At 46.0% G+C, this 142523-nt stretch overlaps 3 protein-coding genes and 2 long non-coding RNA genes across 6 annotated transcripts; 2 read left to right on the forward strand and 3 right to left on the reverse strand.

The window, feature by feature from the left end:
- Positions 1-18786: 18786 nt before the first annotated feature.
- On the reverse strand, positions 18787-26463 carry PCK1 (phosphoenolpyruvate carboxykinase 1). The gene is made up of 10 exons (XM_010299321.2): positions 26254-26463; positions 25785-26059; positions 24251-24432; positions 23495-23698; positions 22984-23171; positions 21863-22025; positions 21508-21732; positions 21284-21415; positions 20457-20552; positions 18787-19871 (listed from the first exon to the last, which is right to left on the reverse strand). The coding sequence occupies exons 2-10, from the start codon at positions 26006-26008 to the stop codon at positions 19417-19419; spliced, it is 1869 nt and encodes a 622-aa protein (XP_010297623.1). The 5' UTR covers positions 26009-26059; positions 26254-26463; the 3' UTR covers positions 18787-19416.
- Positions 26464-39857: 13394 nt separating this feature from the next.
- Positions 39858-54765, forward strand: CTCFL (CCCTC-binding factor like). The gene is made up of 10 exons (XM_075768845.1): positions 39858-40322; positions 41246-41459; positions 43154-43324; positions 43806-43939; positions 45821-45941; positions 47244-47393; positions 48891-49051; positions 49687-49869; positions 50649-50769; positions 53804-54765. Exons 1-10 carry the CDS (start codon positions 39987-39989, stop codon positions 53914-53916), a joined length of 1704 nt encoding a protein of 567 aa, XP_075624960.1. The 5' UTR covers positions 39858-39986; the 3' UTR covers positions 53917-54765.
- Positions 54766-55752: 987 nt separating this feature from the next.
- LOC142604149 (uncharacterized) lies at positions 55753-70811 on the forward strand. The gene is made up of 4 exons (XR_012838048.1): positions 55753-56135; positions 57577-57715; positions 60581-60689; positions 66823-70811. It is a non-coding gene; the product is annotated as an uncharacterized LOC142604149 (long non-coding RNA).
- A 46561-nt stretch (positions 70812-117372) lies between these two features.
- Positions 117373-132853, reverse strand: RBM38 (RNA binding motif protein 38). 2 transcript variants are annotated; one of them, XR_012838002.1, is made up of 5 exons: positions 132428-132839; positions 131598-131721; positions 130934-130988; positions 118286-118811; positions 117373-118184 (listed from the first exon to the last, which is right to left on the reverse strand). XR_012838002.1 is itself a non-coding variant. In XM_075768428.1 (4 exons), the coding sequence occupies exons 1-4, from the start codon at positions 132593-132595 to the stop codon at positions 118511-118513; spliced, it is 648 nt and encodes a 215-aa protein (XP_075624543.1). In that variant the 5' UTR covers positions 132596-132853; the 3' UTR covers positions 117373-118510. The 2 variants fall into 2 exon arrangements, 1 of the variants encoding a protein (XP_075624543.1); XM_075768428.1 differs by having other exon boundaries at positions 117373-118811; positions 132428-132853.
- A 5873-nt stretch (positions 132854-138726) lies between these two features.
- On the reverse strand, positions 138727-139383 carry LOC142604145 (uncharacterized). Its single transcript, XR_012838045.1, has 3 exons — positions 139249-139383; positions 139081-139148; positions 138727-138803 (listed from the first exon to the last, which is right to left on the reverse strand). It is a non-coding gene; the product is annotated as an uncharacterized LOC142604145 (long non-coding RNA).
- Between the last annotated feature and the right edge of the window lie 3140 nt (positions 139384-142523).

Genomic DNA, 142523 nt, shown 5'->3' on the forward strand with positions numbered 1-142523 from the left:
CCAACACAAGCCCCTGTCCTGCTGGGCGGTGGAGCAAGCGAGAACGGGAAGGTTTTGTGCCTGACAGTGGTTACTGCAGAGTGACTCACGGGGCTGCAATTCGGCCCATCCTCACCCAGCTGCTGCCGAGCAAGGAGATACCCGCGGTGGATTCCTGAAGTTTTGCTTGCCACCCTCCCTGTGACACCCCCAGCGTGACGCCCAGGGTGTGAGAGGCTGTCCCAGTGTCCATGTCCAGGGCTGGACCACCTGCAGTAGAACAGCTCTGCCAGCCGCTGCGTGCAGAGAGCCAAGAGAAGGGGTGATAAACCAGAGGCTCAAATCTTCCTCCACCTCTGCTCCCTGGGCCGCCTGGCAGCTGCCCTCCAACATGCCACCAGTGCCACCTGCAGTGTGGTTACGGCACTGAGATCCCAGAGCAATCACCGGGATGCCCGAAGACCAAAGCCCAGGACAAGGCAGGTCTCCTGGCCCTGGGTGAGCACGGACAGGCGAGGCCAGTCCTGCAAAGGGACTTACGTAGGTACAAAGGCAATTGCTCACCAAAGCAGAGAATGTTCCTGGTCCCTGCTGAAGCCCCTGTTATGTCATGAGCATTTCTGGGCATGTTGTTTCCATACATCCTATAGTTATGTCTGGAAATAATAGAATCACAGAATCACAGAATGGTTTGGGTTGGAAGGGACCTCAAAGATCATCTAGTTCCAACCCCCCTGCCATGGGCAGAGACACTCTCCACTAGCCCAGGTTGCCCAAAGCCCCATCCAACCTGGCCTTGCACACTGCCAGGGAGCCAGGGGCAGCCACAGCTTCTCTGGGCACCCTGTGCCAGGGCCTCAGCACCCTCACAGGGAAGGATTTCTGCCTCATATCTCATCTCCATCTCCCCTCCTGCAGCTTCAGGCCATTCCCCTTGTCGTGTCACTCCCTGCCCTTGTCACCCGTCCCTCTCCAGCTTTCCTGGAGCCCCTTTGGGTACCAGAAGGGGCTCTAAGATCTCCCTGGAACCTTCTCTTCTCCAGGCTGAACAACCCCAACTCTCTCAGCCTGTCTCCATAGCAGAGGTGCTCCAGCCCTCTGAGCATCTTCGTGGCCTCCTCTGGACTCGCTCCAACAGCTCCATGTCCTTCTTGTGCTGAGTAGCTTTGCACGCAGCTAGAGTTCCCTGGACTGCAGGGGGGTTAGAAAAGACAGAGGTGAGCCTTGATATTTAGGTCCAAAGAGGACCATAATTTTAATGTTTCCAAACTCAGAACTAATTAGCAAAATGAAGATGTTATGTCCTGCCAGTAGATCTCCAGATACATGTGTGCATTACAGCTGCATTTTTGAGCAAGAGACCCACCTCCCCACCATGAGCAACCAGGCTGCTGCCACCGCGAGCCCACTGCTGCAGCGGGACGGGGGGGTCTGCTCCAACGGGGAATCCTCTCCTGCAGCGTGCCAGCCCGGGGCAGCTCGTGCTCATGCCTGGACATCCCTAAACGCATGACAGAGAGACAGAGAATAAACTTTTAAAAGTCCTTTTTGCCTTCACTGCTATGACTAATGAGAAAGCCAAGTGGGGGAAGAGAATTTACAAATCTCTGCAGCAGGAACTGAGCGGAGACCCAGAGACCCATTGACTTGATCTCAGCATGCCGACCAGTGCCGGCCAGTCCCAACTGGCGCCGGCCACTGGGAGAGCAGGGCTTGGATGCTGCTCACAGCACCCGGAGCCATCCAGACCCTTCTCATCCACTGCCAACACGGTAAAGTAACCCCCTGTGAGATGAGAGAGGACCTGCCAGCCTGCTCCGATGCCTTCGAGTTCTCGCAATAGCCAGCGGGAACTGCAATTAACGTCTGCTGCAATTTCTTCATTATCATAATGACAGTGCTCAGCAAAATATACGGGAGACATTGACGGTGACGCCCAGATGCTGGAACCATACGATGCCACATGGAAAATCATGGCGTAGTATAAAAACTAGGCTTTTATATGGTACAGCTGCCTCTGCATAATGCCCTTGTAATTTATCAGTGTATAGCATCTGGTTCTTTGCTGTCATTCTTCAACTTTCAGACAACCATAATCTCAAGTGTCTTAATAATAACACAGACCTGCCAGACAGGGGAGGAGGGTGGATGGGAAGGGGGTGGGGAGCAAAATTGCTCCTTTTGTGCCGTTCCTCCCAAATTAGAGGGAAAAACCAGAAAAAGGGTAAGTCTGGTGGAGACCGGGAGTGCTGGAGGGGTGGGACGGGTGAGGGATGCTGGAGGAGGGGTTGGGGCTGCACAGCAGGTCCTGGAGGACCCTGCCCGAGGCAGCACATTGCAGAAGCCATGGCTTTGGTATCCAGGCTTGGAAGAGCTTCTAGGCATCGGCTCTTTCTGGGGTGAATTTCCCTTTTGTAGGTTTAATGAAAACCTTTTGGCCAAGCCTGCAGTTTGAGTGTGTGCACAGTAGTGGTGCAGAGCCCGGCCCCACAGCCCGTTGTAGGGTGGCAGCATGGCAGAGGGATGATGCTGGGTCCTGCATTAGCTGCCCAGAAAAAACAAAATGCTAAAGGATTTGAGGCAGGAGCTTTTCCCGCAGCACACTGCCAGCTGGTTGCAAAGCCGTGCCAGCGCAGAGCTGCCTGCTCGCTGCCCCAGCGGTCCCCCCCACCATGGAGAGGCTCCTGTGGCACGTCCCGTCCCATTGTGGGCACTCGCGAGAGAGCACAAAAACTCCGTGTGGGCAACACATCATCACCCCGTCGTGTTAATCTCCTGGTGCATCTCCTGTCAAACTCAGGGGAAAATTCTGGGGTAGGAGCGACTCTGCAAAGAGGACCTGCAGGCACCGGGACAAATCCATGTCCCAGTTACACAGGTGTAAACCCACGGACACTGCTGGGTCGGGTCACACTTGCTGTGGGACAAGCGATGGGACCTGACCGGTGTCCGCTGCAGACGGGTGCCGCGGGTCCCCAGCACCCCATGGCACAGCGGTACCCCAGACCCTGCCCCGTCCCCAGCACCCTCTGGGCCCCTGGGGGAGTGGGATGTGGGGACGTGGGTCTGGGGCCCCGGGACGTGGCAGGCTGCCTGCTGCCACCACGAGGTGGCGAGCGAAGGAGCCTCTTGGCGGGCCGTGCCGGGGCAGGGGGCAGGGGACAGGGGGCTGGGCTGCGCGCCCGGCGGGCACCGCTCAGCCTGGTTTTCCCCAGCAAGGGATGACAGGACTGTGGGGAACAAATAAGGCGACACCCACGGCCAGGCTGGGTAAGAATAAAGCTGCTTGGAATTATCCAAGCAAGATGTAGGAGTACATGGCAGCGTGTCCCGTGGGCGTTCATACCCCCCCAACTATCCCCCTTTTCTGGGGTCTCCAAGGGAAGGACTGCCTCCCTGCTTCCCCTCTCCATCCCCGTTACTCCCGGGAGAACCCATTGCTTCCCCACCTCCCCAGATGAGCAGGAGCAGGGCTGGGGCAGGAGGGGTTAGAGGCAGCCCCGTGGGTGCTGATGAGGGGCACCTGGAGGAGCCCTACAAGAAGGAGTGGAGGAGCTGGAGCTCTGCTTGGAGGTGCTGCTGGGGAGCAGCAGAAAGGTCCTTTCCTGGGTGCGGTGGGAGAGGGTCAACACGTGGCTGCACGAAGGCAAGTGGTGGGTGTTGGGGGCTGGCTCTGCCCTGGGGTGGGGAAGGTTTGGGTGAGCCCTGCCGTAGGGTGATGGTGATGATGAGCTGTAGGGCTGAAGTCTTGCTCAGCTGGTGCTTTCCTCTGAAGTTACCAGATCTCTGTGACTGCCTCCTGTCCTCTCCTCCACTGTGTCCATATGAATACCATCTTTTCCTGGTGCTTGCCTGGTGGCTTTGACCTGGCAGGAGGGCTTGAGCCAGCCCCAAGTCAGGCTGTCCCCTGTGATGTGGGGGGTGGTCCCTCTCTACCCCAGTTTGTAAAAGGGGCAGCTGAGCTATTTCCCCCTGGGTATTTCTGCTGGAAAATCCTCCTTTGGAATCTGGCTCACACCTCCACTGAAAAAGGTGTCTGCAGGAAGAAAAAGGGCTTTTTGTTAAACGTGTGCATGCGTGGAATTTGTACGTGAGCTGTCTAAGCGCTTCCCTGTGCTGCTGGTGGGGGTGGACCTTCGCACAACTGCCGCTTGGAGGGGAGACTTGCTCCGGCTGCTGTGAAAGGACCAGGAGCACGTTCTGCACTGTGACCAACAGAACTGAATCCAGGCGGTGTAGCACTGAATGGGCATTGGTGTCCCCTTATCTTTTGATATCACAGCAATTGCCTTACTACCCTGTTGAGACAAATTAGGGTGGTTATGACAGTCATTTTGTAATGGGAATTAGTAATCTACTATACGCACAGCTAGCACTCCTCCAGTAGTGCTTTGACCTGCAGACCTGTTTGAGTAGGTATAACTTGTGGCAGTTCAGAGTATCTTGATTTTTTAATTATTATTATTAGTGCACAAAAGCTTCTGGTTACTTTGTCCTTTTAAGATAGGAGGTGAGTAGAGAGACAGGGGTTATTGCAACCTGTTTTCTCTGTTTGAATATTAAGAGATAAGCACCGTATTACATTAACAATCAGGCAATAGGTGATAAACTGGAACTATCAGTCCTAGCCGGGACAGAAGCTTTATCTTGGGAGGGTGCCTGGGTGGGGGGAGATCCCTGGCTGGAATGAGTGCAGATGCTGCCAGCATTACCTTGCCATCAGAGGTGAAGTTTGTTCAGGCTCACCCTAAACTCTTTGGCAGGTATCCAGACGTGAGGCACCTCTCTGCTGCGTCATTTTAGGTTACTGATGTTAAACGTTGATTGCAGTGAAGGGCTCCAACACATGGGCAGGGAACTGCAGCTTAGTGGTATTGTTAGCTGGGTCACAGAAACTGGCCCATTGGTCCTCAGCACGTGTGCTGGGGTAGCTTAGTCTCCCGCGAAAGAGGTTTAGGCTAATGCAGTCTGTGCTAAGAGCAGGTCTGGGGCCTGGGACTGCAGCTCAGCTGGGAGGAGCAAGCTGACTCCCAGGAGCACGGTCCTCCTAAACCAGTGCACACTTGTGCATTCATCAAGGGACATTTTGCACTATTAGTGTTGAATGTCCCTTCAGTGGTTACCTGAAACACTCTGTGAAACAAGATGTACTTGTAAAACAAACAAAGCATCCACTTACAAAAACCCCAAATCCTGCTTTCTTTCCTGCAGCGCTGAGATTAAGTGACCCAAGACAGCCTGCCCTCCGGCCACGCAGCAGCCTGTCCCGGCTGGATGGGCACCCAGCCTCGTGTGAAGGGACTTTGTGCTGCTTCGTGCAGGATGGGGTCTGTGTCACACCCACTCCATGGCTGGCGTTAATGGGGGCCCTGTGTGGGAGGAAGCAGCCTGGCTCTCAAGGGCTGATGCCCTTAGCACTGGGGAGCTGGTTTGGGCAGAGGAGATGTCGTATAGGCAATGTGGTGTGGGGTAACTGGGAGACGTGAGGCAGCCGGTGCATTCACCTCACCGGTCCGATCCTAGCCCTGAACCCCTGGTCTGGAGTGTGGGATGCTTTTGGTGTCTGCTGGAGGCACACAGCTCCTTGCAGCCTCCCTGAAATCCTGCATGTTCCTGTGTGCCACTAAACACACCCGTGGCAGTGGTGTGCAGGCATTTGGGTCAGGTGTCCTTTCGGGCTGCCCTCCCAAGGTCTGTACTACCCCATAAGTAACAACCCTGGGAAGGATGCAGTGGGGTAGGAATTATTTCCCAATGTGTCTTAAGTATATAGACTAATACCCACCTGCAGTCTCTGCTTAGATTTCTTTCTGCCCCAGAACCAAACGGTGCTTACAGCCTGGGCTGCCTGCCCTTCCCAGCCACAGCCCCGAGCCACCCAGCAGCCCTGCCTCTGCCCTTCTCCCCTGGCCCCCTCCAAACCCAGAGCACCACAAAACCCAACTGGTTTTGCTTCTGTGGGAGCAGGACCCCATGAGCCTGGTGGCCTGGGCTGCTGCGATGCTTCAGGACTCCAGCTTCCCCATAACTGCTCTGCCAGCCCCTCCCTGGAAAGCAAAACCCTCTGGGCCAGCGTGATCTCCCGATTTCTGCAAAACTGGCCCAGTCTGCCCTGGTAATTTGCTGGAAAGGCTGAACACAAATACAGTCAATATGTCCATCGGTGTACTTAAGTGGTGTGTGTGTTGCCTTCTGAAAATACAATGTTTACCCTGCGGCTGTAGCGCTGGGTTCATACATGCAGGTGAAATGTTCCTGGACCAAAGTACAGCCAATACAGCCGGCTGCAAGCAGGAATCCAGCACGTCGGAGGACAAACACGTTACGCCAGCGGGTGAGCTGGAGCTGCATTCCTGAGTGTTTTTGCCCGGTGTGGGTGTCCCTGGGATAAAGAAGCCAATGGGGGAGCTGCCAAGTGGCCTTTTCTCTTAAAACAAATGTGTAGTTAGGCTTTATCAGGTTCAGTGTTAATTAACACACAGGGATAAATCCACTTATTTTAAAGCTGCCTCTTTCCTGTACCTGCTGGTCGTATTTTTTGTGGTCAGCCTTGTATTCATCTCCTTTTGCACTGATTCCCTTTGTGTTCATGGGAGCGTTGGGTGAGAGGGACCTCGGGAGGGCTCTGGTTTGGTCTCTGAGCTGTTTCCAGGGCTGGGCTGGGTCAGCTGCATCTTGGCTTGCAAACCTCCAAGGATAGAGACTCCTTGGCCTCTCGGGCAGCCTCACTGCATTGCACCAACCCTCCAGGAGAAACTTTCCTGATGTTCAACCTGAACCTCCCCAGGTGCAGCCCATGGCCCCTCCGCACGTCCCCAGCATCACAGGACCTGTGGCTCAGCTCTTCCAGCCTTGCCAGACCCTTTCTGCCTTTGGAGTAGTTGGAGCGAGGCAGCCTGGTAGGTCTGGGGGTTGTCAGTGAAGATTATCATCCAAGGAAATATACTTTTTTTTTTGTTCAATAAAAATAAATACTGAGTGCTCTCGTTCTCGCTGCTGGCTTGGGTCAGGCATGAGGTCTGCTCAGTCCCTTCCTCATGGGTCGGAGACTGCAGATGTCCTATGGCTCGGAAATGAAACCCTCCCCAGGAGGAAATGCCTTCCTGGTGCCCAGCTGGGAAGCCTGAATTTTTCTGTCCCTTCTTAAAACATGTATTTTTTAAAAATACAACTTAGTCACTATTTCAGCTGAAGCCGGAGCGGTGAACACTGCTGGGAAATGGGGTTTGGATCTGAACACTTCCTTTGTGAGCTCCGGAGGGGTGGTGGAGTCTTATCTCTCTTCAGTCTCCCTTGGCAACATCTATTTACGTGGCTGCACAAGCTGCTGAAATAGTTACTTCATCTTAGCATTTTTGTTTTGTTTCATTGGAAACCAATATTTTGGCCGTGTCAAGTCTTAAATTCTTTAGTGGCGTGTTTAATCCAGGTTCGATGGCTTACTCTAGTCCCAGAGGTAGAAAACTGAGTAGAAATAAATACAGGGAAGGAATTGTTGGGATGTAAAAGAAACTGGGGGGGAGACGGGGACCCTGAAGTGTCAGCAATTTGGCAGAAAGCCTCTATCATTTTTTTTTGTAATATGGCTCATGAGACTCTATGAATCTGTTTAAAAAGGAGGGAGAAGATTTCAAAGCCCCTGGTGACATAGCCAGATTGTTAAGAAAGTTCTCACTGACTGAAGGATTTTGGGTTTCTGGGGTTGGTCCTGCGGGTTGGGGATGTTGTCTTCTGTGCTTTTCCCCTTGGCTGGTGGCAGCAGCACGGGACAGTTTTGATGGGGTGTCGTCTCCTTCCAGCCTGTGGTGCTGGCTTGTGAGCTGGCTTCTGGTGTCCCCATCTCTCTCGCCTCTGTATGCCGTAAACTAACAGCACCCTCACCCTTAGAGCTAGCCTGGGGGGAGGCTGCCTTCCCGGGGTGCTGGCCTTGGCTTGTGTCTAAAGATTCATCTCCTGCTGGGTCTCCCATCCATCCCTCTGCCTCCAGGGAGGACTCTGGGCATCTTTTTCCTCCCAGCTGCTCTGGGTCCTGCCTGTTTTGACTGTAAGTTCTCTGGACAAGGAGGTTTTGATGGGGACGGGAGGTTATTGTCTTGTTTGTGCCTGGGGGCTGCTGTTATTTCAAACAACCAAAGCGGTATTTCTGCTGTAACTGAGCAGCCTTTGCCCAAGTCTGTATTTGCATGGGAACCTGGAGCAGAATTTCACTTACTGCCTTATCAGCCTTATCTGCTTCTCCCCTGAAGCCAAAGCAGTGACGAGTGTTTTCTTCTCATTTATCTGTGTACCCGCCTTAGCGATTGGCCAGAAGAGGTGGGGAATACTGTAGATATCTATAAACAAATAACTTTCTTCGGGTATGTATAAGTTACTCCAAGAATCAATTTTACTGAATTGCTTATCAGCCTGGATCGGGCACTGCTGCTCCTGTTGCAAAGCTCAGACGTGAATCTAAGCAGAATCTCATGAAAGCTTTTATCTAGGTTTGATTTCTAGCAAAGATAGGCATTATCTGCACACAATAAACTTTTTTGCCCTGTAAGCCCTAGTGATGTTACAGATGGGAGACGGTGACAAGACTGCCAAAACAGAGCCAGACCAAGGGCTGGTTTGCCATTGCTTCCTGGGGTTGGGCTGTGCCAGCAGCAGTGCCTGCTCTGCTAGCCAAGCTGCAGCCTGGTCCCACTGGGCTGCTCAAGCCTGCATTTGAAGGTGCCTTGTTCCTCATCGCTGCTCTGCTGTCCCCCCCACGCGCTCCCACCTTCATCCCATTCCACAAATGCTGATTTTCTTTTCCTTCCTTCCCCCAAGCGCCGGTGGATGCACCCCCAGGAGGCACCACGTTCTACCATAGCACAGGGCAGCTTCTTCTCCTTCTCTTCCTCACATTCCTCTTCCTCCTCCCTTCACACTGGTGCTTAGGGGCCGGAGGAGCCTACCCCTCACCCCAAGGGGACCCACATCACGGCCTTGCGATCGCCGTCTTGTGTGCGGCAGCAGTGACACGGGATAACTTGGCCTAAATAATAGATTACAAGAGCTGATCCCACTGTGCAGATCATTTTGCTGGCTTTGTAAAGTTAATCAGTTTACATGTTACCATTAGGTCAGGAAAGCTCCATTTACCTTAAATAATTAATCAATATCAATTAAACACAGAGTAATTGTGAAGAACAGCAAAAGGCAGAATGACCCTCATTTCTTCCACTCTTATCCCACTCGGACAACCCAGAGCAGTAGCACAACTTGCAGAGCTCGGGCAGCGGGAGAGTAACTTACACTTAGGTTTTGCAATGACAGGTCTATCCCAAAGGCTTGACCCAATTACTATGTCTTGTCTCGACTTCTGTCTGGGAGTTATTGTTGCTGTCATAATGGCAAGCGCAGCTAATGAAAACATCCAGTGGTGCCATTAAAATATTAGTGTGGTTAGTCGACTCTGTTGTGCAAGTGCAAATGAATGTTTCTGTACTTCTGATTTTTTTTTGATGACTGTCTTATCAAATGTATCATCAAAACAAATACTTGTTAGAACTGGAGGATATCTTCCAATGAAGAAAATCCTTGAAAATAATTCTATAATGTATTTGGTAATCATTTAAATTCTGATATAAGCTATAGAAGACTGACTTCCTGGCAAAGTTGGATGAGGGAGCAACGTGGCAGACCAGAAAGCAGCCTAAAGCATCTCCTGTAACGGGGACTTAAAATGCCTCTTATGTAGGAGAACTTTACAGGCGCTGAGAGATTTGGCCATTTTAGCTGGTCTTGGAGCTCGGTGGTAATTTGCAGTAGTTTACACAGACTGTTTCTTGGGATCTTTATTGCATAAATAAGTTGGTTCAACATAGTAGCAGCCAATAGAGAACCTAGCAGAAAGGAGCACGGTATCTCCCAGTGACACAGCTTCAGACAAAGCCCTATGGAGGTGGGGGCAGGAGAGACGATGCAGGATGTTCCTGGAAGGAGCCTGTTTCCTTCACTCCCACTGAGTTACAAAACTTGTTTTCACATTCTGAGAATCATCAGCGCAGAAGGACCATAAAGAGTTTTAAGAGGACTTTCTTTGGCTCGCTTGTTAGGAAGCTCTTTGTAGTGAACTGGCAAATGCCTGCTCCTTGCTGGCTGGCCTCCTCCCCGAGCAGGGAAGGATTAGGTAAGGTGGCTGTGTTTGCAGTCCTCCTAGCTGGTGTCAGAATTACTTTAGTATGACAATCTCTCTGGCCCTAACTTCCAGAAAGAAGACCAGCAAGTCCCTGAGCCATGGTAGACTTCAAGAGTAACGCAGACTTGCAAGATACTGTAGCATGGACTCTTTGTTCAAAATGGGAGACTCTTAGCCCAAAGAAGCGAAGACAAATAGTTTCTTGCTCAAAAGGGTGTACTTCAAGAGATGAACAGACTAGACATGAATTACCGCTCTGAAGCAATCTCTTCTGCTACCCTTCACTCTCATGGAGTCTGTCTGCTTGTGGTCTGTTGTGATAGCTTCGCTTATTCTTTGTCCTCAGACATGGTATTTTTGTATGGATGCATCTATAGATATACATTATAAAAAGCATTCTGCACAGTGATAACTAGCTGATCTTTTTGCTTCACATAGGGAAACTGAAGAGGTTTTGTTTGGCTGTAATTCCTAGAGTTCAGCATGTTAATGAAGTAGTGGATGAACTTTGGGTTGGATGTCGCAATGTCCTGCGAGCTGTAGTACTTATCTGGATTACTTTTCAGAGGACCCATGTCCTATCTGCTCTGCAGGGAGGTTCATAGAGCAGTGCATAAATCCTTGGTAATGCACACAATGGATTTTGTTTTAATTTATAATCTGCCCCAAGTCACAGTACACTGCTAACTAGTTGTTGATCCTGCTGTACTGACGTAACCTGTATGCAATGTATACTGAATATCTCTGCGGACACACGTGGTTCCCCTTCAGTCTGTATTTCCCTACCTCATAGCAAAGCACAACAGTCTCACATGCCCAAGGCCTGGAAATATTTACGCTACAAGAACTTCGGGGCTAACGCGTGGCTGGTATTGTGGGTTCCTGTGTCGTGTATGCTGTGCAACAGCAACCGTCAGGCACCTCATTTCAGCAGCATTAATATTGAGAGGTATCCGGTCCTGCGCACAGGCAGGCTGCAAACCTTCTGTTAACAACGCAACCTCCAGCCACCAAAATCATCCACCTGGTTTGTTCAGAGGGGTTGCATTCCTTCTCTTAAATGCTTTTGAGGTTTAGCGATAAGGGAGTACTTTGCGTTATAACCAGAAGTTTCGGGGAGGAAAGCTGGCAGCTGCGGGAGCCTTGGGTGCCTGCAAAGAGTTAACTTGCACCACTGGTTGCATGACAGCCCCCAGCTGTCTGTGCCTTCCCCTCCAGCGTTTCTCTCCATTATTTCATCAAAGCAACAGGCATGGTTTTAATTTTCCATGACTTGCTTATGAAATATGATCCTTGCTGTAATAAAGAAATGATTTGGTTTGTAATGGATACATAAGAAATCAATTTCCTATTTTTAAATTAGGTGGGATTAACGATGAAGCAAACAATAAGCAGAGCGACAGGGAGAGAAGAAGGATGGGAGAAAGACCCAGCAGCCCCCAGACAGGGCTGACTGCAGTTGGACGTGTTACACTGCATTTGTTAATGGCTTCACTGAGGCAGTCACAGCTGTAGTGTTTCTTCCAATGTATATTCATTTTCTGCTTGAAAATCATGATGTTGGGAAGATTGCTAAAGATTCATGACTTTCCTTCTGCCTAGCAGTGACATTTAAGGTGCAAGATGGTTTCTGTTCAAATTCATGGTTCAAAAAAAACCGGCACCATCATAAATGTCTTGGGAACAGATGCCCTCCCTGGCCTTCCCGCTGTGTCTGCAGCAGGGACAGCATCCAGCAAACACGTTCACCTGGACCAGGAGGTTTGGAGCTTCTCTCCAGCAACTAGAACAGAAGAAGCTTCTGCTTTCTAAAGGTATAGCTGTATGGGAGAGAGCTGCTTGTTTGGAGATACCGCAGCAGTGTGACACAGCCTGCAGGGAGTTTTCTAGTTGTCGTTGCTATAAACTGTCCGGTCCCCAAGTGTCTGGTCCCCTTTTTACCTTCCCCCTGCAGCACTGAACAGTGAGTGCTGCCTGGGACCCCAGGCCAGAGAGCTGTCAGCAGTCCCACCATCCTGCACTAGACTAATCGGTACAGTTGCCTTCCTGGCAGCTGTATGCACTGTGTGCCTGCAAAATAAAAAAAAAAAGGGGCATTTTTTTCAGTCCCTGCTGTTGTAAACATTCCCAGCACCCAGCCATCCTGTGCTGGTGTCCCATGTACTCCGCCTGCACTGGCAGAGCAGTCCCTCCGGTGAAGTCTGGAGGGATCCGAGAGGCACAGGGGCTAGCCTTTAGCCTCTCGAGATGCTCTGTGTGCTTTTTTCCCCCTGGGAAATTCACCTCCTGTGTGGCACAAAGCGGGCAGAGCCGGGGGCCTGGTGCAGGCTGTGCGCTGCAGAGGCACCGATTTCACTCCAGGACCCAGTTCCTTGAAGCTACAGGCGTCTCTGAAGGCAGATTGCCCTTTAGACCTTGGACTGCAGGCAGTTGATATAGGTTCCCCTGCCAAGCCGCACCGAGCATTGCCAGCGTGTTTTTGTGTCATTAACAGATGTGCTGTTACGCTGTTCTCCTATGCACACGCACGGCACATGCTCTGCTGCACAGGGAGCTCAGGGATCACGGTGTCCCTGGATGTCTGGCTTGGAGGGTTTCGGAGGTGAAGAGCTGCGCGTTTGCGGTACTGGGGGTGACAAGCCCGTCCCAGTCTGTCCCCCCTCAGCAAATCACTGAATTGCAGTCTGGACTTGCTAGAGCTGTTCTTCTGGTGCCAGCGTCTCCTCCTGGCCCAGCTCCACACTTGTGCTAAGTGGCTTTGGAGCTGCCCCAGGGGTCTGTCACGGGTTGGAATTAGAGTTGCATTTGGCTGGCTGGTCTGTCTTTCCTTCCTGGATGCTACTGCTTTTTTTAGCTTATCTCAGTTCTGCATGGGTTTGTGAGTTCCTGCTGAAGTCTCTAACAAGATTTGTATGGTGGCTTCTTTTTCCTCCAAGCAATCATAATTTGGCCAGAAATAAATGTCTGCAAAAATCTTTTTAAAGTCTCTCCTTCATGTAGGTTTCAGCAGCCTTCTTGAGAGACAAGCCATAAAAACTGATGGGACTTTTGGAAATGGTTGGTGGGACTTCTAGGACTGGGCAGAAGTCCAAACAATTTCTTGTAATCTTTTCCACATAGATCTGTTATTGCTGGGGCAGGTACCAGATGCATTATCACTACTAATCTCCTTCAGGGGTGGAGGGGTGCCTGAGTGTAGATAACAATGATGAAATAGAGCCAGATTTCTGTCTTTATAGAGTAAAGACCAAGGAAACTCCACAGAGTCTGAGGCCTGCTTCTACTTACTAGTGTCAGAAGGATATTGTTTTTTATACTTTAAGACCACCAGTCAACCCACAGCTCTCAAACAGCCTCCCTCGCCTTCTCCAACTGCTGTCCCAGTTAAATTTATAGCTTTTTTTTTTTTTCCCCCGTGCTGGCTACCTCTGGAGCTTCAAGTAACTGCTGGTAATATCCCAAACTGAAATGCAAAACCAGACCAAATGTACAAAAACAAACCTCAGCAAAGAACCCACAGATTCTTCTCGTTGCTGCTGAAGCCAGCGGGAGCTCTGCCGTCCAGCTCCACTGTCGCTGCCATGCGGCTCTTCGTGAACTTGCTATTTAGCGTTAAGGCAATCCAGTGGCTGAGGGAGAACAAAAGTTCAGGCACGCTTACATTAGCCCGCTCATACTTGAGCGAGCTATAGGAACAGAGGGGTCAGATTGCTCCGTGAGGGTCACCTCCAGAAGGTGCAGTTGGGTCTCACCTCCCTTCTGGCTTCTGCCAGCAGGAATAACTCCTGGGAGAGTTGTACCGCTCTAGACTTAGCAGTTCGCAAGTCACGCAAAGTCATGCCACTTTTGCAGTGTTACTGGATACCAATGGCGATGTTGTTTGCCCTGTGGGCTGGAATTTATCTCCGTGCCACTTGCAAGCAAGGCTCTGTTGGCTTCTGAGCCAGCTGAGCCAGCATCATCATGTAGCATTTAGGTTTCACTGTCTTTCCAATCTTGGTTAAATTTAAAGCTGCCATTCATAGCTGCTCTCAGGATCTGGAGCTCCAGAACACCATGGGAAGTTTCTCATCTGTTCAGGAAGACACAGATAAATATAGTGATGGTTTCCGGTGGGTAAAACGAGGTTTTGTTGTGCTCTTCACATTCATAGCTGAGATGGTATTCGTGTGTACGTGCTGTTGTTGTGCCAGCCTCCACCACGGTGTCCGGGCCCTCCTGGGATTTCACCGACGAGATGGGGAGGGGGAAGAGTTCAGGCTATTAGTTTAAAGCCCCCACAACTATACAAAGCAGGGGTAAGATCTGTTAACTGTGAGCCTAGGAGCTGTTTTCCATGGAGGATGAGTTTAGTCTGTTCTGGAGAACAGTTGTTTGTCAGGAGCAAATTTCTGGGAAGGACTGTTCTGTGGCCATCTCAGCCTGGGAAATGGTGTTGTGAGTCTTTAAAAAAAAAAAAAACAAAAAACTAGTAGCTTGGTTTTAAAAAAAGAACAACAACAACAAAAAGTAGTTTTACAAAGGGATTTTTTTTAACTGAATAGAAGTCCTTGAGGCTGCATAAAAACAGCATAAAAACTTTTGATATATTCCTTTGGGAGGGTTAAAACAGATGTTTTCTCTTTTCCAATGGCCAGTATCTGACATTTCCAAAGAAGATACAAAGAACATTTCTGGGATGTGTGTTATAAAAAGTTCTGCTAGCAGTTTATCGGCTTGAACGAAAGCCGAAGTCAGACAATCTCAGAACATACATCTGGTCACACTTACGCTGGAGAAAAACCACAGAAAGTCCAACGGTGCCAGTGTAAGGAGCAGCAAAATGAATTCAGAGGTGACCAGGGTCACTGATGACAACGAAGGCAGCACAAAGCCCTTCATGCTGGGTAGGGACAGCTCAGAGGTCTTCTGCATGGTCTCTTGTAACAAAGGCACCATAACAATGTTTGTGTTTGCAAGGATCAGATACAGCCTGAATTTTGCATGTTAATGTATGTGGATTTCCACAATTTGCTCACAAAATCCTTCTCTCTTAAAGTTTTGCAGCCAGAAGTTATATCCGTGGTGGCTGCAGAATTCAGTAAAGGCATGCAACAGCAATTTGGGTTTTTTCTTCCCCCCCCCAACCCCCACCTAGCTGGTTTGCATGCAGATTCACAGATGTGGCAGGATGTGTTCTGGAATCTCAGTGACGGGGGCTTGCCAGCACCCATTGAACAAATGTGCCCTTTTGTATTGCTGAGGTTAAACTACTGCCAGAAATGTCCTCCATGATCAACAATAATGATTACTAATTTGGAATTTAGAGTTCTCTGCTTTGCCATTCATAAGCAGTGTTTCGGTAGTCTTCCAGCCAGGTACATCTCTAGTTACGATAATTGTCTTTCAGTTAGGGAGCTAATTGACTATACTGCAGCAAGTATGGAATAAATCATGTTACTATGGTAGCCAAGGTTTTTGGAAAACACTATTTCCCAGAGCACAAATGCCAGTTCTCTGAATTTTACTTCTTTCCCTGAAAATAGCCCTATCATCACAGAATTGTGAGAGATTTGAAGTTGGGGCTCACTCTTTTCCAATAAGTTCTGCAGCAAGCTGGGTGCTGCTTTTCAGTATTTACTTGGTTTAACCTTCATCATGTTGACAGAATCCAGGTGTATGGATATCTTATATATTCAAGCTAATTACTACTGAGACTGACATCTGAGAGAGGGATTTGAAGGAACAAGACAAAACACAGTCAAAACTTGACCTTGAAACATTAGAAATGAGTCCAAAACATGGCATCAGGCTTGGAGACTGCTCAATCCCTGCAAAGATTGCACCAAGGTCTGGGTCTGAGTTCTGTGGATTTATCTGTGCTAATAGGAGTACTTGGCACAGAAGCCAGACTCTTTGCCCGAGTAGATAAAGAAAGATTGTTTAGAGGGAGTGCACCAAGGTTGAGGGAGTCGAGCACAGCCTCCCCTGGATGTCGTGCATCCATCACTGTGTTGTCTTGTTCGGTGAATTGTGGCATAAACAAGGTACCAGAGACCAAATCCTCGAGAGCATTAACAGTTAAACTGTGATTTTGGTTTTTCTCTCTCTTCTTTTCAGCCACTGCTACATCCACAAGTGTTTTAACAAAGTATTTTGTTTCTCGCTTCCCAGAATACCAAGTGCATTTCATAACACAGCTGTTGTAAATGTTATGGCTCCGTACACTTCATGTGTTAGTCTTTCCTGCGCTTCCCTTCTCTGAATCACATTTAATAGGCCAAGTTTTATATTTCTCTACTAATTTGTTGAAATTTATTGCATTTGTTGCCTTCCCCTCTTTCTTTTGAAAATCAGGGGAACTTCCAAATTTCAATTTAAAAGCATTTTGTTCTAATTCGTTTTGTTTTTATGGAGCATAGTATTTGTTGGAGGGAGAGAAGTTGAGATCATAATCTGGCACGGTTGACTAAGTTTCTAAATTTTAAACCACCGCCTTCGCTCTTTTTAAACATTTTCTCTGCCAATACTAAACATTTTGATCATTCAAAATGTAAATTGTACTCCCCATAGATGCTGATGGGTTGTGGATATATTTACATACAAAGGAGCTGTTGAATGACTCACTCAAAAAGTTATTTTCTTGTTCTCAGCCTTAAGAGTACAGCATTTTTTCCCCCCATTTTCTGTAGTTTCCGGAATGATTTGTGTGCCCGTCGGTCTCTGAGCAGTGTTTGAAAAGGTGCATGTGGTTAAAATGTGTGGAGTGGGAGAACCGCAAATGGTTTAAATATTTTTTGCCAGAAGTGCTCGTGATAGCCACTTTCCATGAGTTGCGTGATGTTGCGTGGAAAGATTACGCAGCGGAAAACCCCGAGAGCAGCGGCGGTCAAGGGATGGAAAGTCTGCCGACCTCTTGGGGTGAGGAGGAGTAAGCAAGGGTTTGGTCAGAATACGAAATCCAGTGTTTTGGACTGGGGTACGATGTTCTCGAGGCAGTTAGCACCTTATAACGCCAATCTTGCTAGCTGGGTGTGTGCTGTAAGATCACAGTTGGCCCACGGTGATGTTACCGATCTCATCGAGCAGCATTGTATGGGACGAGTGTCACTCATTTCTCCCACGCCCATATGCCTGCTGGGCTTGGGCCTTTGGCACGGATTCCTCTGGCATGAAGTACGAGTCCTTTCTTTTGGTATATTCAGAATATCAAGCCTGGTTGTGTTTGAGAAGGCAGAACGGCACACTGGAGCTGCTCAGAGAGCTCTGGGAAGCCCCGAGCTTCTGTACATCTCCTGGGCAGCATTTCAAAATGTGCTTGGAACGTGTTTGCCCTGCTCAGGACTGGGATCCTCTCATGAGGCCCATAAGAAACTCTGAGACTGTAAGCGGTCATAACTCTCCGATACTAGCATGACAGATTTTCTTAGATCTCTTTGTTCTTCTTTAAACTTATCCAAATACCAGATCCAATACTGTCATATCAGTTTGGGAATGGCCCAAGCCTTTCATCAACTATTTATAGAATTACATTATAAACAACTTTATTTTATGTGTGTGATAGTAGTCCTTGAATCTGAGTGCATATACTAGTCTCTTTTGGCTCACTTCCTCTGGCTTATTTACTGTCTTCCACCTTGATTTTTCTTTTAATTTGGAGCCCACTTGAGTACACAGGCTAAAGCTGACCCTACAGGAGACCTGCATCCATGCAGATGTGGCTTTTGACCAGCAAGCAGGTCAACCACTGATCTTCTCTACAGAGGCTGCACCACTCTCCTTGGTTTTGTCACAGCTTTCTATTGCCTGCTTTATGTGTGATCTGTCTATTGACTTATGCTGTATTATTTGCTTCAGAATTGATAACACTTGTGTTAAGTCCTAAGCATGGAGTCAGGAGGTAGGTAGAGGCTATGTGACCTCTCCTAGCAAACTTTGAAGGGCATCTGTTGACCAGCCCTGGTACTGTTTGTTTTGCAAGGAAGCAGGGTCTGTAAAAAGGCTTATTACACAATGTAAGTGATTTTCTTTTTGCTAAGCAAATATTTGCAATATATTTTGGGAGATCAAGCATTCAAAGTGAAAAAGCAGGATACCTGCCAAGGTCATGGGAAACACGTGAAGGACACCATAATTGGGAGAACGTGGGATGGTTTTAGTATCTTGGACCTACAAGCAAGCCAACACAAGCTCCTATCCCTATTGTCATTGAGCTCTAAGGCTTTGGGCATCTCAATAAATCTGGAAAACTCATCCTGAACTCTCTTTACTTCAACAGCTCCACTATTTACTCCTGCAAAAGCAAGGTACTGTGGAACAGAGACAAATCCTATGACTTTAGCAAATGAACAAGGTCCTAATATGGAGCTTTCCTAGAGGGTAGTTTAGTTTATAAATGCCTGAAGTAGCTAACAATGCCCAGTTATGGAGAGCATGTCACTAGCTGGATGACTGCTCGCAGCTGGTATCATAATTTCTGGATCATTCCTTTGGCTTGAATAAAAGTTGCAAAGACAGTATGTGGCTTAAGCTAGAGCAGCAGATCAATGCTAGTCAACATCTAACTTCCATGTGTGAGTTTCTCTGTGCTATGGCATTGACAGGAGGCCCAATTTATATGCATGTAGCTTATAAACAGTGAGAATACGGGAAATGACGTCATATTTTTGTATAAACATTTATTTCAATAGTTTAAAGAACAATCCATTCAAAACATCTGGAAATCTCAGGAACACGAGGCATACATAATAGCAATATCTTAAATATGCATTAGTAATACAAAGTCATCTTTCACTCTGATAAAAGTTACAAGTTCATTTTTCTAAAAAATATTTAAGCCATGAAATATGTTTAGGTAATACATATATACAGCATCTATTTTTTTTTTCTTCTTTCCTGTAGAGTCTGAGACTCTAAGCAGTTTGTGTGGTAGAAACAAGGCGCTGCACCTTGAAGGCTTGATTGGTTTGGATTGTACATGCAGCACTAGGCAAGTAATTTACACACATCACGGCTATATGTGCGTGTAAGTGGAGATCAGGGTTTTGCAGGCAATGTGCACATGTGTTCCCACAGCTGCTTACCTATTCACAACAACTGATGTAGTTACAAATCATTAGGTCTGGAGTTACTTCTAGAATGCCCCTACCTGTATTCTAACTAAACTAAGACCTATGTTTCATTATAACTCCGTGCTCATCAGTGTGCTGTTATGCTTCCAGTGCTAATTTGGTAAAATGTGTTTGTCTTGTCTTGGTATGTGTGGATTGATAAATAATGGTGGTTTTGATCAGCTACAACTGTTTTATCCTCATCTCTAAGGCAAGCATTTCTCTTTCTATTTCATAGGGAAGGTCAGCATTAACTTGCACTTCGAAGTATTGTTTGATTTCTTCTACCTCCTTTTCCCAGAACTCTTTGGAGATATCAAACAGTTCGGTCAAGCTGACATCTTCTAAACCCTTCAGGTTCAAAGCAGCGTCAGCAGGGATGTAACCTATGGCAGTTGGCTTGGCAGAGGCTTTCCCTTCAATTCTGTTGAACATCCACTCCAGCACACGGGAATTCTCTCCGTAGCCAGGCCACAGGAATTTCCCTTGGCTGTCTTTCCGGAACCAGTTAACGTGAAAGATCTTTGGTAGTTTTGCAGCTGGACGATGTGCCATGCTGAGCCAGTGGGCCAAGTATTTGCCAAAGTTGTAGCCAAAGAAAGGTCTCATGGCAAATGGATCGTGCATAATAATTTTGCCTGTTCAAAACACAAATGGAGAATTTAAGGTAATAAATAGCATGTTTACGCTAAAGCATTCAGATCCTCTCAGGATTTAATACCCATGGTCCCTTAACCACCCTTCTGCATCTGAACCAAAGAGCTTTAAGAAACAATACAAGCATTGTCTGATGTACAAAAAAAAAAAAGTACAAATTAATTTTTGTAATCAGTGGAAATTAAACTTCTTAAATCTCAGGTCAAGCAACCTAAATGAAGAGCTGGCTTTCATTGTTCATGTATTTATGTTGAGCTCTAGCAGAAGAGAAAATTTAAGTTTATTTATCCCAGACTGTAGCAAGAACTCCATATCAAGGCTTCTGGCAACCCCATGCCTGTGCCCTGTTCTGTATGCTTGCCACCTAGGGGATTATTTTGCTTAATTTGACTTTTACAGAGAATTTGGCTTTTAATTCCAGTACAAATATTTTCTATTGTGAAAATGCACAGGTTGCAAAATTAGCTGCCAAGACTGAAATGTGAAAGAGCAGGGGGGAAGGACAGAGCAGGGAGTCCAGAGAGGATTGCTTTTAATACAGGTAGGCAGATTAAATTTTGATTTACCTTTGTGCTCAGCAGCTGCTGTTGCTTCAGATCTCATAGCTGCTCCTATAAATACTCCATGCTGCCAGTTAAAGGCCTCATATACGAGAGGCACGCCTGTAAAGAACAAAATAACTTCAGTAATGAGAGGTCCAGAAATGTTTTTATAACAGGTTTTGCTACCTGAGATACTACCATATGCATGCTACTGTATAATGTATTCTAATTTCTCCTGATTTTTTCATCAGTTCATTTCCTGCCCTCATACAGCAAAGAAATTTATATGAATGTTTTCAAAACTGGCTACCGATTACTGAACGCATCTATGTTTCGTTACTCAGTGGGAGATATGTGGGACCTCAGAATCCCCAGCAGATTTTACTGGAAATAGAATCTGATTCCGTGGTTATGATATTAGACTCAGACCTAGCGTTACTTCTATTTCTTTCCCAACTTTCGGTGACCTTTAAGAGATCAATTTATTTTACTTCCTTTCCTGTAAACTGTCTACAACGGGTTCATTTCTCTAACCAGTTCCTATCTGAACTAGTTAAGCTGCGAGCAAATTGAGTCAAGTATAGCAATTTGCTGTGTCTATGTTACCCAGGTTAGTGGGTCCTGACCGGTCTCCAGCCCTTTCTTATTATTACTTGCTTTGTGTTAACATCTAACAATTCAGACATTGAAATATTGGTGGCTGTAAGTGTGTGTGTCAAAGGCTAACGCAGAGAAGTTGGGCTAACGTGGTTCTTTCCTTGCTTTTGCAGCTGTGAAAGCAAAACCTGTGTCTATGCCCAGTTGCGTTTCAACCCTCCTGTGGTCAGCACTTCAGCTGCTGCTTCTCTTACCAGCAGGTCTGCGGCCTCCAAATATTATCCCCTCAATAGGCACACCTTCGGGTGATTCCCATGCAGGGTCCATGATGGGACACTGGCTGGCTGGAGTGCAGAATCGTGAGTTGGGATGAGCACAAGGTTCTCCTGTACAGAATACAACGAAAAAGTCATAACAGCAGAATTAACTTGAATTCAGCAGAGAAAGCCAAGAGAGACTGTGGAGTGGGTCAGGGTACCGTTATCTGGTGTCCAATCCTTAGTCTTCCATGAGGTCAGTGTTACTCCTGGTGGTAATGGCTCATCAATGCCTTCCCAATAGACACCTCCATCACTGGTTTCTGCTACGTTGGTAAAGATGGTGTTCTTGAATATGGTTTTAATAGCATTGGGGTTTGTTTTGACTGAGGTTCCAGGGGCGACACCAAAAAAGCCATTTTCTGGATTGATTGCCCTTAAGTTGCCTGGAAGTTAAATGACAAAATATAAGTAAATCAAACTGGTTTAATTCTACCAGAAATTTTGTAGCATGTCTTGCTGCACCTAAAAGCAATGCATACTGGACTGTAAAACAATCCGATTTCAGTTCCATACCTTGTTCATCAAACTTCATCCAGGCAATATCATCGCCCACGCACTCAATTTTCCATCCTGGCAGGCTTGGGTTCATCATGGCCAAGTTAGTTTTTCCACATGCGCTAGGGAATGCTGCCGCAAAATACTTCTTTTCACCTTCTGGATTGGTAATGCCCAGGATCTATTGAAAAATTAATGCAACTGTTAAACATGATATTTTTTTCTTGCACTTTTCATTTTGAAGATTGTCTCCCAGCAAGTGGTAATGATAAAATATTTAATTATGCAAACGTGTTCCTACAGAAGTAGCACCACATAATATGGTTGACAAGTAACTCAAACTGTACTTTGTTAATTGAAAAGTCTACTCTTCTTGCCCTTAGAGTATCCGTTCCTATATTTTTTTTAAAATGTCAGATATGTATATAAATCAAACATTTTTTATTTTGCTGATTAAAGAAACACAGACTGTATACAGCTGTGTTTCTCAGTTGAGACAGAAGAAAACCAGGCAATATCCTTTTGCCTTTTTTTGACTGGAGTGAAATGAAAGCACTTCATGTATGGATACTTCTGCACTTCTCAGAGTCCATAGACATTTTTTCTGAGACTGTCTCTTATGCACTTTGAAATTCTTTTTTTTTCATTGGCATTTTATGGCAATAGAATGCTTAAATGACAGCAGAAAGTAAAGGCAGGAAGGGTAAAATGCAGAACTCATTTAGAAAATCCAATATTTGCAGATTTTTGAGTGCATAGACCTATTTGTAATATGAAAGACGATTTTCAAAATTTGCATTAATCTTTTGCTATTAGACTTGTAGGGGCAATGTGGATGCCCAGTTTTGATGTTTAGGCTCTGCTCAAGTACATGGGTCTGCCTACAAGCAGCCACTTGTCAGAAGTTCCAAATCTTTCTTGGTTTCTGATTTTACATGTACTATTTTAAAATGTTTGGTACTTAACCTTGCAAGCAGTTTCCTATGTCTCATAAGCCTGCCATGTGATAAATTCATATCTAATGTTACGGAACTATCCATATGAGACTAATTTCATTCATAGCAAGATGTGATGTATTTATGTTGAGCTAATTTAGGGTTTAATGGCTGTTCAAACACACATGATTTAATAGCTCTTACCAGCATGTGCTCAGCTAGCCAGCCCTCCTCTTTGGCGATTCTGCTGGCAATTCTGAGAGCAAAGCATTTTTTCCCCAGTAAGGAGTTTCCTCCGTAACCGCTGCCAAATGAAATGATCTCTCTGCGATCCGGGAGATGGGCAATCAGCGTTAACTCCGGGTTGCACGGCCAGTTGTTGATTAATGGTTCTGCAGAACAGAATGTTGTGCTCATGAATGCAGCAATTTCCATGCTGGATCACACTGTTGCTTCATCAGCATTGAGTCTCTGACAGCAACCCACACCAGATGCCTCAAAGGAAACCCCCTGGTAAGTACTTGGGATAATAATCTCCTTTCCATGAAACTCTCATTGAGCTTTGATTCCTTTAACTGAGTTCTGAAGCTAGTGCTGTCACACAAACCACTCTAGTCTCCTATGGTGAGTGTCTCCCATCTGCTGAGAACACACAGTCTGCTCTAAAACATGCTCCTGGGAATTTCCAGGGGTGACAGTTTTTAATGCCTCTTACCTTTTAGCGGTAGAGGACATCCAACTGAGTGAAGGCATTTTACAAACTCCCCATCACTCAGGGCTTTCAAAGCAGCTGTTCCCATCCGTGTCATGATCCTCATGCTGGCCACTACATACGGTGAATCTGTCAGCTCAATCCCAATCTTGGACAACGGAGACCCAATAGGGCCCATGCTGAAGGGGATGACATACATTGTACGTCCTGTAAAACAGGGAGTAGCAAACAAGGAACTTTTGAAATAATCTTTATTAACATGGAGGTTGTTTCTCACTCCTTTAAAAGCTGTTTGTCTTGTGGGTGTTTCTGATGATGTCTAAAGATCTGTAGTTTTCTGTTTGTCTAATTGTGTGGCAAGAAGTTTTATCTTAAATGCTGAAAGCAGCTGTTCAGACAAATTGTCTAGCCAGTAGTAAAGGTGGGTGGAGGGCAAGTTCGCTGTTGGTGTAAATTGCTGAACCTGAAATTATTGCTGGGATGGTGGTCCTCCCTTCTCACCTCACTTCCTAGTGTGACTTCCTGAAAAAAATCACTGAAATTCTTCTACCTTACTTTGTCCCTATTTATGAAGGTGAAAAGAAGAATCCTTGCACAGGTGTTTGGATCTATGGTAAAAATCCAGTTGAAACCAAAAAGGTGACTAATATCAGGGCTAGAACCTTAATCCTTCAGCTAAAATCTTTCTTTAAAGATTACAGTAATTAGTAGTGTCTGTAATCCTAGAAGTTCAATGTCATCCATCCTTTCCTTGCCTACCTTGCATGCAGCCTGGGAACCTGGTATTGAAGGCTTTCTCAAAATCTTCTTCAGACATCCAGCGACCCAGCTGGCTAGTTCCAGTTTTAGGGATAGGAGTGGTATCTCTCTGTTCTTGAGTGATGATGACTGTTTTGCTCTCAATTCTTGCCACATCTCTCGGATCAGTGAGAGCCAACCAGCTGCATTTCACCAAAAATCAGGAAATTAGACTTTAATTATCAATACAGCGCTTCCTAATCCTTCTGTGGGACTGCTATAGCACAAAAGGGTACAATGCTTTGTAAGGTCAAAACTGCAGTGACAGCCAATCTCAAAGATCGGTCAGATAGATTTTCTGATACAACTTGTTTCAAGACTTTCCAGTACAAATAACAAATTATATGGCCTAGGAAACTCTGGTTACACGTCAATACTCCTTTGCCTCTTTTCTCAGTCTTATTCTCTGTTGCTAACTTTCAGGGAAAAGTTAATCTCATTTAATTCTCATTCTCATCAGTGTGAAGTTGTTTTGCATGGGGACTGCAAAATGATGCCTCAAGCAAAGTGGATGCCAGGCAAGCACTTTAAGTGTTGGTATAAGTGCCTATGTGATCAGAATCCAGCTTAGTGGATTGGCATGGTCCTTTAAGTTAGAGGCATCACAAAAAAAATACTGGGTATAAGCATGATCATGAAAAGTGAAGGAGTTTATTAAAGGGGATTCTCTTTCCCCTCTGAAAAATTTTTGCCATCTATTTACAATAGAGAGGATTGTTTTACATTTTCACCTCTGTGCATAGAAATTTTCCACGAGTATAAAAATGTTCTAGTTGGGCTGTCATAACCATCATCGCTACAGCTAAGCATATAATTAACAATGAATAATTTATCTGGTGAATCTTGCCCTTTTCTCTCCCAAATAGTCTGCAAACAGATTGCCAAATTCCTGTACTTAGTTATTCAAAAGTCTTTGCAGATTTCTTCCATGAAGATCTCTTGGTCGGCACGTAATTCCTGAGTATGTACTTGTTGTTAATATTCTCCTTTCATGTTGGGTTAGTTGGGAGAGATGATGAAATATTTGAAAAAAGTATTTGCTGAATACATTACAGTCAAAGCTCATCGGCACGATATGAATAATGCCTGTACTGAATAATATTTGAACACCCACAGAGCTATTTGAATGCCACAAAAAAAGTATTTGATGAATAAACTAATTGACAAAAATAGTAGAATTCTTCAAAAGATGTATTTGCTAAATAATATTCAGCCATTGCTAATGATTAGTTACATAAGTCCCATGACATTATTTCAGTTCCCTGATGTAACTAATCAATAGAGACAATGTACAGTTGATAGTCCAATTGAATAATATGCTTTATGTTAATATTTAGAGGAAAAAGTTTGCTTTTCCTGAGTATTTCACCTATGTAAGCTACAGTACCAAAATGTTCATGGAAAGCAAATATTATAAGCAGTTTTAAAAGTAAACAGGATAGAAAATGCATATTGCAATTCTGAGTTGATACGTGGCTTCCTGCAGGCTACTCACCAGTTCTCATACTTGCTCAGCTTCTTGATCATGCCTTCTTCTATCATGATGTCCAGAACTTTTCTGTTTTCTTCTTCCGAGCCATCGCAGATATGAATGCTCTCAGGCTGGCACAGCTTGGCATTACTTTCAATGAAATCCCTCACTTCTGGAGGCAAGCTCTGCAAATCCCCCTGGACAACCTTGGGCATGATGTTTACCTCATCTTTCAACTGTGGGGGCATTATTGAACCTGTAGCAGATCTTGTTGATGGCTTTGAAATGTTGATCACAATCTAAAATCAAATATATCAGGTGTGTTAGTATACTATGATGTTCTAAGCAGTGTCAATAAGCCTTCCTAACAATGCGTAATGCAAAGGTAGAATTTGTAATTGATTTTATCATGTACTTCTGCTTTAAAATCAATATAGAGAACTTGGATCACTGGTAATTTCAAGATGGAAAAAATAGAAGCCATTCTACTTACTGTCTTTATAAGATTGAGTTGGATGTCAGAGAGGATTCTGCTGTCCCTTTCAGGTGGTCCTGTTTCGCTTGCTTTGGCCTACTCTTGTGATCACTGCTTTCCAAGGAAGTAGCCTCCTTCTTTAAATATTCTTCGTGGCAGTGTCCATCCCACTTGGTGAGGTGAGGGAGGCTTGTCCTTTACGTCACCACTGGATGTGTCTTGGGACAGTGCCACTGACATTGTCATCACACAGAGTTGTCAACAAAGCAGTCCTGACAAGGTAATCATTTAACAGGTTTGATTAATGAATGCTGGAATTGGTGATTCTTAGCCTCTGGGTTTGCTGTTTTGAAGCAGTTACAAAATTTAGCAGTTTAACCAAACTTTGATCCCATTTGGCTTTGAAACCAAAAGCGTTGTAACTTCTCGGTGTGTGGGAAAGGTTGAGTACAAAGAGTATCTGGACCTGGGAACACAGGGGTCATCCAGGCAAAGCGCAGTTGGCACACTTGGTAGGCAGATGCTCGCTAGTTGGCTGTGAAGTGGAGGCTCGTCCAGGTGTGTTTACTCACCTTGGGAACGTTGCCTGATCTGGGGATAAAGTTCAACAGTGAGCACTGACAGGCCTGAATAACCGCTACGTATGCCTGCCTGGAGGTCTTATTTTTGTCCATGCAATTCTGAAAAAAAACAAGCAATGTAAAGCTAGATGTTGGGTTTCCTTCAGTGCAGGAGAGAAAGTTTTTGCTTATGGGTTGCTTTAGGCTCTTGCAAACTGGGCAATTATTTTCTATTCCTACAAGCTCAGAAGAGGCAGATCAGCAACTGTCTCTGTAATTAACCCCCTCCTTCAAATGTTATGTTTTATTTTACTGTGAGTTCTATGGGGGTCATAAAATATTACCCCATCATTAAATTAGAACTCAAAAGGCACAAAGCTGCCCAGGAACGTGGCTGCACAGTTTATGTGAAGTGCACCATATGCATACATACGTATATAGAGGTGTACGTAACTGTATCTGCTGTGGCAGCATATGATACCAACAGCTACTATTACTCTTATAATTCTGAGGGTGAGAGTGTGATCTCAGACATTTTGAGATCTTGCCTCTAACTTTTCCTGCCTACCTTTCAGCTCTTTACGTTCCCCTACTCCATTTTAGACTTCCATGCCCATAAAGAAAGGCTGATCTTCATGTCCATTTGTCCATGCAGTCTGGGTGTGTGAAGACTGAAGTATTTCGGACAAATAAAACTGTAGCAATAACCTTGCTGCCATTTCATCTCACTCTGCTTACACCCAGTCCCAGCAAAGCATCTGGGGCCTGGATGAGGCAATGTTTTCATGCTGACCTGTCACTTTTTATATCGATGGGGCTTCTATCATGCATGTAAAATATTGTCAATGGTAGTTTGCAGAACAGGAAATCATGGAATCCCAGCTAAGTTTCAGGGAGTTGTTTAAAGCAACAAAATTGATGTGAGTATCCTATATGAAGGATGTTCATAACCTGCCACCCGCTGAGGTTTATGCAGTCAAGGAGATGTTTCCAGCAAGGCTTTCATGGATACAGCCAGCAGGGATTTGCAAGCCCTGAACAGCCAGGTCTGTCAGGGCAGCACAGATCAGGATTGCAGCTCGCCTTCCTGCTCTGCAAGTCTAAAATACCATGGAGCTGAATCTCACACTGCAGGAACGCTTCCCCTGGGACTGTATCCTCTATCTCTCCTGCAAAGCTTTTTATTATGTTTTGTGAACGCAAAGGGAAGAAAATAGTGAAGTAAGAAGGGCTGTCCTTGATGCACTGCAAGGCCAAACATTCCTGAAAAGGAAAACAAAAATCTGGTAGGATAAGAGGTGCTAAAGACTGTTCCAGATGGGGCTCTGCTGTAAGCAAAGGCAAAATCAAAGACAATTTGGTAATGACAGTGGTGGTGTCTTTGGAGCCCACATACAATGGAGCTGATCAGAAATATTTTGGCCAAAGGTTTTCCTTTTAAAACGTATCATTAAGTACTTCATTAAAAATAAAATGGGGCAAAATCTTCAGTAATGCTAAGCAGACTCCTTTTTCAGTGAAGTACAAAAATACCAAGTCCTTCCTGCTGGTCAGATAAGTCATTATACATAGAAATAACAACTGAGAGTAAACCAGCAATGCTTCAGTTGTCAGAAAAAAGTGGACCAGAAAACGATTGTATTTCAGCACAAGTAAAGTCAGAGTAAAAGCTTAAAATTGACAGTGCAATACAGCAGGATTAGTCCTAGTGTCTCTTCAGTTGTGAGTGGAGGAAAAAATCCCCAAACCCGGAGCATTAGCTTCTGCCAATTAAATTATAGTCAGGCAGGTGTTGTGCAAATTTTCTCACACTGCAATCCTAACCTCCCACAATCTTGCTATGCAAACTGTGGGCTTCTCTTGAGAAGACACTAAATATGCCAAATTGGTGGCACTGTGTTATGAACATATGTCCATTAAAAATCACATTAAGGATTCCAAATGTTTTTCATTTGTGATGGCAGCAGGGCTTGAGTGCAGATGTCCACTGGGAATTCTAGACACTTAAGCATCAAATTACTTGTATTTAGGTAACACCTCCCATCAGAGGATCTCAAAGCATATCACAAACACACAGTAAGCCTCAAGCCCATATATAACACACGCGTAGTATTTGGTGCAATGAGAAAACTGGAGCATATGCAAATCAGGGCCAAGATTTTTTTCAAGAATCTTTTCATTTAGAGATTCAGCTTTTAGATACCCAACAGAAGGCATTAAAGGTTTTATCTGAAGATACTGGATTCTCATAACTCCCAGTGGCTCTCCCCCCCCCTCCAGAACTGGCACCTCCAATGGCTCAGTTATGGTGGGTTTGTATGTACTGGTGTTTGCCGTGTGCACATCTACCTTCTGGATTCAGTGAGCTGGGAGATCCCGCTAGTGAGAAATATGGGAGGTGGTGTGGGGGCAAGGTAAAGTCTTTTTTTTCTTTTTAAAAAAAAAAAAGATAAATTGTCCTGAATGTAAAGTTTATTTTCCATTTAAATGAAAAATCTTTTTTAGTAGTAACTGTATTATAATACTCATCTAATAACTGATACAATTTCTTTGAATTGAACTTTTTTTGGCACTTTTTCTCTGTACTTCTTGACACTTGAATATGGTGCTCATCAGGTGTCTCCTTGGAAGCTGTCAAATTATTTAAATGAGTGTAGATCTGACATTTTGAGATCATAGTGTTCAACAAGTGCCTTGAAAGGAGTGTTTTCAGGATGTTTGCTTTGATGGACACTATTCAGGCTGTTCAAAATAGAGGTTTTGAGCACTTTGACTTTTACTGACTTACTGGAACTCAATGCAATAAGTGTAAAGGTTCTTACATGCTCGGAAAAAGTGTCATAAGGAAGCTTAACTCATCACTACAAACCAAGGTGCAACAAAGCACTCTCAATGAGATCTGAAAGTTGTTAATGACATATAATAATACTCAGAAATTCTACTCCCCTCCCATTGCTAATTATCCTACATATTGTCACTCCAAAGAGTTTGTCACTTGGGTTTTTTGTTATAAAATTGTAGCTTTTTTTAAAAGATTCTCTGAGCTGTTCTGCTAACAGAAGAACATTGCTGCTTGATCGTTATTTTTGCTGTGAAGTTGTGCTCAGCTGATACTGAGCATGCTGCAACTGCTGCTGGACTGGATGCTGCATGAGCCCAGCTCCAAGGGCAGCCCTTGCAAGCGTACAGCTCACAGACCAGGACAGGGACTGCTCCCTCAATTTCCAGAAGAAAGCATGAACTGTGCAAATTTCCTGCAGTTGCAAAAGAGTCTGTGACTGAGCCAATTGTTTGTTCCAGACCTTGCACAGCCCTTTGTGGTATTTCCACCTCGCAGCCCCTTTTCTTCTGGGCAGTTCTTCGGCACTGACCCAGCTGCAGGAGGTCTGAGGATCTGGCTACACGTGCTGCACGCTCCTCTTCTCACGTATCACATGAACCGTGAGACTGAGCCTCTGGGACCAGGTGCAACAGGGAGCACCAAACAGGGAGCACAGTGCTTTCCTTCTTACCTCCTGCTTTCCAACCCAAAATGACACAGTATTTGTCTGGGGCAGATTGTAAGATATAATGTTTGTGGATCACTGAGGTGATGTAATGTTTTTTTGCCTGTCTTCAAAGTTAAGCGGCTTGCTCTGATGGCAGAGGAATGAGAAAGAGGAAAAAATACCCAGATTTATCATGATTAGACTGCGCTTTCATTAGCCTGTCCAGCTTTTTCATCTTGACAGCAAACATGCTAAAATTTCTCAAATCAAATGGAAGTAAATCTCAGCAGACAGGAACACGCGTTAGTGCATGTTTATGGTCTCTGAAGAAAGTCACCAACCTTTGACGCTTAGTTTAGTGTCAGCTCAAGTGCTCAATCCTGAGCTGTATTTTAGGGGAAGTCCTGGTTGTACCACAGTGCCAAGGCTGACATTATACCATGGGCACACTGGCCTCTTGCTTGTTATTCTTCTGCTTTGGCAGAGAGACTATTTATTCTTTTATTCTTACTATTTTATTTTTAGGTTCTCTACTACAGTCTCTGAGACGTTGTTATAGTCACCAGGGGAGGTGAGGGTGTCTCTTCCATTTTCTCTTGTAAGGAATAAAAACTGGAGTCTTGGCTAGGGGAGGTACCTTGGCACCTCCACACATTGCCTGTGAAGGATACTGAGGGTTTAATTCCCTCCTGCCACACTGGTGACCCTTCTCAGCAACACAAGACGCTTAGTTTGGACTCCGAGTTCACACCTGAATCTCAGGTGGGAGACAGCACCCCACATGCAGAGCAGCAAGCGGCTCCCCATTGATGGTGTTTGCTCAGTTAGTGGCTCTGAGCAGCATGTTATTCACTGTTCATCCTTCTCTTGCACCAGCTCGTTAGCTCTGGAGATGTGATTGATTCATTTAATCCTAACTTTGATAAGTAGCTGCTCTATCAGAGCCGTTTCTGGAGCTGTGACTCTAATCTGGGACTCCTCACCAAAGGAACACTGTCCTCTCTTTTGTAAAACCGCTATCAGGGATCAGCGTGAACACGTGAGTAATGGGCTGTGTAGCCACTGGTACCTGACCAGTGGCCAGGTATCTGTAATCCCATCTAGCAGGAGCTTGGGAGCTCTTTTCATCTACTGCAGAAGGTCGAATAGGCACATGGAGAGTTCGGACCCACTGAGACTTTGACTTTGACTTTACCTTAACCAGCGCAAGGTTGATAAGAACGTGACTATGATTTTTGCATGGTTATTGCGTTGTTTTTTTTTTTGGCTGGATGAGCAGCAGAACCACAGCCAGGAGAGAAGGGGACAAACTGTACTAAACAAAGTGGAAAACAGTCAGCATAAGGTTGTGCGTTTCCCGTCACCTATGTAGCATCTGCTCTGCTCAGTCATAAAAAGCCCAGATGGCACCGAGATTCAGCTTTGCAAATAAAAATGGTAACCCTTGCTGGAGCAAAATCTGTTTGCCACAGAGGTGTGTGTGCAGCTGTCAAGGGCTCCCTGCTTCCTACCTGCGGAGTGGGTAATGACAAAACCTTGCACACAGGTTCAAGCAGCAGGAGATGTTTCAACCACTTGTTCAAGAGCAGCCTTCTGGCTTCCTGCTGATAACCAGGGTCCTGCTACCTGTGCCCTTTACAGAGACTTCACCTCCTCAGGCCTTAAGAAATGTCATGACAGCACCTTTTAAAATTGAAACTGGTTTATTTTTTTCTAGGATGTGGTAACCCTGTCTCCTCTTGCTCCTTCCTTTTGCATGCTGTTCATTATTTCTCTGCGATCCTCCGCTTGCTAGGAGCACTCTGTTGTCAGTTGTCATTTCAGGGTTACACAGCTCTGTTTACCTGACTGGCAATGTGGTTTTGTTTTGGTTTTTTCATTTATTTAAATACTTCCATTTACCTTTTGTGTCTCTTGTCATTTTTATCCATCATTACGTGCAGTCTGACCCACAGGACACAGTTCTATAGGTCCTTCATGAGCTGAATTCTTTAAAGAAGGATGGCCTTAACCAGTGAGTGTTAGTGCAGACTCAGAAGATTTAGGTTCTGTTTCTTCCTCTGCTATGGATTTCCCATTTGACTTTGGACATGTAACTTTACATCCCCAAGCCTTTATCCTCTCCCTGGGAAGGGGGTTGGGAGGTGATCATGCCAAATTATCTCTGTTCTAGTGCATTCTTCCTGGTTTGGTAGATAGTTCCTGGCCAGAGGAGTTAAAAACCTAATTAGACAAGATAATTATCTCTTCTCATCTTTATAGCTGTGCCACAGATAGTCCCTACTGGGTCCTCTCTACATTATTGTAATGTAAGTAGTATGTTCTTATTTGAAATGAAAAACATTTACTATAACCTGTTTTCTCCTTTGATAGCAACACAAAAGCACCAACTTGGGCTGAACTGTGTTTTCTGTTTCAAGTGAGATTTATTCTGTATTTTTCCCAGGGAAATAGCTTTGATGAATATTTCAAGCATTTTGTAGTACTGGGAGCAACAACAGGATAGAGAAGCTGATTGTGAGAAATAAAAGCCAGGCTACATCTAAAGGTCAGAAGGCATATGTGCCTATGTTCTTGAACCTGACCGCTGTAGGAAAAATCAACATTACAAAAAACCAGTTACTTCTGTAATAGATCCTGTGGTTACTGGAAACCCCTGATGTAAGTGTTAACAGCCCAGGTGAAATTCTACATACAGTACACTTATGTTTAGCACATTTCTAATAGGAGGAAGGCAACATGGGTGGACCACGATGGGATTTTTTCCATGTAAAAGCATTTTTGTTTTGTTAATGTAAATGGCTCTTACCAGGCAAGTGCCACAAGTATGATTATTGCTACAAACAACACTGGGTAAAGAGGTCAAGGGTTCACCTGGACCCTGGTGATCCTACTTTTTTCTTATGCTTTTAGGAAAACAGAATTCTGACTCTGCAGTACATGCTTCTGTTGACTGACCTGTCTCTAAATTTACTGATTCAGAGTGATTCAGACGCATATGAATACTGTTTACTTAAAGAGAAACCTCTTATAAGTGAGCTTAAACTAATATGTACAAATAAATAGCAACCAACTTGCATTCTGCAAATAAAATAAAACAAGTAACCCACTTGTTAACCTTGTATAGTTCAGGTATTTGTGTTGCAATAGCACTAAGGCAGTACCTTGTTGTTTTGGGGGAAAGCATAAATGCGGTCTGCTCAGGAGATCTCACTGTTTAAGACAGAACAAAAGAAGATTATGAATGACAGATCAAGAGACTGTAAGTTTGTAGAGGCAGCTCTGTACAGGTAATAACCATTATTCACACAACACAAATCACTTAGCTTTTCTCATTTGCTTTCTAGGCACTTCCTCATCTTGTTGTTTAAAAAGATTATGAAGAGGAGGGCTATAAGGCTGACTTTGTTTATCCTTACAGGAGCATAAAAGATGTACCGTTATGCCTGCTATACCGTATTTCTGCTACCAGTTCCTGGTGGAGAGGCATGGGGCTATCTGGTTTTGGTCTTCAGGTGACGATTCGTCACTGTAGCAGGGAAGAAGACTCTAAGATTTAAGGTATCTCTGCTGATAAATATCAAGTAGTACATCACCTGCTGTCAGTGAAGTCACACTAAAATATGTGTCTTTAAATATGCCCTTAAATGTTGTAGGCCATTCTAGATTTCTTTGGATTTTTGAATTGAGAAGCTTTATTTGGGGTCCTCGGAAACTTTAGCACCCATGGTGATTTGTGATCTGAGCTGAGAAAAAATCGCATGGGAAGCCACTGCTCTCCTGAACCCATCAACCAAGTCCTTACTGCTGATTTTGCAAGGTTTAATGTGCACTTGCTGCATATCCACGTGGAAGCAGAATTTGAACTCCTTTGGGTTGTACATCTCTCATTGATTTATTAGGACAATGATTTAATAGTCTTGTTCTCTGATGATTCTATTAACTTGCAAGCAGTGGTGCCTGTTTAGCTGTGCACAAAGAACTGTTCTCAGAACTGTTTTCCTGATTAAAGATTAACAATGTGATAAAAGCAAGGAAACATGGGCATCCTTGGAGTTTGTTTCTTACATCAGTTGGGTTAAACCTTTACTATCTTTTCTCACTCTGTATCTTCACTTTGTGTTTGGCAATCAAATTCTGCACAGCTCTAGCATGTTTCCTCCAGTTTAGTCAAAACAAGAGGAAAACTTTCTGCCTTTTAATCTTTTAACTCTTTGACCCTTGCACAAACAGGGTCTTTACTAACTAACTAAGGGGAGTTGTCTTTAAAACTTTCTTTGCTATCTCTCAGATTAAAGAGTATTCTGTAAAAACAGTGGAAGTCACTGAGGTGTGGTTAACTGTATAACCGTGCTAATGTCTTTTGAAATGGAAGAAGTAATATGCTTCTCAAGTAAACATCCTTCTTCCAAACAGACCCAGGCACGCAGATCTGCCGTTTGCCACAAGCAGCAAACAGAGCATTACTGGATGGCAGAATTGTTTCTAAATATATCGTGATGTTAGATGAAATGGTTAATAGATTAATTGCAATTATGGTTAATATTTTTTTAGACCACTTCCCTGACTTGTGTCTGAGCAATCAATCATCCCTGGTACTTTCAGCTCCAATAAGCTTATGTTAAGTACTTCCCCTTTTATATATTCCACATCTGTACGCTATTATGCCTTGGGTTTTTTTGTCATGCTATATAATTATAATCATTAACAATATGGAGCAGGATTTTAAAAGCATAGGCAATGCCTAAAAGCATTAAGTCCTTTAATTTAATAGAAGTTGCTTTGGTGGTTCTAGAAGAACCACTCATATTTAAAGAGATGATTTGTCTTCTCAAAGTCAAGATTAGCACTGGAGAGAGCAAAGCGAGGCTTTCTCCGTGCCTGAGGCACAGCCCACATCTAGCTGATTGTGCATGAGCGGCACAGCCCAAGCAAGCCCCATGCCTCCGAGAGCTCTGCAGCTCTCCTCGCCCTCCGCCTTGCACCAGGAAAGAGAAGTGGGAATTTATAGCTGGGCGAGACACTAGTCAATCAATACCCCCCAGGATGACTTCCGTCTGTCTTTGCTTTGCTCTGCTCCCATCTTCCCTTTGCTTTGGGGAATAAGTAGGCAAACAAGTAGGACTGTATATTCGGAAGTTCCTGGGTCTGAGGTCTGACTGGCTTTTATGTGACTGTAGAGACAGGGATCAGAGAATTGTGTTCTTTTGGGTAGACAAGAAATCCAAGTCAGATCTGAATCCTAAATGATGTCTGCTAGAGTAAACTACAGCTCCCGTCTCAGAACCAGATGTCTGGGGGAAAAACAAAAAAGGAAAAAAAAAAGTTAAAATATTTTAATAATGCTCTTCTTTCCAAGTGATCAGTATCTTTTCTGAAATTCAGACTGTGTAATTTCTCCTGAGAATCTTCCAGGCCAGCACTGAAGCACTAAGCTAATTCTGAATCTGCAACTTTCAGTCACTTAGAACAGCATTCAAAAGAATATAATCCTCCTTTTTTTTTTTTTTAAAAAAAAATCTCACTCATTAGCTGACATGCTTTCTTTTTTTTTTTTTAATTAAGGTTTTTGGTGATCCCTGAAGAAGTGCTTCATCTATGTGAAACTGGGATGCCAAAAGAACAAGTTGACAACATGACCAGAAAGTAAAGCAAAAAGATTTCAACCAGTTAGTAACTACAACTTTATAAACTGAACAATATTTAAAGGAGCCACATGAATTAGATTATAAAAGTCTGCTCGCTTTCTCTGAAACAGGTGATGGTGTGAAGGAGGTTATCTACTGCTGTCATTATTGAGAGAGGCAATATCTCACTGCAAAACAGGTGATGAAGGTACCAGTCGTCCCTGGGGTAAGAGCAAAAGTAAAGGCGTCTATGTTTTCAGGCCGGTGCGAAGGCACAGAGATCCCACTGTGACAGGTGCAGTGTGAATACGACATATACTTGGAAACAAAAGTGAGACATTGGAGGAAAGTGAAAATGGAAAACTTTCCAGATGCCAGGTGGAAAATGATATTAAAGCTGTCAAAATAAGTCACAACAAAGACTGGGTTTTCTTGTAGACTAACAGGAGTCATGTTCCGGAGAAGAATGGAGTTTTCAACTACAAGATGGAATATCATAAATGAAACGATTAGGATCATTGGAGGTTAAATTGGGGCTTATTTGTTTGACTTTTTTGCTTTGGTCACTCTCTCTTTTCTTTTTTTTTTTTTTTTTTTTCCTCTTCCAAAGTGCACTACAACAGTCCTGATTTACTCTGAGTTTTGAGAAAAGGTCAAAAATGTGTAAATAAATCACACCGTTATTGTTTCCCATAGTTATCTCTTCTGGGCCTAATTCCAAACCCATTTAAAGTGATGGCAATCCTTCTGTTGGCACCAGAGGATTGTAGTTTAGGACCCGTGACAGGAAGATGGAGGTGCAAAGCATACACAGTAAAGGCTGGTGGTACAGCCTCTGCAACCATCCAAAGTGATTTTCTGAAACAGAGGAAGGGAATGAAACTAAAGACTTTGAACTACCTTCAAGGTCAAATATGCTTTATGTTACCTGGTAATGGAGCTTTTCAAAAAGTCCCCTCTATCTAACAAGCACTAAGCATCTCAAATATTATAAAAAAAGTTATTCAGATTTAAGACTGACAATCTGAACAGATAATCCAATGTTTTACTCATCAAAAAAGTCAGCTGCACTGTTTATACTCAGGAAAACGCAGATCAGAACAAAGTTTGCTGTGTTTCCTTAGAACAGCCAAGGGTAGAATTTGCTCTGCTGATGTAGGATTTTAATTGTCCAACTATTCACTTTCATGCAGTGGTAGGTATTTATCAGCAATTTATCTGCAATTTTGTGGCTGAATTTTGTTTCTTTATGTAACATTACTTTAGCACAAGAGAATGTACCTGCATTATATTCCTTGTATTCCTTATAAAATACTCCTAACAATAATTCATATTGAGGATTTTTACCCTCTAAAATAGAATTATGACTTAAACAATAGGGAACCTTTTTTATTTTCGTGATAGATTTTTTTTATGCAGACTGTTGATCTATTAGAAAGAAATAAACCCTTTAGAGTAGAAGCTTGATTGCAATTAGAGATAGATGATGCAGTAGGCAGTATTAGTAACTGGAGACTGTATACACAATAGGTGGTAACGGCCATTACGGAGCTGTTAACCTCTATTGTGTAAAAATATAATTAGAAAGTGGTTGAGTTTGTAGATTGCTGATCCAAGTGGCTCCTTTAAATTCAACAAAAATGAACTGATGGGCTATTCTGCATTTGAGTTATAAATCCTTGAAAATATTAGTTTATAATGGAAATAATGACAGACCTTTAACGGTAGCTCTGTGGATGGTGCTGGCATTAATAATGCAGAAGTACAAGGCAGGACAGCTCTTGGATGCTGATGACTGTTCAAATGCAGAAAAACTCATTAAAATGACCTAAAGGAGGATATATTATTATAACAACTTTTTTCCTCAGTGCCCTTCAACTATCATAATTGCACAGTATATGTAACAACTTGAAAAGATTCAGAAATGTGTAAGAAGTGTAATCTCTGGCTACGGTCCCCAGCAGTATAATTATATGAACGTATTGTGCATTCTGCATCCTGTTCTTTGGTTTTGAGAGCCCACAGATTCTGTAGATGATGAATAATGTGGTTTCTAACTAAAATATCAGCCCTAAATTGCTGGAACACATATTCAACCTTAAATAATTGCTTTGGATTTGTGTTGATTCCAAGTAACATAGTTATGACTAATTTGAAGTTATTAAATGTAAAAAATCTATATTACTTTTGCATTTAGGATTCTGCAGATTTGTGGATAGGAGTAGTTGTTGTCAAGGGTATTTATGGGAGTTACAGGAACTTGCTGTCTCTAAGAATAAGGCCCAGAAGGCCAATGACCTAAAATCACGCTTGTCATGAAATTTATTTTTCATTTGTACAACCTGCTACAGTGGCCCCGCCAATGGACTTTTCACAGCAACATTCTTTGCTGTAATCAGAATCGCTGGCTTTTCCAATGGTGCTATCTCAGGCACCCAAAACACACAGCGATAGCAATAATGTCCCTGCCAAATTCAGTGGAAAGGGGGACGTGTGGTTCCTGGGTACCCAGCAGTGATAACTGTACTCAGAAACACACTGTGTAATATTGGCTTTGTACAAAACACCTCCTCGTCTGGCAGAATAGTACGGCTGAACAGGCCAGCGGTGTTTGCTATTGTTTTGTGCTAAGGACATTTCACAAATGCCAGTTTTAATGGGTTACTTACATAGGCAAGGAAAGCCACAAATTAGTTAGGGGGGTTGTTTTGTTTGAAGTGCAGTACGTGGTTTAGCAGGATCTGCACTACGCTGGCCTATGGACACTTTACAATGTACTGTACTCTGCAATGCACTGTGAACTAATATTTAGAGATAAAGCTCCAAATCCATCCTTTGCGCTGGTGTATAATAGAGTATTAATAGTAGGTGGGCCTTAAAATGTTTGATGGTTGGAAATTGCTAGTCTAGAAGGGTACACAAGATTAAATGTTAAATCTCTCAAATCGTACAAGTTTACCTCAAAGACGTTTTTACAATACCTTTGGAGAACTCTTCAGTCTAAAACTTCTTGTTCTCATTGAATAACCAATCCTGGCTTAAAGTATAGTGTAATGATGCTTGTATATCGCTCTACTGCCTCTGCGAATGTACTCCAGCCAATTTTGTGAAATACTTCAGCTCCCAGGGTAAGAGATGCTGCACCACTATCAGTCAGCCAGCTCTTCTGCAGCACTCCAGCGACATGGCACCCAGGCTGAAGTGTTTCCGTGAGAGAAACATGGGAAGTACTTCAAATATTTTCTAAGCGGGGAAACCAATTGAGCTCGGCCCCATGGTCTCCAGCCAAGTGGGAGCAGAAGGTTAAGGGCCTACAATTAAGACAGAGAGATCTTCATTTAGGACTCGAGCGTGACAAAAAAAAATGGCAGGCTGCTCTAACAGGAGGACTGGCTGCCTAGCAGCAGGGATTTGCTGAGCTTTCTTTGTGAGGCCTTTGGAGGTTCAGCCATGTCAGACCCCTCGCACCTCTTGGGGAATTAACAGGTGAGGAAACAGCTTTTCCCCATGGGAGATGCTGCCCACGAGCGGGCAGTGTTGGGGTGCTGGGCCGCTTCTCCCCTTGCCTTTCCCTGAGGGGAAGCCGCAGGGCACGAGGCACACTTGCTGTTGACATATGGTCGAGGCTGTCTGCCCGCTCACACCCTGGGAGCTGGTCCCACCGCTGGAGGTGGATTTGGGCGCGGGGAGTCCATGGCTGAGGAGTAGGGGGAGTTTGAGGAGGTGAGGGCTGGCCAGGGGGGATCTAGGAGTGGGGCTGAGGGTAGGGGTGGTCAGTGAGGCGGCGGGCGTGCTGTGGTAGCGTGTGGGCAAGCAGGGCAGCAAGGTGGTTCAAGGGCTGGAGCGCGAGGCAGGGCCCAGGGGGTTTTCCTGAAAGTCTGAGATTTGCCCCCGTTTTTAACCTTGCCTTTTGAACAGGTTCACTCAGCAGTGTACGTGGCCTTAGGGCTGCTGGAGCTTTTCACCAAAATCGAGAGTGTAGAAAAGACAGGGACAGACGAGAAGAGCACGATGGGGACAGCATAACCCAATTGAAGGAGAGGAGACATGCCAGTGACCCCAGTGCGGGACTCAACATGTGGACGGGGGCAAGCGTTCCCCCAGAGTGGTCCCTGTCTCCTGAAGAGGGTGAAAAGCACTTTCTGACACTACAGACAGTGTGTCTGAAGGCAGAGGAAGAGGACCCGCAGCAGAGGATGGCAAGGGCAGCGCCAGCCAGGGCACTTGTGGTGCAGCAAGGGCAGGGTGTGCTGCACAACGTGCCAGCAGGCATGGCTCTAAGTGTGCGGGAAGGGATCTGTGGGTTCTATGATTTAGGGCTGACACAGATTAATGTTTCGCAAGAAGAAGGGCAAGTGAGGAGTTCAGAAAGCAAGCCAACTGAGAAACCACCAGACAGGCTACTGATTGAGGTACAAGTTCTGGATGTAGTGAAGATGGTGTTATGTTAGCTGTTGTACTATCACGCTAATTCAGTTCTGACTTCAATATTATTTTTCTAGGCATTTAAATTTGTTGGACTTTAGTATCTAATCATTTGTACAGCTTTTTATAATTTCCTCCCATGCAAACTAAAAAAATTAGCCGTTCAACTTCGTTGAAGTTCAGACACATTTTTAATTCAATTTGCCAGTTTGGTGCTCTTTGGTTTGACAGCCTAGATCTCTTACGTAGCATTTCCCTTCTGTATTAGTACAATACAGCAGTCATTGTTAAAGCTGGATGTGTAATATGGTCTTGATATTTATCCTGTGCTAGCTATTGGTTTTATAATAACTTTTTTTTTTAAAAAAAACTCATGCCACCCTAGATAATTTCTGAGGTATGGTCATATTTATCTAGTGCAAAAAGTATCACAACGTTGTTAATTGCCGTATGACAAATATATAAGCAGTACAATAAGTCTGCAAAAGTCATATATATATATATATGAGAGCATACTTCCTTGTCCTTTTCTTTTAAAAGGTAAATGTACTGAAATTAAATTTTAAATATTTTTTTTAAATGAGGATACAAGTTTCTGTGTTCTCAGTGCTGTAATCTTAAATGGTGGTCTGAAATTTTATATAAAATTTTTAAGAGCTAGGACTCAATTTTAGTTATTGTTCACTTCCCAGTTAGTCTGCTGTATGTTAAATGTACTTTTTGTTGTTGTTGCAGCTTTGTCCATCACATTTAAGGCTGAAAATCAAAATGAATTATTAGCTTGCATCTTGCTGATAGCTCAGTTGTTTTGCCATTAGCAACTACCTTTGGTTAGGGAATTTGTAAAAGTTTTTTTTTTTTTTTTAAATAGATCGGCAGAGATAGTGATATCATTGAGTTTGAAAATAAGGTCCAGCAACTGACCCCATCTGAAGAGGGGGGAGGAAAGGAACTTTTTTTCACTCTTGGAGAAACAAAGAACCAGAGCTGCAAAGCCAGAGGTGATTTGTCAGACTCCTGCGATGACAGTAAAGAGCAGGAATATGCAACTCCATCAGAACGAACAGTTGTAAGAAATCCCAAGAATCTAAAATTTCAGATTTGTGCTCTGCATCAGAAAAAAGGTAAAAAGTGAATAATCTTAGTAGTTCACTTTTAGATAGCATATGCTAACTTAGCGTTTGAAGTGAGGTTGAAATTTTATAGTAAATATTCACAGTGTTAATTGTTAAGTGTAAATTAGGTGAAATCTAACATTCTGTAGAAATTTGGAAGAAGGAATAATACCCTTCAGCCTCAGGTAAGAAATATACTTGTTCAGGCTGATGTCATCTGTGTTGTGTTCAGGAGAGACATTTTGGATGGCATTTAGAAATGAAGGTCTTTTGAACAGTATGTGGTATTTGAAACCTCCAGGAAGATTTCAAAGGTAATATTGTGTGTAAATGTCTTTGAATAAACCTAGTAATTTACTTAGTCTTTTTTAATTCCCTCATTCAGCTTCAAAACGTGCTTGTTCAGGGGTTTATGGATGAACTTAGAGTGGTTCCGAGCTGCTGCCTGAGGGTGGTGGGCAAGTATCAGTGCCTGTCAGCAAGGTATCTCTCAGAACCGAAGTAAAACTAACAGAAAATGGCTGATTTCAGATTTTAGGAATGTAAAAGTATGTTGTGGAAGTTAAGGACTGACTTAGAAGGGAATGTATAAGCAACTGTTTCCCTAGAAACTGTATGTCTGCTCTGTAAAAGTTGGATGACATCAGTAACATTGAGCAATGTGAACATGTGTGTCGTAGTAGCTGGGTATTAAGGTATCTTGACTGAGGTTGTTTAAAGCATGATTATTGTACCAATTGTGAATGTCCCTTATTTTAGTTACTGTGTTTATAGGAAGCACATTTGAGCAGCTTTAACAAAGCTAACAATGTTCTTTTGTGTGGGCATGAATCCACAATGAATAAATAACAATAAAGTGGTTTTGTTTGCTGTTACTGAAGTGAAGTGTTAGCTGCACATCTCTGTGTGGTATAAAGCATTGTATAAAATACATTTTAGTCTCAGCATGAAAATCATTACAGAGAGTGCACTTGGGAGCTGAGACAACTGTTCTGGAAAGGCTCTTCAAATATGACGTATTTGCCATTTCTCAGTTTCAAATCTTCTTCAAAACCGAAAGTGTTGCACATTTACTCTTAACTTGTTAAGCTCAAAAGAAATTCATTACTGCTGTGCCATGAACTTGGAAATGTTATGTAACCCAGAAAGTGTAACTTTATTCTATGACTTCTTCAAGGACCTGATCTTTTTTTCCTCAAGTTCAACTAATAATTTTAAAGAGGCTTTTACATCATGATGTTTTTGCATACGCTTTACAGATTCAGGACTACCAGAAAGCTGAGAATAGCTTAACCTGCCATTTCCAAATCTTTGAACAAGCTTACTTAGTGCTAATTAGACAGTTGTCATCAAGAAGTACATTGCACAGTTGTAAGTGCCTTGATGAACCGTGTCTTAACGATGCTATCAAGAGAGGAAGTTTCATCCTGTCTTGGAGGCGAGAGCTAGGCTAGGAGTTAGGTTTCCTGGGATTAGGTTCTAAACTGTGTCACTAACATGTGACACTATTTTTGGGGCAGATCACTTAAGTCTTAAATAGATACAATAATTTCTGCCTGACAGCTTGATTTTTTTAATGTATTTTGAAGTCCTTTTATGTCGAAGTATGAAGGAGTTTTACCCAAAGTAGAGGAACTCTGTCGAAATTGGTGAAGTCGTCATTTTGTGGCTCGTACGACCTAAACGTGTCTTTGCTCCCATAGGAGAAAAAGCAGTTTTCAACTGTGGTTTGTGCGCTTTCACCTCACTCAGAATATCAAGTCTGAATCGTCATATGAAAACCCATTCTGATGAGAAACGTCATGTGTGTCACCTCTGCCTTAAGGCTTTTCGTACAGCTACTCTCCTGCATAACCATGTGAATGTACATACAGGTATCTAACGTGTGAAAATACTTCATTTTACATATTGTCTGCAAAATTTAATTAAGAGGCAAATGACTTTGTCTTAGAGCTGTATTCTGTGATCGTTTTGTGCTCAAAAGATTCTCTGATTTCATTTGAAGTTCCATGCTGAAAAGACATGATCTGTAGTTAGTCATTCTCTGTGTATGTGTTCATTTATTTGTTAAATAGCATTCTAAAAATTTTTGTCAACTGAACATTGACTTCAGTTGTGTCTGATTCCTACATGCATAATAGATTTTTTTTGTGATGTTTTAATTTTTCTATATAACCATATGAAGCAAATCGATAAATCATGTTTATAATAAACTTATGGTGTCCATTTATTGCATATAAAAATTCAGAATCTCAGAAAAGGTTCTATTAAAAAATTGTGCATGTAGATTTAAGGCAGACAAATCATACCGTTGTGTTGTTAAATAAAATTCTAAGAAATGGTGTATTCTTACAGGAACCAGACCCTATAAATGCAATGACTGTGATATGGCGTTTGTGACCAGTGGTGAGCTTTCACGACACAGGCGCTACAAACATACTTTAGAAAAACCTTTCAAGTGTTCAGTTTGTAAATATTCTAGTGTAGAAGTAAGTACAGCCCTACTGAATCTTTTGGGAAGGTTTGTAGGCTTTCACATACAAGGATTTTAATGTACTGTGAAGTTATGACATTTTTGCGCAGGTTTTTAACCTTGAAAAGTTTCTGCTAAATTGGGACCTACTTGTGCATATATTTTACTGTCTCTATCATCCTTGGTTATTGTCAGATTTTGATACCAGATCAAGTCAATACATTGCAGAGGTAGCTGCAGATGTCAAGCTACATAATTAATACGTAGCTTGTGATGCGGATGTATATATGCGTTCTGAATCGGGAGGAATGGCCAAACTTGGCGTTGCTGTAATACGTCAGTACTGTGAGGGAAGACTGTAGAGACCACAAAGGTAGGGAGATCCGCAGGAAGCAGTGGCCCATGTAGAACAGCATCAGAGCAAAGACCACCATGCTAATGGCCTTGGACCACGTTGGTGGGTTGAATTCCGTTCGTCTGCTGTTACTGCAAGATAGCTGATTACTAACACTTTGCGGTGACATGCATTCTGTTTGTACGCACATCTTTTCATCCCCATCTCCCCTCAGAAAAGGAACAAGTAGTCTGAATTCCTTGAATCCTTACTTTGTCCATGCAGTAATATTTATAAATTTATTAGAATTTATTCTACATGTATAATATCTTTACAATTACTTAACTTTTTAAAACTAGTTACATTTTAAGGGTGTTTTCTTTTTTATTATACTAAATTTGCTGCTAACAATGTGTTTGTGTGAATTTGATCGTACAGCAGCATACTTGGTCCTCCTTTATACTTCATTCCATATACTGTAGGACAAGACTGGCTAATGTCAAAAATGAAACTCATGTATTGTGTTTATACGCTTGATGACATTTGAGTTTACAGGACTGAAATTTTCTTAATGTGCAAATAAAAAAAATTTAGAGACTGCCTAAGGGTTCACTTGGAAAAGATAGGCTTTCAGTCATGCACCTATGATTGAATCACAGTCACCTATGATTGAATCACTGTCACAGTTTAGTAGATATTCAGTATCTAATTTTTTTATGTGCTGTGTCCAGATCTAAAGCTGTAAACAAGCCTGACCTTTATTCCACACACCTTATCTTATTAATTAGATTTTGGATAGCTTGCATCTTTAAAAACCTTGTCAGTTAGTGTCCTATTCTTTCCCTTGTTTCAATAAGGAAGTATTCAGCACTCGTTGTTGCAGAACTCTCACTAATATTGCTGTAAGCTTTACCTGAATGAGGAGAGCTGAAGGAGCCCCCTAGTAATACCATGCACATGATTTCACTTTTGTATAGTAAAGATTGGCAATCATCTTTAATTTTATTTAAGTGAATAGCATTGTAGATTTGAGTGGATCTAGCAGTGAATTCATTAAATATGTTTGTAAATGGAGGAATTGAACATTAGGTAACTCCTAATTTTAGCTTGCATACCTACAATATTTATGTAGAACATATCACAAGAACAGTATAAAAAAAGTAGAATTTAACTTTTGCAATGAAAGTGCTTCATTAGGATTTGAAGATGAATAAAGACTTTGGTTTTGTTTATTTACCTGAGTATTTTCAAAGAATTTTGTTTGGCATAGCCAGGTAGCCTGAAGGTAGTAGGTATCCCCTTCAGCTGATTTAAAAATTCTAGCTTTTATGTTCTTATTTTAAAATTTCTCCTTTTGTTTACATTGGCACTGAACATGGAAGTAAGAGTGTCTGGGGAAAAAGTACAGACATGTTACCTAAAACCTTAACAGGCTCATTGTACAGGAAAAAAAGTGGAGGGGAGCACTAAAATTGCAATAGATGTGTTTTGTAAAATTGCTTATATTTTAATTATGTCTCTAATGTAAATGTTACTGCAGAAAATTTCTTATTTTTATATTAGGCAAGCAAAATGAAACGACATATTCGCTCACATACAGGAGAGCGTCCTTACGCCTGTGACCTTTGCAGTTACGCCAGCAAAGATGCATATAAACTGAAAAGGCACATGATAACTCATTCAGGTAGGACTCTGATGTAATGGTCAAGTCGATGTCCTTAGGCACTTAACAGTCATGGGGTTAGAGTGAGCTAATTTCAGACTCTAAATTAGCACTTTTTTCATTTGTGATTTTGAATAAATATGTGCCTGAAAAAACATGTTCTCTTTAAATTTTCTGAATTTGGCTATTGGAAATCTAGCTGCACAGTAATAGTAGTTACAGTCTTGCTGGTTTTCCTAAACTTTTTTTTTATATTAGAAAAATACTTCATTTCTATGGCCTTGTTTTCTGTGGATAAAGTCATCACTTTTATTTCTCAGTTAGTTAATTTTACATGGAGATGTACCTGACGGGAGAGTTTAAAGTCTCTATTCAAAACATGGACATCGTTGTGGCCCCAAATTGCTAGTAATTAATTTGGTCAGCAAAGAATGAAAGTTTTTAATATTGAAAGAAATGCGTTCCAGTCACAGCTCTGTAACGTGCATGCCTTCTGAGAAGGCAGTTAGTATCCATCAGATACTTCAGAGTTTAACTTAGCACAATTACTATACATAATGTATGTTATGATTAGTGTTTTAGTTTGAATCAGAGTGTGAGTGTGTGCTTTGAATCAAATCTTCCAAATATCCCCACTTACCACGCTTTGGTTCCTATCTCGAGGCAGTTTGGTGCAATTAACTCAACACTTTTTTAATGAGAGTCAACCAGTGCACCTGGTATGATCCAGTACTCGCAGGGACTTGGTCCGCAGAACCAGACTGGAGCTGGTTCAAAATCTCTGTGCACGTTGGGTCCTCAGCACTAGCAGTTTCTCTCTGTGCTAATTTCCAGTGTTGATGTAATTTTTGATGATGCTCACACATGATGTGACTTTTAGGGGCAGAATGACAAAAAAAAAAAATAATTTATTGCTTTCTCTCTGTCATTAGCAATGGCTGGCGTTGAATCATTTTTATCATGATGTTGTTATAGCTGTTCACTTTCTCTCTTTGCACATTTGATAGTTCTGCATTTTTGTACATGACATATTCAAGACAAAAATGAATTAAAATAATTCCAGATTAATAGTTTAGAATTATATTAATGGCTTTGTTTCATCAGTTTGACTCGCAGCTTCTGGAAACCAAGATTTTGCTTTGTAATCAGCTAGGTAAGATTTTAGGTGCGTTGTCAACTAATGGTAACATTTTGGTTGGCCTGGAGACTGCTGCTGTTAGAACATGGATGCTGAGATCTGTGGGAATTTTGCATTTGTATCAAATAAGTAGAGAGAGTTCCTAAGCATATGTTATTTTAATTTATTTTTTTTAATACACATAGGTGAAAAACCCTATGAATGTTATGTTTGCCAGGCCAAATTCACTCAAAGCGGTACCATGAAAATCCATATGTTACAGAAACATGGAGAAAATGTGCCAAAATACCAGTGCCCACATTGTAATACTTTTATTGCGCGAAAAAGTGACCTGGGTGAGTTTAAAGGAAAAAATTGAAAATTAATTGGAGAGATAATTCGGGGTGAAATCTCTAATTTTCACTGCTTACAATAATACCAAATATGTTATGTATGACTTTATATCATTACAGAATATTTTAATGGAAAATGTATTCATTGTTTTACAGGTAAATTCCTTCTGCGAGGAGATGTGGTGACATCTTGTGGTTGATGTTTTAATCTGTTTAAAATGCAAAGTAGCAAACATTTAGCTTTTTTGTTTGTTTGTTTTTTTGCTTAATACCTGTGGCATTGTGACCTGTTTTTCAATAAGAAAATATGTTTTGTTTTTCACAAAAACATATGTCCAGGTTGTATTGAAAAGTTTTTTCTCAAAGCCACAGGAAATAGTGAGATCTGCATAAAGCCATTTCAGTTCTCTCATTCTGTTTCTTTCTCAGCTCTAGTTAAAATGTTTACATGCATCTAGTTATATGAGAAACTAAAATAGATTGAATGTTTTAGTACATGTGGCTTTTTGCATATACCAGTCAGCTTTTACCTCTTAATCTAAAATTGTACTGCATGTTTAGCTGCTGAGTGCATTGGCCTTGTAACTTAAAGAAATACAATACATTAAAACTATAACTGTAACTGAAAATATAAATTACATTTTTTTTTCTTGAACAAACGACAGTTCTTGAAATACAAGACGTCATGATTTTCTGGGAATTTTATATACTAAATTTTTTAACTTCTCTTGTTTGGAACAGTACTTGCTTCAAGTACCAGTAAAGTTGTCCCTGTCCATACATTTCATATGTAAATTCATCTTCTTTTCTGGGAAGAAAATGTTTTTGTACAGATGAGAATTTTATTAATAAATCAGTGTATTACAAATACAGCATATTTGCTGTATTTAAGGCAATATAGCTGACCAATACCAGCAAAACCTATACAAAATTTTAAATTTCCAGAAATATATGGAAAAGCTATATTAAAAAAATATTTAGCCATACAAAGATGCCTTCAGCATCTATTTATATTTTCAAATAAAGATCCCATTGAAGTCTATTAAGTATTTGAAGGTAGAAGTGGAATTGTTATTTACATATATACAATTTCTTTGCTTATTTATTTTTTTACTTTTCGTTTTAATATTATAAATACTATTTTGGGTGGCATTGTCAAATTAGTTTCTGTGTATAGACAAAAGCAGGCAGTTACTGGAATTTTTGAAAGGATTTGTTTTGTTAAATGATTTCCATTGAAATCAGTAAGATTTAGGCTTATAGCTGCTTAATTTCTCTGGAAAGTTACAACATCTTGCTGCAAATTTAGTTATCTTAAACAAATTTGAAAATTGCCTATTTGGTGATTTTAGCCCTTTTGCAGAGAACACAGAAAGTTCTTTTTGTGTTTTCCTCTACAATGTATGTGTCACTCAGGGCTATGCATGGTCTAACTCTTGTTCAAAATCGTGGAAATCAAAAATTTACCATTAAAATTAATTGCTTTTAATAATTGTTCAGGTGTCCACTTGCGAAAGCTGCATTCCTACATGGCAGTGGCAATTAAATGCAGTTACTGTGAAGCTGTTTTTCATGAGCGCTATGCTCTTATTCAGCACAAGAAGACTCACAGAAATGAGAAAAGATTCAAATGTGATCAGTGCAGCTACACATGTAAGCAGGTATTTAAATTCACTGAAAAATTATTGCTTATTCAATTGATAGGTTGGCAAGGTAGGGGTGGCTTTGGGGTTATAGTTACCTTAAGAAGAGAAAAACTTTTGTGACTGCAATCTTAACTAAAATAGTGTAGTTATTTGCAAGCTAAATGGTTCATAAATAAAAAGTAAAATTGAAATGCTGGAAAGTCTGAGGCTATCTTCTTGATAAAGCTTTTGTAGATGAATTAGTTAAAAGTATAAAGAGCAATCGCCATTGTGATGAGAACAAAATGTAGTATTTGCGCCTTAAGTGTGATTTTCAGCAGTGTCACCGAATAAATTCAGTCTGACCTGAAAATTTTATTTTAAAGAATACATTTAGGATAGCCTCGCTCTGGCCTTGATCTGTTGGAATGTACCATTGCTCCGTTCGGATTATTTTCTCTGCTAACTTTCATAAGGTTAGGAAGAAAAGCTCCGACCTTCTCCAAGTCAGTGGGCAGTATCCCAATCTGTTCTTCAGCATCTGCTCTACAGTGGAGGATAATTAAGGAATCTGTGCAAAATCCTTTCACGTTTCTGTGTGCCTGTGTGTTTTCTTTCAACGTGTGTCACAGAGCTGGATAGTTACGTTACAGATATTTTCTTTATTTCAGGAACAACGCTTAACTGTACATAAACAAACCCATACTGGTGAGAAGCCCTTCACTTGCTTGTGCTGCAGCAAAAGCTTCCGACAGAAGCAGCTGCTCACTCTTCACTTTAGGAAGCACCACGATTCTACTATTAAGCCTACAGTTTATGAGTGCCCTACATGTGGTAAGGGCTATTCACTCCAGGTAAGATACTTCCCTTTAAGGAATCTCAGTGGAGTTATCGTTAGCGAAGTATTGCAGATCCTGTTGTCACCAAGGACTGAGAGTAAAAAGCAGTGTACTGGCTGGAGTGTTAACTCCTTAATACTAAGCCAGCACAACTTGTTTTCTTTCCCAAACCTTACACTGGGGGATTAATAAAGAACTTTATCGTATTCCCCGTTAGGTAGAAAATACCTGCCGCATCGTGTTTTCAGGGTTGGTACTGGTTTGTACAATCCAGTATTGAAATTACTAATGTTTAATACAGTAGTCTTCTTAAATAAAAAGGCAGTGTGGAGGCATGAATTTTAAGGCAAACGAAAGAACATGGAAAGATAATTGAAGTGAAACAGTGCTAGGACCAGTTCAGCAAGGAAACTAAGAAATTATTATTCCCTTCTTCAAAACCAGATGCAGTGAGAACGTATCTCTGGGTTTGGGTTACTGTGCACATTTCTAAAGTAAATGTAACCTTTTTTCCACATACAGATTTTTCCATGTAAAACTTTATTGCTTATCCAGGAACCAGAAAATGATAAATTTGATTTTATACCCACCAAATGGCAATGTTCTTTTAAAGCAGAATTTTAATATCTATTCTGGAAAATCTTCAGGAGTTTTATGGAGGTTGTTAACTACAGCCTTTCACTTCGTGTTCCAAAATTTGTCTGTCAGAACCATATTTGTTTTTTGTGTGTGTGTTAAATTGCTTACATACATTAATATTTGATTCATATATTTATGCTTCATTATGCTAACAGAATAATATGCATAAGCATGCTGAAAATTGTGGATTGGTGAGGGCAAAACCTGCTACACCCAGAAAAAGAAGCAAGGGCAAAAATAAAATCCATGAGAACTCAAAGCGTGTTAAGCAAGAAGGTAATCAGCGAATAAGTTAGAATTTAATCATGTAAATTAGAATCAAGAATAAAAGGCTAAGGCAGTGAATCTCCCCTGCTGTTTAATTACTGTTTCACAATGAAGCTAATTTAAGTGCTAATAATGGAAGACTACTTCAGAATAGTCTTTATGGTGTGTCAGAAATTCTTGTCTTCCGAGTTGGGTCATTGCTCAGGTACCCATTCTGGGACTCCTGTTCCCCTGCTCCTGCAAATGTCTTCCTTAACTCCCTGCTTAGCAATGCTTTTTCTTTTCCCTTTTACCAATTCCCTTTGCCTTTATAAAGGAGGATGAAACACATCACGACTGAGTTGAGCCATAGTGAGTTTTCCTAAGAGCTCGGGTTTTATAACACATACTGCTTTAATACAGACCAGACTGAAAACTTTCCAATTTCAGAACTCACATCTCATGTTAATCACAAAAGATCTAGCACATCTTAATACAGAAATGGTTCATCTTCTTCCTCTCATGCTTAGACCAGATAGTGATCAAATAATAATAAAAATGCTACTGATTTAAGTAGTTGGAGTCATTCTTCTATGGTACTGCAGAGGTGACCAGGCCAGTTCACGGAGCTCTAGGTTCAGCGTGTCTGTGCCATCAGAAACTCACTTGCAGTTGCTCATTGTGGGTAGCTCTTGAGCACTGAGCATTTATTCTGTAAACTTTAATTTAAAACAAAAGATGGTCCATAGTTTATCTCTTTCCTTCTCTTCTGCTTCCTCATCTTTTTCATTAGGTTAAGATTCCCGGAAAGTGAGTAAGTGCAGGTTTTGGCAGACCAAAACAGGAGACTAATCGGTCAGTTGATGTCTCGTTGGTGGGAACTCCACAGCAATAAGCGCCTTTTCTGTCTGGGTTCTGCTAGTACGTTCCTGACACAATCATTTATATTTTGTCTTATTTGCAACTCAAACATATGAAGTATTTGGGTTTATTCTCTCAAATAAACCTTAGCCTGTCACCACATATGTAGTGATATTCTAGCAGTTTCACCTTACAGTCTAAATTTGACCCAGAGGAGGTGTCTGCTCATAATCTCATTTATGCGCATTTCGGTTGAATTAGACAAAGCACAATATTCACAATATTGAGTTAGGTCAGGCCATGGGCAGGAACCCTGCACCCTCACGCGTCCTGCCTTCCCTTTGTCTGTTTGATCGAACGCTGAATCTCTGGGCTGGGGAGGGGGAGAGCTGGCCATATGTTTCTGGGGGCACCTTCAGGGCCAAAAAAATAGCTTTGCCTGACCAGAATATCCTTTCATTTTTTGCCCCTCTGCTTCCCAGCTGCTGTTTGAAAGCCGTAGTAGTCTCCTCGATAGGATTCTTCAGGTGATTTTTATGGAGTAAGAGACAAGAATGGAGATACATCTAAGGCCTAGGTGTCCTAAAACCTTACTTTTGGGTAAATCAGATTGTATCTATGCTGATTTGTGGCCAATGACACTGAGATAAAATTTGATATAGTGAGAAAAAGAAATGTTGGAGTTTTTCTGAATATATGAATATATATGAGCAGCTGAGCTTACATTTGTTGAAGGAGTAGCTTCTGCCCGAGCATTCACACACCATTCATGGTGTCGCACACACACACATATACATATTCTTGGGCACGCTTCCTCTTTGTTCAGGCTCAACCCTAAGGTTTCCCGCAGCAGAGTCTCAGGCATTGGATTTTATAAAATAATTAATTTAATTGAAAGGTGCAGCAGCAGGATCAGCCCTGGCTGGGTGCCTCCAGAGAGAGGGACCCAGAACAAAGAAATCCCAGGGCAATTACACCCTTGGGTCCCATACACCCACCCTTCATGCGCTGTCCACATATCCGTTAGTCCAATGGTGATTTTTGGTCTGGGGTCTTCTAACATCTAACTGGATTCTTCTGTGTCCAGGCAGGCAGGCTCTTATCTTGTTGACTTGCAGTTTCCGCAGTTTTCCCAGAAGGTTGGAGCCTCCTTATCTTCTGGTTTACGTTCCTTGTGCACCTGCCCTTGCTGGTGGAACACGGAGAACTGAAGAGTCTCAGACTTGGGAAAAACACTACTGAGATATTAGTGTGATATCAAAATACTTTGCCCATATTAAAAGACTAAACACAGTGCTGTACTGGCTGTTACAAAACCCACTAGGAACATTACTGAGAAAAATAACTCTATCATGGCCTAAAGGCTTCAGCAAATCTAGCCACTCATGCTAAGTAAAGCTAAGCAAACAGCACAAATCACACTTTATTATATTCCTAAGTAATTTATTCTAATTAAAACCTACTTATTTACGTTAAACAACTAATATCCCTCAACAACATTAGCACTGACACTTCTATTTTCACTGGTAAGGCTGTAATGGTATGGTTAGAGAGAAACGGTACAGCTGCAGTGTTTATGTTTTTGCAATAATTAGATTTTGCTGTTTAATAATGTTTTGCTATGTGCAAACAATGTCTTTTCGGTATCTTGCAGACATCTTCATCTGGAAGCTTGATTTTTCTAGAGCTAAGATAATGTGTCTTCAGATGTTGTTCATGAAAATACTCAGTCCATTAACTTACACAAATATTAGAAATTTATGTGCCTATTCCAAAAGGTTTTTTCCCCAAAGTTGACATTTGCGAGTATGTACCACTGTCTACTTCTTGCACAACTTGCAGGGGCCTGTGGGATCCCGTATGTGACTTCTACGTACTTGTGTGATTGGTGCTGTCAATGATTTGCTGTTAAGAAAAAATAAAAAAGAAAATGCATGTATGTGCAAATTAGATTTCCAGTTAAATAATCTCCTTTTCCTCTGATAACAATACCATGGGTACTACTGGCTAACATGGCTTGTAATGTAATACTCAACATAAAATATATTCATTCTCCAAATAAACTGTAAGATAAAAGATATGCTGTTGTTATATATTGGCAGTATTTTCTCCACTAAATTAAACTGCCTCTTAGTTAAATTTACTGGAATATTTATTCGTCATTCTAGTTAATCACCACAATTTTATTTTTTTTTTCCCAAAGTTGACCTGGAATCTTTCCAAGACATCTCCACTGTGAAAAATGAACATTGTGCCAGTGAGATTGTTCCTGTTTTAGATGGAACAGAAACAGCAACTCCGAGAGAACAGCAATGACTTGTGAAATGGTTCTCAACACGATGGACAAATAATGCATGAACAGACTCTGGTCTTCCTTGTTTTCACTGGTTGTAACTGACTGGTTCAAAGGATGTAACTACGTCCAGTTAGGAAGCTAGAAGAGGCACTGGTTGAAGCCCTTCTGTGTTCGTTTTTCTTCTTGTTGCAATTTCTACTGTGTATCCTAATTAACATTGCTAAAGCATGAAAGTTATAGGGAACCTTCACCTCTATTATTACATATGTGTAACAACAGAATGCAGAAAAAAAAATAGCTAATTTCAGAGGAATTTATGAAAAAGTAGATAGATTTGTTTCACCTTGCATTTCATTTTTCTTCCAGATTTACTCACAGAATTGCATGCTGATCTGATGCAAATTTATTCCTCAGTAGCTCTATAGAATTGAGAGCTGCATGAACTTCTGTCTATTTGTACTTTCCTAAGGTGAGCACGTGAAAGCAAGGAATTTTTTAATGCAAGGAACAAGGTGTTATTTGAGTGTTTAATAAAGTTTCCTAATTATTGTTTTGTGGCCATTTTCATAATGTTAATATTTATCCAGTTGCAGAAAGTTAATGATTTGGTCTGGCTGCCTTGTCAGTAACAGGACTTCAGGATACTTTTGTCCATGATAATTGCTTAAATACTACTGTTGACTTTATTCTTGTTGTGCTGTTTTCATTTGTGTCATAAATTCTAAGCAAGAGATGTCTTTGTTAAAATTCATTTTAGAAATTGTATAAATTACTTGATCAGTTTCCTGAATATATATTGGTCACTTGAATTGTTGTTAATAACAAAGCTGACTCGTTTTGTGCTGACATCTGAAAATCAGCCTACATAAAGTGGAATATGAATGTAATAATAAAAGATCCTGTTGTCTCTGAACTTACAAAATGATTATTTAAGTAGTTAGAATCTAGAAATGTGCCCCTTTGAAAATCCAGAAAGAATGCTTTGACCTCTTCAGGAGCCATTCGTAGTGGTCTCATGCTTTTTAACCAGAGCGATTGTTCTTCATGATTAAGAATTTGCATCACTATGGCTTTCGGATGCTTTTTTGCAAAGATAATCTAATTTGATATTATTCATATATTGTAGATGAGTACACATGTATTAATATCTTTTAAACCAGTACATAGTCTGAACAGATACCAATTTTTAAATATTTTAATTTATTAATTATGGAGAAGTTTTTAAATATAAAGGAACAATTTATGTCATGAAACAGATAATACTGAAGTATTCTATAGTATTGTATAACAGTGCTCTTGGATAATTCAGTTATTCAGAGAAGAAGGTTTCTACATAAGAGGAAGCATGCATTCTGAGTTTCCTCTGCAAGCAGAAGTTGTCTACAGTTTAAATAGCTAATTTGTGAGAAGTAGTTTCTGCACAAGTAGATAATACACATCGTACCTAGTAGATAAAAGCAGAGAATGATTAAAACATAACTTTGGATACATTCTTACTAATTAGGCTTCATAATATAATTAAGACCTTGAAGCAAGATAACTTCAATGATACTAATGCGTGGCGTGCGGTCCTGCAAAAGTAAGTTCGTTTTGGTGTGTTGATTAGAATGAATTGTGTTCTGAAACTTTGAAGAATTGTGCCCCCCAAAATCTCAGAATCTGCCAAGGAAATGAAAAGTAGCCATTGTCAGCAAGAGTGGGGCTGTAACTTGGGACGTGTGCTTGCACCATAGCGTGTAATTAAGCGTTGTGCTGCGAGTTGATGAGTGATAGCGGTAATTAGAGGAGCTTCCTGTAGATGGCAGTGTGCGTTCACATCTATTCGAGCAGCAGAAGAGCAAATGATGCGTCTCAAAGGTGCTTTGGTTTGGTTTGTCTTAGTTTTGACTTGGTAAGGTATCTTGCCGATGAGTTTATGCATGTCAAGGCTCTATAAAAAGTGTTCTTTGCAGCTTTTTTTCCTTAATAAGTCCTAGTGTCTCCACGAAGTATAGTCACCACCACCAGGAAAGTGTGCGTGCCTGGCTGTCTTCTGCTGGAGTACGGATGGGATGGGATGGGGCTGCCTTGCTCCTACTGAAACGGGCGTTCGTGCTCAGGGCGGCTGGCACAGCCTCAGCGGCATGGCCGGTCCCTCCACGTCCGTGGACTGCGACGTCTCTTCAGCCCTGCTCGTGCCGTTCCTGCGTTCATCTGCTGCTCTGGGTCAGTTGACCGAGTTGACTCAGTGAAAGGTCAGGTGAGTGCCACTGGTGCGAGGGAGGTTTTTAACCATGATTTTACCATGAGATGATCTTTACGTATCATCTAAGCATCATTCTGGTAGGGTAGATAAGGAAAATAGTGGATTTCCAGCTCATTTGCATTTTTGTGAATGTTCCAAGAAATTTTCTGGAACTGTCAAATCGTAAACGCCTGCCGTCCTCTCCTTCATATCCAAACTAATCTTTTTCCTGTCTCTCAAATCCTTTTGCTGATTACTGAGTCTGGATTAGGGAAACATGTCTGCTGTCTGTCGGTACATCTACTGAAGGTCTTTGCCGTGATTACTTTTTTGTTATTTAAAATTAATTTTGTTATTTAACAATCTTGCAACCGTACTGCAAATATAACTGACCAAAATTTAACAGACAGGAATTTAATTTTTGTTGTTGTTTTGAGAAAGCCAACCATAGCCATGTTGTCTCCATTGTACAGATGAGGAAGATGATATGCAGAACTAAATTAATCTGTGATTTAATCCTTTTGCCTTCAGGAGCAATGAAGCCTACTGATGATACAGTATGCTGCTGCTTATTACTAGTTTAATCTCAGGGAACTAGAAATAGAAACCCGGGGTGTTGCAGCATGTAATGATTAAGTTGCATTCGCAGAAGGTGGTGAGCAAACGGGCAAGGACCTAATGGCATTAAGGCAATGCTGTTAGTCACTTCCAGAGACATTAAACTCAGAATATTAAAAATGAAGTAATATTTAGAACTACTTAAAGGTCAGCACTTAAGATGATATAAGGGCACTATGGCAGCATGACTAACGGCCATGGGCGTGAGTGGTGGTATAGTGTCTCGTAAGGAGGAAATATGGAGAGAGCTTCATCTGGTGGTAAGTGGGAAGGTTCATAAAGGAGATGCAGACTCAATAGTCTTCCGACCCTTCTTAAGCAGGAAGAGTAAAACGTGTGACGCTTTCCTTCGACACAAGCAGAGACCCTTTTGCTGTCTTTCCTGCTGAATGTAAGCTCACTCCATACAGTCACTAATGGATGACTGAATTATGGCTGGCAATGTTATGTTTTATAGAAATATATATACGGCTCTAGCAGTTCCACTCACATAGTTTAATATCTATTTTCTGTTTTGTTAAAAAACTGACTGTGCATTTGAAAGGAATTTACATCAATACAGTATGCCTTCAGGCAACATCATTCCCTATTGTTGTGCTATTACACAGCCCAGCTATTGTTTGAAGCTAATCACTGAAACAGTCGGACTCTGTCTGGCGTTAGGGGTGTGGGATCTTTACAAAATGGTAAAGAATTTTCTGACAGTTTTGGTTCAATCTGTTTTCACTTTGGCACTTGACAATGAAGAATTTCATTTCTTTCTTCTTTGGTAGCTCACTGTTTGCACTACCTCTGTAATTGATTTTGTTTATTTTTAGCTTTGGGGTTTTTTTTCCAGATTTGGTCTATTACTGGTTTTATCCCTGCCCCATCCACATAGCAACATTTCCAGCTAATGGGAGGAATGCAACGGAGGAGTGACATTGCTGTTTGCTTTGATAAGAGCGAGCCTCACTTTATTGCCAACTAATCAAATGGTAGGTAGCAACTAACGGTGATTATAATTAAGCTTTCGAACTGCCATCCTTTTTCTGGAAGCACTGTGTGCTGAGAGAACGAAGCTATCCTCCCTTTAAGGCAAAGGTGACTTTTTGTTGTTCTGTTATAGAAACTCATTGGCTGTTTCACTGTGAAGTGAAACTTATGGACCTGTTTATAGTAGTTATTTTCCCATCCTGTTTTAAATGTCCTGTTCTTTGAACTGAGTTGTTTATCCCTTCATCATTTAGCATTACTGACTGTGAATTGAAATCGCTTAATTTTAAATGGGCTGTATCCTCCAGGCCATGCGCTCCGACAAAACTTCTGCAGGAGTTTTACTCCAATAACAATTGTGTGATAATAAATGCTGTAATTGTGTTGATGCAAGAATACACTCCATCTTTGCATAGGTGTAAGTTTATAGTAAATCCGTTTAGTTCAGTGAATTCATTCCAGTTAGACGGGAGCTGAGACAGCGGTCTCTTCCTTTTGGGGCTAGCTTCCAGAAATGATTGCATAACCAACAATTCCCACTGAAGATCGAGGCACTCAGCACCGTTTCAGATTAGGCAATGCATCTCTGCTTTGCGTACAAAAAGAGGGGTTTTCTTCTGCTTCTCTTGAAATTCCTGAGAGAAACGCAGCCGTGTACGAGCGTGCCTGCCGGCTGCATCCTGACAGAAGAACAGCATAGGAGGGAGCTGCGGTTCCTTCTGGGGCTGGCCGCTCCGCCTGGCAGATGCAGGCTAGCTGCGGGAGGGCGGTGGATGGGCAGGCAGGCTGGCCTAATGGTGGAGTTGTCCTTTTCTCAGAAGCAGATGATTGAATGGAAACAATACGTTGCTTTCCCCATTTGATGATGAAGACTGACAGTTTGTAGGGGATGAGTCAAAGGTTACTGATGAGAAGATCCATCCAGATAATTGCTGTAATTGCACCCTGAGGATGCAGCTCCTACCACAGAGCATTAGGCAGTGATTCTGTTTGTAAATATATACTTGACAGTGAACTTTGTCCTATGCCTTAAATTGAGAAAGTCCCTTCAGGAGACATAAATGGAGAAAGTTCTCTTTTGACTTTTTCTTAATCCAACCATGGCAGGTGAATAGGAAATAGTCCCATCCTGAAACAGAGACGTAGTTGTGATTTAAACGTAAAAATACCGTTTAGTGTTAAATCCTTTGATGAATACGCTAGCTGCTGTTATTTTACAACAAATACCATTAAGCAGCGTGAATGAGTGAATATACATAATTCATAATATTTGACTTGAAAATGCATCTTTTTCTTACAGTTATTGGTTTGTTTTCCTTGAGTCTGTCCAGTGACTTCTTTACAATCAAATACAAAAAGCTTTTCTGTGGGAGAGTGAACAGTTACAGACAGGACACAAGCAGCATCCTGCCACAAAATTAGCTCTTTATTCCACCCCTTCACAAGGCACAGAAATCAGCAATGCTAAAGCATTAGGATGAGAATTTATATTGGGGAACGAGAGGCAATGAAAGCACATCCAATTTCTCAGCATATCAATAGTTGCTGTTCAATAACTGATCAACTGTTACAACCTAGAACTCAAAAATTACTCTCGTAGCAGTTCAGTAGCAATTTTGGATATTGTGGCCCTAGCTGCTTAAACTTGCAAATGGGAGGAATCCATTTGGATTTCCTAGAAAACACACAAGTAGTTTTAAAGGTATTTATGTGCCTCAAAATGCATTAAAATGTAAATGTAACTTTTGGAAGCATCGTTGGCCCGGTCTGTGGCAGGGTGGGTGGTGCTCTGGTACCCGATGGCGTTTCCAGGTGAACGACACCTTGCGTGCTCCATCCAGCCTGTTAGTGACTGCACTTGGCGTGCAAGCAAGCCTGAATTTGAGAGCAGCCGCTCTTTAATGGGTCTAGACAAAGCTACTTGATGTGACGTCCACTGAAATCATTGATCAAAGATTGATTTTTTTTTTTTTTTCCAGAATTCAGGTTGTTGTGTGATTGTTTATGAAGCCAGTAAAAGTCCCTCTAAGACTTTGAAAGAACAATATTCATGATCAAATCCGATTTTTAGAAACTTAAAATTTTGGGATTTTTAAGTGCTCTGACTTCAGAAAATATATCTTGCCTGAATATATGCATACTCTTGCTTAATAAAGAACTAACTTACGTAAGTCCTTGTGCTGCATGATATGGAGACCATTAGCGAGGAAGTGATGAAATTTGTCCTATTCTAGCCCACGCTCTCCGGGACGTGCATCTAGCCTGGGAATCAGCACAAACCGGGCACATACATATATTTATTTACATTTACCATAGCTGTTAGGAATTTCTTTTCCTTTTGAATATGACTCAATACGTTATGACTATGCACTTAGAAAGAAATTGGAAATACTGTTGATCACTGACAGCGCTCTGTTCCTTGCAGCATAGACTTCTTAGACTAACCGTCTGTTCTGAGCTTATATTCGTGCCTTAGAAAAGATACAAAAATAATGACATCATTTGATGCTACTTTGTAGTGTTACAAAACAAAGCCAGTCTCATGCTTCTCACTGAGTAAGACTAAAATCCAAAAGCTTTGTGGTTGCATTGCTGAGTGAAACTAAGGAAATAGGTAACACCATTATCTGTCAGTCCAGCCTTGGCACTTAGCGTTTAATTATATGAAGAATAAGAACCTTAAACAGAGGTTGTTTACTCACTAAGAAGGAGTTAAAATGGCAGGAACTAACTCAGATACAAAATTAGGTTGTGTTTTTTACCTCAGACGACAGTTTATGTTTGACTGTTGTGTATACCGCAGAATGCTTCCTATTTTTATAGACTATTTCTCTGCTGATCGGTGATTTATTTTTTTTTTTAACCAGAGGTCCAAAGGATTGGAAGCAAAATGTTTGTTTTCAAAAGAACTTGTTCTGTTTGTTTTCTGACCAAACTACTTAAAGAATCCTGATTAACCAGCCATTAGCAAGGAAGGTAAGTAAGCATCCAACCTTACATGCCTTGTTTATTAACAGACATTTACGCTCGCCGTTCAGGCTCTGTGTTCCGTATGTATCAGCTTTCTATGGTTACCAGAAGCTGACAGAGTAAAGAAGTGCAGGGGTAACCTCGCGCTGCTTTGAACAAAGACTGGTTCCTCTCCGATGCGCTCTGGGGCTGGTTTGCATGTCGAGGCATGTTCCTTTCCTACCGACACTTACACAAAGGCAGGCGGAGAATACCATTTTCTGGACATCCCCCACCCCCCTTTTTTTTAGTCTGCTGTTATTTCCCACTGCACAGATTTTTTTTCTGCTCAAACTCCCAGAAAGTATCATAGGAAAAGCAAGTACCTGTCGCTAAAGTACATGCCAGTGTAGGTATTATAATAATAAAGCTTTGCTCTCGTATTGCCATTTATTCAGTCAGGTTTCTTTTTTGTTCAGTTAAATTGCTATGAGACTTTTCACACTGGTTAAAAGCTGCAGTATGAGAGACACAGTGGTTTACATCATATAACTCTCATGCAAGTATTAATTTAAACTTGTCTTTACTATTATGAAATAAGTAGGTAGTAACATAGTCATAAGAAAAATTGTGCCAACATAGATTAGTACATTTAGAATTAGATTAGTATAAATTTTTTATAGGTTTCAGACTCCAATTAGTACAGTAGAATATGCATGCAATATGTAAAATGCAATGATTCCTTGCTTACTTTAGTAGAAATTCCTTTGAAATAATGGATGTATAGTTCAGAATAGAATTTGACATGTTTTATATTAGTTCAATAACAGAACAATAGTCTGAAATTATGGTTGCTTTGTTTATGCCTTTTGCCTATTCAGTAAAATGTTAAACAGTACTTCGTGCCCACCATGGATCTTGATATTTAATTATAATTCATTCAGTGTCTATAATTCAAATATACTCTTGAAAGTTGTCCCGTTCCCCCCCCGCAAGCTCTTGCTCATAGTAAACTAACAGACTTACACCAAACGTATCTACCACTACTAAAAGCTATTTGAACAGAGACTCGGAAAAAAATCTTGCTAAAATTCAGTATAAGAGAACTGCAAAAATCAGAGACTGTCTTCCTGAGACAACTGCACGGGAGCTCTGGCAGCTATTTTTGCTGGGAGTGCTTTGGGTGGAAGACAAACATGGTCAAATTAGCCAGAACGCTGGAAGTTCAGTCAAGGATACTGCCTTAAATAGTTCACCCAGAAAAGGACAAAGCTTTCTTAGGGCAGCCCCTTCAGAATTCCAACTGCAGTAACAATTTTTAATAAGTAAATATCAAATAAATAGTAATTGTAAAATAGTAATAGTAAAAGTAAATTGTATTTTTTCTGTGATTTTGTTTTACAACAGGTTATTGGAATGTTCTGAGGTCAAATCCAGCTGTCCCAACTATGAAAAACTCACTAATGCAAAAATATATAGCTGAGAGTAGACCTTGATTAATATCGTTATTTTCCTACTCTAGGTTATATTTTTTCCTATTCATGGCAATAGGTCACATAGCTGGAAAAAAAGGATGATAACAAGATGCTAAAATTAAAAGGAAAATGTGTTTATTATTGGGCTTCTTTTACTGTGTGATGGTTTTTACTTCTTGCCAAATACCCGCTATTTGTCCTTCTCTGGGCTATGATAATATTGACCTACAGAGCACAGGAGATTATCTTCCAATGTAGGAATAAAATTCAATATTTACTCATAAATGTTTTTGCATTCATTCTTGTTCGGTTGTGAGAAAAAAGAGGAGGAGTGAGGGTTCAGTGCAAGCTACAGAACAAGAGGGTGTTGAAGCTGCCGTAGATGTAGGCCCTCGTTCGTTATGTCAGTTCAAGCTTGTTCAGGAGGCCACGGAAGTTGGCTTGAACATTTCCCTGTGCTAGGGACAAAGGAGCATTTCTAGAGGATAGCAGCAACCTGGAAGTTTTCAAGATGCAATTGGACAGGGTGCAGATAATCTCGTCTGGGCTCCCTTTCCTAAGAAGGATTGGGCCAAATGATGGTTCGAGGTTCCTTCAGCCCAGGCTGCTCTGTGGTTCTATGGTTCATTTTTGCTTTTGAAGGGCAGTTTGGTGCTTTTTGATGTGCTGCTCGCTGTGACAAGTAAAAGCTTGTCAGAGCTCAATTTTAGAAGCTTCTGACAGCTGGTTGGAGGTGGCTGATGTGAGCGAGGTTGGGCAAACCCTTCTGTTGCCAGGGAATTGGGGTATTCTTCTCTTCTGGTGCTCTGCCAGGTGAAATGATCACCTACCACTCCATTTTCCGGCTCAAATATTCCATGCTCGCTTGCTCCTGGTTCTCACATACGTTTCCTGCTGCACCACTATTACAGCCAACATCTACGTACCCGACACTGCAAATATTCAGCCTTTCGCTTGATCGTTCCCGTTAACTCATCTCAAAACCCTTCAGCTGCCGCAAAAGCTTTACAGAAGTTCCAGTCTCTCCCCAAATGCCACATGTGTGGGTGCAACCCCCCGTCTGTTAATTAACGTTTGCAGGCACGGAGCAGTCTCTAATCATGTGGGTAGCTAGTGGCTATATTCAGCCCACTTGTACAAAAGAGTAATTTTTAAATGCCTAAAGTTGAAATAATTCTGTGGATCGAGGCAGCCCTCGCTGTGGCTTTACGTGGGTCTCAGCAAAGGGTTAACACGGGCTGCGCACAGCCCGTCCCCTTACTGCCGCTGCTACAGAAACATTAATTATAGAGAGCCTTAAGGATTCAGAGCAGCTAAAAAGGCTGAGTAGTATTTAAAACCAAGACAGTCAAATAACCAGTTGGATTTGATCTCTAATAAATTACTATGTTCTGATGATAAAATTCAGCAAGAGTGTGACAGTCAGATGGGGAGGTTGGCAGCAAAATTTTTAAAAATAAATAGTCTTAAATTGCAGGAAATTACAGCAAGCAGCTCCTCGGAGTTATTTTTCTCGGTGCATTGTGTGTCTGGGAAGGCAGGCAGCCTGCTGGCAAGCTTTTGACCTTTTGTGTGGGAAATAAAATATGCAGGTGCAGTCGTGTGAATGCACGACGGGTGACAGTGACTTTCAGCTGCGGGTGTGCGCACTCAGGACCCCCAGGGCTGCCAGGGGTGCTCCAGATCAGCCCCGTTAAACTTGGGAGAAACACAGTGAGAGGCTACGGCTGTAAAGGATTGCAGAATATCTGTGTTTCCTACATATATTCTTGTCTCCCTAACCTGTAAATCAGCCGATGGAAGACTTGTTTTACGTTATCTTGCTGATAACTGATCTGATTCTCATATTGCCCTATTTATATTTCAGGCTGGAGTAACTCTCCTCCGGGCAGCTGAGTTTAGCTCAATTACATTGCTGCAACCGAGATCTAACTGCCGGTTCCTGTGTGAAAGGGAATCCATACCGGCATGGTATGGGCTGCTGCTGCTTCTCTGTGTAATTGTGTTCGAAGAAAACCGGGACAAATTTATACCGAGAAATTTTAAAGCTCCTTTACTGCAGTATCTGAGCAGCTCGTAACTTTTTACATGCTTTTCATCACAAAAAAAAACCCCAAACCAAAATACCCGCAAAAAAACCCCAAAAAAACCAAAACCAACCTGTGAAATTGGGGAAGCGTTATTGCTGTTTTTTGGTGTGGTTTTGGAGCTGATGCAGTGGAAGACTGACTTACTGTCTAGAGAAGTTTATGGGAGAAAAAGCCATGCCAAGGTGTAGGCTGACACAGCAGCATTTTTTCTCATGGAATCTTTGTCATGGCAAGCAAAATACAGGGGGGGGGAAAGAGTAAGCTGTAATTCTGATGTTTCCTTGCTCTCCTTAAAGTTTCACGTGAGATTCCTTCTCCATGGAGGACAAGTTTTGTGTCATTTTTGCTTTCTAGTATTGTCTGGCCCATCTTAAATTGTCAGCTGTCTCTTTATGTGAAGGATATCATGTTCGGGTTTTTTTTTTTCCCCAAGACAAGTTTTAAAGATAAAACGACACCAAATTAAACACATTTATTGCATAGCTTGTACTATTACATTCTGCACCTTAAAGGCACATTAGTTACTTGATTATAAATGATTTATGTCTAAGAGGAAAAAATATTCTCAGACAAACTGTTGTTACAGACATCTGCATTTTAGGGCCATGTGCTAGATACTTAATTGAGGTAGCAACTTCATGATTTATGTAAGAGATAAGAATATATTGTTAATTAGTTATGATTTCTAAAATTCTTTGCTTATACATATCAATAAAATAGGATTTAAGCCTGGTCCTTTAAAAGAAAGGGCAAATAACTATATTTTACATTGTTGGAATTAATATAAGGCTTTCTTGTGCTTCAGCAGAATGACCATAAAGAACTCATTTTTAATGTATCTTTGTTTTAAAGGTGACATGGGAAGCATTATTTGAAGTTTTATTTATGACCTATTTTTGCTCCTTAATAGTGAAAGAAGAAAGACCAAAGGGGTTTCATGTGCTGTCTCTTTTTTTTTTCCTCACCCCTTCAGAAAGTGAAGCTTCAGTCCTGGGGGAAAAAAACCCCAAACCTAAGGCAGTTTCTGTCTGTAGGAGAAAAGACAAACTCATATGGTGAGCATGCTTTATTAGCATACCTTTTAATTTTGTATGCCACTGTATGTTATTTTTAATTGCTCATAGTTTTAGCTTCATGAAGCCTTTTAATGTAATTGTTCCTGAAAGAAAAGATTTCTACAAATTACACATGGGAAGTCTTGCAAGCAGCTGGCTCCTGCAGATGTGTTTGAGGAGCTTTCTTCAGATGTCTTGCTTTGCCTTATTTCCCCAATGAGAGATCTTGCTGGGCCAGACTGGAAGGTTGAGGAGGTGACTTTTTAAGGCCAATCTCTGACAGAGAAGCAGCAGAGTGTACCATCCCTGACTGTCCTGGTTGTCAGAAGCAGATCAGACAGAGGTTTACCTGACTTCCCCCAAGATGGACCAGGCAGCGCCTGAGCTGGTAGATCCCAAGAGGGACAGAAATTTGATCAGAGAATGAAAACGCACTGGTGCACTGCGGCAAGGTTCTGCATTTGGGTTTTGTTCTGGCTTCCTAACAAATTGAGGAACAACACCTCTTAGTGTCCACTTTTCCACTTTTTTCTGGCGGGGAGAGTCCTTCATGCTTGAGAACCTATCTGAGGATGTGCTGGGTTACATTCCAAACTCCTCAAACTGCTAAGTAAATATGAGTGAGAAGTGACCAACGGTAACTGTAATAAAGGTGCTATAGCTGGAAAGGTGACAGCAACGGTGAGAACGTCGACACGACGGCAGTGGCTGGAGAAACACGTACCCGCAATTCTCCCTCTGCAACAGAAGTGAGGAGAGTCCTGGGGGTCCCTGGAGAAATGGAGTTGCTCCACTCGGATATTCAGTGTTTATCAGATCAATATTTATACATGCAAAACTGAAGAGTTCCAGTCATTCAGTTCTCAGAGTTTAATGTTGTTTTTACTGTTTCAGTGTTTGTCAGTTGTTCAGGCATGAAAAATCACTTTCTACTGTGGCGGAAAAAACCCCCACACTGTCCCAAACACCTTCCTGTCTTTGTAAATCATGGTGAAACACATAAGGAACTTACGCAGAGAATTATGAATCCAAAGTTTTATCTACTGATAGACCAATTTTTAGCTTCCATGTTCTTATCAAAATATTGTTTTAAAAAAATCAAAGGATACGTTTTTGGAAGCTTAAATAACCTACATAAAGAAATTTGTATTCTTGTCTAGATTTTTCAGCTAAAACCAGTTCTAACTATTATCTGCTGGTGGCACCATCACACCAGAAGAGTTTAATATCTACGTCTTAAACAGAAAAAATGCCACAGATTACACCTTTAAATCTGATTTAATGGAAAAAATGTTGTTGGTTTTTTTATTTCTTCATAGTTCGATGTCAGTTAGACTTTTTAGCTTGTTGTCTGTCCTTCTCAACAACAGATGTTACTAAAACAGGTGATTGCAGCAGATTTTGCACTGAGCATGCCAACATGGCTCAGACAGACACTTGTGGAGCTGAACATAGATACTGAGATTTTTATGTGAAATGCAGATGATATTGCTGAAATCTGGGAAGAGCTAATGCCTTGAGGTTTTGGCTTTCCTGCCAGGACAGGACTGTCTTAGGTCCAGCAGACTTTCAGGGTTGACCATAGTCTACACCAGTGAGCTTCAGAGAGGACCAGATCAGACAACAAACTGCAGCCCTCTGTCAAAACCAGGTCCACATCCACAGCAGCTGGAAAGATGGATGCCAGCAGCTGGTAAGGCTTTGACTATCTCCACCCATATATTCAAGCTGCTCACCTTAGAGCTTCAAGAGCGGTTAGCCCTGGAAGCACCACTCACTTCCACCCCGATGCTCCGGGCTGCTCAGCGCGCCCTTTGGACAGCAGCAGAGCTGGCCCCTGCCCTCGCCAGCTAAGCCTCCTGTGAATAAGGACGGCATTTTGATGCCATGGGGCCTTTGTGGGTGACTTTTAAAGAAATGAGCTTAATAAGGAACCTAATGGTGATGTAATAGGGAAGGAAATTGTCTGGCAGTGTCACCTAAAGTGGGTAACCCTTTATGCAATCATACCCTGGGTTTTTTCCCACATCAGAAGTATTTCTACGTTGAGTTTTATTTCCTTTTCTTCCCCCCCCCCCCCCCCCCCCCCCCCCGGAATCTTGGCTAAATAAATAAATAACTTTGGAACTTGGTTCATCTTTTGGACGCCAATGATTATTCTCTGACACTTTGCTTTTCTAATTGTAAGTGGGTAGGAACAAGGCCCTTAATCTTCTATCTCCTCTCTAAATTTTGACAAGGGTTTGGTTTGTGGTATGATCTACTGATAAAAGCTTCCTGGTAGCTCTTCGTTTGCGACAGAATGACTGAGCACAGGTACATTGGCTTTTGTCTGTGGGGTAACCGCAACCATTTATTTCTGTTGGCAGCTAAAACACAGCTGATTCTGTTTTCTTCACAAGCTTGTACTTGTGTGAAAAATCTATATATTAAAAACAAGACCTCATTTTTGGAACATATCAGTTGTGTTTGTATGTGCAGAGAGGTGCCGGGGGGTTTTGATTTGGTTTTCATATGATGAACACTGTACATTCAGTCTTTGAATACAGCTTATATCCACTCTATACATGGTAGTTGCATATTTGTATATTTAAAGCCTGTACCAAATCTTTCTGCTGCCTTAAGTTTAATTTTTAAGGATGATATTGATTGCTGCAGTCATTCCGTTGTTAATGTTAGCGTGAGTTTAAGTCATCCTCTGGCTCGGGAAGTGCCGGCAGTGCTGCCTGCAGCCCGGAGCGGGGATTCCAGGTGGACTCGCAGTCTTTACCTTGCTCGCGGTACTGCTCCCTACAGATCTGCTGCTGGCCGCTGCTGGAAGCAGGTTAGTGGGTTTGGTGGCTGCTCCTCCAGCCGATGAATCGTAGCAGTTGGTAGTTAAATAGTTATTTTCTGTGTGCTTTTTCGCAGAAATAGATTACAGAAAGTGTTTTGGATGTACATTTTGCATGTGGTTTGTATTTGCTAAGTTTTCTGAATCTGCGTTTCCTTTGTTTCTACATTCCCTTTCCCACTTGGACAAAAATTTTGAGGTGTGAAAATGTCTGACTTTATATTTTCTATTATTTCATTTATTTCACTAAGCTTTTCCTAATCCTTCATGTAATTTCTTAGACTTTTTTGTTATTGCTACGTAACTGTATGAGCCAATTGTACACCACAGGGCACGATGCAGTTTGGCTAGGAGAGGCAATCACTTCCAACACGGAGTTGTAAGTATTTCTCCACTTAAGTTTCTTCTAACTTTAGTTTTTAGCTTAATGCTACAAAGATTGAAAACTTTTAGTAGTTACCTAAATTAATCTTTCTCCTCCCTGGAAGACACAAACACTTCTAGTTAAATATATAATGGATTCTATTAATTCTGCTTCTTACAAGGAACTAATTACTGTAGTCTTCTTCCTTTACTCAAAAATGGGAGAATCATGTAACACTTAAGTCCATCGTGAATGTCCTTATCCATGGCACATGATACTCTATAAGTTAGGATGAAATGAGAGAGAAAATTATGTAGTGTATAAATCCTCTTATAAACCGCAGTAATTTTGGTTTTTCCCCTCAATGTTAGAAGATACAAACTCATCCCATGTTGCTCCCTCCTTCTCATAGTTAATGTTGCTTTATATCTGGGCAGAAGTAATTTGTGCAAGACATATTGCTTATAGGACAGTGCCTAAAAATATTGCAAAAGGTCATTGCACATCAGACAGAAGGCAGCGCTTGTTCCAGCCGCATGCTCTGAGAACTGCAGGTCTTTGTTAATGTTAAGTGTGTATATTTTAAACAGCACAGGTTTTAAAAATGCACGGCGCAAACATGCAGCGATGAACATTTGTAAGCCCAGGGACTGGAAAACGGAGGTCAGATCTTCGCTGATGATTTTAGGCATAAATATTTGCTGTTCTTATTGACTTCAAGGTTTGTGAATTAGAGCCGTATTGTGCATATGCTTCCAGGAAAGTGGGTACGCTCACCGTATCCAAAAATACAAGTGAAATAAAAATAGTAACGAAGATGTATAAAGTACCAAGAAGATTCAGAGCTAATCATTAGCACAAACATTCACCGTGATTGTGCTTATAATAGTAACTGTGTACACAGAACATGGGAAAAAATCCGCTGGGAGATCAAGGCCAGATTCTCTCTGTGCTTAGAAGAAGTTGAGCTGCCGTGAGGAGGTAAACGTCCAGCATCGACAGCCTCCTGCTCCTCTCTGCCTGCCCTGATAGCTACTGGCCCAAGGATGCACCCACCAGGAGGGCTCAGGGCTTTCCTGGCCACCCGGCTCCCTCGGGTGCTGCAAATGGCTCGCAAACGGCAGAGGTGGCAAGCTGCTCTGTGGGCTGGCGGAGGCTGCAGCTGGGTTGTCCCCAGGGCTTATCTTTCTTACGACACTGGTACAGCTGGGAAAGGGTGAATGAAAACTAGCTCCCAAAACGTAATACACGCATACATTCATCTTTTCTGACATCCCTTCATGTGAGCCCAGACAAAAACCAAAAGACACAATTCTCTCTTCAGGTAGACCTAATCTAAGAATGATGTTTTCACTAAAAAACCCCCAATTCTGAAACTTTTATATGTCTCCAGAGAAAAGGCTGCAACCCTAACACTTGGGCACCATTCCCATCAAGGCCATCTCACTCCAGCATGCTTGGTTTGTTTTGTAATTTATCCTTACTAAGAAAATATCGAAAATGTCTGAAATGCTGGCTTTGCAGCAGAGGCAGTGAAACTGTACATGTACGTTGTTGTTTATAGTGTGACAGAGTGCTGCATGGCGATTTACAAACCACATTTCTGTTGCTATTGAGTATGGCTTTTTTTTTTTTAAACTGGTGCATAAATGTGTTTACAAAGGTAACTGTTCACACAGATTTTGAAAAAGAAAAAAAATGAAGTGTGGTGAAAGTGATAGTGTCACAAGTCTGGAAGGTGACACTGCATAGGTAAAATCATTTCAGAAACTCTTCAAGTGTTAAGCTTATTACGATAAATATTAATTCTCTTTTGGAAGAAAGATTGAAGTAACACAAATGGGGTGCTTGCAAAGAAAATGGTTTGAAAGGAAGTAATGGGCACATGTTGACATTTCCTGCTTTTACACCAATTTTTTTAAAATAAATTATGAAATAGCCTTGAGGAGAATAATTGTGTTTATTAGTGTGGTATGAAGACGAGCATTTCGAGCATCTCAGCAGGGCTGCCTTGCATGGTACCTCTCTTCTCTTGTGTTTGACCACCCCATTTCATCTCTGCCCAATGCATGCTTTTATTTTGCTTTTGAGACAGCAAGATGCCATGATTTGAACAGAAATTGAGCAGCATCTTTTACTTGCTGTGCATGCAACCTTTTCCACCTAGAGACGTTAAACGTGAGCGGGACTTTGAGCACCTTCCCGTGGCTGCCCACCTGAGGTGGAAAGTCATCAGCCCCGTCTGCCCAGGGCACAGGTTCCCTCTCTCCCTCCAAGCGCAATTACAATTCACGGGTTCGTTCCCACTCTCCCTACATGGGAATCGGGTCCATGAAGCAGGTTTGGGAGGGGAGGACGTTAGTAGGCCGAAGGCCAAGGAATATCTTCCTCCGTGGTCCCTCCCGGTCAGCAGTCCCTGTCCCGTGCACTGCATATCTGCTGCTGCTGTTCCCAAGAGATTCCTTGGATTTTCCCTCCGAGCATCCCAGTCCCTGAGCCATCCCCCCCAGCATCCTGTAGCTCTGCAAATAATACAAATAATGTTCTGCTGTCTTTTTTCCGAGTACCATTTGAACATATGTTTTATGTGGAGATGCTGATGGACAGCAACATCTGCTGCTCCCAGCCAGCTCACACGCTCTTATTTGGATTGTAATTACTTCATCAGCTGCGATCTGTGTCCTATGTTTGCCCACTATCTGTTTCTGTCAGGTCTTCGTCTTCTACAAACTACCCATTATGTAGTGATGATAATTAAATCTCCCCTTCACCAGGCAGGTCTGAGCAGTGCAAGAAGGGCCTCCTTGTCCGTGCAGCTGCCAAAGAAGATGCAGCTTGTAATGATGCCTTAATCACCTGCCCGCTAGACAATGGCCGGGACCACCTATTTGTTTCAAACGAGCTATTTTAGCAGCTGTCAGATGCTAATGGCTTTCAGCTGCCGACAACCTGTGCCCTATGCAAACCAGGGGACATATCATGGAAACGCGCATAAATATTCATGCCGGACTAACAAAACCAAAAGTGCGAGTATGGTTATCGGAGCTCTTGCACGAATGTGTTGCAGCCACCCCTGTGGTGTTGGGTTTAGTGTGATGAATGCAGGGCGAATGTCTCGAGGTAATGTTGCCCTTTTTAAGTTTGTGAGAAAAAAACTCTCACCGAAGGTAGTGGGGTTGTGGGGGTGCGTGAGTAAGAGCAGGATTTGTGCCCCTGGATAATGCAGGCATTTCCAGATCAGCATTGCTGTCTGTCGTGGGTGATGCACTCAAACTTGTTATGGAGAGAAACGAGTTGCTTTGTTTAATTGCTCTGTTTGCATTTCTCTTCTGAGCCTGCGTACGAAGAATTGGAAGTTTCTCACCAGATCTGTGCCAGATGCTTAAGGAACACAAGGAGCCAGTGATTAAGGGCAGTGGTTTAGTTTTTAAATTAATTAACTAATTTCAAGAACAGGAAAGTATCTGATTTGGTCAAGACTTGATAATTTCCCTCCGTTCTAGCACGCTGAAGCCTCAAAACTTTGACATCAAAATAGAAACGCAGTGAGTCAGTCTCTTTAGACAAACTGTTTTACAATTTAATTCTGTTGATGTGTTGCATGGGATTATTTTAAAAATATTTTGTTTATAACGTGCTTTTACTTTCCTCAGCGGATTCTGGATAGCCGTGCTGAGGGGGATGTTCAGATTAAAGTATGCGATGGGGATGATGAAGATTCTGTAACAACAGAGTCAATGGAAAAGGATGATGGTCCTCTTGAAACTCTTCCTTGGTAGGTACCTATAAGGTACGTAAGAAGCCAGCGATATGCATTTGCTCATATTTCTCTACCATATCAATAACTTGCAGTAACAATCAAAATCTGTAAAGTCTTTTTAATCAGTCTTACATAAAAGTAATCAATTTTTGGGAGGCTAGTAAAGCTGTCTTTATATAACCCTTATATCTTTTACCTCTGCTGTCCGGAGTGAAGTTTACCATTAAAATTCACTAACAAGTTGCTGTCTTTAGGACTGCATAAAAAGGTGAGGAGCTGGACAAGGATTAAAGGATCGATCCTGGAACGCAACCGATTTTATTTATGAGAGCTTCAGTGGGAAAAATTCCCTGTGGTTTGACTGTGGTCTGATTCTCATTTCCACCGACTCTGCTATATACTGCTAGAAATGGGTGGGATTCAGTCCTGAGCGGGACTGACCACCGGAGAAAGGTCTTTTGGGTATGTGCGAACAAGACAGGCTCTGTGAAGGGATCCAGTTGATTAGCTTCATCTAAATCTGAAAATAATTATAAATTGTTGCTGGTACCTTAATTCCCTTGCATAATTATTCATATAGACTGTGTATGTGTATTTTTGTGGTAAAGAGGTCTTGTGAAAAGGAAGGTAATTCAGTGGTTCAGATAAAGAAGGATATTTTAGTTAGAAATTGTTGTCATAATAGTTACACAAAAGGATTCAAATATTCTGTAACTTAGTATGAATAAAATATTAAGAGATACAGGTGTTGCTCATGAACCATCAAAGAATTTTCCACTGCCACTGTGTTTTATTGAAATGAAAAGAAGAAGAGAAAAGAAAAAGAAAAAAGCCATGTGCTAATCCTTTCCTTTGTTGCTTAAGGGAAATTTCAGTACAAAGTACCAATTTCCATATCATTTGAATAGCAGTTGCAACCCATTGATGTTTAAAGTAAAATGTGCAACTACTATAATCAACAAAACAGATGCAAACATCTTGTCTGTCTTTAAACGTAGCTCCCGACTTGCCGCCTCAATTAGATTTAGAGTGGAAAACTCGATCAGATAATTAAAAACACAGAAGCTCTTCTTTCATTTCTTTCTTAGTAATGGTTTGTTCAAAAGCGAGTTGGAGCGTGCTGGGCTAGGTGAGCGGCAGCGCGGGCGAGGGTCCCTGCGGCATGGCAGCCAGCCCTCCCCTCCCGGGCTGCGGATGATGCCGCAGTCTGCGTCGCTGCGGAGGTGGGGAAGGGAGCCGTGTCCTCCCCACCGCCCTGTCCGCTAACCCTTCTCCTGCCCCCGGGGACAGGAATGGCCTTTTAGTTCTGCTTAGGCCTGGTGGCATCCCAGTGCAATTCTCTGCACGTTTTTGTAAATAAGTGGTAACAAAAATAAATGACATTTAGCATTTAGATCCCAGGCCAGTGGGTTGGTGTGTACAGGGTACGGTGCAGCAGGTTAGATAAAATCCCCCTGCGCTCTGCCATCCCGGGCTTTGGGTGGCTGGAACCGTTCCTCAGAGGGCTTTTTAACTCTAAATAACCCTGTAATGGTACGAAGAAAGAGTTTACTTTATCCTTCGCATTTCCAAATTAAACAACGAACACATGTCGATGGTGCGTTCTCTGCTTGGTGTGTCTGAGCTGCCGGTGTAACAACCAGAGCCGGGTAGGGATTTCCATCAGAATGATTTCTGAGTGAAACTGCCCTGCTTGGAAAAGGGAAAACTTCTCAGGAAAAGCCTGGGGTTTTCATCAAATTAAAATTAAACTTCTGTTAGACAAATGAAATTGATGACAGCTTGGGTGTTCACCTGGGTAAAAGGACCTTATCAATCTCTGTAAGGTGGCTGCTGGTAAAACCCCTCTCGTGCCTGTGTCTGGGGAGCTGCGCTCGTCCTGGGCAAGGGAGGAAGGTGGGGGTGGCGCAGCCCCCCACCTCCCCTCCAGCTCCTGCTGCCGTCACGCCAGGCAGAACGGGCTGCCAAGGGAGGCCAGGAGCTTCCCCCTCTTTTTTGGAGTCCCATCTAACTTTTTTTTTTCCTGGATGGAGAAAGAACATGAAATGGATGAGGCCTCCCAAGCAGGTTGCTGATGAGATGAGAAACTGTGCTTCGCTGCTTCTAAAAAACTTTCCTGGAAAAAGGTTGATTTTTTGGTTTGTTTTGGTTTTATTAGTATTTTTTCTAATCAAGAGACATCTTATGGAAAAGGATTTCCATCTTGTGATCAACTGTGGTAATAAAACACTCCTGCTGGGTGGGGTGTTTTTTTAATAACAAACCAAAATGATTTTAATAAGAAATAATGCAAATCTGTTGTAGTTCTTTGTGAAGGTAAATGTTGAAGACCTCACAAAGTCTGCTTGCATTTGTACTTGGGCATGTCTACCTGTGGGGAGGTAAAAATGTATCAGGATTAGCTTCCTTCAGAAAGTCATCTCTGGAACAAAACAGAATTGGAAAAGGTATAATATAAACTATTCATGACAGAATATTCAATTTTGACAGATTATACAGTATGTCGGCCTCAGGAGCCATGCACAAGAGCCCAGACTCAGAATTATTTGTAGCCTTAGCAGAAGAACTCCTGAACTTCTGGGAAAATTTCTATCCAGAGCCAAATATTGTTGCTTGGATTGTTTTCTATTCCAGGATGACTCTTAGGCTCAGTACAACGTCATCATAGCTTCATGCAGTTATTTGTTCTTGAGGACAAATTTTGAAACTCATGCTCTAATCTTGAAATAGTAAAATGCTGCAGGGTTAAGTGCTGGAGTTCACTGGAAAATCTACTCACTTCAGTGGGAAAGATTTTTTTAATGTATTAAAAACAAAACAGATTTGGAAAGGTCATTTTAAATATTAAGAACCTTGACTGAAGGGCAGAGCTGTGCGTGCTGGAGAAGTTTAGAGCCGCCGGCATTCGGGATCTGGTGTAGGTTGTATCTCTGGTGCCCTTTAAATGACCTCTGTTGTACAAGCCTACAGATACAGGTGAGGCTGTTGAAAAGGAATAATTTCATTCTGATGTTTCATTATTCTCTTATTTGTCCAGTTGTACACTGTGATGCCACCGCTGATCGCACTGAGGATATTCTGACTTCAGTGAGAGCAGGACCAGCCCTGAATATTTATAAGGAGAGTTAAATAAGATCTCAAATCAAATGCTTATAGACACATGTAAGAACTTTGTAAGTTCTTTTTATTTTGAGGACTTGTAACTAAAGGAGATGTTCAGTGTGTTCCTTAGTGGGTGCCAAAAAGCTTATTTTCAGAAGTGTCTGAGTCTCATGGAAAGTCAGTGACTGCTATATTTAATCTGAAGTCTATGCAACTGCTGCCGAAATCAAGCCGTGTTCTTTTTAGAAGAATAAGAAAAAAATTCAGCATTTATGTGAAGAATCAGGAACCATACATATGACTTATATGACACAGTAATGTAGATTTTAAAAAAGAGGTCGACAAATCCATCTGAGGTTGTGCTTTAAATGTTACCGTAAGGAAAGTAGAAAATAAGAAAGAATTGTGAAGTCTTTGCAGTATTTGGTAAATAGTTTCCAGAAAAACTTACTTCCAAAATTCGCACATGGGCTTTGTCGTATTGGTAACTGCAGTCAGTGGGAGTGTTTGCCGTTGTCTCTACTGAAACAGGATCCAATTTGTTTTTTTCTTCTTATGTGGAAATATAAATCTTGGACCTTAATGACAAGAACACTTAAGGAGGAAGATACTTTGTCTTTTTATTAAAAAAAAAAAAGTCAACGGAACTACTGGTAAAAGCATTAAAAATACTCGAGGAAAAGCTTTCTTAAATCAAACAAATCTCTCATTTTGCTTTTAGACCTTCCTGGAGAATGCTGTGTTGACACCATTTATTTTAAGTGTGAGAACTTTGTCAGATCAAACCATTAGCAACTGTCCGGGGAGCAAACAGCAAAACACCCGGCACGGCTCGGGGCCGCTGTGACAAAATGCAGTTTCTACACTTTCACGTTTCACCACAGGAAGCGAGCGACGAGGAGAAATCAGCCAGGGAGAGGCGCGGCAGATAATTTGGCTGGCTGCAGTCCTCCTCCGGTTTTGGACCATGCAGTATGTAAACGGATGGGCATTTCTTCTTTCAAAGTTTTGGGAGGTCAGGCATGGTCCGTTGCCCAAGGTAAAGCCACCTGGAGGGGCTTTGCTGAGCCTGTTGGTGAAGATGCAGGTTGAAGGACAAACAGCTCTTTTCTTCAATTTACTGGATTGCTTCCCTTCTCTGTTTTGAACTACGGAGTAATTATGCCCTTTGAAAAACTTTGCTTCATTTATCTAGTTCTTTGGATCTATAGTGTTACCCAGCGCACTGTATTTGCGTCACTGAAGAAGTCTTTTACTTGTCTGAAATTGTGTTGAGAAATGTCCGCTTGCTTGCACAGAGGTGAGGTTTGTGCACGTGCTTGTGTTTTCATTTCCAAAAGTTTGCCCTGCGCAAGTCACCGTAATATCTACATAAGCTCTCGAGTATCCCGTGGTCCTGACAACAGTGGGTGGGCATCATCCTCCCTGCTTCTGCTGTTTCCAGCCTTGGAGAGGACTATTTTGTGCAAGTTTTTTGTTCCCGCATCCCCAGCTCTTCAAACTGAGAAGGAAAATAAGTATGGGTGCTTTGGAGAGAGCTGGCTGACCAAATGGCCTGCTGGGTTTTGCCTTGTGTTACCAATTGCTAAGAAATGTACTTTTGTGGTGTTACTTTCCATATAAATGGCTGCTACGGTCACCAAAGTGTGGCCTCAGGAGAGAGGTGGCTGTCCCCAGGGTCAGGAACAGCAGGGAGGTGTCCCAGGCTGGTACCAGCAGCGACTTTCAAATAGACATGCAGGAACTCGTGACATGGGCTCTCCAGGGCATGGTCTGTGCTGGGACATGTGCGTGGAGAGTTCCTCTTGCCTCCTGGCTACTCCACTTGGTTCTGCGTGGACTTGGGAAGTCCCGTGTTTTGCAATCCCGGCACACAGAGTGGGAGTCAGGTGCCTTGATAAGCGATGAAGTGCCTCAGAGCAGGGGTTTCACCTGCCCAAAGTTTCAGTTGTTTCTATGGCTCAAATGCGTGTGGGTTTTTTCACTGGTTTTGGTTTTTTCTGCAGTTCCTAAGCTGTGGGTGAGCGAGTGCTGTGACACCAGGCAGCCAGCTTTCAACGGCAGCATCCCAGAAATGCTGGTTAATCGCTAGTTTATTAGCTTATGGCCTTAGGCAAACCTGAAATCATTAACAGCCCATTTGTTGGGCTAATGACTCTTTTCTACCAGTTGTATAATTTAATATATGGTAACTTTCATGCTTAATTATGCTCTTCAAAGCTTCTTTTGAAGGAATTTATTTTTCTGCATGCATGTATATAAAAAGCTTGGGAGCTGGCTGGCTTTGCTTGCATGCTACTGTGTGTTAAAATCTGTAGTTTATTTAAGAAGATTTTAATTTAGATATGGTTATTTCCTCCTTTGCTTGTTCTCTCAATATTTTTATCTTTGAGTGTTTGAAAAAATAAATAACGATGAATTACCGACATGTTTAAAATGGCATCATTTTATGCCCCATTGTAGCTTGCTACATTGTTTTGGACAAGACGTAAACCCAAAGTCCTGATCAACAGGGCCATTGTGCCAGCAGTTTCCAAATGAATGCGAGTCTTGATCTCAGTGTCCTGGCCGTGTTCCAGCCTGGTTCACATTTTACTCAACGGCAAGTCCCACTTCTGTTCTCGCTAACCTCAGTGAGAACAGAGAGAGACGACTGTAAAGTGCTGCTAATCCCACGTGCCATTTGCATGCAGCACTTGTAAAGCATTCTGGGATCAGTTTGGATGACAAAGGCCATGCGTGTAAGATGCTTTTCATTGGCCTCCCAAATCCGGTACTGTATCAATGAAAGAAGGTTATGACTTTGTCAATCGGGATAATTTTTTTTGAGCTAGGCAGCTGATTGAGAAGGATAATAAAAATGAATTTGATTTTCTTTCTGTGAGCTCTGGTGTTCCCTTCATGGAGATTAAAAATTTCCCGGTACTGTTTTCAGCTCCACAGAGCAAGCAAAAGATAATCTCCTGCTTGGATATACTCACACCATTGCGATCCACTAATAGGATCCCCGTACAGTTTTGACTTAACAGGCACTGGGAGAGGATAATCCTGTTTATTCGGTCATCCAAAACACTGATGATCTGAGATAATCAGTGGGCCGAGAGCAGGGGAGGAGGAGAGATGTGTGAGGTTCTCTTTGCCCGGGTGGTTCATCTGGTCAGATGCTTAGCACTGGGGAATGGCTTGATCTCGTTACTGCAGCCCCGAGAGAGAGCATGGGAGAGCACCGAAATCCTCCTCACAACACAAGCCACGGGGAAGCCAACCTGACAAAACAATAGTGTTTGACAAGAGTCTGATCCAGATCTTGTGCTCAACAATTCTAAACTGCTCTTTTTGTGACTGATTTAATATACAAAGACTCGGACAAGTGTCTGAGTGGCCACATCAGGTACCTTGTACAAAATGCTTTGGCTACCAGGGGCAGTGACTGCGTGGTAAACAGATCATCTCCCCATACTCACTCACATTTGGAAAGTTAAATAAAGCTAGTATCTTGTGCTTGGATCCAAATTTGCCAAAAGTACAACTAGTGCCATATTTGCTAGATATGAGACACTGCTTTCTCATAGGATGTTGAATATTTGTATGTGCCTACTAGATCTCTGTGAATGTAGGAGCACACTCTGCAAATCTCTTTCCCAAAGCCGTAAGCTGTAAGACGCTTTCCCCAGCGATGTAGAGATATGCCTTGAAGCCGGGGTGTGCAGAATCTCCTGAGAGGGCACATTAGTCCGCTTTCAAAGGATTTTCTTTTTCTGTTCTTGTGATCATTAAAGCTTTCACACTTCATTTTATATCCTAATCACTTGCCCATTAATTTTTTGGCTTGGGTTTCTGTGAAAGGCCCTATCTTGTCTTCCATGTTATCTCAGTCGATGTGCGTGTTTAGCAGTCAATACTTTCCTATTGTAGATATTTTTGTATTTGTAACATTAACTTTTACAGCTGACATGAGCCATGGATTAACTTCAAATTGTGATGTTGACTTTTAAGCCTTATTTTATGATCTCTGAGCTGTCATAGTCCAGATGACAGGTTTATAGTTTGGGAAGCCAGTAGCAATGGCTGAGCGATTGCTCACTAGTCTTTATAACGAATGCACTGTAACTAGGTGCAACTCCTCACCATGGTGACACTTGCAAATATTGAACACACATAAAGTGATTCATGGGACCCAGTATAATGCTTACTTTAATTAATATTTTACAAGATAATAGTTCTATGTAACTTTCCAAATGTGAGTGGATATGGAGAGATGATCCAAAGGACAGAATGTTGTTATGTAAAATTTATAGGCACTCATGTTTGTGTGCTTGTTTTTAAAATAAAATTTAAAAAAATATTGTTTTCTTTTCTTGTCTCTCTGCTGGCCAGTATTCAGGGCCCTGCAAGTGGCTCCCATGGCTGTGTGTGTGTGTGTGTGTGTGTGTGCTGAATGATGAGCTCTGAAAAGTGGCGTTCTTTCTCTCCTGCCTTTCTCTCACCCTTTGCAATCGAATGCAGTCAATATTGCAGGGCTGTGTTCTTCCTGAAAGTGCTTTGGGATGCCTTGTGCAGAGAGCACCGTGCTGCGGCACAGCCCCGGCGGGAGGTGCACAGCATCACTTGCTATCTGCTGTAGGCAAGCACTGACGTAACCCAACCATCAGACCCTTCAGACTCAAGATTGAGGCATTTCCCTCTGAAGAAACGGCATGTCTGGGGTGAGTAACACCAGATTCTTTACTAGAGTTGGCAGGAAATAAAGGACTGTGGTGGTTGCAGACCTTTGGGGCTCTTCTAAAGAAACAGCAGGGGTTAATGCAGATTAACAAGCCTTCTGGCACTGGCTATAAGTGGTTTTGTAAATACATAAAAAATCTCACAGGGTTTGCAAACTGGAAACGACTGATGTTATTCAATGGGTCGAAGTGGTTTTGCTAGGTGCTAGTACTTCTTGTGTCAGCCCCCAGAGAGCAGTAAAGCAGCACAGGCTTTGGTTTCACTGCAGGGACAGAGCGGTTTCCCCTCTGCTCAGCATGTGCAGGTTGTGTACCCTGCCTGGCTGCAGCTCAGCCCCATCCTTGGGAGACTCTGGGCAGCCCATCTTTCTGGAGAGGACACTGGAGGTGGCTGTCCCTGATCTGCCTTCCACCCAGCAGGGCCATGCGGCCAGCATGCGGTGAGGACCGAGCGCCCAGTGATGCCCGTTCATCGGCTGAGCGATGCCACGCTTCCCTCCGCTGTGCCTACCCAAAGCTGCTGTCGACACAGAAAGCTGCTTTTCTGGCACCACAATCAGCCTCTGGCTGGAGATGAGCTAGCTGAAGCTGATGCTCGGTGGGTGATGCTGGAGACGTTGATCTGTGAATGCTATGCTTCTAGGAGATCCTTTCTAATGCTCCAGTGCTTTCTTCTTCCCAAACACTATGGGAAATCCAAACAGCTATGCCAGCAAAATGTTCCCATAGGAAATTAACCACAAGATTGTACTTTGGAAGTGGACTGTGATGAGTTTATTCCAGATTTCCATGCTCTTTAATGGGAATTCATTGCACCTAAGAATCAATCCACAGACCAGGAAAAAAGTTTCATCTATCAGAGGATGCACCAACCCATCTATCTAGATGGTGGTCACATCATCCTTAGAAGTGATCGTATGCAGGTGCTTTCCCTTTGGTTATGGCCTAACAATCTGAGATATCGCTTCACATTCATAGCCATGACCTCCTATAGCAATGACACGATGACCAACAAGGAGGAGGCTTGTGAGTACATAGCTTCGCAATGTGGAAACCCCTGAAGAAAAACTGTTTCTCAATGCTTAGGTTTATATATAAATTTCCCTTCTATAACTAAGATTTCCTTTTTTAATTTTTCCAGCCATAACTGTAAACAAACCTTATCAGATCTTTTAAACTCAGAATTCTTCTGCAAGAAAGGAAAAAAAATGGCCCATCGGTTATTCCTGTTTGTCACATGACTCAAATAAGTGCTCATTAGTTCCCAACCATTTTTTATAAAATTGAGAGCAATGAAGACATTGACAGCACTTTTATTTGTCTACATTGAATCCTGCAGAGGTGCCAGAGAAAAAAAAATCCTGCATTAATAAAATAATAAATTCTTCTTCACGTTAACATAAAATACTTTTACAATGATGAAAAGATTTGGGTTCACTCCAGTGTGGTTTTCCCTGCATGGTTGGGTTTTGCATTTCTTTCAGCTTGCTCTTTGTAATCCATTTCCAGTTGAGGTTTTTCTTTCCAAGTCTGACATACAGCATGATGTTACAAATTCTGGCCTGTGACAGCTTGAGAACTATGTTTATTTGTTTAGACAAAAATCTCTTTCCTTCCAAGTCTATTTTAAATGCCATGGAAACATTCTCTTAGTCCTGAGGTTTTGTTTATCATTGCTAGTTATTAAAAACCTATGCTCAAGGCCAGCAGTGACCCAACCATCCTTTGCAGGAGGCACCTTCCACAGTCCAGGGACGGCTTCAGGAAGTCATGCGGGGATGATGGAGAGGAGAGGAAGATCGAGGGATAAGAACTTTTCCTAGATGATTTGAAAGGTTTCTTCTTCTTTGAAATGCCTACAACCAGGAGTAACCACGAGGCAGGAGCTGAAAGCTGAAACTGCAACACTCCAGCTTGGTCCAGCCCAATGTCAGGGGACAACCTCTGGAGAGCTTTGTTTCTTCCCCTGTCCTCGCAGCTGGGAACATGCCATGATTTAAAGCCACTGTAGCATTAACTGCCACATATTAAACAAAGCAGAAAGGCGAGCGGCTGACCTCATCTGCTAGAACAAGTGTTTAATGTTGGCCAAGGTTCAAATCAATCAAAAGGTCGAACTTGTTTAAGGCAGTGAGTGATAAGAGGGGGGATGGCTGAGGAAGCTCATTCCCAGCTGCTGGAATAGACCCAGCCTGGCTGCAGGAAAATCTCCAGAGAGCACAAACCCTGGAAACCAGTGACAGCTCAGGAACTGAGCGCCGAGCCTCCCCTTGCTGGAGTCAGTACCTGGAGAGAATTCCCACCACATTCAATAAACTGGACCCTGGTCAATAGGACTTCAGGTAATTCTCCTGGCAAGGCCTGGTCAGGAGTCAAGTCATGGTTTCTTTAATTCAGTGAGGTTTTCAGCCAGGTGGTGGAATGGACTGCTAGAGGAAAATGTGATTTTCTAGCTGAAAGATTTGTCCCTGTGACGAAGGAAAGACCAAGGTCGCATTTGTAATTAAGCGTGCTCACAGCATAGCAGCTCTCTGAAATGGCAGATCTCTGGTGGCATCTCCATCAGCATGGGCATGGTGGTTAAAGAGAGACATGCAAAACTGCTGGTCATTAGGAGAAACTGAACCTGCCTGAAAAAAGAGGAGAGTTTATCCCCTTTGGGGAGGATGGGAGAGGAAAGTCAGACCTTGCTCAGTTGAGACGGGAACAGATCTCTTTCCCACACTATCAAAGGCAGAGATTTTCCTTCCCAGTGTTTTCTTCTGGGCAGGGGAGAACATGGGTTCTGTGCAAAATTTACCTTCTGGTTCCGTGTGGGGCTGCTCAGCACCTCCAGCAGCTCTGTGGAAAACTCTTTCCACACAGTTTGTACTGGCTGCTTTTCTGAGGATCTAATCGCTTTATTTAAAACAAAAACACAAAAAACCCCAAACAAACAAACAAGCAAAAGATAGAAGGGAATGAAGACTTCTCAGATTATGTTCCTGCCATTTGAATTATGATGGGGAACATTACTGGGGAGCTAGAAAGCCCATTAGCCTCCATGGCACATGGCCATGCTCTCATAAGCTTGCAAGAGATGGATTTTTTTATATATATATATATACACTTTTTGGGGTTTTTTTGGTTTTTTTGTCATCAAATAAAGCATTCTCCAAGGGCCAACTACTGAAAAAAAATCCCTGGCCTTTTTGGCAGAATTCCCTGTTACTTACGCAGCCAGATTTTCTGGGCTTCAGCTCTTGTGATGTTCTCAACACATCCAGAGCCAAATGAAGATCTTTTGACTCAGGGCTGAATCTGACCCTTTTTCTTGTATGGAAAAGATGTAAATAATTCCATGGGCGGAGGAAGAAAGGTGATATACTTGGGATGAGGAAAGGTGGCCCAGTTGGCCTGGCGTTAAGAGGAAGGATGGGTTGAGGACCAAGCTACAGACCTGCTGCATCACAGGACCACCACTGCTTGTTCCATCCGCTGGGAAGTGGGGGAAGGACCGCCAGGTCTGGATTTGGAGGGAGGCTACAGCAGCTTGGGGCTGCGCTGGTGGATGAACAGCAACTCATTCGTGTTATCACGCGTTACTCTTATCTAATCGAAAGTGAACAATAACTGAAAGCAGCACGGCTGTGTCTGGCTCAGTTCTGCAGAAGCACTAACACGGTGCAGGCAACAGGCATGCTGTGACATTCTGGGCCTTTTTCTGTTGACCGTGGTCTTCGCAGCAGGGAGCGGTACCCTGCCCCCAGGTTTGCCAAGCCGGTGGCCACTGCGCAGTGACTGCACCCCAAAAGCATTGGCATGGCGGTAAGAAATACAGAGTGACCCTTGGGAAGGCAGGAGGCATCACGGACCCGGGACCCGGGTGAAGACGAGGTGAAAGTTCCCTGCAGTGCAGCTCCAGGCTGCTCAGCCCGGGGCGGGGGGTGCACATCCCGTTCCTCAAGCCTCAGGGGTCAGGTCTGCTCAGCTTCTTACTCACCCTCAACTTCACTGTCGGCAAAACCAGTACCGGCAGCAACGCTGCAACAGAATGTGTTTTTCTCTGAGCTCTGATTCATGAAACCAGATGTGCCTGTGCTTTTTTCAAGCTCATTTGAATGTATGCAATGGACTTCTAGCTTTTCAAAATCATCAGTTACCAGATGTCTTTCAACTTGTAAACCTCTGTAGCCAGAGGTTAAAACTGTGTCAAAACAGTCACTGATATGTATTTATATTACACTTAAAATACACTATGATTTCCTCCAGCTCTTTCCCCTGATAAGTTCTCTCACAGAGATTTTATGGCTCACAAAAGATTTGCCACCTGCCCATCACTATAGTTTCGGTTCCAGATTTGCTGATAAATGCTTTTAATAATTAACAGTTGCAGGGGCTCTGTACCTCTGCCTGACAGATCTCTCTCCTCTCTAAGAGTAGAAAAAAGGCCTATTGTGACTGGAAGAGTCATGAGGGCTGTAAGGCACCCGCAGTGGTACAGTCCAGGTCACCCAGTGGGTGAAGCTGTTTGTAAACAGGATTTTTGTCCTGGGCCCGGTCTTGAGCTTCAGGTAGCCGGAGGAGCAGGGATGCTTGCAGAGTTCCCAGGGTAAAGGAGGTTTGGGGGCTGCATGGGGCTGGGGAGGGGCTGGGCAAGTCGAAGGGATGAGCAGATTGGGCTGTGACTTTCCTTCTTCACCCGGCTCTCCAAGGTCTCATCCAGCCTCTGTGCTGGCTGCCAAAAGCTCATACTGAGTGGCTATTTTGGGATAAAGCAACACCGAGCGTTACTTTAGAGATGTTTGGAGAGAGACATAATAAAAAAATCAACTAATAAGGTTTGACGTGCTGAAGATTAGAAAGAGCTGTTCCAAACATCTGCCCTGACCTCGGAGGTGGGAGGCTCAACGGAGACGTGCGTGTCCCGGGGCTGGGATGCCCGCTGAGATGGCTGGTGGACACGGCCTGCCGCTCGTGTTGCACAGCCAGCTCACCTCTTTGCAAAACCACCGCTGAACTGTGAGGGCAAACCAGCACGATAACCTGGCACTGGCTGTTGACCTTAAAAAAAAAAACCCAAAAAAACCCAAACCGAAAACCAACTGAAAAAAAGAAGAGAAAAGGCAGCGCTAAGCTGTTGTGCTCAGGGGCTGGGAGCAGCAGCAGGCAGCTGGCGGTGGTAACTTCAGCAGTTGTCCCCGTGTAAATCATCCTGTCCCTGGATCAGAAGGCTCACGTGGTCCGTGCCGGGGGCGCGGGGGTCCCTGCCAACGGCCGGGCGAGCTCCGCTGAAACAGCAGAGCCGCCGCGCCGCCCTCACCGCTTGTTACGGGCACAACTGCGAATTGCTCTGGGCTTTCAGCTTCTGGTTTTGTTTTGATGATGGGCTGGTTGGTTTTTTGTTTGTTTTTTTTTTTTTTTTTCCTTTTTTGTCATAGGACCAGCCCAGAATAGAATCACGAGCTCAGTGTTTATTACTTCCCAAATAATCTATACGCTGTTTTTAGTGCTGACACTATGTATGAAAGGCTGTGTCACCGCTGTGCTCATGTTTCCATGTGACACTGAAGCTTACTGTTTTTTCCCATTTCATAACTAATAAGTGAAATGAGCTTGACAGCCTTGGTTTCAGCTTTAGCTCGTTGGTTCCCATGTCACAGATAGGCTCGGTTAGCAGCAAATTCTTGTCAGGAGAAGAGAATTACAGTTCAAGCTTGAAATGTGCTAGCGTTCAGTGCAAAATTTTAAATTCTTGACCAAAGTTAGATAAAGCTGGCTGAAAGTGTGATGCTTGAAATACGCTATTTATCTTTTCCTTCTGACCAAAAATACCTAGAGTGGAAGTATCTATTATTTGCATCTGAGCAGAGAACAGTTGAGCTCTAAAGAAAAGAGTCAACATAGCATTTTGAATATTCTGGGGTTTTTTTTGAAATCTGTGCAACTCTCCCTCTTATCTGTGTATATATATTATATATATTAAAAAAGAAAAAACTGTGTGTATATATATGCAGATATCTTCAAAGAAAACAGAATGATTGGTTCTCAAGGTGTAGGAAAGCTTACTTAACTGGTAATAAGAAAAAAATGCTAGCTCTCCCACAGTAGTCATTAATAGCTCCGAGTTCCAGCCTGAGTACAGATGGAGCTTTGATATTATCACAGTTTTGCAGAGAGAATGTGCTGTATATCCTGCTGCTAATCCTGCGGTGGAAATCGGCTCCTCTTCACACCTGGTGCCAAACACAACCGTTTGCCTGAACCTGACACGTCTGATTTCAGCTGCAGCGTACGCAGCCTCGTGGGCTGGATTTGGGCATATCCCAGCTCGGTAAATCAACGCCGGGCGCTTTCTCTGGCTGGTGCTGTGTGCTGAGATCCTCCTGCCTCCTCGTGTAAAACAGCTCCTCCGAAGCCGCGGGTCCGGGCTGCCCTCCTGGGTCGTTTTCAGCTCAGCTATTTATTCAAGCTCTGTTTTTTTATGCTCGTTGGGGACTGCTCCTCCCCTCCAGGCACACAGAAAGAGGGTTTGTTTTTAGACAATGTTTTTAGTTATAGTTTCCAGCAGGATGAGCTATCTCACATCACAGCTTGGACGAGGGAGGAACAGCATGTGAAATGCAGCAGCTTCTGGGGTCAAACGAGGAGCAAGTGCCCGCGGAGCTGGGAGCCCCGGGCTCTCCGGCTGCAGCCCTGGGCTTCGTCAGGGCGATGCTCTTTCCCGAGCCGGGCAGGGAGCGCGAGCGCTGTAGAAACCCAGGTCGGACGTAGAGTCCCGATGGTTTTGGCCACTTTGCTAACTTTCTGCAAGCGGGTCTTGTTCTTTAAGAGTTTTCTAGGAGCTGAATGGAAGACTTTAGGGAGTTTCAGAGGGGCTTTTTTGGTAACAGTTTGCTAAATTTATGTTTTAGATCTGAAGGGACCCTTAGCCTGACCTCTGGTATATAACATAGAGTATTGAATTTCATGCACTTAACTCCCACAGTCTGTCCAAGAACTGGCTGACCACAGTGCTCTCCTAAGGAAAAAAAAAACCAAAACAACCAAACTCTTAAATGCAGTCATTTCAGCATGGCAGAAATGTTTCTTATTCCTAATAACATGCCGATAGCTAGCAGTCATGTGGATTTTGAAGAAGGCTCTCGGACAGAGATCTCCTGACCAAGGCTCTCCCTGCCTTGCTCTTAACCCCATCATCCTCCCCAAATTGCACTCTGCCTGCTGCTCTCCCAGATAATATCGTTTCTCTCCCAGACTCAAAATAAATGACAAATAAATGATTTCACATAACCTCCTGAGAGAGGGAGAACCGAGACGGGCGTGTTGCCATCAGGCACTGACCCGCCTTGGGTAATGGAAGATCAGGGGATTTGTGGGGGGAATGCAAAGCTCTGGAAAGCTGCAGCATGGCTTTTCTGAAATGACACATCCAAAGATATCCTAGAGATTATCCTCCAAAAACTCAGTGGTCAAGGGCTTAATGACTCTTAATTAGTGGTCAAATGTCTGCTTATTATCAATCACCCTTCACCAGCTGAACTGCATTAATGAAAGTTTCTTGATAAAAGCTGCCTTATCATCCAGGATGGAGATACCCAGTCTAATGTGCTCCTGCAAGGCTCGAGGAAACGCTCCTTCCAGCCCCAAAAGAGACGACGCGTCGCTTTCCTGAATTAGGCTGAGTCAAATGGGCGGTCAGGCTCTCCAGAAAGAAGCAATTCCTTTCACCTTTTGGTGTTAAAGGACTTCTTTATCTACGTGCCAGAAAGGATCCTGGCTGCCTTGGAAGAGTTTAGAGTCTGAGCAAACACACTTTGCTGGCCATTTGCAGGGGCTGAAGGCCACCGCAGCAGCGCGGGCAGCGTCGCTGCACCCTGAGGGGACAGCACAGGGTGTTCACGGTACATCCATCTGCCATAACCGCCTACCTCCTTGGAGAAAATGGGTTGAGAATGGTATCTAACACTGTTGATTACGATTTTTCCAGATTTATTACCTGGGGTTTTTTGTTCACTGTTTGGCTGCCTGCTCCCCCTCCATCTGCCAGCCCTGTAATCCACCTCCTCTTATCTCAGCACAGTTCGCTCCACCTCTTGCTCATTTTCATTTTATTGCCTAGCTAATCTCATCCTCCTGCTTTTCCTGACACTGCTCCCCCCTCCCCATCTGTGGAGATTAAATCACTGCTCCTTTTGTTTGGTGCCACTCAAAATTCCCTCGTTTCACTCAGGCTTTGGGATGCTTCCAGGCACTTTTGCTGTTGTTGCACACATCCGTTTTCCTGGCACAAAAAGACCCGTCAGCATCTGATGGAAGCGTTAGTGAGTCCTCGTTTCAATCAGTTTTCAGAGATGTCCTGAATCTGAAATGGAGCCGAGTTCAGCCTGAGACGTGCACAGTGCAGCAGAGGCAGCGATATGCGCCTGGTCACTGCAGGAACATCAGCTGGATGCTCAGGACAGCTCTGCAGAGCCCAGAACCTGAACATTAGTTGAGAATAATCTAGCTCTAAGGCATGGGCTAGAAAATCTCCATGCTAGCAAAATGTGAAGTTTTAGAAGTGGTTTCTCATCTTGTTAGGTGATGTATCAGTGCAGTCAACGCATCATCCCTATTCACAGCAAGCACCAGCGTGGCAGGAGTCGTGGCCTCACAAATCTCTCATTGTGGTTACTGCTGAGAGTTGCTGAGGGTTTTAGGCTCGAAGTTGAAACCAGCCTTGCTGTTTGAGGATGCTAAGTGCATCCTGGTTTGAGGTCACAACTGCAGGGATGCGTAGGGACACCAGATTTCAAGCCATATGTTTCTGACACCCTCCCACCTTCCCACAACTGAGAGGGTGCTGGAGACTCTCCTAACGATATTTCCTCCACCTGTGTGACTGTGCAAGTCCACTGACTTCAGTGCTGGTAACGTGGGCTCAGAACTGGAACCAGCAGCGCCTTTAACCACCTGGCAAACCCCGGACAATTTCAAAATGGCTTACAGCTGAGGGACCAAGGCCATTTACAGGACTCCTCACAGCTGCCTGGCTGCTCTTCCCTGCTGTGAGCACCCGCGTGTGTTTGCTGCCAGGAGCTGGATGAGAACAAGTCTGTGGAGGGTTGACCCTGGCTGGAGGCCACGTGCCCCCCCAGAGCCGCTCCATCCCTCCCCTCCTCAGCTGGACAGGGGAGAGAAAATATAATGAAAGGCTCATGGGTCGAGATAAGGACAGGGAGATCACTCAGCAATTACTGTCATGGGCAAAACGGGGTGTGGGGTCCTCCACGGGCTGCAGGGGAATCTCTGCTCCTCATCTTCCTCCACGGGCTGCAGGGGAATCTCAGCTCCGGCGCCTGGAGCACCTCCTCCCCTCCTTCTGCACTGACCTGGGTGTCTGCAGAGCTGTTCCTCTCACATCTTCTCACTCCTCTTTCTGGCTGCAGTTGCTCTTGATGGGTTTTTCTCCCCTTCTTAACTCTGTTATCGCAGAGGCGCTACCACCGTCACTGATGGGCTCAGCCTTGGCCAGCGGCGGGTCCGTCTTGGAGCCGGCTGGCATTGGCTCTATCAGACACAGGGGAAGCTTCTAGCAGCTTCTCACAGCAGCCACCCCTGTAGCCCCCCAGCTACCAAAACCTTGCCACACAAACCCAATACAAAGTCCTGAAGTCTCTGCTCAATTAACCCCCACTTTGAGCACGTGGGAGATACTCCCCTAAGAAAGGACCGTTGCTGTGTGCCCCTAATTGTGGAGTTTAGGTATTCATTTTTAATCTGTTCAGTTTTTATCTCTTGCCTTACTTCTCAACTTGCAATGCCAAAGCATTTGCTATATCTCCCTTCGCTACTTTTATCTGCCAACGTGTTTTAAATAAGTTTAAAGAGTACAAGAGCTAAAAAAAAAAACTAATCAGGCAGCTTAAGATAAAAGCCAGCAGCATGCTTTTAAAAATAGACCGGGCAGCCCTGCGAGAGGTGCCGAGTAAGTGGGTGCACGGGAGGGGAACGGAGCGGGCTGAAGAGACGCTGTTTAAACAGAAGGTAAATAAGTGGCAGGGGGAGCTGCAGTTCATTTTGTTCCCTTACGTGTTGCTCAGATAATGCAGCATATCTTCAGGCAGGCTGGTTCTAAAAATGGATGCAGCTCTTGGGTTTCACTGGGTGACACTCAGGCTGCGGTGCTCGTACAGAGTCTCCCGAGAAGCGTCCGTGGGAGAGTGCGTGCCAGTGAAACGGCATTTAGTGTTTCAACACCGGCAGCAATGCTCGGGTCTCTGCACTGGTACGTTACGAAGACGATGCTTGTGGTGAAGAATGCGTGTCTTTGAATCACACCATGGTCCCTGATGCAGAAGGGGCTGCCTGTAAATCCCTGAGGTCAGGGAATGTTTTGTTAAAATTACCTTTCCTGCTGTGGTCGATCTGTGAAAACAGCAATCATCTGACAGTGACAAGGGCACTTAGTAAGTCAGGTTTGAAGTGTCCTGCCCAATGAGTAATTTCACAGAAGCAGAGTTTAGGACCGAAGCTGGTTTAATATAACAAAACAATTGCCTTGAAAGCCTCCTTGGCATTTTAATGGTGTTTTTCTTTGCTCTAAATATACATGAGAAGTTGAGAGGATGTGTAAACCTGAGCAGGGGATAAAAGGGACCACGAGAAAGACTCAAAGATCTCATCCAAACTCCACACTGTTGCACAATCGTGTGAGCCACTGGCTTCCCTAGGACAGGGCATCACCCCAGGCAGCTGCGCCATTCCTCTCTCACTGCTCCAGGATGAGCGTTAGTGTCTTTATCTTTCTTCCTGCCGTCCTCTCTCCTGCCTAGTTGAGCTTAGCTCAGCTGTGAGAAGGATGAGGATTTGTTAACCTCCAGTGGCTGTGGCAACGATCGGCCAGCTCTTCTCTGCTCCCGAGGACACTGCATTTGAATTGGGCACATGTTGCTCACTGGCACAAAGCATTCTCCATTTCTTGGCTAAAAGAGTCTTCTCAGGCTGTCCCTGTTGTGTAAACAGCAAATTCAGGAGACAAAAAGGGCAGCAGTGCTCCTTGGCCAAACCATGGTCAGCAGTTACGTTCTCTCGGAGAAGGCGGCAGAGTGCTGCCTTCCTCCTGGGAACAGCGTTCCCCGTAAGGTTGGTGCCTCTTGGGGAAAGTGTTGCCTACAAAGTTATTAGCTGTAGAAAATGACCTACATCATTTGGGAGTAATGAATCATAATGAATTGTTATATCTGAGGAGTGACAAGCTAAATTCATGCATGTTTTGAACTTGTTTTGGTCAGAATGGAAAATAGTGCTATGCACTTTTCTGTTGTTCTGCTTTCATTTCTAGATGTCTAGATGGGAAGTAAATCAACATGGCCTGAGTGTGCAAGGTCCTGTGATGCTTGATTGCACAATGTTTAATCTCTCTCCTGAGTTCTTCAGGTGGTCTAGGAGCAGCAGCTCCTCCGGAATCTGTACATTTGCCTCCATCTTCAACAAATGTGATTTTGACCCATTCCTGAGAAACCACAAAACTTCTCCTGAGCTAAAAGTGTTGTGTTGTCCTAATACTATGAGTGGTAGTGTTGCACGGCAATTCTGATGATTGAGGTGTAGCACCCTCATCTAGGAAAGTACTGAAGTAGATTAAATGATAGATTCACCTCCCATACTAAGGTGAGTCAAGGGACCTATCGCTAGCAAGACTCATCAGATCCTTCAAGCTCCTACAGTGCCTATAACAATCTCCAGAGATTTTTTATGGCATTAGACCTAGCAAAATAGCAAGCTAAGGGGTAGACAGACATTGTAACTCTTGAAATACCTGGGAAGTAAGCAAGCTACTCCTACAAGAATCATAATGTGCCCCTGGGTAAGCTGAAGCCTGACACAAGCTGTTGTGCTCCATTTGGGTTGTTTTGGTGTGGTACCAAGGTTCAGCTGGTTCAGGGTTGGAGGAGCTGCGAGCTCCCAACGGTAGTAGGATTTGAATTCACAGCCTTTCTTTTAAATACATCAGTGGTGCCAGGAGAGTGAGTGGGACTGCTGCAATGTTGAAGTTCTTTGCTGGATAGGTGCCTCTGGAAGTGTTCGGAGAGATTTGGCAAATCTTTTGGTCTCTTGGAGGTGCACATTGGTGTTAGCCTGGCCATGACTGCATGAGGCAGACTATTGTTCCTGTCACCACTGGGAGAAGACATCTTTCTCATTCACAGACACGGAGCACTTTGGGGATCAAAGACAAAAGGTGCCAACTGACTTTTAATATTGCAACTAATTATTATGTCAAAACCTGATATAGGTTAGAACTAAATTAGTGCATTTCCCCAGATGTTTTCACAGTTGCCCTGACTGCAGCACTATGGGTTATGTTCTGAGCTGTGAGGTACTCATACTGGTCTTTCTCATCTCCACTGATGTGGTTGCTCCTAGCATGGTCAGGTGCCGACTCCCACTTACTAAGTGCGATAAAAGGCATCACCCTGACACAAAGTGGAAAATTCTCCTTGGGGTGCACAGCTCCTACTGGAGGCATTCAGTGGGGGTGACTGCTTATAGACCTGGCCCCGTGCTTTGAGATGTGAATTCATATACAATATCTTCTGTGAAAGCAGCTATTCTTGCTCTTGCCAAACTGCTCCAAAGACCCATACAATGATGTTAATTGTAAGCCATAAGCTGGCTCTTATCTTTGAATTGTTTTTCTCTAACAATTTTAAGAAGAGCTCAGCATGTTCTCAGTAGGAGCTGATAGATGCTGAGCACTTCTGAAATCCTGCCAACTTCATTTACGTTCCTAAATGGGAACTGAGTGCTTTTGAACATACGATCCTAAGGGTCCATTTATAACACTGCAGCTCTGCCCATACCATTTCTTTCCTCTCTTACTGTCCCCAGAACGCTCCCAGCAGCAGCAGTATCTCTGGGAGCACCAGGCTAGTCAAGGCTTGAGTGATGTCTCAGTTACTGCGTCAGCTCAAGCAACACTGAACAGAATTAAATGACAGCGGGTGCCTGTCTGCATCCTGTCTGCGGCAGGGTCCCCATCCTCGCTACCAGCAGTGCAGATACTATTGAGATGCCTGTAGTGGATTTTATATCTATGAATGCATGTATACGAAAACAAAAATCTAGTGCAAACTCTGCCTTCTTTTTCAGAGTATTTCATCCTGTGTTTCAGGCTATGTACACTGTACTTGACGGTGCTCTGACTCTCAATTTCAGGATTCAAATTTTCTAGGTTCTTGGGGCAGACAAAATGAATATTTTTTAGTGCTTGTGAGGCAGAGGAGGAGGGAAGACAGGCCTTTATCTGAAGCTTTTCCAACAGAGTTAGTGCATGAAGGCATCTGCTTTGGTCCTGTGAGGCTGACATCCTCTCCCAGCAGACTTGGCAGTGAGTGGAAGAACCACATGTCAGAAAATCTGGGGGGCCCACGCGCTGTGGACAAAAGTATGGCAAAGAATTTAAACATTAGCGATGGGAGTGATGTTGGAGGGCTGGTGAAAAGCGATTAGCATAGCGCTCTGGAATGTGGCGTTTCAATAGCCGCTCCAGAAGGATCTGCAGCCCCATTGACTTCTGCAGCGTCAGGAAAGAGCCCTTACTCTCCGGATTTTGCCAATTTGAATGGGCGAACGTGCAGGGCAGTATGTGCAGCCATCGCAGAGCTCCCTGCTCTGGCCGCTCGCAGGGCACTGTGCACCGTGCCCACACGCCTGCCGACTGGGGGGTTTCCCTGCGCTCCGGGGAAATCGGATGCCCCGATGACTCCGGTGGCTGACAAGGTCCTGGTGCGTTGCCAGAAATCCCCCTGACAATCTGCAGCAATGTCAGGCCACGGCCTTGCTGTTTGCTCACCCTGGGCCAGCGCACTGAAAGCCGCCTTTGGCTGTGATCTGGCTCTGAGAGCTGTGCATTTGGGGGGGGGGTGTCGGTGCAGAGTTTGGGTGTTTTGTTTCCCCTGCTGCCTGGGTTTTGGTCTCTTTGGGAATGCACCCAGCAGGACTGAACATGTGTCTGTGGTCACATTCATTTGTTTCATTTCCTTTTTTTTTTTTTCCCCCCTTCTGATTTCTATGTAGATAAATCAAAGTGTGGGATCAATTAAAAATAGAGCTGGGTAGAAGGCCTGGCTGATGTGAGCACATACATTTTTAGTTGAGGTGGGAAAAGAATGCGCTCATTCAAGCCCTCATGTAGGGCAGGGAATTCCCTAGCTTTTGTCTAAATATGGCATGCAAGAGCAGAGCACAGGCAATGCAATACTTCACTGAGTATTGTTTAAAAGGGTGCTTGGCACTGACCAGCAAGTAGGATTCTTGTAAAAACATGGCACGAGGAGTTGTTTGACAGATTCTGACATAGCAAAGGCTTTACAAGAGGCGGGGAAAAAAATAAAAGAAGGAAAAGAGAGAAACTGCAGAGTACATGAAGCTGAAAGCATACTCTCTGCCCAGGAAGAATGTAGACTAAAAGGCACTTAGCACCGAGTCATACCCTGCCTGCTATGTGGGTCTGATCCTATTAGAGATCGATGGCACCGGGTTAAAAATCTACTCCTAAGTGATTGCCTGTTGTCAATCCTTCAGGAGAAGTGATGAAGAAGTAGTGAGAGCTGGGGAAGAGACTGCCGTGGCTTGAACCCACTGACCAGAGTCTCTATCACAGATTTTCCTGGTTGGACGGACCCGTCCTCTGCTGTCCTGATGTTGCTGTGCCGTGTTTCACCATGCAGGTAGTGGCATTTCACTAGCAGATCTTTGGATGTAACACTCAGAAACAAGCAGTCCCGTGGTTTGGGTAGATGTCTCCCCTTTGGTAAAGCTTATGCTGAGTTGTGGCTATGAACACCAGTTGTAGCAGCAAGCAACAATTCGTGCCTGGAAGAAAACCTGTCTCCCGCTGCCTCTGCCACTTCTGGAGACACTGCAAGTCCCTCAGAGCACAAAGACCTTTACACATCTCAGCAATGGAGATTTTTGTCTCCAAAATTCCTCGTCTGCTCTGGAAATGTGGCCATTATGTGAGAGTGTTTTGAGGGAGGTAGAACTTATCTGGGATTCAGTCCAATTCCGGAGGTCTCGGATCACCTCTCACCTCACTCGGTGACTCTGTTACTGGCACCAGCTACTCAACAGGCTGTGAAGCTCATGCAGAGGTGGTCTTGGCTCAGCCTTCCCTGTGTAAAGTGAAGCCCTTCCCTGAATTCGCCTCGAATGCAGCATCCATGGAGCACAGCTGGAGCTTCTTCACATCAAAGATAAGACACTCTGGTTGATTGGATGGTGTCTTGCAATGTAAACCAGAATGGTAGAGGACACGAGTAGTCTGTAATTAGCACATAACCTCAGGCAGTTTTGTTGTTCCTGAAATGCAAGGACTAAATTGTGTTCTGCTGCAATAGCATTGGCTTAAGGTGAGTCCCTCAGCTGCACTGTGTTGTGCTAGGGTTACTGAAAGCTGTTCCCTAGGACCCGCAAAGCTGTCTGGTACGGCGTAGGAACCAGGAGCTCTCAGATCCACTCCTGTGGGCATCTGCCAGTGAAACCAAAGGGAAGCTCATCACATATTTTAATGCGTTGCTGATGAGCAAACAAAGTCCAAGAGTTTCTGGGTCATCTCAGCAAAGCTCAGGAGAGAGCAAAGGCACAGGAGCACTCCTCCACCCTTTCTGAGCATTTCAGTTGATGTTGTTCATTGTAGTGGAGCGGCTGCAAATATTTCTGAAAGCAAATATTTGATGTCCCCATCCACTAGAAAATAAGTGGAAGAACCAACCGCCTTCCTGCTTGCCTGGTCATCTCAACAAAACCGAGTCAGGGCCAAGAATAAATAGCAACGACTGCTGAGCTTTTGTAGTCGGCTTCTCTGCGAACAAGAGCTGCGATGGGAGAGCAAACAACACCTGCCTGGGAGGAACTGAGCATGGGCTGGAAAGGGAGCGGAGGCTGCTGGGCAGAGGCTGTTTGTGCAGCCGTTGGTCTCCAGGGTGGAGCTGCTGGCAGAAGCGGGAGGAAGATGATATCTCCATCAGCCCATGCTAATGCCGTGCTAATGCCGGAGGCAGAACGGGCGAGCGCCCTGCTTCCCTGTGCCCTGGCTGGGGAGCGATGGGTAGCGGCTCCTCGGTGCCTGCCCGGAGGAACGCGTCTGGAGCAGCACTGCACGCCCCGAGCACGTCCTGCTCTTGGCTGGTGTGTGGCTCGCACTGGAGGACAAATTGCAGGGTCGTCACAGGGGAGAAAAAAGATGGACAGTCCCTCATCTGGCAGAGGAGGCAGTTCATTCACCGCTACACCTCTACCCAAGTCTGAATTCTGCTAAGGAAACCAGTATCACTTTGCCCTAACTGGGAAGCAGGGAGACGGCGTGTTCTTTACGTGCTCTGCCTGGGCATACGCATCGCCCTAATACCCAATGTCCAAGTGATCCGCCTTTGGGTGCTGGGGTTTTTTCTTAATTTTTTTTTTGTTTTAGCCTTCTAAAAACAAATTTCAGATTCATCAGATGGAAATGATCTCATCGCATTGCAGATTCGCTTTCCTGGGAAACTAAAGTTCTGGTGTAATCATGGGAAAGTCTCACCTTCCCTTTTTTATTTTTCCTTTAACCAAGTTTCTATTGAAATTAGCTTGGCAGGCTAACAACTCAGAAACTAAGAGACAAAAGACAACCCTTTGTTACTATTAGTTTTTTTTAATCTCATTATTTGCTTACCAATCTCATGATTTTGGGGAGTTGGCAAGTGATTTTTGAATATTTAATTACATATATCCAAATCTATAGAGAAGGCAGGCCCCCTCATAATACATTTTACCAACACAGTAGTCTGTTTGTCCCCCTGCCAACAAAAAAAATAAAAAACAAACCAAAAGTAAAGCCCAATAATTAATTACTGCTCTATCTTTTGTAGTTTTCTTTGAGCTGCAACACTTTCTGTTCACTCCTACTCTTTTTCTACCTCTTACAAATTCTTTGCACAACTGGAAACCCAGCTCAGCAAATCCAATCCAATATCACTATAGTCAAGCGAGGAAGGACTTGGCTCTTCTTCAAAGGGAGCTTTTATCAAGTGTTTAGTGTGATGTGACAAAGCAGGGAAGTGTGCCATGGATGCAATGCTTCCAAATCCCCCCTTCTACCTTGATTAAACTTGAGAGCGATTACCCTTGCCAGGGTGATGAACCCTGCCAATCTGCATCTTGTTTACAGCTGTGCGGAGTTTTTAATGTGTTTTTCTGTTTCTGGCTAGGAGAACATGCTTCCGCTTTCTGCCCTGCATAAAATCCCATTTAAAATATCAAGTTTCTAATATTTTGCCACTAGAGCCGTACAATCTAGAAAGCCGGGACAGCATCGCTCAGGTGTGCGAAGTTACGCTTGGGTGTCCGCAGACCTGCAAGGTCACACTGTCAGTGCAGGAGAGCCTTGGATGAGGGCAGCAGAAACTAAAAGGATTTAGCCTGGGACTATTTTATTGTGGTGGGGACAAGACTATGCTGTCTGGTGTGAGCGGGCTCTAGGCGCTGCTGTAAATTCCAGATGAAAATTTCACAGCATTTGCCATTTCATTTTGTGTGTTTCCCTCTCATTCCTAGATTCTGCTTTATTCCTAATTTTGATAAATTTAGATCATTGGATCAAAGTCTTATTTTTACAAAAAAAAAAAAAAAGTAAGCATCACATTTTGGCAAAAAAAATACTTGACAAAACATTTTTCTTTTACCAATTTCCCAGTTGTCTGTCTTTAAAAATGGCTGCATCTAACTAGTTTTACTTTAAAATATCCTCTTTCTTTTTTATCTCTCTTTTTTTTCTTTTTTTTTTTTTTCCCCTTCACAAAGACCAGGCTGGTTTTCAGAGAAGCTTTAACACGAAAAATGCACATCAGCGCCCTGTGAAATTTCCATGTTTGGCTTTGAATCTGTCAGGTTATGTGGAGAAAAAAACCCACGTTGTGAATTTTTCAGTTCAGTGACCTTGTAGTTTGGTGTTCTTGCCTTGCAGTTGGTGCAGAACCCACTGGAGGACAGGAGCTTTTCTCCCTGCTCGTTCCTGCCTCTGCCCTGTGTTCCCTCCAGCTGGCCCCAGCCCATCGCTCCGTGCCCAGCCAGCCAGCTGCCTTCCTCCCCTTTTCTCTGGATAATCTTCTTCCCTCTCTTTGTTGACTGCAGTGACATGCAACAATCTATTTATTTGAGTTGCAGGGGAAAAAAAAATCAAGATTATGATATGGCGCTGAACCTTTCTTTGCCAAGGACTCACTGGTTACCTCTGAAGCCATTCGTGGACGGTGGTGGGACACCAGGCTCAACCCATGGTTGAACTTGGTTGAACACCAAGCGAGGCACAGCACTGCAGCCGCGTTTGCACCCAGGACTGGCACGGGGTCACGTACGGCACGGTCCTGGGTGCAAAGGCACCCTCTGCGCAGCGAGGAAGGCTTTCTGGTGGGTCCATGCTGAGGCAGCACCGCTCCAGCTCTTTGCTGCTTTGCCCATCTCGCGTGGGTAGAAAAACCTTTTGGCTCAGCCTGGGCGAGATCCACCTCTGAGCGCTTGGAAGGGGGAAGTGCCTAATTGCAGGTTGGTGCACGCTGCTGGGAAATAGCCTTGGACCTCGGCCAGCCCCGAGCAGGGAGGTGGCAGAGCTGCCTTTGATGCCTGGGCTCCTGTGGAGGGGTAGCTCCTGGAGAGGTGGCCCTGCAGGCAGAGCCACGGCGAGCCTCTCCGACAAGCTGTTCCCATTCCTGCTCACTGCGGCCGTGGCAGCCCACCTGCTCTCCGCTGTGCTGGAATATCAGCCGGCGCTGGCGCCTTGGCTCTGTTGTTTCAGGCCACAATGGGTAATTTTTAATCCCTCTATTCAGAGTGTTTCGAGGAACAGGAGGAGAAACATACGGCATATGCTCACCTCGGCTCCCAGGAGGTGTGGGGGAGTGTGTCCCAGCAGCTGCCGGGGTAATCCTCGTCCTTCTGTCCACGACTGGATCCAAAAGGTGTGCTCAGAGTGCCTGGACATCACCCCACAAGCAGGTGGGCTCCACCGACTGGGCAGGGCTGGGGGGCAAAGTCCCTTCCCTGTGCAGCCCTACGAGGTCATGGGCAATGGCATGTGCAGAGGGACCGGAGGAGGGACTCCATCCTCTCCTGGGTCTCCTTCAGGCAGCGCTGGAGACACCTCAAAGGCACAGGCTGTCCCACAGCAGTCACAGTGGGGTAGAGGCTTTTGGGGTACAGGTGCCTTAGGGGTTTGGAAGTTGGTTGGATTAAGGACTCACATTTGACCAAAGAGGGTCAGTGGTGAGATCCAGGCCGGACACAGCTGCATCCTCAGAGCACGTGAGATATCTGCAGCAGTGGTAGGTGGGGGCAGGCTGCAGCGCTCAGCCACCGGTAACTTGCCTCCTGGATCCTGTACCACCTGATGCCTGCCTTTGTCATCGAATCTCCAGCACGTCATGTCTTGATGTCCTGTCATTGCTCCTTGTCCTGGCCCTCATCCTGAACCTACTGCAGTCAACAGTAATGGTGTCGGTGGCATCGGTGGAACCAGCATCTCCTCTTCTCCCTTTGCTTCTTCCCTCCTGCATCCCCTCTTGCCTGCCCTGATCTCGCTCTCTCGCTGCATCGCCTGCTCTGGGCACCATCTGGTGAATTTTGGTCTGTCTCATCTCACCAACTGTCGTTTGTCCTGGCTGTGGTGTAAACGCGCTCACATTTTGCATCGAAGATCCCTAAACCATTCGCTTTATGGACCAGCCGGCCTGTCGGAGAGGAGCCAAGCAGTTGGCACTCAATAAGCAAGGAGCATTAATAAAAGCATTACAGTGAGGTTAGTGTCTCATTAAAGTAATGCTAACGAACCGGCTGCCTTCCAGAAGTATGAAATTTTAACTAACACTTCCTCCTTCTAATTTTATGTATAATTAAATCTTCCTAGGGAGGCAATATTCAGTTCTCCAGGCTGCTGCAGCAGAAGCAAAGCCCAATGCGGAGGACTTGCTCCGGAGATGCACCGGTGCTCTTGGGAGCAGTCTCCAGCCCCGTCCCACAGCCTCATCATACACGGCACAAAAATTTGGTGCGGCCACGCTGTGTGGTCATGGCAGCGTCCTGGGGCTCGCTGTACCGTAAGCGCCAGCACTCGGGGTGCACGCCAGCACTGGGGGATGCGGCGGTCCCCGCAGCCTTCCCTCCCCGCCTGTGCTGGGTCGGGGCTCTGCCTGCCCCCCGCCCGCTGCGGGTTGGTTTAGCGTGGGCTGAAGGCAGGCTCGGGGTCTGTGTTCCGTGCTCCAGCTCTGACCCGCGCTCCCAGCCCTGGCCGCAGCCAGCACACCCGGGTTAGAGCGGCCAAAAGGACCGGGGCTGGCATGGGGCTGGCCCTGAGGTGCAGGGGATGTTCATTGCGGCTCTTCTCCGCTTGCCAGAAGCAGGGTGCAGCTGGGAGGCCGGCCCAAAGGCCGCCGTTAGCTTGGAGAGAGACTGAAGTGAAAGGCTACGCAGCTCGTGTTTGCTGCTAGCACCTTTGCCAGGCGTGTCCCGGAGGGAGAGGTCCCACGGCTTGTATGCAGGAGCTGCACTCCCTGCAGTCCACGGGCGCTCACTGCTCCAGAAGCAGCATCCCACCTCGGCTGGATGGAGATCGCTGGGTTTGGGGGCTGGGGACTGATGCGTCTTGGCCGAGCATCTCTGACGGGAAGCAGCAGGGATTCGTACCGGAGGGGTTTTGCTCTGGACCGTCCTTCAGGCTCCTCGAGCACCCTCGGGGCTGGCTCCAGGTGGTGCTCCTGGCTCCCCACGCAGCTCTGCACCCGCTGCGGCAGACACCCAACTGCCTGCCGAGCCCGGCAGCTCCATTGTAAAGCAAATTAATTCTCCCCTGCGCCGAGGAATAGCCGTGCTCTCGAGAAGGTTTGGCAGCGGCAGTGAGGAAAGCAGCTGCTCCCAGACTCACAGCCCCTTTTTATTTCGTTTGCCTGGTTTTAGCAGCATGTGATGGGCATGTGAGCGACAGCGCTGCCGGACACGCAGCCTCTGGAGCATCTCGCTGTCTTCCCCGTTCATGTGTGAGCACACGTCTTCTCTCTGTGGATCCTCCTCCTCTCACCTCCGACAGGTTTTTTTTCTCATGCTTTCTTTGAAGCAAACCCGAAGGTTTCATTGTCACAGGGTGGTGTTTGATGGATGAATCCCTCTCTGTTGCCTTGCCTGATGAGGAGGGCACAGGGCAAACCCAGTATTTTTAATGTCTTTTTAATGATAAACGCCCCTTTCTTGAACAGAATCAACCAATCCAAATGGTTTCTGCTACGCTGAGCAGCCCCTTTGGATGGTCTGCCCAGGGCAGAGGCTGTTGTCGGAACGAACTTGGCGTTATGCTGCTGTCTTATGCTCAACTTGTTGCAGAGACTGACTCAGAGCTGGAGGCAGCTGCCCGCTCCTGCTCAGGCTGTTCCCCTCCTGCTTCCTAGAGCTGGTGGGCTGGGGGAGCTACACAAGCAATCACTCGGCTCTTGGGCTGGCAGCATCTCGGGGGGGATGCGGGACCACCACAGCCTGGGGGAGTTCACATCCATCTCACTGCAAAATTTCCTCTTTGTTTCGGGCGTTATGGCACAGATTTTCTTCTTGCAAAGGCCCCAGCTCTGAGACAATAGCTATCCTTGCTGCAGTGAAATTAATAGGGTGTCCAGGGGCAAAGATAAAACTAAAGTACATAAGTAAATGTTTGCAGGATCAGGACCTTATTCAGGCATAAATCAGGTAGCTCCAGCCAACAATAGAATTACCTAAGTATAAAATCCCATGTAAGCCAGTAAGATCAGCTCCAAACCTGCTATGAATTTGCTTTTTGTTTCCATGCCAAGAATATATCACTTCTAACTGCTGCAATCAGGTCTGGTCCTTTTTATATTTTTTTTCAAGTGCTTTTGGGCACATTTATTTCCCTGTCACCAGCAGATACGCATGGAGCCTGACCCTCCTTTTCTTGGGCATGCCCCAGCCTGCTTCGCCCACAATAAGTTGTCGCTATCAGGGGATATTTTTTTTTTCTTTCCTTGCCTTTTCTGTTACTGCATTCAGTAAACAAAGGGACAGCAGTGACAATCCAAAACCGTTCTTTGTATTTGCCTGGGAACAGAGTCAACTATTTGTTGGGCTTTTGTTGTTGGGTTGGGTTTTTTTTCTTTTTTAACTGGTGACCATTTAAATGGCTACTGGTACCTGTGGTGCAGCGTATACTGGTGTTCCAGGATTTGTTACCAGATGGCACCGGGCAGGCACGGAGGAGGACAGGGAACTGCATGTGGGACGTATCAGATCAATCCAAAGGTCCAGGGCACAGCGGTCCCTGCTGTCCCTCCTGGAGAATATGAAAATAGCCTGCAGGGTTTTCCTGGTCCTTGTGCGGGCCTCAGTTTCCCCAGTTCTCAGCACACTGTTTCGAGATGGTGCCCCCAGACAAGAAGTCTGGGGACGTTTGCACCCGGCTGAGTCAGGAGGAGACTGGTTCTTGTAAACAAGCTTGGGCAAAATACCTGGGAGAAGGAAGGCAGGGAGAGGTGGTAGGGAGAGAAGGGAGCTGGAGGCTTTTTTAGCTCGAGGGCAAACTTTTATTGGCCTCTCCATCCATGCGCAGCAGCAGCGCAGGCAGTGACAGCAGCTCCCAGAGCGGTCTCTTCCTGGCGAACACCAGGAGAAGTGTCCCGGCTCCCGTTCCCATCCCCGCCTGTCCCTCCAGCTACAGCCCCCGCAAGGGTGCTGAAAGCCCGGGCTGAGCCTCCCCGCCCCGTCGCACCGGGACACGGCTGTCTTGTGCGGAACAGGTACGCATTTTCCAAGTGACGTTTAGATTCTTAAATTATTTTTTTTAACGGCCCAGAGGGTCCTAATATACATGCTGTAGAAAAATACTGCCTGTGACCTGCTTTGCCGTGAGCACCCCGTATAGTGGGTTTTTACAGGCTTCGCCTTCTCAGTCTTGTGTCTTGAAGCAGAAGCAAAATCCACCAGGTAACTGTACCGGCTGTTCCCACCGTTGTGTTTTCCTCGTGGCATAGCTCTGCCATCATCACAGCTCGGTGTCTTGGGTATGTCTGAAACGGGAGTCCTCTAACGCCACGGATGGGATGGCTGGCCGGTAACGACAATAAACCACCCTGAGCTGACGTCCTTCAGAAGCCATTATTTCAATAGGGCACAAAAACGAAGAAGTGCCGGGGGGAAGCCAGGTGTGACTCGCAAACAGCCGGGCTGGAGCACTCACCCGGGTGCCTGCCCTCGGTTCGGAGGGGCAGGGGCTGGGCAGGGGCTGCCTGCCCGCTCCGCGGTGGGATGCCCCGGCCGGTGGGACCCGTGTGCCGAACTCGGCTGCCGGCGGTCCCGTCCAGGCAGAGCGGCTCCCAGGCGGGGTCCGCAGTGCAGCAGCCTCCTCTCTCCTCTCCGGGCTGTGTCAGGGAACCTTTTGTAGCCCCACGAGTATTTCCACTTGTACTGTCCAGCATGGGAACGGGCGGGGAGTGCAGTTCTGCGCTGCTGCCCTTCTCAGGATTTTCAGTGTTGAGTTTTGTTCGGCTCCAGAGCAAAACCCAAGCCCTCCGAGTGACCGCGCAGACAGAGTCAGAGCATCCTCTTGCAGCTCCAGAGCAGTGCTTTCCTCCCATGTGTCCCCACGCTTTGCGCAGGGCTGGGGACACCCTGGTGCCACGGGAGCCATTTGTCACCCCTGGGCGCTGCAGGGGTGGGAGCTGCTCCCCTGCCTCTGCCAGCCATAACCACCACGCTGCAAACCAAAACCCCCTGCGGCGAAACATCCCCGGGAGCCATATGGCACCTCTGAGGCTTTGATCGAATTGAACAAAACCCAAAGCAGCCCGGCAGGTTGTGCTGCGAGCTGCGGCGAGCCGGAGGGGCGGTGGGGGGCTCGATCTACCCTGCTTGGGGCGCACAGGCTGCCAGCCCGGGCATTACCGAAGCGTCTCAGTGTCTCCTGGCAGTGCCCGGCGGAGGTGCTGGCAGTATTCGGGGGGGTTGCACGAACAGGAGGACAAGTGAGACAAGTGGAGGGAAGAGCACCTCAGGCTGAGGTTTGAAACAGCCGGCAGACAGAAGGTGGGTCAGGGGAGCTTGGGGATACGCGGTGTTTGCTGTAAATCTGGGCCATAAAAGCCACGATTCAAAGCTGTTCTCAGGACCGAGGCCGGCTCTGCCAAGCCACCATGAACTGCAGGAGAACCCTGACCTGGGCTCTGCTCTTTCAGGTGGAGATAAACAGTTCTGGAGCACATCAGAAGGAGAGGTGGACTCATGTCTAACCCGCTGGTCTCCACCGAAACAAGTCCCAAATCCATGGAGGGAAAAAAAAAAAAAAAAATCACCCGGGAGAATGTTCTCCTTTTTTTTACCTCACACCTCACTGCAGGACTTGCTATGGAAAAATAAGCAGCCCAGGTCTGTCGAATCTCAAACCTTATATTAAGCATTTAATGCCATCTTCCCGTGCCACCGGCCAGGCTCAGCCTTGGTAGGACTGGGTGGTTGCGAGCAGCATCTCCCCCCACCGGGACACGGGAGGCTGGAGGAGGGATGCGTGCCCTCCCGCCTGGAGCTCTGGGGAGGCCAGAGCAACTCACTGATCGCAGGGCACTGGCCAGAAAGGACGAGGACCTGGTGCAGAGGATGGATGTTTAATGTTGCAAAGGTTTCTGGAGGCTTGGTCTATAATTCTCATTATGTAAAAATGTCCGATTTCAGAATTTGCTCTAAAAGAAAGTGGTGGGGGGGTGGGTGTGGAGGGATGATGGTTTCTGACTGATTATGGATTTACTTTTTTAATTGTGTACCCATAATGTGACATCATGCAAAAAAAATCTAACCCCTACAGAAACTCATTTCAAAATGAGTAACTGCAACATTTTTTCAGTCATTGCCTAAAAGGGATGTTTCAGTATTGCTGGGACTTCCCCTCTTCCCCACCTTTCTTCATCAGAATACAGTAGTCTGATATAATTGATGGGACATTTGGAGTCTGATAGCAATTGCTTCCACCCAGTTTCTCATGAAAACCTTCCTGCTGCCTTGCAGAGCTACGTGAAGATACGTAAGATTTACTCCCCCATTTTCCTCTCCCAGGAGGAGGATGGGAACTGGAGAATTCCTCCAGTTCCTCGCCAAAGGGGTTGAGACGACAGGGCTCTGCACAAAACACCTCTGGCAATGGGCTCTTGCAGCAGTGTTATCTGCTTGCTGGGCTGAAAATCGTGACCTCGGCCATCGCAGCAGATGCTCTCCGGAAGCACGCTGCAAGGAAATCTGTTTAAATAGCAATAGCAGAACCGCTGGAATAATTGATACATCTGAACTAGCAAAGGTGTTAATCTGTCTCAGGGGCAAAAAAAAAAAAAAAATTTAAAAAAAATCCTATGAAAGTTGTAGGGGCTTTGATTGGTTTTCCTGCACCTGAACAGTTTCTCAGGCCTGTACCTTGTGCTTGTGCATCGCTGCGTGGAGAAGAAACCCCGGCACAGAGCGGCCACTTCTGCAAATAACGGGAAAGTCGGTGTTTGGTCCTGCTGTCAACAGGCTTTAGCTTGGATCTTGACTAATCAGCTTGCTGTGTAGCATTTTTACAGCAAAATAAAAGATACCTGGAATTATTTGTTGGTCACCAAGCAAATGTTTTACTGCTGAAACCTTCCAGAGGCCGTTTACAAAGTCTTGATTGACAAAAGTGGCGAAAACTTAGAGCCCTCCACATGCCCTTCCCTCCCCAGAGGCCACCCAGGCCCAGGACTGGGGTGGGAGGTGGAGATGGATGGTGGATGCTGGATGATGGGGATGGAGATGAGAGGGAGATGATGGAGCTGGAGCTGGAGCTGATGGAGCCTCCTCCTGAAGGAGCCGCAGGGGTCACCCGGGGCTGAGGAGCAGGAGATGCTCATTTGTTATGCAAATGTCTGCTTGAGCCTGGCGTAGACAGTGGAAAGCTCTTGAATTATTTTAAGCAGAGGACAAAAGTTCTTTCCCTCCCCCTTTCATCTTGGATCCTTGTAAAAACAAAACAAAACAGAAACCTCTGTGTGAACCATCTGACAATGATCAGCGCTCGGCTTTCCTGGCAGGAGCGGGGCGACCGGGCGCACACAGGCGCATGGAAATAGAACAATTAAGCAAAGGACTGTATTGGAAGCCTTATTTTGTCTCGATGACAGCACGAACTAATCATCCTCCAGCCTTATCTCCAGGAGCGTGCGGGGGACAGGCGAGCTGCAGGGGCTGTCCCTGGGTGACGGGCAGAGACGGTACCCCACTGCCGACCTTGGGGCGAGGGCTGGCTGCGCCTCAGCCCCAGCTCTTGGGGCAAGGAGGCGAGCAGGGGTGGCTATTTTGGACGCACAAAGCACTTGCAGGCCAAAAGTTCAAGCTGGCAGCCGGTCTCATGCAGAAAAGCCACCCGTGCGCGGCGGTGAGCTTCCTGCGCCGGCCGGCGACTGGGCTCTCCTCGCCGCCCGGGACGCAGGCCACGGCTTTGCATGAGCAGATGTGCATTTCACGGCTGCTAAGAAAATCCCGTCGGTATTTACATAGCGTCGAGGGGACAAAGCGGAGCCTTTCCCACGTGGGCTGCGGGACGCTGTGCCCGTGGGGAGAGCGGCTGAAGCCGTGCCGTGTGCTCCTGGAGCAGCCGCCGTGCGAGGGAACGGCACTGCCCGTACTCTGCCCACAGCAAAAACCTGTTTTCCAGACGGATCGCACTTCTCCGGAGTGGTTTTCCCCTGAGCCAAGGTCTCCCCTGGGCTCAGCACCCCCGTGCCCACGCACCGTGCGAAAGCCAGGCAGGCAGCTGAGCACTGGCGTGCAGAGGGCTGGTGAAACTGGGGATAAATCGGCTTTTAAAAAGGGGCTTCAGATGGGTTGTTGCCCTGTACTGGCTCTTGGGTGGCTGCTGGCTGCTCCTCAGCTGGGGCAACTGTGAGACCTGTATTTCGGGGATACCAGCACAGCAGAAGGTGCCGGAAGGATGCGAGGATTAATTAACATGAGTCTTTTAGGGCCTGTGACTGGTCACGCCGGTCACTGCCTGGGAATCTGGGGGAATCCCCCCCCGCCGCAGTGATATCCGCCTGCCTCTTCCCCTGCCTGGGGCCGCGGGGGCTGAGGAGGGGGTTTGGGTTTCCCCCACAGAGAGACCCGCTGGGTCTGCAGCCCCACAGCCAAATGTGGGTGTAGCAAAGGAGCCCCTTCCCGCCGGGCTGCCTGCCTCGCTGGGTGGCTGCTGGCTGGCACCGGCACCGGCACCGGCACCGCACTGGCACGGCACAGCCACTGACAGGGGAACCCCACTTTTTCCATGCGGAGCACGTCACAAGGAGTCACTTCCAATGATTCCTGCGTGGGGCTTCCCCGTGGCCCCATCCCCCTGTCCTGAACGCGTCGGGGGCACGAGCTGCACCGCGTCGCTGGGGCCTCTGGCTTTGGAGCGGCCCGGAGACGGCCGGGTCCCTGGGGCTTTGCTGCTGTCACTCAGGGAGGTGAGCGAAGCCAGGGAGGCTGGGGAAACCCTCGACAAACCTAAACAACCCCCAAAACCCCCAGCCAGCCTCGCAGAGTTAAGTTCAAGCCAGCGCGGGCTCTGCCAGCTCCTCAGCCCAGCGCACTCTCACGCCGTCCTGCCGTAGGTGCGCATGGCATCCCCGCAAGCTCTCGGCTCGCCTCGTCCCCGGCTCCGCTCTCTCTGGCACGCAGGGGAACCAAAGGCACTTGGCCGTTACGTGTGGCAGCGGCCGCGCACGTGTGCCACGCGTGGCAGGGGATGAGCCGCCGTGCGGGTGGTTCCCATGTCACCCCCCTGCCCTGCCACCGCCTCGTCTCACGGGAGCCCGCGGGCATGGGAGAGCAGGGAGCACGTGTCTCCCCACGGGGAGGGGCGGGCAAAGCCCCTCACCCTCATCTGCACCGCGGGGTGGAAGCAAAAAGGCTCGTTCCAGGGCCACGAGTGAGCTCAGCTGCTTTTACTAGTCACACCGTGAATAAAAGAATAAGCGTGGTGTGTCACAACAGCCCGTCCTTGGAGCTGAACTGTAACCGGCCGAGACTGAAGGTGACACTGGGACATGCTTCATTTCCTTGGTGCCATGTCTGCGCTGCAAGTTCTCCACTGCAATCCTTCACTGCTTAAAAGCAGTTGCTCTCATGGGCATTTTTGAAATTGTTAGAAAAATCTGTTGCGGGCATTACAATTTTTCTTTTCTCTGATAACTGTTTTTAATCTTGTTTTCCATTTAAAAAAAAAAAAAAGAAAGATCAAGATGTGAATTCACAGATGTGAATTGAAACTGTGCCTTTAAATACGGCCTGCTAATAGCTGCACAAAACTAAACACAAAATTAGGGAGAGCTGGAGCTTGTGCCTAAAATCTGTGAAAGGCTAAAGCCTTTGACGACATCCTCTTGGCCGCACTGCCGAGAGCCCAGGGACCGGGGCCAGGGCACTGCGCAGGCAGCTGGCGCCAGACGGGTTAAAGACGTGGGATCACCCTGCGAGGAGGGAGCTGGAGCTGGAGCTGGAGCTGGAGCTGGCCTTTCCAGGAGAGGATGCTGGCATCAGCTCCCTGGCTTCCCCATGGCACCCAGCCTCAGGGAAGGACGCAGCAGCCCAGCCCAGTGCCCGAGCTGGGAGAGCGGCAAAGGCAGCGAGGGGGATGTTTAACTTTTACGCCCGGTTGGTTTCCAGCGTTGGAGAGGAGCCGTGCAGGGAGCTGCGCCCTCCCCCAGCTCCCCAGCCCATCGCTGGGGCTCTCTGCTTTTGTTCCCTTGCCAGGGACCCGGCCAAGCGGCGTTCGGCCCGAGCCAAAGGAGAGATGGCCAAGGGCTCGCAGTGCTCCCCGCAGCAAGCCGGGGACGGGGGCCCTGCAGCGGGAATGGGGGCACCCTGAAAGCAGAGGCAGAGTCTTGCCCCGCAGGGCTGGTGGTGCCACGTCACGGTCGGTGATGTCATGCCCAGGGAGCATGATATTCGGGGACAGGAGCAGCTCTGCGCTGGTCCTGCTTTAGTTTTCAGGAACCAAGCCTTCCCCCAGGGATGTTATGTCCAAAGCCAAGGAGGGAAGACGGACGACAGCGGTATGTGGGAAGAGTGGTGGCACGGACCCTGGCAAATGTCATGCTGAGCTATTTTAAGACTTTTATCTTGCTGCCCTCTGACAAAAAAGTGCTTTGGAGCAGAGCTTATCACGTGCCGTTCAGCACATGGTGGGCTGGTGAAGGGGTGACTGAGTTCATCCCCGTGAGCTGGAGGCAGGCGATGCGGAGCCGGCGGTGCAGCAGCGGTGGGTGCTGCCGGCACAGCCACAGGCACATGCCACGGGAGATGGGCACGAACGGGCACGGGCCTGACCCAGCCAGCCCGTCTGGCGGGTCTCCAGGGGGGCAGATAAGAACCAGGTATCTGCGCCAAAATCCCAGCCCAGGTCAGAATCAGGGGAGCGCCAGGCTTCGCTGTGCTCCCAGCTTCCCGGCGTCACCCAGCCCCCGCGGCGGCCAAGGACAGACCTTGGCTGGGACCTTCCCCACCTCCAGTTTCTAAACTTTGGATCATCCTAAACAGGGTGATTTATCAGATGGAAGATGCTGCCTGCTGTAGCACCTGGCCCCACGGTTATGCTCCAGGGAGCAGAGGACATCGAGTGCAGAGGCAGGACGAGCGGGCCAGGGTGCGTGCCCTGTGGTTGCCACCACCACCAGCTCCTGCTGGCTCCCTTGGGAGGGGGAGGGGGTGCTGGGTTGGGGTGGATGCTGCAGACAAACCACCCCCCCGCCCCCCGAGGTGAGGGCAACCCTGCAAACAGTCTGGCAGCACCACCCCCGCCGCTGCGAGCCTGGGGTTCTGGTGAGTTATCACCCTCGCCCTCTCGGCTGCTGGGGCTGGAGATTAGGGAGCTGCTCCTTATCGGCTGCCGGCCCCGCACCCAGCCCCGCACCCATGGGGCTCCTCTTTCGGTCTTACTCACTGGAGAAATGAGTAAGCCTGTTGTAAGCATCGTGCTGTGATGCTCTCAGGCAGCAGGCTCAGGCTGCACTTGGTTGGGTTTGTTTGGGCTTTTTTTAAGCATCTCAGCACAGAAACCCGTAGCAACCAGGACACGTTGCAGACATCCGCGGGAGCCAGGGCGGTGCAAACAACGTGTTCTGGAGCTCAGTGCCTTGCACGTACAGAGCCCACTGTATCTGATGGGGACGGGAAGAGGAAACGCTGCGTGTGTGCATGCTGGTGTGTGCAAGAGGGGGAGCGGGAAATCCAGGGTCCTCACTGTGCCGACAATCTGGCAGTGCCTCACTTGCACAGAGCCCCCCCCCGTACCTGCCCCCAAACCCACTGCCAGTGCACAAAGCTCTTGGTCCAGTCTCTGAACCTCCTGTGTGTGTCTGTCCATCCGTCCGACCATCCGTCCGCGCAGGTCTCGGCCCCTCCAGCCTCCTCCCACACCGCACCGGGATGCCCTGTGCAGTGACCATTTCTGGCAGTTAGACGGCAGCTACAAGAAAATATTCATGCGCTCTTCAGCTTTACCAGGCACATGACCCGGACAGTGCCAATGGTGTAAACATTTGGATCCAATTTATTATTTTTTTCTGCAGGCTCTGGCTGGGGCTGGGGCTGCTCCCCTGCCTGCAGGGAGAGGGGCCGGGGCCGGCGGCTGGCAGTGCCTGGCCGGGGCAGCCTGGCAGCATTTACCCAGCTGGATGGGATTTTTTTTTTTGGTTTTTGTTTTTCCATTCAAGCTCGTGCAGAGCTGCTGGCAGGACCAGAGCAGGACTGGAGCATTCATCCAGATTGCAGATGCCCAAAATATCTGTATTCTGGACTGAGCAGACTGAGGCTGAAGAAGTGCTCGTGGTCAGCTGATTGAAGAGCGCATATGGGAATGCAGAAGGACAGACAGACAGACACCCACAGGCAAAGTGCCTGAGCATGTACAGCAGCAGCAGGCAGGAGGATGGGGAACGCTGCCCAGCCCAGGGCTCCCTCCAGCAGGAGCCAGGGATGACCCCAAACTGTGCGTGCCCATCTCCCAGCCACACCTCTTGCTCCAGCATGTGATTTTTTTTTTTTTTTAACCATTTTTTCCAGCCTGTTGAAATGTGATCACAGACCAGGATGTGGTTTTGACCCGGACCAGCTCATGCTCACCCCAGCGATGCTGGGGCACAGCTCCAGGGCTGGGTCCTGCCCGACCCTGCCCAGCCCCACCAGCTGCATCCCTGCCCGCGCTGCCTGCATCTTACCCGGCCGGAGATCCAGAGATGGCATTCCCAGCCCTAAGCACAATGGCAATGTGGTCCCAGATTTAGCCTGTGGGCCAGGGCAGCAGTAAGCGGTGGGGCTCCTGCAAAGCCTCGGGCAGCCCTTGGGGTGCTCTAGGGTGGGCTCAGCAAATGGGGAGGCTGCAGAGGGAAAAAGCCGCAGCACACGGTGGGCAGGTGAGAGCTGTGCCCAGCGCGGTGCGTGGACCTCCCGGCCTGAAATGGTGAGCACCCGTAAACCGACCCTACCTCCATTAAATTGGTTATATTATATCGTTGCTATGTTATGCTCCTCATTTTAAATTAACTTCTCACCTAAACTTCATCTGGCATCTTCAGCAGTCAGGATTTATGAAATAAAAGTTAAAATAGCAGTTGAAATAAGGAATTCATATCTATTCTTTCACACACGCACATATGAATGCACCCTGATATTCATTTTTTAAAAAAAGTGTTTGTTCATACATACATGTTTCTAATCATATTTATGTATTATATAAATATATGTAGTATAAATATTTTTATATGTATAAAATTAATTGGAAACAGGAAACCAAAGTAGTTTACCTTACTAAAATGGCATGAAATAAAGAGTAGCCTACACTGTTGAAAAAGGATTGGATGCAGCTTTTGGAGAGTTTCTCTTCCTCTGAGGGCTCATTCTACCATGTTTATCTCTTAAACCCGCTAATTTTAAAGCTAGCTCACAGAAGACTAAGGGTACGATTTATTTATTCCATTTCACTTTCATTTTGCAACGCTCAAGCTGTGCTTAATGTGCTAGCATGTAAGCGGCCGATGGAAACACAACCAGGTGATGCTACTGGAGCAAGAAACGGCTCTCGGTATCTGCGTGCACACGCTGACTGTTTATCTAGAGGTGGAGATTAAACGGGAACCGCGCAAGCGTGCTTGGTCTGATTTTAAAAGATCTTTTGAGTATTAAACATGTAATAAGATGCTTGGTGCTATTTTCAAACCAAGACATGTTCCTGGCTGATTTACAAAAGGCCACGCTCTCCAGCTTTACGTGGGTAAATGCTTTTAAAAATCAGCTCCTGGGACTTTGGTGCTCATGGATTCAACAGGACTTAATGATCAGGCTGCCCGAGCCGCTTCCCGAAGCGGGAGCTGAGCTCCCCTATCACACCAGTCCTTTACGTTATCTCACCTTACACTTCTTGATCTCATTTCTGCTTGAAGATGGGTATGGTGGCTCTCGAAAGACAATGCAGAACACCCTTTAATACGAGGCCAATAATATTAATGGTGTCCCGGTGCAATTTTTAACACCTCTTGTCTCTCCTCTCTGCTGTACCACGCTACTTTGGTGGATGGGTGTGCGGTGGTGGTGCAGCCGCCCCATTGCTGCCCCACAGCAGGCAGGTGGTCCAGGAGCCAGCCCCCCACCCCGGGGGGATAACGCAGGCCATAACCCGGAGATGGGGCACCCACAGTCCCCCGGTGAACGTGGAGCTCGTGGTGTGTGAACGCAGCAAGCCCAGGGGTGCTGCAGAGGCTGCGGTTCAAAGGTGCCCACGGGGAGAAGGAAAAAAATACTTTGTGTATATGCATATGTATCTTTATATATAAAAGCTGTGTGTTTAAACAGAGCTGTATATAATTATATCTTCAAATTGTATATGAGTTTATATATACACACAGATAAATAAATATACTCATGCACATATATTTAGGGCTCTTTAGCAAAAGACAGGTAAGCCCCGTGCTCGTGGGCGGCTCTGCCCCTCTGCAGGCAAACACCCGTGCTGTGGTGGCACTGCCCGCGCCCCATCCCCGCCCCGGGTCCAGCGGCTGGGGCACAGCCTGGCTCCTTCTGCAGTGCCCAGTTTCACCCGAAAATATTGCAGCACTTCCAGAAGGACAATCTCTGACTTCTCCACGTCTGATGTCTCCATCTCTGACATCACCAATTTGATGGATGTCTCCATCACCTTTCCATCGCCAACTTCTCCATCTCCAACCTCTCCCCACCACCACCAGCCTCCCAAGCACGGGCCCACAACTAATAAATCTGAGCCTTTAATTGCTCTCCCACACAGCGTGGCCTTATCTGAGCCATCACGACTCTCGCTCTGCCTCGTCACACCTCTGTGTTTCCGGGTTTGTGCTGCTGTCAGCAAAAGAATAAAACCCATGTTTTTTGCTTTGGTTTTAGGTACAAATCCCCCAATAACAGGTTCCTGGCTGCGTGGTCCCACATGACATATCTGACATGGGAAGGTGGCTCTGCCTGGGGGGGGAAATTACAATCCGACTGCTTTTATATCATGCAAGGTCCCACTTTTTGATTATTTATGTAGCTAAAACTATGCAAAAATTAGGGATGCACACACACACAAAAATCCCATTGCTAAAGACATCAATAAGAGCGGAGGGGGCTGCCAGCCCGGGGTACCGGTGCTGGGACCACTGGGGCTGGAGAAGCCCCGCTCACCGCTTACAGCTGGTTGTTATTCGGATCACGAGAAGAACGGATGGCTCTGGTGCCCAAGGGAGATTCATTTATTTTGCCCTCCCCCCTCCTTTCTGTAAGTTCGGGAAGTTTTCCGCAGCCCTCCGGGCGAGCGGGGCCGGCGCAGCGGTATCAGCAGCCCCAGGTCTATCGGGCCGAGCAGAAGCTTTTCCAGGAACTATCTAGTGAAACACATGACCGTGCCCCGGCCGAAGGGCGATACGTGACAGGCATTCACTGGGCTCCCGGCGAGTCAGTTGACTTTGTTATTCAAACTATTTTAGTGATGGTTTTTAATCCCAGGCTTACGTTTTTCTTTTTCTCTTTTTTTTTTCCCCCCCCTTTCTTTTTTTCTATCTGAACAAGGGAATCTCTATGCTGGCAGGATTCAGAGAGGCACAAAGGAGGGAAAAACAAGTTTGAGCCAGAAGAGACACAAAAAAAAAAAAAGGGATGCTGTTAGCATTCCCTGTATGCGAGGGGGTAAAACCATTTTGCTGTGAACTTTATTTTAAAGAGTAAGTGCCAACAGCAGCCCAGTTACTATGCAAATAAATCCTGCGCTTGGCCTTTCCCTCTCAGCCGTGAAGTTTTGGCGCTGGGGCTCGTTAGCGGCAGGAGCCAGGCTGCGGGGGCTGGCAGTGCCCCCGGTGTCCCCAGCCCTCCCTCCCACCGCAAAGCCCCGGACCCCGCGGGAGCCCATGGGGTTCCCCAAGTGTCTCGGCCAGATTAACGCGGGGCGGCGGGGGCAAGCGCTGCGGAGATGGGGGCTCGATGCCCCCCTGCCCCTTACCACAGGTGGGCTTGGGCAGCCGCTGGCAGCAGAGCCCTCGGCTGTGCCTCCACGACAGGGGACATCCCGGGATGAGGTAGTGCCTGGGAAGGGCAGGGACCTCACCCAGGCTGTGCCCTTCCCATGGGGGGGTCTGGCACCCTCCACAAAGTGCCGCAGGCAGCCTGGGACACGGGGGTGTCTCTCGGCTCGCTGCTGCGGGGTGGGCAGGGAGGCGATGCCGGGCTGCGGCCGGGCGATGAGCAGCACCCTGACACTCGTGTTTATGGTGATGCTTCCCCACGACAGCAGAGGGGCTGCACATGCTCCAGCACACACAATCCAAAGCTCACCCTGACAGCCCCGAAGTGATGGTTTCCTATGAAAAAGATTTGAATTTGTGATGCAAATGATCGGGCATGTGGGCACAGCTGCTGGGAGATGGCCTGGATCGGGTCAGCCACCAGCACGGCCGCGGCGATGTGCCCAGGACAAGGTCCGGACCCCATGGCTGCTCCCACGCCCGGAACCTGTGCCATGCAGACGGGGCTGCCCTGCCAAACGCAGCCCTCCCCGCTCCTCCCGACATCCCTGCGGCTGCACGTTGCCGCACTGAAACTCTTACAACAGCACCGCGACTCCCCAACCCGTGCCCACCCCGGCAAGCTCACTTTGTCCCAGGACAAAATAAAGCACGTGATATAGGCGAAAGAGGATGATCCATCACGCAATGCATAAAAAAAAAAAAAAAAAATTAAAATAATTATGCTTTTAAGCAATTGCAAGGTGATTTAAGCACTTGTCCTGTGCTACCCTGAGCCACGCAGCCCCTGCCTCTCATCCGCACTCCTCCGCTCAGGCACTGCGTTTAACTCTTGGCCCTCTAGCACAGAGACCCCTCAGGTTCTTCCCACTTCCCCAGCGTAGCACCGGGCCAAGGAAGCGCTCGGGCTCCTTTCCGGGGGGCTGCGGGCTTCCCTCGGCACCCGCCACCGCAACCCCACTTCCACCCGGGAAGCTGGACGGCAGATTTTATTATTATCCCACCCGGCCGCAATTTCACAGTTGGGTTTTTGCGAGCAGGAAGGCGGCAGGTTGGGCTGCTGTTTTGATGTGGTTGTTTCTCAAAATGAGCCCGGAGCAAAACTGAGCAGGATCCAGGAACGGCATTCGACAGCGGCGGGCTGGGTGCCGCGAAGGAGGCGTGCTGCTGTTCAGCGCAGCCTGCGCCCTCGCTTCCTGGCAGTTTTGGCCACCTTTCAGGAAATTAGAGTCAGCTAAATGGAAAATCGTCACTCTTTTCACTTTAAAATGCACCAGACCCTTTTTTTTTTTTTTCCAATGACAAATTAATCTTCAGAGACTTCGGTCTTCCTATTGACCTGGGGAGACACGGGTCCTCGGTGAGGACAAAAGCTGCCGCTCAGCAGGGCGGGAGCCGGGCGGGATGGGCACCGCAACACGGCTCCCAGCACCCTCACCCGCCTCCGAAATCCTCCCCTCCCTCCTCCCCAGACTCATGACAGGGAGAAAGAATTGCTGAATGATCTCTGGCCCTGATAGTACTTCAAAGGCAGGTTTCTCGGGCCAGGCTGCGCTCCTCGCCAGTGCTGTGCTGGATGCAACACCCAGCTCTTACTCCTTTGGCAGCCCCACAGCCGTATCCAGAAACTAATTACTTAAAAAGGAAATAAATGTCACCCGCGTGGTTGTAAGCAAAACCCTGGGCAGGACGAAGAGCCCCACCAGGGTCTGTGTCCTCACGCAATACGAGCAAAGGAGGAATGAGCTGTTTCCATTCATTAAGATGGGCTGTTTACTCTGAGGCCTACTGATGACGTTAGACATGCCCACTGTGTACCTTTAAGTTGACCAGGGCAGCTGATCAGACACAGTGCTGAACTGCCTCCGCTTCCATCCTACGGCACCCTCTTCCCCCAGGATGGCTTTAGGCATCGTCACCTTCTGAACAGCAATAGACACTGGTGCCAAAGGCAGGGGGACTTCCCGGCCCCAGTTCTGCTGTAACCTTTACAGAGATGCACATTCAAATAGAGTAACTTTATTTACTTTTAAAAGCTGATATTCAGTTTGTAATGGTCAAAATCTGAGCACCAAATTTCTAAACCAAGTTGGTGAGGGAAAGTCCAACATGGCTGAGTAACGCATAGGAGGCTGGGGGGTGCGAGCACCCTGCCAGAGCCTCACCGCTGCCTGCAGCCTGCCCACACCCTGCCAGATCGGAGATCCCTTACCTGGGACAGGGCTTTGGCAGACCACTCAACTCTTGTATGGATGAAATTTAGGAAAAAAACCCCAACTTATTCTAAGCAAGTAACAGATGGAAAGCAATACCCTGAGGATTCTGGGGTAAGATCTGATCTCAGCTGTCCCGGTTTCCACCGGAGCTGCACCAGGACAGCAGCACTTTACACCCTCTGCTCCGCATGGGCTGGGTGTGAGCAAGCGCCCGGTGCTGGGCACAAGCATGGGGGACCGCACAACTCCGGTGCGATGCTCCAAGAGCTCCAAAACCCCAAAGTGCCAAGAGCTAGAGGTGACTTGGGACTTGCAGAGCGAACAACAGCACAGGGAAGACGCTGGGAGGGAGGGCTGTGACCCCACGCAGCGCTGGGGCAGGATGCGCGCAGGGGCTCACGCCAGGCTCCGCAGGACGTGCTCCCAAGCCACCCTGCCACGCTCGCGGGAGAAGGCCCGGCGTAGCCAGAGCAGGTCCGTTTGAAAGTCCCTAATGGACTCCAGCCAAGCAAACATGGTACCATACAGTACTGAATAATTTTAAAAGTTAAAATAGTTTATTGCTGTTCTTTGTAGAAATGCACTTAACTTACATCGTCTGTTCTCTTCCTTTATTTGGCTGTTGGATTATAGGCATAAAAAGGTTATGTTTACCCATTTGTTCAAAGACATAACACCTTCTCCTCTTTTGCTCCACTCATGATCTTCTCCTAAACTTCGCTGGCCAACAGCCCCAAATCTCTTTTACATAAATACTGTAAATGTCTCCATAGGTTGCAGCATTGTAACAAAAGATCTACCAAAGTAGACAAAATGTTCGGTATTCTTGGTTGGTTTTTTTGCATTTAAAAATATACCTAAATTTGAGATAATCTTAACAGAGTAACAATTACAATAAGAAAATAGTACAGTGCGTTGACTAAAGGAATATTCTGCTCTCCTTCAAGCCAATATTCCCTTTTGTATGTTGAAGTGATTCAGCAATTACTTAAGAACTTTTACCTACATACAATAATTTAGTAAAATGAGAATTAAACAAGGCAGATACTTACTACTATTCTTCTGTCTGCAATTCACAGCTCATGCGAATAAAATCGCAATAAATATTAAAAAATAGTTTTTCTTTTTTTTTTTTTTTCTGTAAGGCATCTCTGAGTATTACAAAGTTTTTGTACAACCAAAAAATAAGATTGCTTTTTTCCACGTTCTCCGAGTACCTCTGTACCTCAACAGTAATTAAGAGGATTGCAGGTTTGATGAGGAGGGGAGGGCTGATGGGGTAGGGCCGGAAAGACGACCATGGGCGATGGAAGCAGACCACGATGTGTGCAAGAATCTGTAGTTTTCCTGTGAAACATTTCAGTCACTTTTAGAACATCTTCAAGACAGTATCTGTCCAGATTGGGGGGGAAAAAAAAAAAACAAAACCAAAACAAAAACCAACTTACCAGAAGTCCATTTTCATGAGCACAGTCAGACTGCAAGGGTTTGGGTTCGCCCTTAACACTATAAATAGCTTAGGTATTGATATGCACCTACGTAAAGGGGATAAAGGGGCGGCGTGATAATTTTTTTTTTGTTTCTTTTATTGTTTTTTTGTTGTTGTTGCTGTCCTAGTCGTATCCTTCCATTGTACAAGATTGTCCTAGGTGGCGAAGGCGCGGGCAGAGCCCTTACTGCATGCGGTCGGGCTGCAGCTGCTGGGGCTGGTACTGCACGAACGCGGTGGCGGGCGCCGCGGGGTTGCTGGCGGTGATGGGCGGCTGGACTGCGCCCGTGTAGCCGTATCCCACGAAGCCGGCGGCGGGGGAGGCAGCGTAGGGGTACTGATCGTAGGCAGCTGTGGTGTACTGGGAATAGGCTTGGCTGGCGGCGGTGTAGTCGATGTAGGGAGACGTGATGGACTGCACAGGGGTAGGGATCACCACGCTGGGCTGGATGATAGCTTGGGGGTAAACATAGTGAGGCGTGAGTCTGTGGAGGCAAAGGGAGAGAGTCAGCGAGAGGGGGCTGGGATCCCTCCGGCCTGCATGTCACGCTCCTTCCCCCCCCGCCCCAAATTCATGTGCATCAGCCACGGACACGGTACTGCCCAGCAGTGCTGCCCTTGAGGCAGGGGTGCTGCTCGGGGTGCAGGGAATGAAAAGCAAAACGCTCCTAGACCCCGAGGGTAGAAGTAGTGCAAGGAGATGCATGGACTGAAAGAATGGACACACACCTGGTCTCCATGTCTTATACCGCCCACTGTCCAGGCTGCTGGTCCCCAAAATAACCTCCCTGGAGGGCCGTGACACAGCCCCTGCCCGACCGGCTCACCGCATCTCCCCAGCACCCACGTGCCCTGCCTGCCCCTGCCAGCATCACCACCTCCCGTAGCCTCCAGGTCCAGGCTTCCCCCCACACTGCCCAAGCACTGGTGGGGGCTCCTGAGGACCCACCAACGCCACGGGGCACCTCCCAGCACCAGGGACACGGGGTCGCTCCTCTGCTCGTCCCACCAGGGACAACCACTGCTCCCGGGCACAGCCGAGGGCCTTCCAGCTCGCCGGCTGTTATCAGTGACTACACATTTTAGCCGGTGTTTCCATAACACTGGATGTTTAGGGCAATGCTACACAGTGTTTGTTGTAAAACACGACATATTAATTGTGGTTTTCTTCCCTTCAGCAACACTCCTGGTAGCAACCACGCCAGCAGCCCCCAGCCCCGCAGCGATGCTCGTGAGCTTTTACACCCAGGCTCTTGCGGCCAGCCGGCCCCCGGCCTTTCCTCTGCCCTTTCCATGCAGCTCCTAAAGCGTTGCTTTTCACCACCCGGTTTGCCCCTGCCCCGAGGTAGTCGTGCTGCTGAGAGGAATTTAACAACGCCACAGTCAATTAAAGCCCACAGACTGAAAGATCCTGGAAATGATTAATGCAGGATTGCCCACTAATTTGCTAGTAACTGCTAATGAGGAGGAAAGAAAAAAAAAAAAAAAGACAGCAAAATGAAATGGCTATATTTTCCAAAGGGCCCACAAAAAAATCAGGCCTCAAAGAAGAGCAAAAACTGTGCAGACCTGAAGGTTTAGGTCCATCCACACAGACTGCCACAGGTCAGACAAATACGGGCAATCGCACGGGCAACTGCAGAGAGCAAACGGGGTCTGCCTGCAGAGCCCTCGGCAGCAGAGAGCTCCATTGTGCACAGCCTTGACAGATTTGGGGCTTGTTTAAGAAATAAGAGGGTGCAGCCTGTCACCAGCAAACGGCACGTGACCACTGGAAGGTCAGAGCCACACACACCAAGAAGCGCACGCTGTGGAAAAAGTCCCTTTGGCCGGCTGCTTGCTGAATCACATAAAGCAAGAGCACGAACCAAAAGCCATCCTCCAGAGAGCTTGTTCCACCCTGCCCCAAAACCCGACTCCTTCTGGCAAACAGGGAAAAAAAAACAAACAAACCAAGGTAAAACTCTGCAAAGAGCTTATGCAGATTCAAATATTTTGGGGATTTTTTGTGTGGATGTGTGTGACAGCACATTTTCAAACATGACCACTTTTAAAAACCTCCCACAGGCTTTTCACAAGACACAGGCTGGTACGTGCCGAAACCGCTCTTTAAAGCCGAGCTCAGCTGCGCAGGGAGGGGATACCTTGCCCACTCTCCTGTCCGATCTCCGGGGTCGGAACCCCAGCAGACACCGCGCTGCCCAGCACGGGGACTCGGTGCTCTGGTGCTTCCCGGGGACTCGCAGCCAGGGACTGGAAACCACTGAATGGGTCACCAGCTGCCCTCCTTCCATCCCAGTGTCCGTCCGAGGCCTCGGCCACCACCTACAACATGCTGGGGGTCCGCCTGGGGCCGGTCCCTCCTACCCAGCAGTGACAGGGCCATTCCCATTTCCCTCACTGCCAGCACTGGACAGTTTAACCTGCTGTTCAGGCAGGAGGAAGGCTTCTCACAAACAAGTGCTCATCTGAACCGAGTTTTCTCTTGTTTTCCCACTCACATATGCACTTTGTTTTTTCTTGAGGCAATTTGCATGATGAGAGAATGATTGTTCTCCTCCCCACACACAGCAACACTGCCTCCGGGGCCTCCGATGGAACGAGGCCGCCCCCAGAGGAGCGGCACTGGGGAGGAGGATGGACGATGGAGACCAGCACCTCAACCTTTGGCTGACCAAGTGCAAGGCCATCTCCAGAGGCCAGAGCCATCCCTGGCGTAGTGCAGAGAAAGGGACCTCACAGCCTGCAGTCCACAAGTGCACCGTACCCGACATCGCCCTGGGACCAACAAGAATGAGACGAGGCAGCAGAAATTCACTGAATCGCTTCTGTTTCAGCGCTGACCTAACCGAGTCTGGCACGGCTGAATCAGAGCTACAGGTTGTGCACCAGTTCAGACCAAGGGCACTCCATGCCACGTACTCACACCGGGCAGCACCAACTGCCGCCTCTGCTGAGGAGCTGGGCCTAGTCCCGACCCAGAGGTTCCTCACGCTTGGTCGGCGGGGGTTTGGGTTGTTTTAAGTAACGCAGAGGGGCAATACCGCTCTCTTGGCCCGCTGGGGGCCGGGGAAAGGCTCTGCGGGGGCACCCCAGGCACTGCCCCATGCAACTGCCGGGGGTGGGACACGCGGACCCCACGCACGCCTCTTGCTCTCAGTCAGCAGCTCGGACAACCGCCGGCATCCCAGACGGGTGACGGACGCTCTGGCTGCCTGTTGCTTCTCCCTACTAGTGTCCCACTACTGGGCTTCCTGCTACTCCAGGGCTTGATAAAGTTAAAACCACTCCACAAAACACAACAAAAAAACCCAAATGCACAATCCTCGTGCTCAGGACTCACTAAAAAAAAAAACCAGCTGAGGAGAGGCCTGCGCTTTTCATGCGGAACGAGGAGGCCGGTCCGAGAGCTCCCGAGCAATCCAGCCTGAGCATCGTCCTGTTTGAGAAGCTCCACAGGTCACCCCCCATGTCCCTTGCTGCCACCCAACTGCTCTTCGGAGCCAGCACACCCCATGGGGAGGACATGGCCACGCACAGGGATGTCAGGGTGAGCACACGGTCCCAACTCGTCCCCGAGAAACTCCACACGTCGGCTTTGCTTTCAGATGCACAGGTCCTCCATCGCAGCTCCCACGGCGTGCTCCAGGGACAGCAAATCCGCGACATCCTGCACTACTTTTTTGCTCAGCAAGGAAAAATTCCAGCTCTTCGATGCTACTTTGAATAAAAAGCACCATTAGCTAAGATGACAGTAAGTATTCGTGCACTCCGTCCAGAAATACATCCCAGCCCAATACATACCCAAGCGCACACCACACGCCATAGTTTACCGCACTGGAGAAATCACACTCAGCATCTCCAGAATCTGCTTCTACGTAAAAGGGAATGTTCTTTTGGTCTGTGGGGTTTTAATAATTTAGCTAGAAATTTCAATCATACTGTGCAGTTTGGACTTCTGAATTAGGTGGACAGATGGAACTCATCGATCAAAACAAAACACACAACCCAAGGTAAGGTCACTTTGATGACTTGCAGCCACAAACAAAACAAAACAAAACCAGTGCAGTATGAAGTTCTCTGCTGGCTACATTTAGCGTCCACAGAAGGTCTGAAAATATTCTCCCCCTTCCATTATTTCTGAAGATGATCTTTCAGGGGGGGAAAAAAAAAAGCTCTTTCAGAGTTCTTTTTCTAAAAATCAGCAAACTCTAATTTGAATTTCTACAGAATGAGTCACATTTGTGTTTTAAGATGCCTTTCCCTTCCTCCCTGCAGTTTTCCTCCCTCCCCCATGACGGGCCCTGCCAGCCAGAAGAGAACTTCATCTAGAATACACACAACGTGATTATAAAACATCAACCAAGTGATCAGCCATGGCCACCACACATCAAAGTCATCCCGTGAACAGCAGATGCATGAGATGCTTCTGGCATTACAATTAATCGCGGGCAAAGGCCACAAAAATGCAACAAGCATGGTCAAACCTAAGTCTAGAGCCGGCAGCGGCCGCGGGAAGGAGTCGGGAGGGCCGTCACGGTGCAGGAGGGCAGCCGGGACCGCCACGCTAGCCCACGTTCCTAACTACGTGGCACGATGCCACACTGCCCCGGCAGCCAAAATTGAAAGACACAGAACAAAAGAGATGGTTACAGAGCCACTGGCAGAGGAGACGCAGACTCGGCTTCTGCTTTTGCTGTGCAAAACGCGAAGGACAGAACAAAAGCAGCCCGGTTTTGGTGCAGTCCTGGCTGGAGATGTTGGAATGCATCAGGTGAGGCTCGCGCCTGCCATCACCCTTGGATCCTGGGAGGTGCTGCCTGCTGAAAGAGCGGACTTTTTAAAATCTGTCGTGGCCCGGTTCTCCCCATCACACCAGCAGGATGCCAGGGGCGAGCTGCAGGGCAGAGCTGGCTATCAATATATCTGATTATTTTAGGCTGGGTTTACACTCCCGACCTCCTTGAGCTCTGCCGGCCACACCGGGAGCGTTTTGCTGCTGCTGGAGAGGTGGGAGACAACTGCAACCCTCTGTCAAGAGGGACACGGCATCGCACAAACACGTGGGAAACAAGAAGGGGCACAGGGCTCTTGGCAGCCTCGCAGAGATCAGCACACAAACGCCACCACCACGACCGGCCTTTTATTCCTTGAAGAATAAAAGAAACAGAGCCCTTTGTGTCTGCCAGTGAAGGCACAAATCCTGGCATTTGACCCCAGGAATTTGGCCTCCATTTCCACTAGAGTTGACCTGTTAGCTGCTACAGGGATGCCCACGCTGCCACAACACGTGATGGCAGGCGGTGCCGGGCTCCAGTTGTAGGTGGTACTGCAGAACGAGCGGAGCACAGCCACAGCTGGCCACGACAGCAACGTGAAAGCCACCTCTGGCGAAGTGACACCTCCAAGCACAGCCTGGGTGATGGATTTGAAGATGTATTTTGAGGTGGGTTCCCGTGTGTAAGAGCACCAGACACGAGCTGCCTGGGGAAGCGTACCCCAGCAACATCGAGGAAAGCAGCAGCAGCAGCATGGGGGCTCTACGCTTGCGTTAAGTAGCGGTGCCACAACCCCACCTCGGCGCTTGTGATGCACAGGCACATCCTGACGTAACTCACGCCCCAAGAACATCATTCCTGAAGGATGCTCCCAAGCCACCAAGCGCTAACCCCAAGCAGCCACTTCGAGTAAACCTGCGCGGAGCAGCGCCAGCGTGACAGGCTGCAGGAACGTGAGAAATTCAGGCCCTGTTCTCAAACCCAGACACGATGAGGAGGGGCTGCAGGCTGGAGCGTGGCCAGGTCAGTCCCTGCCTGCCAACAAGGACTCCTGCTGCGGGAGGAGATCGCGTGGAGTTTATCCACCAACACTTCGGTGGATCGGGATGCTCATCGTCCATCAGCTTTCACTGACACGGGCTGGGCTTCAACCACTGACATGACAAACCTCCGAATCCTGAAATGTCCCTACTAACCCTGATTTAAACATGCACTGGAATCTCAATGGCTTCTGCCTCATTGGCCAGCTCAAAGACAGACAAGGATGAACTCTGCAGCTCCATGGTATACAGTATTTATCCTCACCTACTAACACATGACACAAACACAAACCAACCAACCCAATTTCTGCTCATATTGTAACTAATTTGCCTGTCTGTCTTCTACTCATCCTCCTCTGTCCCTCTGGGAAGATTTACACAGCAGCCTGTGCAAACAGACACACGACTGGGCGTCCTGCTTCCCCCCGGGGACCAGACGTCACCACCCTGGTGGCAATCACCACGGAACAACCTGCCACAGCAGACGGTCCCAGGCTGGAATAATCGGCATAACAGAAAAAGTGGTTGTATTACAAGGTTCAGTATCAACCTCCTCTGGTTGCTGAGCCTACCAGAACCATTGCTCGAGAAAACTTAAGAGTATAAGAGCAAGCCATGATTTCAATTTATTTTCATTTTGGCAGGAGAGAGAAAATTCAAGGAGCAGGAGGCACCACAGTAGCTGAGAACCTGTAACAGATCAGCAATGTCCTCATTTTACAGCGTGAGCACATCTCAACTTCACGATGCAACAAACTAACCGTCCATAGCAGAAGGTGGATTCCACAGAAACAAGTAAAAAGAAATGCCATCTACACCTTCCCCCACACCCAATGCAGAGGTGTGGGGGAAAAAATCAAAAGAAATAATAAAAAAATAAAAAAAAGAAGTTGCAGACCGAAGATCAGAGTACATATTCTCACAAAGATCTAATCCTTTTTCTCAGCTTAACCAAGAGTCTGAGATCAACATGCTGAGCTCCTCCACGAGTTAGCCAGGCTCAGCAATTTACAGCTTTATCCTCTGCATCTTGCTTCCCCCACACCCAAAGGAAAAAGAAAAAAAAAATAATAATCCCAAACAAAGGCATGTTCGCCCAGACCAAAAATAGGTTTGGAGAAGCAGGCTGAAAAACACTCAGGTAGCGAGAGATAACATCTGCCTGAAACAAGAGCCATCTAACACCGAGGAAAAAGCCACATGGAAGTTTATCTGCAACTAGCCAGCTATCCAGAGAAGGAAAACCCCCTTCCCTTCCGAGTTACCAGCACGGCCAAACCAGAAACGAACTGACAGAAGAGACAGAAAATGCTTCACACCAGCGTGCTACAGGAGCCCGAGCCCTTCAGCACTGGCAAGAGAAGCCCAGGAGGATGCTGGACTCATCAGGTCCACGCAGGAGGAAAACCAGATTAACCCAGGGAGCCTCAGGAATTCTGCCTTTACCTAAGCTTCCCAATTTTCTTCTGCAATTTGGAGAAAACCAAAGGCTGCGGAAACATCTCTAAAGTGTTCTCAAGTACCTGGCAAGTTTTGGCACAACATATATTAAATTGACTACTTTCAACTGGTTCCATTTTTCACACGTGATCCCTTCCACTGACTTTTCATTAAAACCATCCACACATTTGACTTATCAAAACCTCTTTCTTGCATAGACGAAGTATTTTGAAGCAGAATGCTTTAGCTATGGAAGAAGCAACAAAATATCTATTTTGGATAAAAGAAAACCTACACTGATATAACAAGTGATTTCTAAGCCAAGAAAGAAATTCCATTTTAAGAGTTTCAGCCATCTCTGCTGCCAGTTGTGCTTTCATTGATCTATAGCATCTAAAACCTCTCTCTCCACACCCTGCAAGGCAGGGTCCCGGGTGCAGCTCAGCTGTGGCACAGGAGAGCCGAAACGCTCGGAGCTGGCGACAGGGCAATTGCAGGGGACAGCACAATCCTGTTTACAGGACTCGGAGACCAAGATAGGAGACTCGGTTTTAAGTCCGAGGTCCACGACTTTTCGTCTTTTGTGATCATAGAGTATATTTAGCTTTGGTATGTAGCTTGCTCCCATCTGCGGGGAACAAGTTCCTCATATAAGTCATATTTAGAAGTGACCCGGTGTCCTTGCTACCAAATTATCAGCACAACAACTGTCTGGTTCCCTCGCTGGTGTCCTTAGCTCAGAGGCGGGCCGGTCAGAGCTGCATTTATCATTCGAATTACTGGGCATGTGTTTAATACTCCAGAGTTAGGGACCAGTATGCCAACAGCTGCTCAAAGGAAAGATGAGATCAGGTACAAGCTGGACTGCTCTGAAAATTCAGACGCGTGTGTGAATCTGCCGCGTTGGGACTAAGCGGCACCAGCCAGATCAGAATAGGAGAATTTTGCATCTGCCACTCCCCAGCTCCTGCAACGAGGAGAAAGGACTCGGGTCTCTGCTGCTAAGGCAGCCGCTCTCGCGCCGGTGAGGATGAAGAGCAAATCCACCGAAGGCAACGGAATCACGCAGAGAAGACGGCGCAACTCGAGTCGCGCTGTGAAGACAAAGCCGGAGCCAGCTCAGCCCGGCTCTCCATCACCCGCAGGCCTGTGCCCTGGCTGCGCTGCCACAGCACGTGGCACCTTCACCGGGAGCCTGTCCCCTGCAGAAGGTCCAGCACTGCCCTGAGCTTGGCACACCATTTACGTAGCCGAGTGTAAGGTCAGCGTATCAGACCGTGCTCTCCTATGGGCCTATACTGGATGCAGGACATGAGCAAATCGTGCCCGAAACCAAAACAAATTGTATACCAAGCCCTTGGGTATGATACCAGCATTTGCCACCTTGACGTAGACATTCAAGAAAATTCACAAAGCCATCTGATCTGCTCATAAATACATGTCTACTTTTAAAAGAAACGAAACAAAAAAAAAAATCAGCTCTTTCTGACCAGCAAGCATTTGGTCTGAATAGCAGTAACCATGCCCGAGAACCAGCAGCTGAGGCCATTTGGAACATGGATTTGAACATTTCTTAGGAAATCCCCCCCCCCAAAAGCTTTCATGTTACTGGCACAGGATAAGCAACAGGTGCCGGGTGCACCATCCCCACAGAGCTGCTCGTGGCCAGCAGAACAGCCCGGGGTCCTGCGCCTGGCCAGCTTTCGGGTAAGCGGTGCAATAGGAAGTCGGAGCACGGGGATGCCAGCTGACAGAGGCTGAGCAGAGCAAGGCCAGCATGTGCCGGTTTATAAGCATAACCACAGAAAAGATGAAAGTTTTTCTCTTTTTATTTTTAACCCAATAGAGAAGTTTTAAGGATAAACAGCTGCGAGGGAGGGTGGGCTGACACAAAGAGGGACTTTCTTTGCTTCTTAACTGCAGCAGCATCAATGCATGAAATTTCAAATTCAAAAAGATTTAACTCTTTCTGATGCTGCCCGAGATCAAATGCCGGTCAGAGTCAGGGGGCCACAAAAATAAGCAACTACACAAGGACGGGCAGCGGGGTCTCTGGAGCAGCAACGTGCAAGATACAGAAAGAGCTGGATCCTGTGGCAAGAGGCAGCCACACGCTTCCCAGAGCTCAGTCACTCTCTCAGGCACCGGTAGATCTCCCACACAGATAACTCCTTCGCTGAGGCACGGCCACAGGAATGCACCTGCCATACGCTGCTCGTGTCCAGAGCAGCAAGCCCGGCTGCAAAGAGGAGAACCAGGGAATCCCCATTCCCTGCACAGACTCAAACCTGTCTCAAGCCCTGGGGTCCCAGAGGAGAGGACCAAGACAGGGGTTCAGCAGCTTCCAAGATGTTTCATACATTTCTCAAAATTTCACAAAAGGGACGCTGCTGCAGTAAGAGACAGCTCCGTTTGGGGAGAGGGTCCCCCCCTTCTCTGATGGCAGAAGCGCAGCTCCGTGCCGGCCGGCAGCCGCAGGGACACGCTGTGGCACAGCGCAGGCTGTCAGCCCCGGGCTAAGCCCCCAGGCCTAACGCTGCTTCCCTGAGCTCAGAAGCCAGATCTCTGAGTCGCCCTGACACAGACACATCTTTGCCTTGCTTTACTGTTGAGATATCCGGTTACGACAATCTAGAGACTACTTTTCAAAACAGAATTTACTACTGACTCCGTGCTGTCTGCTGTGCGAGTGCCTCCCCTGCCAGGACAGCAGGAGGAAGGAGAGAGGCTCCTCATGGTTTCTCTTTCTGTTCCGCATACCCCAAGCAATATTTACCACTGCATTTGGGTGCCGGGGGCTGGGAGGGCGGGGGTGGGGAAGCCTTCAGTTTATAAATAATCCTCACTGGTGTTTGGGTAATTTTCATAGTTTCCATTCATTTCAGGTTTCACCAAAACCTGCATTCTGTGGCTTGATAACTGGAACATGACTGGCTGGCTTTCTCTCCTTTAACTGCCTAGCAGTTAACGGGTTGTTCATTCATTTCTTCCTTGCCAAGTCCAGCTCGCACACCTCGTACCCTGCGTCCCATAACAATCGTCTTTCGGAAACCACATGCCAACCCCTGGGCACAAACACTTTGCAGAGACAGGAACCGCAGGAGGGAGAACCGGGCAACGTCTTACACCGTGGGCAAAGCAGACGAGCCACGGAGCTTCACTTGGGGAAGGTCAGGATCCAGCCCACACAGTGCAGAGAAACAGACCACAGCGTTTTGATGAAGCTCCCATCTGACCCTGATAAAGTCCTCATCTGTCCTCAAATCCACCAGAGGGCCAAGGAAATTGTGGGTTCAAGGGAATGCAAGAGTGGAGCCTGGCAGTCTCTTAATTTTGCTGGTCTACTGACGAGACAAAGAGGGAACCAGCAGCCAAGCTCCGCTGCTTGACTGAGCACCTGATGCGCTTCCCTCAGAGGCCGCAGAGCAGCCCCAGTCGTGGTGCTCAGGTAGAGGGCTCCACATTTTGCCAAACCCACATTTTCAGTGATTCTGCTCCAGCAATGACTGAATGCAACAAAATTCTTGTTTACTGATGCTTGCAAATAATGATATATAATCCCCTCCCTCCAACCCTCCAGTCTCCCGGTTCCTGTCTCTTGGCAACTGATAAATAATTTATAGTGCTCTCTGCTGTATGTGCTAACTGCAGCTCTGCTGGTTTAATGATGAAACCAATGCCTAAGAACTGGAACAGTAACTGTCTAGATCACATAGAACACGTAGTCAGTTGATCCCACACTCCTCTGTACGTGAAACTAAAAGCAAACTGTTCACAAAGGAGAAACTACATTTTCCAAAGCTGCAGGACTGCGGCTGCCGGGTAGGCACGGCACCCGCAGAACAGCAGATTATCTGCAAGAGGAACAGGCGCGCGCCGGCACTCCTGCCAACACGAGGAGTTAAACGTGCTTCGCTATTTCGCTCTTTTCTGTTAGCACGCGTGGAAAAACTGCTAACAGGGTGGTTTTATCGTCCGCTTCTCTTGTGCACTCCTGTGCAATGTGGAGAACCTCTGGGGTACACATCTCGAAGGTGCCACTACCGCCTACTTTGGGGCCAAGACAGCGATTGTAGCTCCCGTGCAAGGGGAGCTATTAAAAAGCAGCATCTTGTCTATGTCACCTACTGTGGCTCTTGCACCAAAAAAAAAAAGAGAGTCTTCATTTCATGACAGACATTCTCCGAGTCTTTCCAACAGAGCCATAACCACTTAGGAAAACTGGCATGTTTGAACCGTACACACCACGCGTACACTGGGTGTGCACTATTGTGGCAACACAGTCCCTTACATCCATAAACTCATTGGAATGAGATTACCCAGGCAGCTGGCAACTGCAGCCATGAGGGCAGAGGAGTGAAAGTTTCTGGTTTGTTGCTAGCAGACTTTTTTCTTTTAAAAAAAAAAAAACAAACCCACCCCAAAAACACATGAGCGGAGAGCAGGAAAGGGATGAAGTATTTCTGTTGACAAAGGCCAAAATCCCATCTATTTATGTTAGAGTCACACAAAAACCACAACACAGCAGTGCTCAAAAGCTCTAAAAAATGCACCTACTTTCTTAATGCTCTTAGAAAATAATAATAAAAAACCCCTATCAATATTCACTTTCTGAAATGGTGTAAAAAAAGAACTGCATCAATCATTAAACAGTTAAATGAAGGCAGTATGACAGTCGCTATTGTTCTCGTGAAGCACACTTGTCTTTTGCCGAGCAGCTGCCAGATCCTATTAGATGTATAAAAAGAGGACTTTTCTAACCGAGTAGGGATGGTATAAGCTATTGAAAACAGCAGACAAAAGCCCACTTTTGCAGACTATTCAAGCCTTGTATAACATCTGTCTAAAATCAATTTTTGACCTAATGTTACTTTCATTAAGTAACAGACTTTGTTTCCAATGCAATTTGTTTTCTAGGATAAAACTGTATCCTAAGCATTATTACGTGGGAAACGGCACAGAGGAAGCAGAAGATCTTATTTGAGAAACATGAGAACAGAATTTGCTTAATTGTTTTGACACCTTAAGTACTATAATACAGAAACTATTTTCCATTTATTTGAATTCTTGTGAATTCTTGAAGTTGGCAAAGCAGCAAGCAATGCATCGGGTTTATTATGACTAAGATTTACTGAGGATAAAGGAGGATCTTTGGGAATTACATTAAAGCTGATAAACGCACAAAACTTCTGAAATCTTCACCAGAAATAAAGTACTCCGAACATTAACAACAGCTGTTGAAACTGTCCACTCTTGACGGCTAAGGCTTTTTTCACGCCTTTTAAATAATGAGGAAGTTGATTCATGAATTTCATTTCAAACAGACTGTTAAGAAACATTGCCACTTACCCAAAGGGTCTCTGAATGAAGGCTGGATGTAGCTGCTGCACACCTATGGTAAAACCTAAAAAAGCGTTCAGGAAAAAAGAGATATTAAGGAATAGCATCCATTGGAACATTCAACTCGCAATATACATGCATAATTACACCTCAGACAACACGCACACGTGTTTCGTCTGCTATGCATGTGCACGAATTCGGAGCCCCATTTAAAAGCAAGTTAATTTTAATACGTGTATGCGATATGCACGAGGACCAGATGGGAATTCAGATTAAACAACAGTGTGAAAGTGTGTTATGGAGCAGACAATGGGGTAGAAAGCCTTACTTTACACACTGGGTACCACGGTCATTAAACCAAAGGGCAGAATGATGAAATGGATCTTACTGTTAATACCGATGTAAGGAAGAAGGTAACAGGAAAACAGATTCGTCACGGAAGAAAACAGCTTTAATTCAGTTATATGAACTTCGGTTCATAACACCAGTGTAACGAGTATGAGTAAGAGGATACGGAAGAGAGGTAACTGGACCACAGTGTCCTTGCTCAACAATCAAAACTATGAGGGATAAGCACGCATCGTCAGAGCAGATGAACCCAGCCCGAGTAACTTGTTTCCTCGTCTTACAAGTTATTCTAACAGAGGGAGACGGGATCTCCTGGATGCCTCACCAGTTTGAATACTCCTCGGTTTTGCTCCCAAATATGCCAGGTTCACATTTGCTTTCCTGCCATCAATGATGGGGTTTGGGTCTTTGCACGCTCTTTCAGCTGCGGCTCTGTCGGCCATGGTCACCTGGAATTAAGCACAGCCTTGTTTGTAGCAACGGCACTTTGTAAACACTCCAGCAACAGGCACTAAGTGGAGTTTATTTATTGTTCTGTTCTGAATCGGGAGCTAAACCGCGCTTCAGGCAGCCTCCCCTGCGCAGCGAGATGGGAAGGGCTCCCGGGGACTCGGCAGAGAAGAAGGCTCCCCCCTCGCCCAGTTACTCCGTTGGGCTTACGCCAGTTGTTTTCCCTTGCCTTTCCACCTCCTCCCCCGTGCTTTTTTAAGCAGTTGATGGAGCCAGTCCCAAAACTCCCCGCAGCAGAGACGGCTCAGGGGAGCTGCCAGGACCCGCGCGATGCAGAGACCGCGGGCAGCGCATCGGCGGCGGGACGGGGGTGCTGCCACAACCCGCTCGGGGCGGGGGGGCTGTTCTCCCGGGGCCCCGGCCCAGCCTTTGTCCTGGCCGAGCCGCCCCCCGCTCCCGCCGGGCACAGCCTCCCCGGCCCCGGCAACCACCGCCGGGACGGGCGGCAGCACCGAGCCGCTCCGCAGCGGGGCAGCGCCCGGCCACCGGGGGGTGGGGGGGGGGTGGTGGTCCGCCGGCCCCGGGGCACCGCTACCAGCCGGGGGGGGGGGTGTGGGGAGGGCAGCCCCGCAGCCCGTCACCCCGGCGCCCGGCCCGTGGTGCAGCGGAGCGGGGGGACCGAGACACGCGCGGAGCGGCACTTACAAAGCCGTATCCCCGGGATTTGCCGGTCTGCCGGTCGGTGATCACCACCGCCTCCTCGATGTCCCCGAAGACCTCGAAGTACTTCCTGAGGGAGGAGTCGGTGGTGTGGTAGGGCAGCCCCCCGACGAAGATCTTGGTGAAGGTGGTGTCCTTCTGCACGGTGTGCATGGTGCCGGGCGCGGCCGGCCCCAGCCGGCATCCACCCCGCGCCGCCGGCGACGAGAAGAAACACTCCCCCCCTCCCTCCGAGCCCCCGCGGCGGCCGAAGGGAGCGGAGCGGCGGCTGGGTCCCGGGGGCCTACAGCCGGCTCATGGCTGCGCTTTGTCCCGGGAGCGCGGGCGGCGCCGCGCCCTCCCGCCGGTGCCGGTGAGTAGCGGCCGCCCGCCGCCGCCGCCGCCTTTGTAGGGCCGCGCCCGCCCCGCCCCGCCCCGCCGCCGCGCAGGGGCGCTCGGGGCGCGTAGTCCGGCACCGCGCCCGCCCGCGCACCCGCCGCGTCTCTGCCGGCCCGGCCCCGGGGGCCGCGGCCTGTTCCCCCTGCGGCGGCGGGTGCTGCACCCCGCCCCCCGGCCCCGGCCCAGCCGCGGAGCTGCCCCCCCCTCCCGCCCCCCCCACCCCCCCTCGGGCCGTGGCCGCCTTGCCCCACGGGGAGGGGACCCGCCGGGCGCGGAGCCCCTGCGGTGCAGGCAGAGCACACCCCCGCCGGCATCGTGACCCCCGGGGAGACGGGGTCCGCTGCGGCCAGCCCCCCCCCCCACTCTGAGCCTGGCCCAGACTACAAATCCCGGCGGCTCCTGGGGAGCAGCGGCAAACCCCGCGGCACGGGGAGGGGGGGAGAAGAGGGGACTGCTCCTGCAGGAGCCCGCCAAAGAAAACCGCCTCGAAGGAGGGTTTTTTTCGCCCCCCCTTCCCTCTTTTCAATTGCACAATAATCTCAACTGCAAGCGTTTAATCCCTGGCAGGTCCGGACACAGGGACAAAGCCATCAAGCAGTTGGCCAGCCCTCGTGGCACGCCGGGTGGCAAAGGCATGTGTTAGGAAGCCAAGGCAGGAGGAAGGGGGGGTCTTGAACAAGGAGGAATAGCCAGGGGTTGAAACACTGAACACAGGTCCAAAAGCATCTTTCCTAAGCAAGCTCTTAAGCATCCTGTTTCGCCACTGCAGCCTGCCTCGGTGGGACAGGGATGCATTGCTCCCGTTTCCACGGGTGGTCAGCGATGGGGTTCCTCTCCGCTGTCCCCCTTTTGCATTTTGTTCCCTCTAAGGACAGGCAGCTCCTACCAGGGGGGCTGTAGAACACCACCGCCTTTGGCCTGACCTGCAGTTTTCAGGCCTGACCTGGGAAAGGTGTGGTGCAAAGTGGGAGTATAGTTGCTGTAGTGCAGCCTCATATTCAATTCACGTTCTCCCCAAAAAGCTGAAAAAGCTACTTGGTTCCTCAAAATGCACCCCTGGAGAAGGCTCCAATGATGGAGTGCTTGCAGTGCTTTAATTCCTCCCCTCCCACGTCGGTTAGAGGCTGGGGTGTGGGAGGGGGTCCTGGAAATCATTTTCATTCACAGTTTCCATCACCCAGATATTCATCAGCCAGAACCTCAAAAACTGCCCCTGTGCCTTAATCTTGCCTCTACAGGGTTATCATTTGGCAGAGAAAGAGAGAAGATTTTTTTGCCACATGATAAATGCAGAGGCAACATTTTAGCAAAAAAGCCAGTGAAGTTCTAAATCACCATCTACTTTGGCTTCTATACAGCAGGTTCAGACTCTGCAGACATTTTTCTTTTATGGAGCCCACAGAGAAAAGCCAGTTATTTCAAGAGAAAGGAATGCATTAATGTCTGCACTCCATAGTTATTCATTAATATTTTTCTTGCACTGCTTCCATAGTTCTAAACACTCTATGCTTCATTAAAGAAAGAGAAAAAAAACCCAAGGAAATCCATTAAGCTTTTCATTCTGAAAACACCAGATTTCAAGACTAGGACACGTTTCCATTGATTACTGTGGAAGAAAGATGGAGCTGGGCCAGCAGTGCCCAACATCACGGCAACATTAACAGCCTTCTGCAGAAGGGACGGTCACGCGGGAATCCTCGGAGCCTGTGGTGTGTGCAGCGGCGTGGGCACGCGCGGGCGCTGGCTGTCCCCCGGTCCATCCCAAAGCGAAGCCCGGGAGACACCTTTGGGGTCGGGATACAGCCTCTCCACCACTGAGTCATACCCCTGCTGTCTGCACGACTTCCACCGCAAACTGCACATCAGCTGCTTCCTGGGCCGCCCGAGCTAAGGACAGCCCAGTTGGCATTCAGTCGCTGTCCTTTTACAGAGCTTCATTCTGCTCCGAATGATGGCAAGGATTCAAATCATCCAAACTGGCTCATGCTCCTCTGCAGGGAAAGCAAGGCTCACAGTTCTCAAAAGCTACCAGAGGTATCTCAGTTCTTGACACTGGTCGGGGGGAAGAAAAACATCACATACGTTTTTTCCCCTTCCAAGACGAGCCCCGCATCTCTCCACGGAGGAATCCCAGTTCCTCTTCTTTCCTAGAGGCAGGAACAGAAGTTCTCTTGCAGGCAGAACAGAGTAAGACAGACATCAGCGCTAAACCTGTACTTGGTGACCACCGCAAACCCCACAGTACCTCTGGCGTGGCGGGGGCGAGCGTGCGTTTGTTTTGCCACACCCTGGAAAGCAGGACGGGAAAGGAAATCCCCTGTCTCATGGTACAGCTTTTATAAGCACAGGGTCTAACGAGCTGTTACCACAAACACGGCGGGACAGACAAGGCGAAATAGGGTAACTATATGTGTTAATTTTTTTTTTACATTTTCCCCTCGTCCTTCTGATAAGCAGTCATCTTCCCCCAAACACCAACAGATTAAATCCAGCCACCAGATCAAAACTGCAGGAGCTTGGCAGGGCTGGTTCACTGCCGCCTTCCTGTGCTTTTACTAGGAATGGTAGGAATACCTGAGTATTCTCAGGAATACCTGAGAAGAGTACGGTTCAAGTTTCTCCGGTCCGAGAGAGCTCCTGCAGAGAGAGGCGTATCTCAAAGTACGACGCTGCCTTGGGGAACGCTGGACAATGCTGAGCACAGATCCGAGAGCGGGCTGCAAGCGAAAGGGGAACACAGAGCAGACACGTGCTATTGCAGGGCTGTATTTAGGTCTTTGTATTTATTAAGAAATAAAACTACACTGGTCAATCAATGAGGAGGCTTAGAGAAAAGTTATCTTTAGCAGCGGTGTACAACCACCCATACTCTTAAGGTATAGGATTTGTGTTGCAAATCCAGAGCATCCTATTGTCATACAGATTGGGAAGATTACTTTTATGTTAGTTCAACATAGTTAAGAGAACTCACTGGCTTTTTTACTTACATGTTAATATGTTTCTTGAGGCTTATGCAAAACTGATACACAAAGGCTCCTTCTGGTGGACTCCAGCAGCATTATCCAAGATGTGAAATGCAGCGGCTGCAGCTCACCGAACCAAGTGTCCTGGAATCCACTGAAAATCTTAGAGAAGGTGGCACTGCAAGAGCAGGCAGGCACAGAACCACGTAGAAATGCTCCCTGTCTAAAGGAAGAGAAACAAATTATGGCAGAGGGAGCTGTACGTCTGGGAGCGCAAGAACAGGACAGAGAGATGGGGAAAGAGTAGCAAATTCATTGCGGGGGAAAAGCTAGCCCTGTTCCTTGCCTGCTGCGAAGCCCCAAAGTCTTTTCTGTCCCCGTCCCTCCCTTGGCAGGGAGGGGTAGAACGAACGTCAGTGAAGCTCTGTGGTGCTCTCCTCGTGCACTTGTCCGAGCATTTCCCTTTCTTCCCCTGGGGTCTTTGTGCTGAGACCTCCCAGGTCTGATCTGAAAGCCATTGAAGAACCTCCCTCGTTTCTTACAAAACTAATGGGCTTTGTTTTTAAAACGGAGCGGGGCTACTGTGGAGCTCTGACCTTTTTCGGTTGCTGCTGCTGCTTAGCCAAGAGTTTATTGCTGTAAGGCGGTGCCCTTGGGTTTTGTCATGGATACCCGCTTGCTGGTTATCGCAACAACAGTAGATGAAACGTCCCTCTTCGAAGCTCCACAGTTAAATAAGTTAGGTGGAGAGCAAGGGACTTACTGTGGGAACCGTTTGGTTTGTTAGTTTTACTAATGCTCAGTCTGGAGGCTGGCCACCGGCTAGGCTGTGAACAGTAGCGTAGCTGGGAGATCTTGAGGGAAGCTGCAGTCAGTGGCATTTGGTTTAGGTTATAGCAGGAAATTCTGCATCTGGGCCCTTTGTCTCAGTTTTTCTGCTTTGATGCCCTGAACACACCATAACCATTGCTTAACCCAGAGCTGCTCCTGTAACAAGAATAAAAAATAAAAATTCTTCCTCTTTGGGCTGCTTTCAACAAAATAGTTGAGTAGAGGATGTTCCCAACTGGGACTCCTCTCTGAATAGGCTTTTGCTTCAGTAGGAATCTTCCAACAGGACTATTTCCTCTTCTGAAATATTTCAGAACTGGGGATGCTGAGTCAGCTCGATTTCCTTTGCCGGCTGCGCTAGTTACATCAGACGCAGACCATCAGCTCCAGTGGTCACAGAACGATCTGTTTTCACGATGCAAGTGACCTGCTGTAGTTTAGACCTCCTCATCACATCCAATGAGATAAATAATCCAGCTACTCTAGTACCACCCTTCCAATTTCTGATACTTTTAGAAGGTATTTAATGCTCGCAATGAACGTGGCCAAGTGCAGAATACCATGCGCAGAAAAAAAAATACACGATCGGCATGGTATGTAATTAACCTTCTTCAAAGGTTTAGTTAGAAACTCTTAGAGCCTTCTAGTTACCATGTCTACTCTATTCAAACACAAGGCAGCAAAGATTCGTTGCAGTGGCTCTGAACAGGGTGTGAACACAATTGAACTGTCAAGACATCAAAACAAGGTATCGGCACTGGATACAAAAGCTATCTCCACGGAGCCCGGAAAGGTATTTAAAAAGAAAACCAGTTACCTGGACTGAAATCTGGGCAGAATGATTCCAGCTTCTACACGATCTCAAAAGGCCAAAAATGTGCCTTTTTACCAAGAGCTGAGTTACCACGCAGCCAGAGAAGGGCAGCACGGTCACCGACTGCAAGGGTCAAAGCTCACTGTGGCGATGCCATCCGGTTCCGCACACTACAACGCCCACGTCCAGGCGGCTGGAGCAGCCCAGCATCGCGATGAGTAAAAGCCATCAGTAGCTCAACAGGCAATCACCGGCAGCGCGATGTCCTCAACGCTGTAACGAACAATGACATCAGCTGAACATGAGAACTGAAACATAGGCAGACCATTTCCTGCTAAGTCACAGGACCAGTGACATCATGCTTTTTGTTAGTGGATAAGCATATAGAGAAGACCATAAGACAATAAAGAGGGTGTACATTACATGCATTCTCAGAAAGACTGAAAAAGATTGATAGATCAGCCGATCTGTATTTTTGAAGTAAAGTCAAGCTCGTGAATGAAGCGTATGGATTAGTCCTAAATCAGGAAATCCATTCTGCTTCTTGGAGTATTGTTTTCCTTTTGTCAGCCCAGGGGTGCCAAGGCCGGTCCTACCTCAAAGGACATTTTCATCAGCTTACAAAAAGAAAAAACAACTCTTCTGTTTCCTTATCAGAAGGACAGCTTTGACAGCACTGTCCATGAAGATAAGGAGGCCTAGTAAGAGCCAGATAGTAGCAAGTAGGTTCTCAGATGACTCCATGATAGGAAAGTTACTGTGGGGAACTTTTCCCTGGGACAAGCCATGTGCAGAATAGTTTGGAGAGTTCAATCATCTTCTCTTTCATTTCCTCACTGCTGCTGGCAGGACCACCAAAGAGAGGTGCTCCGATGATGGACTGGATGCCCTAAGCCATTGTGAAAGACAGAGGTCAGCGTTACAGAATGACTCGAACTGCATCACACAGCCTATGGTTGAACAAAAGCTCGATGGGAGAAGGGTTCAATGAAAAAGGTTTTGCTAAGCTGTTCTCTTTTAATAGATGCTTCCCACCTTTCTGTGCCTTTGTGAAAAGCTCTTTCAGTCCAGTGAATGTGTTTCTGAAATGCTACGTGCTAATGGTTGAAGTCTGACAACGCTCAACAGATGTAAAAGTTGTTCTTTCCAAATATATAGGTACTGTTCCATAAATTAAACATTAATGCATAAACAACCAATTACCGTCTGCAGCCCTGCTGCTTTAGACCGTGAATGAACATTACGTAGAAAAAGGAGACCTCCGATGAAAAGAGTCAGATGTCCGCGGAAAGCAATTACCTGTTCCTAAGTGATATCCGTCCTTTTGGGTCCATCAAAATCCCCCCTTGTGTTACAGCAGGAGCATGGCAGGCAGCTGCCCTTCCAAAGAAAAAAAGATTGCATTTTAACTCTGGTTTTAGTCATTTCAGAATGTTTTGAACTACTGCATTTCTCCTGCACTCTACAGAGTGTAATAGTCACCGTCTGTTTTAAACAAAAGGTATCCCCTTTGTTGTAGATTAGTTGTTGTAGAGAAGGATGACTGAAACAGTTGACATTGGCTCAGAAAAGGACATTTGATCTTCCACCTTTCTGGGAGACGGCACAACTGTGATTAAATCCCTTGGGTGGCTTTGCAGAAAATCCCTTACCTGAGTTTGGCTTCATAAACATTATCATTCTCCTTATCTGGTCCAGCAAACCAAAGAATGCAGCACTCCTAATGATCTGCATTTAAGAAATATTAACGACAGAAAGCATTCAGTATCAAACTACAAAGCATTTGGCAATACACCATAAAGCCAGGAGGAGAGACTGACCTGACCCGGGTATTCCGCAGGCAGATTCCAGCATTTTTCTTTTCCTACAACAAACTCATTACTGGATCTCAGCACACACATACTTCTCACGTACAAAGCAGTTATTGCCTGCAAAAGATATACTGGACAGTAAAGGGTAAACTGTCCTTGTTCACAGTTAGGAGCACTACCGTAATCTTTTATCTGGGCCTGTTATTCAGTAGCACTTGATACAGGAGCTATACGAAACACTTCCTTGAATGCATAAAGCCAGCGATTGAGTTACACTTGATTGAAGATCTATGCCGCTAGTAAGACAAAAGCTCCTATATTACCTGGCACACGCCTGCTAAATTATTGAAGTGGCTCTTCAAGCTGAATATATTCACTGGATAATTAGTCAACAGAAGAAAACGGTCTCTCTTTACAAAGCTAATGTTGACGGGTATGATATCTTTCATGCACTGGAACAAAAAGTATTTGCAGAACGGATGCAACACAAACATTCGGAATTGCTCTGTCAACGCACGAGCATCCCGGGACACGCGGCCCCCTTTGCGATATTGCCTCAGCCTCGTATTACCTTACAAGCCAGTCCCGAACAGCGTGAATTCCTTTTACCTCGTGTAGCACTAGCCCCGCTTCAGAAGCAGGTAAATGGTACAAGGAAATGGAAGCTTGCTTTGCGTTTGAGGAGCGAGTCTGATCAAACCGAAACAGAGCTTGCGAGCCTGCCCCCAGCCCCGTGCTGCGCTACCCTCTGCTGCTGAGTCGAGCGGGACCTACCCGGGGCAGCGCAGACAGATCGCTGCCGCTTTTAATTCATAACGCTTGCAGCCCCAGCGTGCCACTCCGGCGGCTGCGTTCGCACGAGCTGTTACCTGCTGCGGATTCTTGGGAACACGGGCTACTCCGTGTGTACTCAGAACATACCGCACAGTGAAAGTACTAGCACCTGCCTGCTGGAGCCATCACAGCCAGCCAGCCGATGTTAACGTCGTTTATTCTGACCTGGCAAGGAAAGAACAGTAGCAGTTTCCACATTTAAAACAGCCGTCCTGTTGCTGAGAGCAGTAGGACGGGCTCTGCACGGCCTGTATAGAAAACGAAGCTTACCTTTCAGCTGTTTGAACATGAGCTGTAGGATGAAATACCGTTTTACCAACTCCAACTCACAGCCTGAGGTGTGCAAAACCGACATTCCGTCAATGCAGATATTACCGGTTTTTTTCTTTTAAGTTACCCAACACGACGGGCACAAACAAGTTCTTTTAGGGATCCTTGGCAGATTGATGGCAGCACTGAACTCTAGTTACAGTTTTATTTTCTTAACAGAATATTATGGTTAGTATAGCACAGAATTTACGATGAGAATGGCACAGGATTTCTACAAGCGGAATCAATATAGTACAACCTATAATTAACGTAATACAGAATTTATAATACAACTTAACTTATAATTTCTAATCACCTGGACTCTGCAGATTTGGTCAGATCTTAATACATGCTTTGCTGTATGAATATAACCATCATAATCGAGACTCAAAAATCATATAAAAGAACACGAGTCACTCACTCAGTCCTCGGAGGAAGCAGAGGAGGACGGAGGCATCCCTGGACACCGACAAGTCCCGGGGCTCACTGTCCAGCAGCAGTTCGGGTCCAAATTCCCCACTTAGGGCTTCTAACGGCTCGATTTTATAGACAGCGTGCTGTGTGCTGTTACGCTTCTCTGTTCTGGGACAGGGTCATCACCACCCCGGGGCTGGCCGCGTGCCTGGGACCTCCAAGGTCGGCAAGGAAGGGAGTACTCGGCCTGGCGCCCAGCAGCCTTGGGGCTGGCGGGGAGGGGAAGGAGGAATCTGTTTGGTTCGTCTGCTTGGTGCACGGGACCTCCAAGGCCTGACAATGAGGGAAAGGGAACGAAAACACGACCCGCTCGGTCACAGAATGGCTGCTGCCCTCATAAAATGGCATTAGTTACGCTAACCCCGTTAACAGGGCTCCGGAGCAGGGGCTGCATATGCCCCAGGGACAAAATAGCTATGCGGGGTAAATAAGAAATTTAAAACCATAGTTACATCTTATAATTCAAGACTGTGTCTCCCTTTTATTATCTGGTGCATTTCCCAGCTTTGAAAATTAAAATAAAGACATTACGTTTCAAATTTTTGGGAAAAAAAGTGTCCTTGTTTTTAAGCAGCTTATCACTGTTTGTTTTTAGTGAAGTATTTTTATTCGCTTTTTTCTTTCTTCCTTCAAGAAATCCAGTTTAGAAAAAAACCCTAGAGTTGCTTACCAGCGTTAAGCCGACAGTCCCCTACAACAGCAGTATGAAAACTAACCGAGGTTACCGAGAGGAGTTAATGAGAACGCTCGTACCTAACGGTCCAGCTCGCCTGCTCACTCGCTCAGCTCCAGCCTCACCCGATTCTAAACTCTGCAACCGCCTGGTCCCCAAACGTGCTGCCAACACCTTTACCACTGCCTGGGCCCCCAACGCTCCGGCCGGGGAGCGGACCCATCCCCACACAGATACCTCTCTCCGAGAGCATCTCAGTTTATTCTAAAAAGGTCTCGATTTACATTTAGGGATAGATATGGTGGTACGCTCCTCTAAAACTCAATTTCCACCCTCGACCCGTTCTCTGAGGGTTTCGGGACAGCCGGGTCTGGCGAACGACCTCCCGTGGCACCGCGGCAGCTCCGCGGGCGCTGCCGGCTCCGGGCCCGGCTTGAGCCGCTGCTGCCACCTCCTGCCCGGACGGGGACTTGCTGCTGCTGCTGCTGCTGCTGCTGCTGCTGCTGCTGCTGCAGCAGCAGCAGCAGCAGCAGCAGCAGCAGCAGCAGCAGCAGCAGCAGCAGCTTCTCGGGCCGCACGTTGGGCTCAGCGCAACAGCGAACGCAGAGGACCGGGTGAGGGGATTGCTGTTATTCTGAATTTGTTCCATTCGTTATTTGGTGTCGCGGCACTGGATGATGGTTCCTGGCAAGGGGAAACGTTACACGGAGCGAAGCTCTGTCAAAAACCGCTGGAAGGTAAGTTAGCGTTACCCCAGACTGCAAGCGAGGCTTAGCTAGCCGTCTGGAGATGTAAAAGCGTAACAGCATAAACCTTAACGTTTCGCGTTGCCCTGGTTCATCTCTACAAACAGCAACAGCAGAAAAGCAAATGAGAAGTCAGTGACTTCTATCACGTCCAAGCCCACATAGCGTAAACCTTTTGAGAGCGGCGCAACACTGTTCCTTCTAGCGGACGGCTGCCGAAACACCTTGCCATGACAATTAAATTGAAC

Source organism: Balearica regulorum, chromosome 16 (assembly GCF_011004875.1).
Source record: "Balearica regulorum gibbericeps isolate bBalReg1 chromosome 16, bBalReg1.pri, whole genome shotgun sequence".
NCBI classification, from domain to species: domain Eukaryota; kingdom Metazoa; phylum Chordata; class Aves; order Gruiformes; family Gruidae; genus Balearica; species Balearica regulorum.

Excerpts from the sequence above, each read along its gene's own strand:
- PCK1 (XM_010299321.2), bottom strand. The coding sequence starts at position 26,008 with ATGCCCCCACAGTTGAAAGATGAGGTAAACATCATGCCCAAGGTTGTC. Across the intron at positions 24,433-25,784 it reads CTGAGCAAGTATGAGAACTG|CTGGTTGGCTCTCACTGATC; the intron begins GTGAGTAGCCTG and ends GGTGAAATGCAG. Across the intron at positions 22,026-22,983 it reads GGCTAGCTGAGCACATGCTG|ATCCTGGGCATTACCAATCC; the intron begins GTAAGAGCTATT and ends ATTTTTCAATAG.
- CTCFL (XM_075768845.1), top strand. The coding sequence starts at position 39,987 with ATGTGGACGGGGGCAAGCGTTCCCCCAGAGTGGTCCCTGTCTCCTGAA. Across the intron at positions 40,323-41,245 it reads CAGACAGGCTACTGATTGAG|GTCCAGCAACTGACCCCATC; the intron begins GTACAAGTTCTG and ends TTTGAAAATAAG. Across the intron at positions 50,770-53,803 it reads AAAGCGTGTTAAGCAAGAAG|TTGACCTGGAATCTTTCCAA; the intron begins GTAATCAGCGAA and ends TTTTTCCCAAAG.
- RBM38 (XM_075768428.1), bottom strand. The coding sequence starts at position 132,595 with ATGCACACCGTGCAGAAGGACACCACCTTCACCAAGATCTTCGTCGGG. Across the intron at positions 131,722-132,427 it reads AATCCCGGGGATACGGCTTT|GTGACCATGGCCGACAGAGC; the intron begins GTAAGTGCCGCT and ends GCTTAATTCCAG. Across the intron at positions 130,989-131,597 it reads ACCGAGGAGTATTCAAACTG|GTTTTACCATAGGTGTGCAG; the intron begins GTGAGGCATCCA and ends ACGCTTTTTTAG.